The 129,491-nt window shown below is 41.0% G+C and overlaps 13 protein-coding genes and 1 pseudogene across 17 annotated transcripts; 6 read left to right on the top strand and 8 right to left on the bottom strand.

Moving 5' to 3' along the window:
- Positions 1-550: 550 nt before the first annotated feature.
- pom121 (POM121 transmembrane nucleoporin) lies at positions 551-8,685 on the bottom strand (the record flags this gene model as incomplete). Its single annotated transcript, XM_079170969.1, has 13 exons — positions 551-2,076; positions 2,620-2,727; positions 3,084-4,946; positions 5,068-5,349; positions 5,551-5,650; positions 5,748-5,869; positions 6,349-6,428; positions 6,508-6,596; positions 6,687-6,858; positions 6,970-7,050; positions 7,269-7,427; positions 7,529-7,744; positions 8,114-8,685. The coding sequence occupies 13 exons, from the start codon at positions 8,683-8,685 to the stop codon at positions 1,976-1,978; spliced, it is 3,945 nt and encodes a 1,314-aa protein (XP_079027095.1). The 3' UTR covers positions 551-1,975.
- A 1,597-nt stretch (positions 8,686-10,282) lies between these two features.
- LOC306704582 (G protein-activated inward rectifier potassium channel 3-like) lies at positions 10,283-12,829 on the bottom strand (the record flags this gene model as incomplete). Its single annotated transcript, XM_079170991.1, has 3 exons — positions 10,283-10,485; positions 10,939-12,148; positions 12,638-12,829. The coding sequence occupies 3 exons, from the start codon at positions 12,827-12,829 to the stop codon at positions 10,283-10,285; spliced, it is 1,605 nt and encodes a 534-aa protein (XP_079027117.1).
- A 1,972-nt stretch (positions 12,830-14,801) lies between these two features.
- Positions 14,802-21,857, bottom strand: zw10 (zw10 kinetochore protein). 2 transcript variants are annotated; one of them, XM_079172208.1, is made up of 16 exons: positions 21,671-21,857; positions 20,202-20,336; positions 20,028-20,123; positions 19,649-19,726; positions 19,166-19,325; positions 18,551-18,703; positions 18,060-18,257; positions 17,844-17,980; positions 17,564-17,746; positions 17,157-17,380; positions 16,887-16,958; positions 16,616-16,785; positions 16,309-16,439; positions 15,998-16,129; positions 15,619-15,821; positions 14,802-15,467 (listed from the first exon to the last, which is right to left on the bottom strand). In XM_079172208.1, the coding sequence occupies exons 1-16, from the start codon at positions 21,773-21,775 to the stop codon at positions 15,347-15,349; spliced, it is 2,298 nt and encodes a 765-aa protein (XP_079028334.1). In that variant the 5' UTR covers positions 21,776-21,857; the 3' UTR covers positions 14,802-15,346. The 2 variants fall into 2 exon arrangements, with proteins under 2 accessions (XP_079028334.1, XP_079028333.1); XM_079172207.1 differs by having other exon boundaries at positions 20,028-20,129.
- Positions 21,858-22,092: 235 nt separating this feature from the next.
- mks1 (MKS transition zone complex subunit 1) lies at positions 22,093-28,542 on the top strand. 2 transcript variants are annotated; one of them, XM_079172361.1, is made up of 18 exons: positions 22,093-22,429; positions 22,826-22,947; positions 23,250-23,302; positions 23,445-23,612; positions 24,029-24,129; positions 24,426-24,554; positions 24,816-24,920; positions 25,132-25,240; positions 25,363-25,419; positions 26,210-26,252; positions 26,349-26,411; positions 26,521-26,591; positions 26,681-26,750; positions 26,851-26,958; positions 27,057-27,190; positions 27,398-27,480; positions 27,628-27,725; positions 28,007-28,542. In XM_079172361.1, the coding sequence occupies exons 1-18, from the start codon at positions 22,353-22,355 to the stop codon at positions 28,108-28,110; spliced, it is 1,695 nt and encodes a 564-aa protein (XP_079028487.1). In that variant the 5' UTR covers positions 22,093-22,352; the 3' UTR covers positions 28,111-28,542. The 2 variants fall into 2 exon arrangements, with proteins under 2 accessions (XP_079028487.1, XP_079028488.1); XM_079172362.1 differs by having other exon boundaries at positions 24,032-24,129.
- A 1,201-nt stretch (positions 28,543-29,743) lies between these two features.
- Positions 29,744-45,762, top strand: ap2b1 (adaptor related protein complex 2 subunit beta 1). 2 transcript variants are annotated; one of them, XM_079171822.1, is made up of 22 exons: positions 29,744-29,841; positions 32,096-32,150; positions 32,245-32,350; positions 32,621-32,756; positions 33,758-34,003; positions 34,167-34,357; positions 34,608-34,829; positions 34,947-35,067; positions 35,241-35,336; positions 36,035-36,150; positions 36,272-36,437; positions 36,645-36,743; positions 36,844-37,103; positions 37,273-37,465; positions 38,415-38,456; positions 39,333-39,485; positions 40,188-40,333; positions 40,533-40,662; positions 40,785-40,869; positions 41,105-41,191; positions 41,738-41,892; positions 43,455-45,762. In XM_079171822.1, exons 2-22 carry the CDS (start codon positions 32,114-32,116, stop codon positions 43,527-43,529), a joined length of 2,862 nt encoding a protein of 953 aa, XP_079027948.1. In that variant the 5' UTR covers positions 29,744-29,841; positions 32,096-32,113; the 3' UTR covers positions 43,530-45,762. The 2 variants fall into 2 exon arrangements, with proteins under 2 accessions (XP_079027948.1, XP_079027949.1); XM_079171823.1 differs by lacking the exon at positions 38,415-38,456.
- A 3,141-nt stretch (positions 45,763-48,903) lies between these two features.
- Positions 48,904-52,054, bottom strand: LOC306705210 (serine/threonine-protein kinase pim-1-like; the record flags this gene model as incomplete). Its single annotated transcript, XM_079171914.1, has 8 exons — positions 48,904-48,995; positions 49,103-49,276; positions 49,392-49,572; positions 50,000-50,218; positions 50,340-50,387; positions 50,485-50,579; positions 50,901-50,960; positions 51,763-52,054. 8 exons carry the CDS (start codon positions 52,052-52,054, stop codon positions 48,904-48,906), a joined length of 1,161 nt encoding a protein of 386 aa, XP_079028040.1.
- Positions 52,055-53,636: 1,582 nt separating this feature from the next.
- Positions 53,637-61,782, top strand: LOC306705426 (hepatic and glial cell adhesion molecule-like; the record flags this gene model as incomplete). The annotated part of the gene is given in 8 exon segments (XM_079172182.1): positions 53,637-53,664; positions 53,667-53,762; positions 55,437-55,778; positions 58,402-58,683; positions 59,978-60,071; positions 60,207-60,280; positions 60,405-60,478; positions 61,411-61,782. Coding segments are annotated over 8 exon segments (1,140 nt in total). The 3' UTR covers positions 61,561-61,782.
- Positions 61,783-80,394: 18,612 nt separating this feature from the next.
- Positions 80,395-83,341, top strand: LOC306705211 (serine/threonine-protein kinase pim-1-like; the record flags this gene model as incomplete). Its single annotated transcript, XM_079171915.1, has 8 exons — positions 80,395-80,479; positions 81,282-81,341; positions 81,662-81,756; positions 81,858-81,905; positions 82,027-82,245; positions 82,673-82,853; positions 82,969-83,142; positions 83,250-83,341. 8 exons carry the CDS (start codon positions 80,395-80,397, stop codon positions 83,339-83,341), a joined length of 954 nt encoding a protein of 317 aa, XP_079028041.1.
- Positions 83,342-94,921: 11,580 nt separating this feature from the next.
- Positions 94,922-97,873, top strand: LOC306705213 (serine/threonine-protein kinase pim-1-like; the record flags this gene model as incomplete). Its single annotated transcript, XM_079171917.1, has 8 exons — positions 94,922-95,006; positions 95,809-95,868; positions 96,190-96,284; positions 96,390-96,437; positions 96,559-96,777; positions 97,205-97,385; positions 97,501-97,674; positions 97,782-97,873. The coding sequence occupies 8 exons, from the start codon at positions 94,922-94,924 to the stop codon at positions 97,871-97,873; spliced, it is 954 nt and encodes a 317-aa protein (XP_079028043.1).
- A 1,900-nt stretch (positions 97,874-99,773) lies between these two features.
- On the bottom strand, positions 99,774-100,684 carry LOC306705214 (olfactory receptor 1-like; the record flags this gene model as incomplete). The annotated part of the gene is given in 2 exon segments (XM_079171918.1): positions 99,774-100,324; positions 100,327-100,684. Coding segments are annotated over 2 exon segments (909 nt in total).
- Positions 100,685-104,289: 3,605 nt separating this feature from the next.
- On the bottom strand, positions 104,290-105,270 carry LOC306705215 (olfactory receptor 1f45-like; the record flags this gene model as incomplete). The annotated part of the gene is made up of 1 exon (XM_079171919.1): positions 104,290-105,270. One exon carries the CDS (start codon positions 105,268-105,270, stop codon positions 104,290-104,292), a length of 981 nt encoding a protein of 326 aa, XP_079028045.1.
- A 1,385-nt stretch (positions 105,271-106,655) lies between these two features.
- Positions 106,656-108,123, bottom strand: LOC306705216 (olfactory receptor 1E16-like; annotated as a pseudogene). The gene is made up of 2 exons: positions 107,207-108,123; positions 106,656-106,673 (listed from the first exon to the last, which is right to left on the bottom strand). The product of its transcript is annotated as an olfactory receptor 1E16-like (transcript).
- A 2,224-nt stretch (positions 108,124-110,347) lies between these two features.
- On the bottom strand, positions 110,348-111,292 carry LOC306704950 (olfactory receptor 1E16-like; the record flags this gene model as incomplete). Its single annotated transcript, XM_079171565.1, has 1 exon — positions 110,348-111,292. One exon carries the CDS (start codon positions 111,290-111,292, stop codon positions 110,348-110,350), a length of 945 nt encoding a protein of 314 aa, XP_079027691.1.
- Positions 111,293-116,210: 4,918 nt separating this feature from the next.
- Positions 116,211-118,484, top strand: LOC306705217 (olfactory receptor 2A14-like; the record flags this gene model as incomplete). The annotated part of the gene is made up of 4 exons (XM_079171920.1): positions 116,211-116,304; positions 117,191-117,368; positions 117,478-117,781; positions 118,197-118,484. The coding sequence occupies 4 exons, from the start codon at positions 116,211-116,213 to the stop codon at positions 118,482-118,484; spliced, it is 864 nt and encodes a 287-aa protein (XP_079028046.1).
- Between the last annotated feature and the right edge of the window lie 11,007 nt (positions 118,485-129,491).

Here is a 129,491-nt window from a genome sequence, read left to right on the forward strand (position 1 = left end):
AGAATGTAGTAGTACCTGATAGATTGAATGCCAACCTATATTCTGATTTAGACTGGTCAGTCTTGCAATGCAGTTTTGTAATTGTAAAGTTATCTTCAATTTATATTTAATATTATCTATAGTCACCATTATTTTTTCACTGTTTTTACTTGATTACCTTACATTTGCAATAACTGCACTGTTAATCACTTCACATTTTCATTACTTCAAACTATTAGTCTGTCAGAAAACAAAACATAATTGTTCTTTGTTTATTAATACTTTTTAAAGTCATATTTTGACTTTATTTGTATAACAGACATGATGCATTTCTACCGGTTTGTATTGAACAGTAATAAAACTATGAAGATCTCGTGTATACCATCTATTAAAAAACCGGTCTCCTGCTAATATTAGTATGTAGTATGGTCGGTAAATACTGTATATACGTCACATGAAGTCATCATGGGAGAAAAGTAGAATAATGGGAACTTGAAGATGTAATTTGTGTTCTTGTTGGAACATCTACGTCCAAAATTCATTTTTTATTAATTCAAAATTCACCATCAAAAACTGCATCAGAGACTGCTCACGTTTCACAAGAGGTGATTTTTTTTTTATAAGAACAGAAATCATTTTAATAAAATAACTGATGGCCGACTAATGGTTTTACCGACATGTTTGTTTGACAATATTCTTCAACTTGTGGCGAGAGTGACAGACAGTAGAGACTACAAAAATCCTTGTATCATAGTGAGAATTTCCATGATAAACAGACTATTATTAGTAAATTATGTTTATGTAGTGTAACTTAATATAATAGCTTTATTCCAGAAGTGGGGATAATGTGTTGCTTTGCAGATGTTTAAAAACCTCACTGTATTCATTAAAGGTACATCTGTATTAACAGTAGTTAAAACGTAAAATCTAATTCGATCTAGTTGATCCCATCAGATTTCTTTCTCAGTGAAGTAACACAGATTCAGTGCCTGGAGGAAAGAGAGGTAGTCTGGCACCAACACACATCTCAGGATGTAAAGACGAGATCACAGATTCTTTGCACAGGCATGAAGTTGAAGAATTGGCTTTGGTTTAGTCAGCACAAGTTAAGACAAGTCATCTTAATCACATACTGACCTGCTCATTACATCAGTGTTGGCAGTCACTATCAAAAAACAAAAACAAGGCCATCCATGAGGACTCTGGGAATGCTTGCAATGACAAAAGAGTATGAAAAAAAAAAGAACACAAGGGTCTGCGCTAACTACATTAAGACATTTACTAAGTCGCCCTTCAAGTGCAGAAACACATCATTCATTTACAGGGTCAGAGAGCCAATTAAAAAAATAATTTAAAATGCAAACGTCTCGTAACTTTACATTTACACTGCAGTGTTGTGTACCTTATCTGAATCAACCGAGCATTCCGCCGTATTCAGACTCATTCAGATAATGCACTCAAATACTCTGTAATATACAAACCAGTGAGCGCTTTACGTAAAAAAATAAACGTTTGAGCCGTGAGCTCCGTGTCTTTGCCTGACTGAACTTCCTCCTTAAGACGAACCAATGAGTGTCCACATACTATAAAGAAAAAAACAAAAAATAACTTTGGATCTGCTTTTGTTCAAAATCAAAACTACTGAATTGTCTTTTCTCTCTTCAAGTATAGTACATTGTTATGGATTCTGTCTCCTCACTGCTACATTCCCTCTCTGGGTCATGTAGTCATCCAGGCAGCATTAACTCAACCAGCCGCTGTGCTCTTTCTAACTCCTCTGCAAACACAATGTTTTTCGGGGCCAGCACACCCCACCGGAGGAGGGGAAGGGAGGAGCAGAGGGCATGGTGTTGGCCCGGTTGTTTTGGGGGGGGGGGGGGGGGGGGGGGGGGTGTTGGGTTTAGAAACAGAGCAATGTTAGCCAGATTAACCGGAGCAGCGACAGCAGCGGCGGCTGGAGTCCTCTGTGAAAGCGGTGCTGGACACATGTAGCCGGTTACTTCTTCCTGTTGTGTTGCCTCCGCGCCTGCAGCCTCTGGCGAGCTCCAGATGGCTTTGATCCGGCTCCGATAGAGAAGGAGGGAGTCGCTGGAGACCCTGTGGATAAAAACAAACAGGACGTGTCATTTCTAACGATCTAAATTAACATTTCTTTCTACTTCTAACAATTTCACATACATTTCAGTTAGGGTTGCACTCAAGTTTTCCAAGGGATTCACCCAAAACAGACTGAATTGTATTTAGTTAGGGTCAGATATAACCTAAAAGCAGACCACACAGTCGTAAACTTTGGGCTGCATGGCTCCTGACACCACATTGGTGATTACACTGAATGACATAATGGTAAGCTCTGCCAGAGTCTTGTCTATGTTGGGAGCAGATAACTTCTCTAGTGTACGGCACCGGAGCAGAGTGTGCAAGTGTCTTGCTACTAGAGCTTGGTGTACAGATGAATATATCAGCGATTGGCCGAGTACATCGCCGCTTGTTTATCATTTTATTTAGCTAATTTAGTGGTCGGTCTCTGAAGAATGAGAGTCGCTCAGCCGCTGCTCAACAGCTTCTACTAATCATCAACACCCTTTACCTGCTGTGAAAAGCCTGCTCAGCTGGGCTTAACAAAAAGCATTCATGACTTACCAAAAGGAACAGCGTTGAAGTTTTGGACTGGAGTTCCAGGGCTTCCAAAGGGAATTGGACCTACAGCAGCAGCAGCAGCACTCTGGCCGAAGGATGGGGTAGACGTCCCTGCACAGAGAGCAGTACACAACGTGAATAAACCAAAAATAACTGAATACACCATTCAATTGTACTGGAACAGAAACAAATTTAGACCGGTCCTTGAAGCGATATCAGAATATCGTTTTTGACCAAGAGGCCACAGACGCTGAAACATGAGGCAGTGAACCTGTGTCTGTATAGCATTGATTTCCCATTTTAAATAGTGAAATTTGAGTGTTTGTCTGTCTGCGGATGACATACTCTCAAGTTTACTAATTGTGAAAGCCAAACCCGTCTTTCTGACTCTGAATGTGCTTCTTTCAGAAATCTCACTGTAGCTAGGTTAAAAATATAAACAAGCAACATAAAAAAAAAAAACGTACCAAAAGCAGGTTTGTCAGTAGCAGCAGCCCCAAAGTTGAAGCTTCCCATCTGTGGTGCAGGATTATTGGGGACCGGGGTTCCAAACTGGGGGCATGGCATTCGAGCGCCGAAGTTAAATCCACCGGGTGCTGGCTGAGCGGGGCCGGGGGGAACCTGCTGAGGAGCAGCGCTGCCGAATGAGAAGCCTGCTGAGGAGGAGCTCTGAGTCTGGGTCGCTGCACCGAAGCCCGAGGGTGCAGCTGAGGGAGCAGTGGTGCCACCGAAAGCAAAACCAGTGGAGCTGGCTCCAAATGCTGGTTTAGCTGGGGTCCCAAAGCTGGTTGCTGTGGTGACAGCAGCTGACCCGAAAGGGAAAGGAGGAGGGGCGGTGTTAGAAGGTGTGGACGAGGCCACCCCGCTGCCTCCAAAGCCGAACTGTTTCGGGGCTGCCGCTGAGGAGCCGAAGGTCGACTGCGCTGCCACTGAGGCGCCGAAGGTCGACTGCGCCGCCGTTGCCGCTGGGGCGCCGAAGGTTGACTGCATTGCCGCTGAGGAGCCAAAAGTTGACTGCGCTGGCGCTGAGGAGCCAAAAGTTGACTGCGCTGGCGCTGAGGAGCCGAAAGTTGACTGCACTGGCGCTGAGGAGCCGAAGGTTGACTGCGCTGGCACTGAGGAGCCGAAAGTTGACTGCGCTGGCGCTGAGGAGCCGAAAGTTGACTGCGCTGCCGCTGAGGCGCCGAAGGTCGACTGCGCCACCGGTGCTGCTGAGGAGCCGAAGGTCGACTGCGCCACCGGTGCTGCTGAGGAGCCGAAGGTCGACTGCGCCACCGGTGCTGCTGAAGAGCCAAAGGTCGACTGCGCCACCGTTGCTTGAAACGACTGCTTTCCAAAGGCGAAGTTGGACTGGGTGGTGGCGGCAGCAGTGGTGGCAGCAGCAGTGGTGGCGGCCGTGTTGGCCATGGTAAAACCTCCGAATGAAGCAGTGGTTGTGTTCTGGCTGGGTGCTGCCTGGCCAAAGGAAAACACCTTCTGGTTTGCTGCTTGAGGGTCTGGCTGTGTGGCACCAAAAGCGAAGGCGCCGTTGCTGGAGGTTGTGGTGTCAGCAGCAGCGGGGGCGGCTGAAGTAGTGGTGGTAGCAGTTCCAAACTGAAATGTGCTCCCTGTATTAGGGGCCTGCGCTGACGCTGAGCTGGTACCTGTTGTGGATGGTGCGGACCAGTTTCCAAAGAGGGATTTCACAGCTGGCTGGCCTGCAGGCTGTGTGGTGGGGATGGAGCCGGTAGAGGCTGTGCAAGTGGGGACATTGGTCATGCCGGGGAAACCAGATGGGGTAACTATGGTGCTGCTTGTAGATCCAAACATCGAAGATGCGCCACTTAAAGAAACTGTAGAAGCTGGGTTTGTGGTTGTGTAGGGTGGAGGCGGTCCAAAGCCTGCGCCTGCAGTGGCAGCTCCAAAGATGGGCTTGAAATTTTGGGCAGGAGGTTTGCTCTCAGTGGCTGAAGTAGCTGCAGGGGTGGAGGTGGTGGTGACAGAAAAAATTGGCTTGAACCCTGAAGCCAGCAGAGGGTTGGTATTACCGACTGACACTGAGCTGCTGGCTGGAGCGGTCGGAGCGGTTGCAGTGGCCGCGTAAGAAGCTGAAGAAGCAGCGGGGGAGCTGATCTGACTCGCCAATCCAAACAAGCCTGTTCCTGTAACAGGTGTAGTGCCGCTGGAAGTTTTGGAGACCTGACCCAGCACATGAGTAAAGGCAGAGGGCTGCGCCACACCAGCAGAGGAGGAATGAGACTGGGAGGCGGGAGGGAGCTGTGGGGTCACCACTGGAGTCGAAACCTTCAGAGTTAAGCCACTGGGTTGTACCGGTGTGGTGGATGCAGACACTACAGACACAAAACAAACAAAACATGTCAGAATCAAATGATCAGGATAAAGTGAAAATGTTTATTTTATTCTTTGGTGTTTGAGATTTTAATAATATACATTTCAGTTCAGCGGTCGTACCTGTAGCTGTGTTGGCAGCACTTGTGGCGCTAGAAGGAATACTGATCTTCATCTTCAGAGCCTCCAGCAGTGGGTTCGAGGCCGCGGGGGCCGCGGGGGCCGTGCCGACGCTGCTGCCTGGGCTGGGGTCCAGATTGATGACCGGGATGGCAGAGCTGGAGGCCGTGGGCAGAGGAGCTGCTAGGAGGCTGCTCAGGGTGGTTGTGCTGGTGGAGCTGTAAGAGGTGCCGAGCTGGGTGGTCATGGCGGCTGGGGGGGAGGCAGACTTCTCCGGCTCCGGAGCTGAACAAGGACAAATCAACAGGGAGGTCAGGATGGTGGCTTGCAGAAGCAAGAAGCGAAAAGCTGCTTCACTCTATTACACAGTGACCTTTCCAGTGTTTGAGTCTGTGAATGGAGGGTAACAGGGCAGCATGACTCAACAAGTGCAGAAGTTAAAGAAGAAGAGTTTAATGGTGTATTCCTGTGGCTGCTTTCACTCACCGGGCGTCTCCAGGACCTTCTGGATCTTGCTGAGGGCAGCTTTTTTCTCTTCATCGAGGTCTTTCACAGTGATGGTGTAGCCCAGCTCTGGAGGCGGGGGCTGCAAAATCAACACCGGGAGTTAAGAAGAGAAATCTAGGTCGCTGTAACGCAGGACTATATAAACAAGGGAAGTCTGACAGTGTACCACTCCTCACCAGAGAGATGTGATCGTCCCGGTGGCTGGACACCAGCTGGATCTTGCGTTTTCTCTTTCCACCACTACCAGCAGAGTCTGTTGAGGTAGTAACTGGGACCTTGGGGACTGGGGTCAGTTTGGCTGAAACGTTGTGATATAAAAAAAAAAGAAATAAAAGGACAATGAAACTAAATCCAACTGAAAGACATAACATAGTGTCCACTTCCATACAACCAACTCACAGTTTTGGGTAGGGATGCACTGATCCGATATGGTGGATCAGTATCTGCACTAATACTGACCCCGTTAAGTGGATCAAATATCGCCCAAACATGAAGTAGTTCACTCTAGTGTCTAATCCGAGTTGAGGCATCTGAATTCATTATTTAGTCAGATCAGTGCATCTCCAGCTGTTGGTACCATATTGAACTTGCAGGAGATTGCTGACGCGTCAACAGCTTAACACGGGGACACTGCTGTTAATCAGGTTAAGAGTTTCGCACACTGGGCAAAGTAAGTTCTGTCAATAATGTTAACAGTCCTGCATAATCTGCTGCAGAGCTGCACATCTGAGCCTGAGGAAGTCAGCAAGACAGCAATTGGAGATAAATGGGACTTACAAATAACGGGTGGCTTGTCTGAGGCCGCCTGGTCTGACCTCACCGAGGATGCCGAGCTTGGAGACAGCCCGTTGTCTTCCCTGGAAATGAAACCACAAGTTACAAACTGCAATATTAGATTGAATGTGGACGACTAGCAGGAGAGCAGCAGAGACATACCTGGGTCTTTTGGAGGCTCCCTCTGGAGTCTGCGAGCGAGATGAACCGGGACTGGACAGAGGGGAGCTGGCTGCCGACCGCTTCTTCCACTGCGATTGTAAAACATGGAGATAAAGCTTAATAACTCCACTCTATCTGTGCAGGGCCATGTGCACTGTAATGCAGCGTATAGTCGTTACCTGGCCGAGGCCTAGTGAAGAACTGTAGGAGCTCTGAATGGGGTTTCTCCTTGTGCCCGGGGTTCCTCTTGGGGCATGGGCCCCACTGCCAGAGCTGATGGAGGACGTGCGAGACCTCTTCATGATGGAGTCTTCCGCCAGAGAGGCTATCCCTCTTTTCAGGTTTCCTGGCCTGCAGGAAGGAAAGCATTTCCACCTACATTTAGACGGCCCCACTTTACTTTCACAGTGTTAAATGCACAGTCAGTAAAACTGCTGTCACTTCAGTAAAAGTTAAACTTACTTAGGGACCAGCTGTGTTGGTGTCCCGTTAGGCAGAAGAGGCTCAAAAGCAGAGTGTGCACTTCCACCGCTGTCATTACGCCTATAGGGTAATGGGAACGAATTACAAACACGCATAACACTTCAACTGACTGACTGTATGAACACGGTCCTACAGAGCACTCAGTTGGAATATATTGATGCATGTTATAACGGGAAAGCTGACTAGTTTCCTGTAGCCTTGCTAACCAGATTGATGTCACTTATACCGCAAGAAGGTATTCAGATTGATAACACCAGAGTCTCCTTTCAGCTTCGTACCTTCGCTTGCTTTTCTGCTCAGTTGCGAAGCTTTTGTCCTCGTCCTCCACTTCTCTCTTGCGGCTTTCCTTCAGCACCTTGAGGACGCTTTCTCTGGAGCAGGGGTCCACGGGGGCCCTGGGGGCCCTGGGGAGCCCTGCACAACTCAGATGGTCCAAACTAAAAGAAAAAAAACAAGCTCTGGTCAGAGTTAACATTCTAACAGCAAAGCCACAGCAACACAACCAACAAAATCCGGCTGTTGACACAAATGTAGAGACCTGGGGGAACTGTGGTGGTGGTCTGGCCGGGCAATCTTCACAGTGACGGGGCTGAGGACAGCCGAAGAGTTTCGGGGGCTGAGGATGTTCTTCTTCCTGAAGCCTAAATCCCAATGGACAGGAGGCAGGACTCCCACCGAGGAGGCTCCTTGCTGCTGCAAGGGATAGTGACGCTGGGGGGTAATGGTGAATCTGCCCGCTGTGCCCAGAGGCTCCCTGAAAAAACAAACAATATAATACAAGAGTAGATGCATGCTACCTGAATACAACACCACACATCTTCAATAAAAGATATTGTTGTGATCCCACAGACTTTCTGAGAACTAGAAGCCATTATTCTGGTTCACAATGACAATATTGCTATTTTCTAGAATGTTCTATCTCTATCCAGTATCCCTTTTAGAGGCAGCTACTATATACATTTTTGACTATTTGAGTGAATGGTTGAGCTGATAAGGTACTTGTACATGTTAAGTATCCTTAACGTTAATAATTAACGTTTAAAAAAACCCGCCAAGAAATTGAACAGTTATCTTCTGGACGCCACCGCCTCCTGACGGTAACGTGGTTTGGTTATAAACTTACCCAGCAAAAGACAGCCTCCTGTTGGGGGTGTAGACAGCATGGTTGGGTCGGGACAGTTTCTCCCGCAGCTGCTCTCGGGGGTTTCTCCCCGCTCTCGGCCTCACTGAGCCGGCGGTTGGACTTTCGGGTTTCCCGATGTAACTCCCCATGAGGAAATCCCGAGGGCTGAAAAGAAAAGAGTCACTTGCCAAGGTTTCCCTCCGATAAATCCCAGTTTCAACTATCCTTTCTCTGAAGTCTCTCTCTGCGTCGCGGAGCTCGGTTTTGTTGCTACCGCTCTTGGTTCTCCCCCGCGCGGCCACCGACACGCCGGTTACCCCCCAACCCCACAACCAGCGCCGGAGGACGGACAGGAGGTTCACCCCAGGTCGCGGATTGAGGCCTAACCTGGCGGGAAGCGGTTCTCCACTGAGATAGTAAAACACAATACAACACACAGCGATAATTAAAGTCACGAAAATGAATGTAGGATTAAACTGAAAAGCGAGAGTAACTATGCCTAGAAGTAGGAGAATCACTAAATGTTTATCTCTAGGTGACATGGCGGCAGCGCGCCGCCGGAGGACTCTCATATCCCATCATGCTGCTCTTCTGACGCTACTTCTTCTTCTTTGGTTTTAAGAGGTGATGGATAGTTTGGTGCTGCAGCGCCACATAGCGAGCTGGAGTTGAATCATACTGAAGAGAATGTATTACAAAAAACACACATTTCTTGATATTGAATCGTGAGACAGAATGGAATGATCTGTCATTGTGCATGCACATAGAAAACCATTGCTAACAATGTTATAGAGCTGTTATGCAATTGACTGAACAAACGTATCAAGTCCATTAAAGTAGAACTGTATTTGTTCTCAGACACAATATTTAAAAAAACATGCAAGGCACATAACATATAACAAATAGTGAAAGCATAGAGTACATACATAAGTAAGAAAAATAGGTTATAAGTTGAAAGCAATATAGACAAAACTTGGTTGGGTGGTCAAGCTGATATTTAGATTTTAGAAGAGAAATGACTGAGGGTTTGAAAGACTGTTTGCATCTGTGCAGCTTTATAAAACAAAGTCAACATCTAACTTAGCTATCTTCTTCAGACATCGAAGGCACTGTTGGGGGTTTTTCTGAACATATTCAGCTTTTTCTAGAGATTTCAACCAATCTCACTTGCTCAGTTCTCACGGTCAGAGTTCATTTGGTATCAACAAATGTTATTATTATGGGGGAGTCTTAAATTATTTTTATTTTATTCTACTTTATACTTCTACTCCTCTACATTCATCTAACAGCTTTAGTTCTTTGCAAAAAATAATTTAATGTGATCAATTATTAAATGAGCTCCACCTCGACCAGCTACAACAATGCCATTCTGCATTACAGTAATAATCATTCAATAATGAAACATGAATTAATAAAGCAGTGACAAGGTCAGTTTTGGCTGATGGTACTACTATGACAGCCACAGTTCTATTCACTGAATGAAGACCACGGAGTTGAACAAACTGGTGTTGAAAGGTCCAGAAAAAGCCAGGATGTAAGTGGACCTTTGAGTTAAGATTATCTTGTTCCACACTACTTTTTCATTTGCCCAGAAATTATTACAGACAATTGGGTTCAACAGGAGGTTTATTTTTAATTAAACACAACATAACAATTTTCATAATGTCACAATAAAAGCAAACCTTATTATACACACGACAGAGCAACATACATTATGGCTGCCCCTGAGATTAATACTCATGAAGTATGAATGTTATAATTTATCAGGGAATATCACTTGAAGTCACTCATTATATGTTATGTTAAATGGGCAATCCTAAAGATTTCAGTCCTTGTTGATTTAGAATTTCTCTCTGCATAAAAACAATGAAATTGTGCTCAGCGTGTAACAGTCTGGAGTCTTTTTGTTGATACATAAGCTTCAAGTTTTTAGAATTGTTTGCATAGTAACATTTTTTGTTTCTATCCAATGGAGAAAAGCCATAATACAGCATTTCTTTTACGGAAATGCCGCCACAGACAGCCAATTTGTAATACTGCAGATATAAAAATATTGCAATACTTTCATCACTTAGCCATAGGCTCAATCACTTACTTCACTTAACAGACATTCATCCAAATGAAAATCTTCAAGATTGCCACTTTAATACAGACCCAAGGACTATTATTTTAGCCAGCATTTTCTAAAACACGACTTCTTGTTTCTTTGCTGTCTTTTGCGCTGAGTGGGGACATTTGGACTTCAAAGGTTTTGTGAAATGCACTGTACTCCACGAGAAAAGCCCCTTTCTCCAAGGAAATGCACGACTCAAAGCGGTGGCCCCAGAGGACCTCGTCCTCCGTGTAGGAGGTCCTCGCCTGGCATGTCATGCCTGCAACACAACAAAGCATCAGAGAGTCAGCTAAATGTCACTTTATTGGAATGAGACCTGACGAATAAATATGAAGAACAGCATTCGCATCAGGATATATGTAATGTTGCATTTTAAATTGCCTATGACCATTGATATGCATATACAGCTTTTTCACTCCCATTATTGCGTTCTATCCACACTTGGCACCTTATAAGAACAGAGATTCACAATAGTGTTTTGAAACCCATCAGAGATCAGAGAGAGTCAGAGTAGAACAGATCTGTATCCTGACATTCAAGCAGCAGGCCATGATCTTTCCATCAACGCATCTATTAGATGCACCGTTTAAGTCTTTGACAACTCTTCTTTTGAGGAAGAAAAGGATCTAAAATTGCAACGTTTTGAAATGTACCTGCATTGGATATGAACTTAGTTGGAGGACAGCACAATACTTCAAACACCTCTACTGACCTGATGCTTCCACGATGCCCTCCAGGATGACAATGATCTCAAAGGACTCCCTCTTCAAACGCTCGGACCCCAACTCCCAGAAGGGGCTGCTTTTATTGATGACGTGGGTGATGGTCTGGGGTTCCACCAGGAGCAGCCTGTCCCCCCCGGTGTCGTAGCCCAGGTTGATTTCCGACTGCTCCAGTGGGATGAACTCGCCCTCCTTTGTCTGCCTGGATTTGATCAGCTTGGCTCGGATTTTGGCATCCACCATGTGGCTCGCTCTCAGATCACCAATGCGGAAGAGCATGCACAGCTTCTCGTCACGCTCACATATGACACAGTGTTTGCTGAAGATCAGTGTCTGGGCTCTCTGCTGTGGCCTAGAGATTTTAACAAACATGCAACCCACCATCAGAGCATCGATAATGGAGCCAAGGATGGACTGGACCATCAGGAGTATCGTACCCTCAGAGCAGTTGGCTGTCACCATCCTGGAGCCGTAGCCAATAGTCCTCTGGCTCTCCAACGACAGCAGCAGGGCTGAAAGGAAACTGTCAACATTTTGGAAACATGCCTTCCATTGTGGGTCGTGAACATGTGTAATGTCATCCCGCAACCAGGCACCGAAGAAGTAAATTCCACCAAAGCCCACCCATGTGAGAATGTAGCACATAGTGAAGACGAGAAGGAACCAGCAAAACTTGAGGTCCACCAATGTGGTGAAAATATCTGAGAGGAAGCGACTCTTGTCTGTAATAGGTCCCAGATTGACCCTGCACTTGCCATCCTTGGAGACGTAACGTTGGCGCAGATTAGTGGCGGTGACATGCGTTGAGTGCTCATCACCCAGGAGCTTACAGCGCTTCTTGTGGCTCTTTGCAATATGCAGCTTCTCGATGGCAGACACGGGAATGTTGGGGCCGCTGCCAGTGGAGCCTACCGATTGCCACCTCGAGCTGAAGCGCTTGAGGCCTTTGCTGTGATGAAAACGCTGAGGCTTTGACGTCTCCTCTACTGGTTCCAGAGGAGCTGCTTGGATAGCGTGCGGTTGGGGTTGGGGCTCTTGCTCAGCCAAAGTCAGAGCGTGAGAGGACTGGCTGTAGGAACTCAGGGAGGGGGAGCCCTCCTGGGATGGTGGGAGGGAGGAGCACTTAGCGTAGTTCAAGTTGTGGATGAGAGAGGTTCTTTTGGTGGTCCTTATGGCAGCAACAGTGGATTTAGCTGTAGCCTGAAATGAAGGAAGATAAGGCATAATATTCACAAAAGTACAAAACTATTTAATAAATGATGAGTAGATTCATAAGTTTTGTCCTATTGTCCTATTCTAAAGTGTCCTCCAGAATGTCGCAGAGCAATGTGGCTGTAGATACTGGTGATGTGGCCATATTGTGCCAGAAACTGGAGGACACCACCAGTGTATCTTTTATTGGTCCAAAAATTCACTTGTTCTGGAGACTGTGAGGCCAGGCGCCATGATCTGAACTAAAGGTGGAGACTGGTACCACACTAGACCACAATGTGTGGTTTCCAAACTAGTTCAAAACCATCTTGTACATTAAACAGGTTTGAGGTGAGCACAAAGAAACGTTTCCTCTTCAGCAGAAAACAGCAGATACATCTTTCTGCACGGTGAAACTCAAACATCCAAGTGAAGTAACAGTAAGTAAAACACATTTTTGAGTGGAGTGGGACATCGCATAATTAAAGAAAGCTGTACTTTGAAGGTGCAAGGAGTGCGGTTGGATTCAGACTGTGGTTGGGGCAGGTATGCCATCAGATGTTTAGCGGTGAGAGTCTGCACTGGGGGAATGGAGTTCCTGCGAGGCTCGTCCCCGACGGGGCTCCTGATGGGACTGTTGCACTGAACGTTCTGTAGAGTCTCTCTGCTGCACATCACAGTGGAGATCATTGCTGAAGTCCTCCAGATGTGGATTTCTCTTCAGGTTTTTTGTCTGTTTGGGCAAAAAAATTAAAACGAATAATGTCAAATATATCAGTTTTTAATTCCAATTCCTTATCTTTACTTAGATCTTTACAAATCTCTGAGATCACCCTAGATACGCTTATTGATGATGCTGTGATGATGCCAAAAGCAAATGTTGCTTTACTTCCTCATCAGCATAACATGAGGTCTCATCTGTCTGAAGTGGACTAACCAGTGTCTCAGTCACTGCTCCAGTGTATTACACACGTAGGGATTATCTCTAATCCTCAAGATTAATCGGAGAAACACCAAGGAACACGATGGATTTGAAAAGATTACAAGAAATTGCCAGAAGGCTTAGAGAAAGCATTATCCAGATGTGTCCCATTGAAGTGTTGTAAATCCACGTGTCTCTGTTTGAACAGTAACAAACACACACAAAATGTAAAGTTTCTGAATCCAAACCACACATGTGATCCAGCTATGTGGTGCAGCTGTCCAGAGCATCCTCTCAAACAGGCAGAAATAGACATAGAGTATTTTCTGAATCTCAGTGTTGCTGGACTGCTTTTAATAACTACAAGTTCCTGGATTATGTAGAGGTGTTGTGATTTGTATCTCCTGACGTATGGAGGATGGAATATGTTTTGTCCATACACAAACACAAGTGGCAAGAATGAAAAAACATAGAAATATTAAACATCCTTCAATTCTCAAAAAAGTAGGAAAATGCTATACTTTTTATATAAATTATGATGTACAAATATACTTAATATGAACTATAATTTATATGTATTGGAATTAGCTTTTTTTTCTCTATTTTCTGATGTTATATAAACTAAACAATCAACAAGTTAATGGAGAAAATAATCAACAAAAGATTAAATAATGACAAAATTTGAGTCGCAGCCTTAAAATTATTATTCTGAAATTACAAACCCGTAAAATTAAGCAATACCAAAAATACATAATATACCACAGTGAATCATCATCTTAATTACAATACATAAACAACTTCAGTAATTTAGGTACTTAATAAATTACAATAACAGCAGTTTAATCTGAAACAATTATAGTATTTGTATATTAAAATTCTGTTAATTACTGTGTAACTGTTAACATGTGTACACTGTAAATAAAAGCATGTTTACATCACAATCTTTCAAATAAACAAAATGTTTTTGAAATTTCTACCACTGATTTATCTGCTGAATCTACAAAAAGATAAAATAATGACATACCTATAGAGCATACTTTAAGATGAATACAGCTGCTGCCAGAACTCAACTTCCTTGTTGGAGTCATCCGGTTTGATCCGATGAAGGAGGCATGAAGCGAGTGAGGTGGTGCTGCTGTGACCGTCCAGCTGTTTGTCTCCTCCCACCAGCGTCATTCACAGAGCAAATACTGACGAAGATCAACCCAAAACAATGTACTATATGTTGTGGCGGCTGCAGCTCCACAGACAAAGAAATTACCATCATAAAGTGTAATAAAAAAAACTTTTACTACATTTTACACTTCTCTTAACAGTTTTAAACCATCATTCTCTTTGATTGGTCATAACCGTGTGTGTAATAAAGTAATATAAAAATAAAATACCTATCTATCTAAGCTGACTTTCCTCCTGGGAAGCAGTAAGGCTTCTTTTCCTCAAGAAGTGTCCAAAAAGGAAATGGTTCATCCTATGAGGAGCATGAATGTGCTCTTCCCATTACATTTCTGTTATTTTGGTTGGAGGGGAAATTTTGGCCTGCTAGTGTTGCAAAGATGAGGTCAAATGTGCCTTAAAACAAAGATTCATCATTTGAGGACTATGACTATAAGCTGACCCAAACTTTGAAAGTCATTACACGGCAACTGACTAAAGTGTAGGCAGCTACAATTCTTTCCTAATAACATAGAATTATATTCATAAAAAAAAAAAGCTTGCAAAATATTGAGAAGTCTTGAGTCTTTTGGTTTATTTGGACAAGTAATAAATACACAAAGAGTTCTGTTTAATGGCTGGAGAGAAGAGGTCAAGGGTATCTTTGTCAGAACTAAATGGTCCTTTAGAGGCGTTAAGGTTCAAACAAATTACATCAGTACAGAAAAACCAAGACAAGCAACAAATGAAGTTTGCTTAACAATGTGCAGCAAAGTTAACCCGGCATACGATGTTACATGTCAACAGATGGCAGGTCGCTGGTTACACAATCTCAGTTGGCTTTATTGTGGTAAAGCCACAAAGCTATAGGACCGGGGCTGCTGATGTAAAGCAGCCTTCGTGTAATCTCGACTAATTGCAGTCTGAATGCTGATAAGGAACATATCCCACAGATTGATTACAGCCAGCTTATACCTCCATCAGACAGGGCAACCATGTCTCTGTGACAAACTGTTGGACCACACATGTAAATGCATATGTTTAATGCAACAGACAACGGAAATGAATAAAGGCATGAATCATATTTTCCTCAGAGGAAAAAGTGCTGTAGTATCTTCTTTTGCTCCAAGTGTCTATTTGATTTTGGTCAAAGCTACAGCTCTCCTCTCAGTATTCTGGAACAAGGCTCGGATCAGATTCTTCACCTCCGAACTGGAGAACTCCGACGCCAGCGGACCTTTCCCGTCAGCCCACCTGTGGAGAGGAACCGCAGAACAATCAGCCAATCACACGCATTAAAGGAGAAATACAGTTTGTGGTAACCAGAAGCCCTTCTTCCAACACTAAAGAGGCACTCGCACAAAAGTAAGTTTTCTACAAAGCCTAAAAAAATTTCCCATCTGACCTGTCGACTAGCTCCTGCAGGTTGGCCCGCAGCACAATGACCAGCTCCTTGAAGCTACTCCACTTCCTCACATACAGAGGCACTTCCTCCTGATACTTCTTGTTCTTGTTTTCCTCGGCCAGAGGGATGAAGACCAGCGGACCTTCCTCGATGATGGTTTGGCACAGAGTGTGGAGGTGCTCCCCGTCCTCGGAGGAAATATCCTGTAGACGGTTAAAATGAGAAATAAAATCCATCCAAAATGAACCCACAATCAGCGATAGTTATTCAAATATTTAATGTTTTTCTGTAATTTTAAACACCTCTGCATCTGTATAAGCAAAGTCCTACGTTTCTGAAGAGAGACTACCATTTTCTTCTTTTTTGAAAAAGGACAAACCTCCAGCATCATGATTTTGGCGATGACCTCTATGATGGCCGTGTTGAGGAGGTTGCCCATGGCCTTACAATAGATGCTGACTGGAAGGACATCCTGCCACACTGTGCCCAACTGCTTCAACTGATGGATGACCTACAATCAAGCAGACTGATGATTACTGCATGAAAGAGAAGCAGTGCATGAATGAAAACATGAATTGAGCCTATTATAGCCTGAACTTTGTAACACAATGCAGCCTCACAAAGTGAAGAGCTGACATTTTCTCTCATTATATCACGGTTATATTATATTTTCAAGGCCTTTCCTCTCACCTGTCTTACTGCTTTGCTGGCTGCAATGTAGTTGTCTTCATCATCCAGGTTGCAGAAGTTGTGAGCGGTGGAAAGTCTCTCCAACAGCTCCGCTCTCTGGACGTTCATCTGTGCCAAGAAGCACTGGGCGCCTGGAGGAAAAGGACAAAGGGGTGCTCAGCATGTTTCAAGGCAATCTGCAGATTAGCTGTTGATATATTGTATGCAAAAGAAATGGTGACTTGTTGTCCGTGGACCATCAATGCCCGAGAACAATTGTTTTGGAGATGAATTTCTGTGGCCAGCAGTTGTAGAACTATTTGTTTACCAAGTTTCCTGAATCCGGGCACCATGTCAACAAATGTTGCAACGCCCTCGCTGAGGGGCTGAGGCAGGTGAGCTCTATAATGGTGGCCCAGGGTGAGCAGGTGGTGGGCCAAGTACATGCAGTTGTTGTGCTGGATGGCAGCCAGGTGAGGGAACTTGAGCAGGTTCTCCCTGGGTGGAGGAGCAGAGAAAAATAGGAGGCAACCATTCACACCTTCAGGAGAACTGTGTTGGATTGAATGCTCTGTGTTGAATTATGGAAACGTCCTTACTTGTGGTATGTCGGGACGACGTCGTAGAACAGCTGGAAGATGTTTCTCACGGTAAAGAAGAGTTGTAATGCACTGAAAAGAAACAGGAACACTTGAGCTTTACGGTGCTTTTTAATGATAGTGCATCGACAGTGCTGTGAGCCAAAGAGTCTCTACAAGATGGCAACACTTAACAGGAAATGAAATCCCTCAGAGGGGTCTTGTTTTTCCCCATTTAGAAACATTGGACTATTACAGGAGACGGTCAGCACTCCGAGCGCTGAAACATACCATTGTATGGAGCTTCCAACGGCTTCACACAGGGTGTTGAGTGCCAGCTCCATCAGCTGCTGCACTGACTCGCTGATGCGACAGGCCGGCAGACACAGACTCCACGCAGACAGCTGCTTCGTGTTCTCCATCGTCATCTCGTTTTTTGTGGTCTCTTGCTTCACCTTCAGCTCTGAAGCTGGAGCCGGCAGCTTGGGCAGACGCAGCTTGTAGTCTGGTGTGATCTAACGGAGGAAGATTGGGGGAAAATAAAGAGTGCAATGGCTTGTCAGGCTATGCAAGAGCATTAACCACCAAATATCGGAAATGCAACCTAAAACATGTTTTGCGTTTCAGGCTATAGGAAGTGAATCTATATCCAGTCTCCAGGTTATTCATGGAGACATGAAGCCCCGGCTCCAGCATACTTTGATGGTGTTGTGCATCTTGGAGGTCATGAGTTTGCGGGCCGCCACGATGACGTCCTTGCACTTCTTGCTGGCAAAGTGGCAGTTGACATCCCTGGCGTATTTGAGCAGCTCTGTTGAATCGCCCCGCAGATACTCCATCTCCTTCAGAGACTTCTCAAACTCCTCCGTTTCCTTAATCACCTTGAAATGCATGCAACAAAAAAACATATCCGGTAAAAATGTAATTACTATATGTTACAACATCATTATACTAAACAGAGTGCTGTTAGGTCCTTACAGTGTTGTATTTCTCCAGCTGGCTGCTGTTGGTGGGGATGGAGTAGAGCAGACACTCGTTGATGATGCACTGGGAGATTTCCTCCCAAATCAGCTCCCCCAAGATAGCTGAGAGCTTTTTATCACCAATGGACACATCTGGAGAATACCAATAATTAAAAACACAGTGACATTAAGCAATATATATCATTTCTATACAGACCCGGCCGTACTGTACCTAGTAGGTGTGAGCGCAGCGTCCTGAGCACCAGGAGCAGCTTGCTGTAGACTTGTGAGGGAGTGGATTTCTCATTGGGGCTCTCCTCCAAACACTGTAAGGCCATGATGGTTCCCTCGGCCTGCTGCTCCGTTACCCTCACCGACAGCGACGGGTACATCACCAAAGGCTTCAGCATGGTCTTCAACAGCACCTGACCTGATCGACAACAACAGAAATCAGCACTGAGCAGGTTCTGAGCCGGTAGACATTGTGCTTTAGAGCTGGATCTATGGATTAACCGGGCCGATGCCCACATCAGCTGTTCAGTTACACGAAACTACAGCGTAGAAAAGCCAAACATATGCTGAGAAACAATGTCCACCAGAGAGCACTGACTAGTTACAGTTTCCAACTTTAAAATGTCCCGCTCAGTACATATGTTGATGACACGTGTCTGTACGGTATGAAAACACATTATGACAGTACTGCATATCTAACGATGCTCTTACTGAAGAGTTTGATCTTGTGCTGAAGGTCTCCCTGGATGGCCAGAGCTTGCAGGACGCAGCACAGCAGAGCAGGTGGCTTTTCTTCACCGTCCTTACTGCACGCATGGCTCAGGTTCAGCTCCACCTTCAGGAAGGACTTCAGACCTGCGGGCTCTGGTGTACACATCTAACAGTCACTGCTAATCCATCACGCTCAGATAGGTTTGATGGAATGTTTTTTGAAATATGCAAAACAAGAAATGCCAACAAGAGAAAGACTAATTCATAAAAAGCATCAATTTTGAACACGCTGGTTGGGAGGGATCCCTGAGATTATGTATGCAGTCATTAGGTGAAAGCTGAGAGCCAGTGAGTATTGGTTTACAATCTTCTGAATGAGCAGTAACACATGTACACAATAGAATGTAGCCACTGCATGGAAGAAAAGACACTCAGTAAAGTCACCTGCGACTTTAAAACAACACTGAATGCTGTTATATTTGAAAGGTTTGGCCAATTTTGTTTGATGAAACTACCTTTTTTGTAGCCAAAGGTTAAAAGAGTATACTTAACATAGTTGCATTAGTCCCAATATCCGACACACGTGTTGAAAAAGTTTTCTGAGGAAAGTCTTACCCTTTGAGGAAGGTAATCTCCAGATGACGAGGCGCTTCCATTCGTCTCCCAGGTGGTAAATTAAGTTTTCTCTCTGCACCGTCAACTCGGAGCTGAGAGCGCTGAGCAGCGGCAGCTGGGAAATCTTCCAGACCTTCAGGGAATCCACACTGGCCCTTGCCTAGGGAAAAAAAAAAATCAGGATATAGTCACGTTAATTATATCTATATAGCCCAATATCACAAATAAATAGATATTTAGCATGCTATATATCTGGAATTCATCTGTCGAGGAGCGCCACCAACTGTCGGGGATTGGAAAAAACGGAAATAAGCTAAACACGACACTGAGTTGTTGTTTGTCGGGTTGTATGTGATGTTGTTGTACTTTCAGGTGTATTAGTGGTAGCTGACAGAGTGATTAGCGTACATACAGAAGGATGTAAATCAGCCCTAGTACAGAGTGGAGGTGCCGTTGTGTAGACGTGATGTAAGCAGCTCTTACTCTTTCCAACTGGTTGGCTGCATCAACGTACTTCTTGTCCAGCAAAGCTTTGTTGAACTCCTCCATTGCACTGTGAAACTGAATCACACAGAAGAGGTGTTACAGCCACAGAAACATTCAAACAGGTCAATTATAAATGCTCAAAGCACCACTATTTCTCTGCTAATGTCATTCTGAGAGCTAGACTTGTAATTAATGTTTAACTAACACAAAGCTCTACCGGAACAATGCCTTTAATAACCGTTATCATGAACTCATGAGAGAAAGAAATTAATAGAAAAATAATAGCCACAATCTGGCTATTGGAGCCGTATGGAACTGACACTATTAATTTGATTTAAATTATATTTTACTGAACAAACTGTCATGCATGTTGTACCTCTTTTAGATGTCCAAGCATTGTTATGACGATAGTGTTTTTCTCCAGCTGCTGCTTCAGCTTTGCATACTCTGCCACAGCGACGTGGATGTTCTGCTGCACCTGTGTCCACAAACACCGGTTAAAAGCTCTTCAAGCAACCCGGCTATAATCTAAAGACAGTTTCAGACATACCTCAGTCTCAATGCAGTTTTTAAGGACATCCATTTCTTTGGAGACCTCATCAACCTGGACCATCAGCTCCTCAGATCCTTGAAGACTAGGGAGGAAGTCACTGTACCGCTTGTTCATCATGTCACACACTTCTTCCTGTTAAAATAAACATGAAGCAAACAAGAGTTAAAAGATGAATTAAAGCGAGATCGACCTTTTTCTGCAAGCCGAGAGCTTGTTTACAACCGTTAGTGAATGGCTGTAAGTATATAAGGACACTCATCCACTTATAAAACAGTATTTGATGTAAATACAATAGTTAAAAACTCTGGTCTGTGCACACGATCGCTTAACAAAGCCCTGAATAGTGATTTAGAGGAAGATGCAGTCATTATACGATCTTTATTATGAATTAATGGATGCTTTCATGCAACAAATTACGACTGATTCAGTCTATTGAACAACAGTGTTTATATAGGAAAACACACGAGCATCAACAACAGAACATAGAGGCAAAATATAACTTTAACGATAAATCACAGATAAATTAAGAGCATATAATTAAGGATATTCCATTTACAATAATGTAATACAGAAAAGCAACAACACATTTCATATGAGATTAGAGATTAATGGGTCTTCAAAATGGTTGTGTTGATCAGTTGCTTCAACACTTCACCTCTTGTTCATAACTATAATAAAATATCAAACTATCAAAAAGGGTAGATTACAGTTTCTCATAGACACTTTGACAACGTTCATGCACATTTGTGTACAAAGCGATGGAGGGAGTACTCATATCCATTATTTAAGCAAAAGTACTAATACCACACTGTAAATACTATGTTATAAGAAAAAGCCCTGAGTTGAAAATGCTACTTCAGTAAAAGTATTTCACTATAACCAGGAAAATGTACTTTAAAGTATTTAAAGTTGAAAAACCTTAGGCTATATAACGCTTTATTATTACATATTCACAATGTTGGTTTTGTCTAACCAAAAGTCCAAACCTCAACAATATTATCACTAAAACATCACAATTATTAACATTAATAAAGGAAAAACAGGATATTGTGAAGCTGGTACTATGAAATGTTTAACATGATGCTAACAACAAGTAACTAACCTCAAATGTGTACTTCAGTACAGTAACGTTACATGAGTAAATGCTCTTTTATTAAGGATACAAATAACGGTGCATAGTTTAATTGACTATAACAGAGCCACGTAGACTTCTCCACCACACATGCTAACAGACTAGCTTATAATAATGCACTAAACTATCTGGATGGTAGTAGCTAATTGAATGGCTATCGTTAATGTTTATTTGCAGCTGCGTGTTATTTGACGGAGCAACGTGAAAATGTAGCAAGCGTTGGTCAAAAGGTCAGAGAGGTTTCATGCCTTTCATGTGTTAGCGCTAACTGCTAGCGTTGGTTCAAACTTTACTTAGCTCGACGTAGCTAATGCTATGCTAGCTAGTAGATTACCTTCGTATCTTCCACTTTACGCGACATTTTGCTAATTTTACTGGACAGGTCCTCTTTCTCCAGTTTGCCAGAGCTGGCGAGCACTTCGGTCACAAACGACGCCATGCTGTATCCACACAGTTACGTTATTAATGTTGTACAAAAGTAGTGACAGATCAGCACAACAACAACTCAGAACCCGCCAGGTGGCCTGATTGGTCCCGAGATGACGGAGACTGGATCCTCCACCCAGAGGCTCGTCATGCGGAAGTGGGAAAATGTTTGATCGTCACGTGATTCACGTAGGCCCAGCCCCCTGAACCCTTGGGGATTTATGGATGTCACCTGGTAAATACGTTATATGTTACAGAACCAGTAGGTGGCGGCATGCACCTTGAACGTTGGTTTCTAGTCCGCCATTAAATTGAAGAAGAAGAAGAAGAAGAAGAAGAAGAAGAAGAAGAAGAAAAAGAAGACGAAGAAGAAGAAGGTTTTTTTCACTGTTGTTCTTGTCGTTTACATTTGCAAACGTTGCAAGCAGTTCGCTAATACATTGTATGTGGTTGTGTATACGAAAAATACAAAAACAAAACAAAAAGAAAAGTAGTTTTGTGCTTAAATATACATGCTAGCTTAGCTACCCGCTTAGCTCAAATCAAACCAATAGCGTTTCTCGAATGTTTACGTGCTAAATATTAGCTTAATGGCAGACAGTTGGAACACGGATACCGGTGAAGCTGTGTATCGGTCCCGGGATGCTGTCAAGAACTTGAGAATACGGTAAGTAAACCGTAACATCAGCTTATCTGCAAAAACTCTGACGTGTTAATCTTCATATTTGATGCCGGTGTTTTGGTTTATCAAGCGACCGTGTTAACTGGACTTTCAGCCGAACGCGTCTATGGTTGTCATAGTTACGACAGCTGTTGACAGAGGCGTTCGGCTGAGAGACACCAGTTAACACGGTCGCTTGATAAACCCAAACACCTGTAACGTCGTGTGCATGATTTGTAAACTACATCTCAGAGGTATAGCTATATAGTTCTGCAGCAGTAAAATGCAACAGACACATTAATGCAATTCAGAAACATCACGTATAATGGTGGTGAGTTTTACCAGCCTCAGGACACGTTATCTCATCACCGTATCTATTTGTTCCCCCCCGCCCCACTTTAGTGTTCATCTAGAGAGGGTGACCTCCACAGCAGCCCTCTCTAAGCACCTGCAGCAGCAAGTTCTGTCCCAGCAAGACAGAGGAGCCATCGAACTGGAAACACTCACCTCACAAGGCCACACAGGTACAAACATTTGTATTCTGGGAGAAGGACTGATGGGGAAATTGATGGTCGGTCTGGACAGTTAGAGTTTTCACTTGTCCACATCAAACTCCTTAGAAGTTGTTGGTTTAATACTCATCTGAACTATTGATGGCAGCTGACTTTTCGTTTTGTGTGTGCCTCTTACTCAAAACACAGTATGTCTTGACTGTATGACTTGAATGTAACAGATATTGTGTAGAACTTGTATTAAACCATGCACACATGTTTTCCTCTACAGCATATATTTTAATAACCTGACATTTCTGTTACTCTGTCACCAGCTGACAATGAGGAGGAGTTGGAGGTGGGCTGGCAGGAGAAACTCTTCAGTCAGGTAGCACTTTTGATTTGTTAAGTGTCCTCAACATATTATAATGATTGAAAACAAGTTAAAGGTCGAGAGTAAATGCTCATTTTGCTGTTATTGCTTTAAACCCTATCTCCTCACCTCCACGCCTCTCTGTCTGTGGTCCCAGTATGAAATGGAGCTGTTCCAGAACGAGGCAACATGTCAGACCCCTCTGGACCGTCAGTACCACGCAGAAGTCAAGGCCCTGAACAAGGCCAAGGGCCGACGTAATCACAGGATTTTCACATACACTGATCATGACCGCTACACCAGCTGTCTTCCATTGCACCAACTGGTAGGTTAAACTATACCCTACAATGTCAACACAATCATCCAATAATTCACGTTACCGTGTTTGATTTTCAGACATTTTTCACATATTTCTTGGACATTTTCCACTATTTTTCCCACATATTACGAATACTTTTGGGATATTTTTCATATGATTTTTGCCCAAGCCCATTGTTTCTCTGATCACTTAGAAAAGACAATGGCTCTGACAAACAGAGGGATTTTATTTTATTCTGTTTTTCATTTTAGTGAGAATCTTTATATTTGTGATAACTGTGACATTTTTTACAGTAAGATTAACTTGTTTGACACTTTGGAGTTACACACAAACAACTTTGTGCTGTCAGTCCAAGAGGCTTCTACCGTTCTTGTCTGTAAATGTGTTTGTAAGCAGCTTGTTGTTTTTTCTGATCCTGAAAGCAGACTTCCACTGACTTATTGACCACATCCAAATCCAGCCCCACATTCCTGGCTGAAAGGATGGCCAGCGTGCGACACAGACGGCAGGACAGACGCACCATGTAAGTGAAGCGCCAGCTCACTTATGTAAACAGATTTATAACCAGATGGTCTTTCGTGGGGAAATTCAGTTTGCAGATTCTCAAAATGCATGTAATAAGATTCTCCCCTTATAAATACATTTCTCTCCGTGCAATGTACACTATGTGCATTGTGTGAATACAATGCAAGTAGGATACAATTTAATTAAAAAGCTTTCACTCAAATGATGCTTATTAAACCTCAAAGACAGTACTTGTACTGTTTAATGTTTGTTACAGTCATGTGATGTGATGGGATGGTCTGGCGTATTTTGCAGGGATTGTAGTGTCCCCAAGTCAAAGATCGTCAACTGGGAGCCCACAGCGGAGTTTGTGAAGAGCAGTCATGTGGTGAATAATGCCATGCAGACCATGCATATCATGGGAGACATGGCCCCCCCTGGAAGGTAAGAGCTCCTTTCCATTCAGTTCACTCTTGAGGGTTTTGACTTGCAGCACGGAGAAAACAGACCCATCCATTAGTGTCATTATTGTCACCTGCGATCTTTATTATTCTGGTTAAACTAAGTCTTGCAGCTCAGAAATTGAGTAAGAAGACAAGGAAACGTTTGCTATTTGCAGGTTTCGTCGACGGCATACAATAAAGTCATCTGTGGATGTTGTGTGGTTCATTTGTGATTGTTCTCTCTGTTTATTTGCTTTCTCAGGCTGGGCCAGAAAGAGAATGAATATTTGCTGGTTACCATAAAAACAGACGGCAGTGGAACAGTCATCGTAAAGCCTGACTTCAACAAAGACAAAGAGCCTTACAGGCAAGTTCACAGCATGACAGGAGACTGTTTGTGGCTCCAGTAATGATGGATATCATACCAACATCTTTTAAAATAACGTTGTGACCCGCAAGGAAATGTATAAAAGCTGCACTGTGAGTTTTTAGCCACATACTGAAACAATAAAGGGATGCATGTTTTTGGACAGAAATAAAGGAAAACCTGTTCGGTGTTTGTGTGTGTTGTTGTGCAGGATTGTAACAGCGGGGGAGAAGAGAGAAGTTTGGCGCCTCACTCTTGAGAATGTGTGCACCACCATGCAACCAGAGGAAAAGGAGAGGGAGCAGAACATGTACAAAGACGTGAGTTCATCTCCATCATGTTTCCTTTAGAACAAGAGCAGCATTCAAGATTTTAGCTTTTAATGTTCGTGTTCATATTACTGATTATGGAGTCAAACAACACGTCTTTCCTCTGACTCTAGCTGTACGTACGGCACAAGGAGTACCTCAATAGCCTTGTCGGACAAGACTTTGAAATGGTAAGTACACTACTGGACCCCTCAGCCTAATATTTTTGTTCTCTTTATGACCGCATGCTCAAGAACTTCTTGTGGTTTCCGTGATTCACGTCTTTTGACTGTTTTATACCGTCATTACCTGCTGACTCCTCACTCCTTTGGTAGGGGCAGCGAGTGAACAACAACAGCTTCAGTAGCAAAAGGCTAAAAACAAGCCTTACAGGCCAATTTTGGGCTTTTATCATGGCTCAAGAACTGACATCCATAGAAAAGTGTAATCCCATTTTGAACTAGGGCACCTACAGATTAATTCCATATCTGATATGTTATGATCCCCCTAAAGTAAGACATGATACAAGATTAATAAATCGCCTCTTTTGTAATTTTCGCTGCCGTCTTGTCTGTAAGGGAGCCGGGTGGGACAATCGAGTGAGATTCAACGCTCTCGGCTCTCTATAGAATGCACTTTTTCTAGTTGGAGCTGAATCTGATATGAAAATAGAGATCAGTGCCTTTCATAGCCTCCCAGAGGTTCACGGTTACATATTCAAATAGCTTGTTTAGTCCGATCAACAGTCCAAAACACAAAAGATGTTCAATTTGCTGTCATATGTGAGAACAAAAAGCAGCAAATCCTCACATTCCAGAGGCTTGAACCAACATGTTTGACATCTTTGGTTAAAAATGATCTTAAAAGATAGTTCAAAAATTAACTTCAGACATAAAACAAAATGTTAAACAAGCTAATTAACACTTTTTATGGTGGTCTGTTTGGCAAATGCTTTTCACTTCCTGTATGTCTCTCCCTTAGCCTCCGATAGGTATTCTGCGTTACCTGATGAACGGAGAGATAGGTGAGAAGAAACGCTGTCATCACTACTGTATATATTTCTATAACGCCTATCTTTGGCATTTAAATCTCCTTCTTCTTCTTCTTCTCTTTTACCCAGTCTCAGCCAAAGGCTTTGAATATGATAACTTATACATCCACTTCTTCATGGAACTGCCGAACAGTAAGTCACACATCGTATATGATACTATTGACGTCGCGATACTTGGGTTTGTTGAAACCTTTTTAAATCTGTTAAACTAAATCCCGCTTGTATATCTTGTTTGTTTAAGATTGGTCCAGCTTGCCTCTTCAGTCTCTCTCAGGGGTAACGCAGACGTGCCGGGCCAAAACATTAGGGAAGGTGTGTATACTCCACAAGCGACTGGAGAACAGGTTCAGGGCCTGGCAGCTGACATTTGTTAAATTCCCTAATATTCTTTCTGCCAACAGGAAAACGTAGCATTCTTCAGTTACCCCTTCAGCTTTGAGGCTTTCTACATGTGTGAAAAGGAGAGCGAGGGTCAGTGTCAGCCATGGAATCTCGTGTTTAAAGAATGTGGCTCATGCATTAGATATATTTAAGAGATGAGACTGATACATGACTTTTCTCCTTCTTTCAGAGTCGATTCCCCAGTGGCCAGTGATCTACTTCAAGGTTCTTTCTCTGGACTCCTGGCAGCGCTTTCGAACTGAAGGCTACGGCTATCTGCTTTTTCCTGCCATGCCGGGTATGCTGTGTACACTGTAAAAGTTGTTGGGTTAATAATCGGGGCGGCATTGTCTTTGGTCTTATTTTTTCCTGTGTTTCACGTTTTGTTTGTGCCAGGAAAACATACAATAACATGCCACACGTGGAGACCCCTCCAGACGGGGACCGTCTCTGCACTGAGGCGCTTCTTCATCGGAGGTTCTCCGGAGCTTGAAGACCACAGCTATGTCAGAATACCAGGGACCTTCAAGGTAGGCTCAGACCTCTGTGGAAGAGTAAATATCATAGTATCGCTTTAAATCACATTTAAAGGTATCCCGTGGAGTTTTCTTGTAAATAAACACAGCTCTGGTTACGTTTACTTTTTGTGATACAACCCGTTGATGTGTTTAAGTATACACTTTATGTATACTGAAGAATGTTTTTGTTTTTCTTCATACTTCCATATATGATTGTAGGGAGAGAGGCTGAGTCGCTTCGGCTTTTGCACTGAAACCACAGGAAGTGTCACCTTTAATCTGCACTGCATCCAGCAAGCCAGGTAAGAACACCTTGAATATGTCAGTATGTGTACAGACTGTCTTTGAAATATTTCATTCATCATCATCACTTATCATACTATTACATGTTTTAATTCCCTGTACAGTTGCTGTATAGTGTGGTTCAGTGTGTGTTGTTTGTGTTTCAGGGCATTTGTTGACGCCACCATGTTGAAGAAGAGGAGACAGAAAGTTTTTGACCAGCTGGGAGGCTTTAGTCAGCAAGGAGCTGTTTGCACCATCCTTGGTAAAGACATTCACTCAGAATTTGTTATTTAGGTTCTGGAGGTTTAGTTTGAAGGCTAAGTTGTGTGAGAAATCAGCTCTTCAGGACCAGTGGAGCCAAAATATTCAACAAACAGCATGATGAACAGAAGCACTTGTGTTTTAGACCTACTTTGTGTGAAATGAAAAGACGAACATTAATAAGCTAATATAGTTTGTCTTCATCTATTAACAATTAGTTTTTAAGGGTTTTTTTACAGTCTGGTTTTACTATTTTCAATACATATTTTTTTCCTCTGCCAGAGGCCTTCCAGAGGGCCAGGAAAAAGATGCAAGAGGCCCGAGAAAGTCTTCCCAGAGACCTCGTACACACCACCTCCCAACTTCAGGTTGAATCCTCTGCATAGGCGCTCCAACGGTGGAGGACCGTCATTCTATCAAACGCATAAAAACATCCAAATGGCTTACATCTACTGTGTAGAATTGTAGCCACATTACCAGCAATTAAGTGTTGCTGTTTAATATTGCACATTTACTGATGGGACCACGATGTACTGTAAAGAGCCAAAGAGAAGAAAATGGTTTCTTATTGCTATTTATTCTTTGTAAAGAAACGTGTGTTTGGGTAATAACTTCGGTAAATATGGAATATATTTGGTAATGAATAAGGAGCAAAGCCAATATGCCTACTCAGTCTGGTATCACATACATTGTATTGTTTGTACTGTCACTGTTTATCTAAGATTTGAGTAGATAGTCTTTTTTTCAGAGTGATGCTATTGAAAACTAATGTAACAGAAAGTAAAATACTTTGGATTTAATATTTTCCATTGTTTATTTCAAACCGAATCATATTTGCGGTGATACAAATGTTTTTTTATCTGAACTATAAACACCATGTATTTTTCTCTCATTATTATTATTATTATTATTCATTCAAATTTCATATTCTTTGTATATGCTAAGTACTTAATATACAAACAGTCACAATAGCACTGTTCTCAAGTTACTTTATACTTCTACTACACTACATCTAGATTGCTTGATTTGCAGATTCAGAATATTAATACAAATATAATCGACTGATACATATAATATATAATAGATAAAGCTACCCAGCAGTATATAAAGTCGTTGAAATTAGCCCCAACTTTACCAGCTGTAAAGGTGCTTTCACATCACACATTCACTTTTGTTCAAAATCTTGGTGTGATTTTTGACAGTTCCTTCAAATTTAATAAACAAATTAGTTCAGCCTTTTCAAGTTCAGACTTTGCTAAAAGTCTTATCTCTCGTTCAGAGAGAGATAGAGGGTTGTTAATGGTGTATCTGGGTGTGGAACAGTCGCCTAAGCAGTTTGTACAAAGTGCAGCTCCTCGTCATCTCACTGGGAAAAGGAAACAGGATCACATATTACCCGTACTGGCCTCCCTCCACTGGCTTCCTGTTCGTTTCAGGTTGATTTTAAGATTTTAAATGGGCTTGCACCATCTTATATGGCAGCACTCTTACATCTTCATACTCCAGTTAGAGCACTGGGGTCATTTAATCAAATGCTCCTGGATGTCCCCAGAACTAGACACAAAAACAGAGGTGATCAAGCCTTTGGAATGTCTTCAACCCCTGCATAACTTAGTTAAATGAAATGGCCTTCATCTGTTTGAGAAAACAAAGGGTTTAACAGACAGTTCACTGTTGCCATAAACATTATTCTAGTTCCCACTCTGTCAGTCAGGACAGCATTCTGATCCCAACCAAGACTCTCCTCTCGTGCTGCGTTCACTGCTATGGGCATTTGCCGTGCAATAACCAGTAACGCCTAAAATACGTTGTATTTAAGTGTAAAACCCAAATCTCAATTTGCATATAGGTCTTGCAGAGATTTATTTTCCTTGTGAACGTAGACGACAATGTTACTGATTGATCTGTCCACATCATCCACATGCAGTCGATTATTGCTGCAAAGCATTGGATCGGTCGAATTAGGGGCCCGATTTAAGAGGGAAGTAATCCAGTTTCCGATGACGGTGAACGCACCATCCCAGTCCCGATTCTCCATCTTCCTCAACCTGGCAAAGGAAGGGACCAAACCTGCGTCTTGCACTCCACATTTCACCGCGGACATACACTTGAATCAGGTATCTGAATTATTTCACAGTTCAACATTTATCTATAATGGTTGTCCTATCTTTGTGTGTGGTTTCCGGGCGATCAGTCAGCTGGGCAGCGCATCACACACGTTAACGTTAACAACGTAGCTCCCTGTCAGCAATGGAAGCTGGGCCCGCTGATCACTTTTCCTGGTTTCGATGTCAGATTTAATAACATTACAAGTCACACCAGAGTGGGTGAAAGTTCGCCCAAATGGTGCTGCTTACATCACAGTTGTAACGTTTTGCTAAACTAGCATCGCTCGTCTAGAGGTAGCGTTAGCGCCCATCGTGTAACGCTACCTGGTAACGTTACACTTCACGTTAGCATGCAGCAAGCTAACGTTAGCAATTAATAGTAACGTTGTAACGTTCGCTATCGTTGACGTCGGAGAGAGGTCAAACCATAAGTCAGTCGTTTGTCACGGCCGGTGCTGTATCGGAAATGTCACGACTGATTTAGGTTTAGCGTGAATTTCACAAGGGAATGGATGACATTGACGTAAACGTTACAGTTAATGCTAAAGCTATGGGATTTATATAGATGTAGCGTTAGCTAAATTACGTTTACAAGCTAGCGATAGCTAGGATCTGTATTAAAACTGACCCAAATTGTCATGCATTGACATTCAAACTGCACTAAAACACCACCGTATACTTTCATTTTCTATGTTGCACGCTAGTTCTTGTCCATTTACCAGAACGAATGTGCAAATATAGACAATCTGATGTTGACATAACGCCAAACTACATGAACAAAAGTATGTGGACACCAGTGGTGGAAAAAGTACATTTTACTTGAGTAAAAGTAACAATACCACACTCCGGAAATACAAACTGGACCATTTCAGAATCATATACTGTAATAATGTATATCACTGGTTTATAATTATTAATGCTTTGCTGTGTAAGCATCACTTATCTTGCAACTGGTATCATTATCCAATAGTTTATTTGTGTTTTGTTATGTATTAATACTCTGAATCGGCAAAGTAACATGTAACTAATGTTTTAAAATACATATATCAAATTAAAAAAGTACAATATTTGCCTTCACAATGAAGTGGAATAGAAGTATAAATAGCTTGAAATGGAAATATTCATGTAAAGTACCTCAAACTTGTGCTTAAATACAAGTATATGCTGCTATAATAACAGCTTCCACTCTTCTGGAAAGGATTTTCACAATATAGTGGAACCCGCCAGGGATCACTTGCTCCCACTCAGCTCTAACAGCGTTAGTGAGGTTGGGAACTGTTATTGGTTGACAAGGCCTTCGATGGGTCAATGCAGGCCCGTCAGATTCTTCCATACCAAAATGTATGGACCTTGGTTTGTGAACAGGGCATTGTCTTGTAGAAACAGGAAATGGCCCTCACCAAACGTTTCCACAAAGTTGGAAACACACTCATTGTGTGCTGCTAAAGCATTAAGGTTTCTCTTCTTTGGAAATTAGCCCACATTATAAAAAAACAGCCCCATATCATTATTTTCTGTCCACTAAACTAAATAGTTGGCCCTGTGCATCCAAGCAGGAAGGGAACTCCTGGCATCTGCCAAATACAAATTGGTTGTCAGATCGCCACACAGTGAAGCCTGGTTCGTCTCTGCAGATATGTTGTTTCCACAGCTCCACTGTCACGTGGTACTGTGCTTTACACCAACACAATGAACACTTTGCACTGTGCATTGGGATTTCAGGCTTTGTGCTTCCGCTCCACCGTGGAGATCCATGTCATGAAGCTGCCAATAAACAGTGCTGACGTTGCTTCCTGAGGCAGTTTGAAACTCGTGAGTTGACTGTCGCAACCCCAAAATCTGAAATGATTCACAATGAGCTTGGCGGCCGTGTTCTGCATCCTTGTGTGACCTGAGCTACCACCTCATGGGGAGGAACTGTTGTTGCTCCCAGACATTTCCACTTCACACTAACGGCACTTACAGCTGACTGGGGGCAAACCTAGCAGGGCAGACGTCTGACTTGTGGTGTCCTGTGACAGTGCCATGAGGAAATTCACTGAGCTCTGCAGTAAAACCCATTCTATGTTTCTCACTGGAGATTACATGGCTCTGTGTTTTAAATTATGCACCTGGTTGAGGCATCAGAACCCACTAATTGTGTCCAGATTATTTTAATGCAACCAAAGAGAGATGCCAGGGAGAAATCCTATGCGAATGGTTAAAGGGAATCACTGATGCAGATTTAGCTGATGGCGTAATGCGGTGTATTTCTTCTGTACAGACTTAAAGGACCACAATCATGACGGACTCCAAATATTTCACAACAAACAAAAAAGGTGAGTCATCAGTCAGACATCATGTTATTTCTCAGCGGCTGACATTACATTCAAACTGTGCTGCTGCCAACGCATGTTGTGATTGATCTCACAGGGGAGATCTTTGAACTGAAGGCAGAGCTGAACAATGAGAAGAAGGAGAAGAGAAAAGAGGCCGTGAAGAAGGTCATCGCTGCCATGACTGTTGGCAAGGATGTCAGGTATTTATTGATATTTAAACTATCTGGTTTATGTCAATTCTCAACCCACTGTTGTATACCAAGCAAGTCAAAACACGGCTAGACTACAATTGCTCAAGTGTGTTCGTCATATACTTCTAGCATGAGTTTATCTTGAAGACGAGTATACATTGGCCTTTAGGGGGACTTCTTTATCACATTGCTTACGATGTCAACATATGATGACAGAAAAAACAGCCCTGAAAGCCTCATACTGTAATGTCTGACTGAGGCCTCTCGCTTTGCTGTCAGTTCTTTGTTTCCAGATGTGGTGAACTGCATGCAGACCGACAACCTGGAACTGAAGAAGTTGGTCTACCTCTACTTAATGAACTACGCCAAGACCCAGCCTGACATGGCCATCATGGCCGTCAACAGCTTCGTCAAGGCAAGTCCCTAAATTCACTTGTTTCTGCAGCTGCATATAATACTGCCAGGGTATCTGAAGCTGTGACGTCATCTACACCAAGGCAGATACATCCCTGTTCACTCTCAGATGACAGAGAGCAGCCTTTTCAGATTCATCCATTCTAGACGGCGTTTTTGAAAAGCTCAGTTTTTGGGTCGCAAAAGGTTGCTTTGTTTGTCTCATATCATAATAACATTTTATGTTGTGTCGACTTTGCACCTGACTCCTTGAACAAAACACAGCACCTCCTTAAAGTCAATGTACTTTAACTTTTTGGAAATTTCATCTAAAATCTCCCAACTTCAACTTGTAATTGTTTTACATAACTGTATTTTATTTAACATTTTAATTTACACCCTGAATGCAAAATTATAGGGATTTTCACATAACAGTATTTTATTTTACATCTAAATATTCTTAAATTATTTTCTATAAATGGAAGATTTTATAATTTTATAATTGTGTTGCCTCTTTTCTGTTGGTATATCTCTCATTTGTTTTATTTTTGTTTTTCCTTTTCGACTCTATCGTCTTGGGCTGTGGGAAATTATAACAAACATTTTAACAATTTGATGACGTCTAACAAAGAAAACAATTAACGAGAAGATAAATCAATGATGAAAATAATCATAATAATCAAATCACAAACTTCACATTCTCTGGAGATGTCAGGCCATTTGTGTATAAATGTATATAAATATTATTGACATAGAATGAACATGTACATGATTTTTACAGGATTATGGTACTATGTACACTTGTGTTGTCAAAACTGCGTTTGTTACTCCGACTATCAATCCTTCATTATTCGATAATACATTTTCTGTTGAATACACAAAGGATATATTTAAGGTCTTAGAATTCCTCCGACTTAGTCATAGAAAGTTATGGAATTTGACTTTTGGGTCAGAGGGGGAATGTGCCTCAGTGAAACCTAAGCTCATTAAAACCACAACTGCCTTTCTTGTCTCGTCCTCCAGGACTGTGAGGATCCCAACCCTCTGATCCGGGCCCTGGCCGTTCGCACCATGGGCTGCATCCGGGTGGACAAGATCACGGAGTACCTGTGTGAGCCGCTGAGGAAATGCCTGAAGGATGAGGACCCATACGTGAGGAAGACGGCGGCCGTTTGTGTGGCGAAACTCCATGACATCAATGCCCAGATGGTGGAGGACCAGGGCTTCCTGGACTCCCTGAGAGATCTCATTGCCGACTCAAATCCCATGGTAGGTGTCGGTTCTTTCCCACCTGAGCTTTATTTTCTTAGTTTGTGTTGTCCGCTCGTGACGTGTTGATTTACAGTGAAGTTGTTGATGAAATCTAAATGGCATAATAACTAGAGAGTAGTAGTTAACAGAGTTATCGTCACACAACACCTCCGTCCTGTAGGTTGTGGCCAACGCGGTTGCTGCGCTGTCTGAGATCAGCGAGTCTCACCCCAACAGCAACCTGCTGGACCTCAATCCCCAGAACATCAACAAGCTGCTGACGGCCCTGAACGAGTGCACCGAGTGGGGACAGATCTTCATCCTGGACTGCTTGTCCAACTACAACCCCAAGGATGAGCGCGAAGCCCAAAGGTAGCAATCACTCAGGCTGAAGTATGGGATGTAGGCTCCTGCTGACTGGCCATCATAGAGCGACTATTGATGATTTAAGAGACGTTGACGAAAGTCAAAACTGTGTAACATCAGACATAAGATCAGCACAATCACTACGCCACTCTCCTTTTTTTAAATGATGACATCCATACTTGATTCAAATCAGTGTTACCCTCCATTTCCCTTACTGACCCTCACCCTTCCTTCGCTCCCTCCTTCACTTTCAAAGCATCTGTGAGCGCGTCACTCCCCGGCTGTCTCACGCCAACTCAGCAGTGGTGCTGTCAGCTGTCAAGGTGCTGATGAAGTTCCTGGAGCTGCTGCCCAAGGACTCCGATTACTACAACACCTTGCTGAAGAAGTTGTCCCCACCGCTGGTCACCTTACTCTCTGGAGAGCCCGAGGTCCAGTACGTGGCTCTGAGGAACATCAACCTCATTGTTCAGAAAAGGTGCGTGATCACAAACAGCAGACACAGCTTTGGGAGCTTTCCTCAAATCAAAATTATTGTTTCTTTTGGATCTTGTTTTCCCCCAGTCTAATGTGTAATACGTTGCTTTGTGCGCAGGCCTGAGATCCTGAAGCAGGAGATCAAGGTGTTCTTTGTCAAGTACAACGACCCCATCTATGTGAAACTGGAGAAACTGGACATCATGATCCGCTTGGCCTCTCAGGCCAACATTGCTCAGGTACCTTTTATGAAACTACACAGAAGCTTTGTGAGAGGCATAATCTTCCGACAAAGGGTTTTGCTTTTTGCTAAAGACATCAAATTGGAACAAAACCAATAAAAGTTAATCACAACTAAATAAAGTGTGGCGTACACAAACGGTATATTACTTTTGTTCTCTGACACTTTCAGGTGCTGGCTGAACTGAAGGAATACGCCACAGAGGTGGACGTTGACTTTGTGCGCAAGGCTGTACGAGCCATCGGACGCTGTGCCATCAAAGTGGAGGTAAGAGATGCTGTCATTGATGCCGAAGTCCTCTCATGTGCATCGCAGCACGATAATCTTAATTCACTTCAGAATTGCCACCAGGGCGTTGTGACAGTAGTAATATCATAATACAGGTGACAATAACTCACTCACCAATCAGAGACTAAAATTATATTATATTCTTAATTCATTAAATAATGTATGTGTCTCCTTAATGGTGATACTTTTGCCTGTCTCATCCATGTGTGTTTATCGAACAATTGATGTGTTACAATAAAAAAAAAAAGAAATATATCAATCATTTATGCCGCTCAGTTTATGCTGAGACGAACACCACAAACCCTTTTCCCAGCAGACATTACTTTGTCATAGTGGAAAAAAGCACAGGTGAAATTAATAACATTAACGATGTCTCAAATGTCCCAGTGAGCTGTTCCAGTGAGCCAGCATGCACAATACCAGGGCCGTCTCTACGTGGACTGCAGCTATTGTTAATGTTATTGAATACACCTGTGCTTTTTCCTCCTACTGTGAAATGTCAAAATGTCTGCCGAGATGTGATGCAGACCAGCAACAATTAAATCATCTAGTTCAGTCTTAATCATTTTGGCTGTAGTTTGTTATTTTAAAACAAACTGAATGATAAGTCGTGTTATGACTTCACCTTTTCCCCCTGAGTAATGGTGACGTGGTGCCTCTGTCCCGTTCCTCTGTAGCAATCAGCTGAGCGCTGTGTCAGCACCCTGCTGGACCTGATCCAGACCAAGGTCAACTACGTGGTTCAGGAGGCTATTGTGGTCATCAGGGATATCTTCCGCAAGTACCCAAACAAGTATGTTTCCCACTGAAGCCCTGAGAACTGCTCCACCAATGAGCACTTTACATAAACGGATGACATGTATATCCCTCCAGTAAAATATTATTCTGACCACTGAGATGCTGGTGTTCTCCAGGTATGAAAGCATCATTGCTACGCTGTGTGAGAATCTGGACTCTCTGGATGAGCCGGATGCTCGTGCTGCCATGATCTGGATCGTTGGCGAGTATGCCGAGAGGATCGATAACGCTGATGAATTGCTGGAGAGCTTCCTCGAGGGCTTCCACGACGAGAGCACCCAGGTGGGTCCATTCGTTTGACGAGCAACTAACTGAAGTGCACTTGAATCATTTACGACCTGAATCTTGGAACAGTTACTGACATCGAGTCCAGCACATTTCAATGTAGTATAGGTGTATGGTCAAGGGGGAACAAGGGAGTTGAGGACTTTGGGAGGCATTGCACCCTGAAGATAATCGTAATATAACGGTGTGTGCTTTGATTTACAGGTCCAGCTCACTCTGCTGACTGCCATTGTCAAGCTGTTCCTTAAGAAGCCATCGGAGACTCAAGAGTTGGTGCAGCAGGTCCTCAGCCTGGCCACTCAGGTGAGCGCCGTCTTTTATTTGGGAGAAGTGCAGGTTGACAACAGTTTGATAAATCATTTATTTATCGCATGTTGCATATCGCATCTCTGCTCCTCTGCAGGACTCCGACAACCCTGACCTGCGTGACAGGGGCTACATTTATTGGCGCCTGTTGTCCACCGACCCCGTGACTGCCAAGGAGGTGGTGTTGTCAGAAAAGCCCCTGATCTCAGAGGAGACGGACCTGATTGAGCCCACCCTGCTGGATGAGCTTATCTGCCACATTGGCTCCCTGGCCTCCGTCTATCACAAACCGCCCAGCGCCTTCGTGGAGGGCAGCCACGGAGTCCACCGCAAACACCTTCCTGTGCAGCACAGCAGGTCAATTGAAAAGCCGTCATGCAGATCTATTACAAAAGTAGTAAATGTCGTGCACGTGACACACAAGAGGGCAACATGTAAGGCAAAAGTGCTGTGCCCCTGAATCAAGAACCCGTCAAAGCTTTGACTTCCTGTCTCTTACCAGTACTCCTGTTTTCTCCTGTGACAGCATTGATACTGGTGAGAGCCCAGTGAGCAGCGGGCCACCGCCTGCCATGGAGCAGCAACATGTGATCCCCAGCCAGGGGGACCTGCTGGGTGACCTGCTGAACCTGGACCTGGGCCCTCCTGTCAATGTGCCACAGGTCTCCTCCATGCAGATGGGGGCCGTGGACCTTCTGGGAGGAGGCCTGGACAGTTTGGTGAGCTTGAACACACACAAATTCATTTTATCTGTCGAGTGTGAACATTGGCTGAAGACCTAATCAGCATTCTGTGCTTTTTTACACCAGTTAGAGATGTTGCTATAATATTTTTTCCTTCTCGAGACCGATTTCAATGCCTGAACGTGCGTATCGGCTCACGATATGATCCCGATTAATGATCCCAAGTGGCACATTTGCAGTATCGATTGGGTAGCTAGTGACTCGTGTTGTTGTTAATCCTGTGTAGCGTAAATGAGCTAATAAATGATATGATAACATGATGTCGGCATTTCCGATACTGGTGTCAGTATTGGAACAACTCTAGTACCAATGCTTACCTTGAACAAAGTTTTTGAATGTCCTCAGGTCAATAAGTTGAATACAGCCTCTCACCACACATAATCTCTAAAGCTGCAATTTAACACATCTTTTTATCCCTTTGAAAAGATATATGTCAAAATATTGGCTTGTGTGTACTCATTGCTCAAGACTTCTTCTCTTTATAACAGTGAATTTCTCATTATTTTCAATTGAAATTGTTTTCTTGTGGTTATAATGTTCATGTGAGTATGCTTGTAATTTAAATTGCTTCATGATCTTTGCTTTGAAAACTTAAAATACATATCACTAAAAGGTTTTTGAAATGTTTTAAAATCCAGAATATATTTGTCCTAAACATGATTGTTTCTCCTCTACATTAAGCCTTGGTGTATTTTCCTCTGTTAATGGTCACTTTTCCTCTTCTTCAAGTCACTGGGCTAACTGGACTCCTTGATAATCTTCTAGCAGATTTTGAAGTCTTATTTTAATGTCTACCATGCAGAGCTGAAAGTGAGGGCTCCTCTTGATGGGTTGCGGTTGCTAAGAAAGTCTCTGTCTTTGTTTCTGTGTTTGGTCCGTCTGATGTTTGGATGCTGTCTTTGGGGGCCTCTCTTCTCTCCTGTAGCTGGGGGGAGACCTGGGCGGAGGTGTTGGGGGAAGTCCAGCAGTAAGTCAAGCCCTTCTGTTTGGCAGTCTGCCTGTCTGCACGCTCGCTGAATTAAACCCACCACACTCTCACACCAACGGCTTCTTTGTCTCACACTCGTATATGTTCAGTTCGAACAGTAGTTCTCAACCTTTTCAAGTTAAGAATAATGATCCCTGGAAATGTAATTTAAATCTATTATCTTTAATATGTTATTTTTTTTAATTTCCCCAGAAATGATCCTCGACCCCTAGTTTAAAAACCACTGATTTAGAACACCACACAGATGTTAAGCATGTTTTCTGACCTGGATAAATTATCCCACAATTTGAATTTGCGCTCATCTTGGACCGGACCGGTGTACCGAACTTTACCACTAGGCGTCACGCTTGACTCAGCAGCCGCTCCCAAGTGGAACATAATGAGACTGAGAGCCCATGAATGAGAGTGTGTAAACAAAAATATAATATCATGTTTTCATATTGCTAATGTAGGCACGGGTTGCTAATGTAGGCTACTTTTGAATTTGCCAGAATGTGTCATAATGACAAATGCCAGTTTGCATAAAATCAAACGGGTTTAAGCGGGACCAGACTGGCAAAACCAGAAATTGACCCATTTTCATACGATAGATGATTGAGAGATCTCTTTGTAACTTAGCTTTGTAATTAATGAGCTCAAACACCCAAAACCACAAGTATGCTTCTTTAAATTCACACTCTCTCTGTCAAATGAGCTTAGGCTGATCGCTTGCTTTAGTTAAAATGTTGTTTCTTTGGCATGACTTGAGATGGTCTTTGTGCTTTTATTTGTAGTTTTATTGCAAATTGTCAAGTTGCCAGTGATGCTTTCCAAAATGATGGTTACATAGATTTTGTATTTTGTGTGTGTTTTTAGGTGGGACAGAACTTCATCCCCTCATCTGTGCCCAGTACTTTTGCTCCGTCACCTACACCAGCTCCTCAAGCTGTCAGCAGTGGTCTTAACGACTTGTTCGAGCTTTCCACAGGCATGGCCATCACCACCGGAGGCCATATAGCCGTAAAATCAGTGAGTTCACACAACCTCAGAATTAACTTGTGATGGATAACACACATTCAGTCAATTACAGGTGCAGTGCTCTCAATAAAAAACAAAGCCAACAAAGTAATGTGAGACCCTCCTTGGTGGGGCAGTGTACTTGCATGTGGTTTAAACGTGTGTTAAATACATTACCATTGAAACGTTTGTAATCAGCTGTTATATTGATGTTTTTCTTCTTTACTTCAATAATGGCTATTTTAACAGAAATAAAAACAGTATAATTCAGACACCAAATGTATTATTTAGGCCCCAAAAGCGGAAAAATGAAATGATTCAGACTTCCATTTAGTTGCTACCCTACATTGTTGCATGACAGGATAGTTTTGGAACTTTGGATTATAAATTTGTTTTCCAGTCCAGAAGAGCATAAGTGACCTTTATTGAACTAACGTGGTGCAATTGAACAACTATGTTGTATTAACTGGTGACTCTCGGCTGAATGCATCTGTGGTTGCTCGTAATGATGTCAGCCTGTTAATTCCAGCTTGTTATATTATTGTGCACTTAGACACAGGAACCAGTTCCTCCTTAAAATCTGCACACATTTCGATGCTACGCTTCCAGTTTCTTTTACCAAATGAAGCTTTTGTAGCAGGAGATTACACACTTTTGACTTCCAGTGTGTATATACCATCCTAAGAATTGATTACCCTGGGACCTTTTTACCAGGTGTGGCTGCCTGCGGTGAAGGCCAAGGGACTGGAGATCTCTGGAACCTTCTCTCGCCGCCAGGGCCACATGTACATGGACATGACCTTCACCAACAAGGCCCTGCAACACATGACCGACTTCGCTGTCCAGTTCAACAAGAACAGGTCGGTGAGATGATGCACAGAAAAAGTTGTGTTGAACTACGATATTACTACCATCAACTACCATCTTTCTGAAACAGTAGAGCTGGTGTGTTAGACTGCTTTAACTTTAACTTGGTGTACCACATACATTAGCTGCCGAGTGTATATTTTATAACTGAAAACAGGTGCTGAATGATTTTTGTTAATGTCCCACATGTAGTTTTGGGATGATCCCTACCAGTCCTCTGCCCGTTCACACTCCGCTGATGCCCAGCCAGACTATTGAGGTGTCTTTGCCTATCAACACCATTGGGCCTGTCATGAAGATGGACCCACTCAATAATCTCCAGGTACAATAAGCTCTCACTCACCATTTGAACAGCAGTGCCACACATTTAGAAGGCACAGAAAAACAGTTTCTGTTTATACCCAAAATATCTTAACGCTAAAGCTCTTGTTTACTTGCACCCAGGTGGCTGTGAAGAACAACATCGACGTCTTCTACTTCAGCGTGCTCATCCCTCTCAACATATTCTTTGTTGAGGATGGGAAAATGGGTATGATTGTGAACCACAACTTAATAAGACATCATTACATCACAAACAATATCTTCCACAACAGTTGACGCAGGGATCAAATATATACATACATACATGATATGCTACATGACTGGCCATTATTTACTTCTGTATGCATAAATCATCCAATAACATGTTGTGTTTCTATGTGTTTAAATCAACTCTCAGCATCCTTCATTACTAATTTTGATATGGTTTTTTTTCCCTTCTTCAGAGCGACAGGTGTTCCTGGCTACCTGGAAAGACATCCCTAATGAGAACGAGCTACAGTACCAGATAAAGGAGTGCCACCTCAATGCAGGTAGGCTTAACAAAAACAAACAAGCATTTATATTTTTTCGGGAAATTCTGGGCAACAAGTTTTCATCACACCCTGCCAAAACTCTCGATCCCTCAGCGGTCCCCAGGCCCAACACTGAAAACATTTCTACACTCGTCACAGGGCTGATAACCTACCAGCTCTCTTTTTGCCACTTACAACTCATTCCAAAGACCTCACCCTTCTCTCTGTGTTTTCTTTCTCCACCCACATGCCTATCTTGGGACATTTCCTCTTCCTCTGTACCCGAAGGACTCTTCCAACTCGCTCATAATTGTGCCACCCTTATCTTGGCAGCAGGATGGTGGTTGTTCTTAGCACGGTCAGGTTTACTGAAACACGAAGGTTGCCAGTCATAGTTAATAAAACCCTTTCTGTCAATTCCCTTCGAAACTGAACATTAGTGTTAGTACCTATAGTGATTACAGTTCCAGTAGTGATTACAGCCTGGTGTGTGTTCCAAGTGCTTTCACTTTGTTCAGTAATTGAGGTGCGTTAATTACTTAAACCTTGATCCTGGTCTTGCAGATACGGTATCAGGGAAGCTGCAGAGTAACAACATCTTCACCATTGCCAAGAGGAACGTGGAAGGTCAGGACATGCTCTACCAGTCCCTCAAGCTAACCAACGGCATCTGGATCTTAGCTGAGCTCCGCATTCAGCCCGGCAACCCCAACTACACGGTAGAGGATTATTACACTATTGGGCCTTCAGCTGTGCTTCATGCTTGTTTGATGAATATCTGTGTCCAGGTGACATCTACAAGGTTTAATGTAGAATTCCAATGCAGCTCAGTTGGTAAGAAAGGGAAAGAAAATAAATTGGGGGTGCTGCTGCTCCTTCTTCGTCGGCGGGGAGGGTGGCTGCTGCTGCTGCTGTCACATACGCTGGTGGAGGTGTGCGCGGCGCGTGCGGATCGGGGAGGAGCTCCGCCTTGCGCGATACAACGGATATTTGTAAATTGTCCGACTTTTACATTTTTACTTAAAGCGGGGCTTTCAAACAGTCCGTCTCGGCGTTAAATGGGTCGACGAGGAACGTAATCTGTGGCCGCACATGCGCGTTTGACGAAAATACCGTATTTAACTCAAGCGAAGCGAACACGAACATTAAAAAAACACAAATACAAACTTCGATATGAACGTAAGAGCCGCATGAAACCGGGCAAAGAGCCGCATGCGGCTCGCGAGCCGCGGGTTGGCCACCCCTGTAGTAGATTATAGCTGCGTCTCTGATAGGTAGTGAAACAGGTTTTTAGGTTTTATATACATATATTTAGTGTTTAATGGCTTTTTAATGTAAAGTAGATTGAGTTCACTTGTGCTATATAATGAGAAGAGTTGGAACCAGAATTTATTCCACAAAGGACTACAACAAACATTTATTTATTTCATTTTCGATTTATTTATCAATGCTGTTTTTGATTAATGGATTGTTAGTCTATAAAATGACAGATAGTAGTAAAAATGAATAATCCCAAAGTCCAAAACCCAAATATATTAATTTAAATGTGATGTAATACAGAGATAAACAACCAATCTTCACATTGAAGAAGGTAGAACCAGAGAATAATTTTTCGCTTTTTTCGCTTGAAAAGTGGCTAAAACGATTAATAGATTATCAAAATAGCTGCAGATTATTTTTCTTACATTCAAACTAATCGATTAATCGACTAATTGTTTGAAGCTTTGAATCCATGTTATGTAAAACTATTGTTTCTGCACTACACACACTCACAGTAGATGATCATCCAGAACAGTGATTACTTTTATTGGTTTTAGTATCTACCTAAAGATGCTGCAGTTTACTCTATTGTGTTGATCAAAAATGAGTCCTCTCATAACTTCTTAGACGATATGTTCTTGTTATTATTGGTTCAGCACGTCAGCTAGCTAATCTTTCTTAATTCTGTGTTAACAAAGATTGTCAAATGCTCTCCCTGGAGTAGAAGGCACAGCCTGCTGCAAACTTTGAATTTTGACTTTTTCTCCCATATTTGAATGGTGGTTCAAATTGTGTGATGGCTCTAATGACCCATGGGTTTTCTTGGGAAAGGTTATGATTAAATACAGAATCAAACGTGTATAGAACCGTCATTACTGTTTACCCCCTGTGCGATCCTGCAAAACCTTCAAAAGTACAGGAAGCTGTTTCACGACAGATTTGACGAGGCTCTTGAATGATCCTATTTCTGAGTAAAAGGGTTCTCCTATCGTTACTCTATGTTCTCTCTCTGTTTCCACAGCTGTCTCTCAAGTGTCGGGCTCCAGAGGTTTCTCAGTACGTCTACCTGACGTACGACTCTGTGCTGAAGACCTGAGCTGCTTCAACACTAAGCAGCTCTGCTTCGTCCTGATGACAAATTGCAGTGTTATATCATGTTCTGCCATTCGCAGCTAACTGCCAAAACAATGGAATCCAAACAGTAGATGATGGGAGACTAAATAGTCTGGGGGTTTCTTCTGAAGTGATCAACAAGGCAAATGTCAGTCAAAAGTATATTGTACTGAAGTTGAACAGGACAAACACTGTTGATGTTTCCTTTATTTTGGCAGTTGAAAGCATTATTAACTCCTCTTATTCAAGTCCCCATTTCTATTTTTACCTCCCAGAGAAAACACGTTGACCATTCCATCCTTAACTTAGTGTCTTAATGTTGTAAAGATGTGACTGATGGTGTAACTGTCATGAGTGGAAAAAAAAGTAATCTCCCAAGTTTTCCATGAAGCCATTTCTTTTCTCACGTTCCTTTTGGATTTGCTTTATTTTTGATATTGACTTTGCTTCAGTTACACCTACAGACTGATACCAGTGTTGCTTTGTTCCTATTGCCATTCATGTTTGTGACGAGTAGAAACCTTCTCATGCACAGTCTGTGGTAGAAACCCACAATGTGATTGAAGCTGCTAGCGTCGGTCCTACAGCGGGTTATCCTCCTGGAGGTCATAGCTTACAATAACTTCTAGAGACATGCTTATCTAACAAACATTATACATACATCACAGTGAGCAGCATATGTACTCCTGTTTTTCCTGTCATGACTTTAAGCACACCGCACAGCTTCTTGTATTTGATGTGATTACTTACAATTTTAGTTTAGATATATAACTTGCTTTTTCCTCCATAAGTATGAAACATTGTGCAGTAATTGAAAAACTTGACATTCCAAACCGTTGGAAAACGAAAATGCAGACCAGAGATAAGTAAGAAACGTAACCACCAAATCCAGGCATCTACGTGACAAGTGATAAAACACAGAAACAGGTCCTGTTGAGGTCTTTATTCCAAATCTGTCCATCAGCCATCAGCACTGTTTTATTAACACTCCACCCTTTTCACCTCAGCTGCATCTAAATGTCTTCCGAAGATTTAGATACTTTTTTAAGCATGTTTTTTGTTTGGTTTTAGATGTTTTAATGGTTAAATTCAAAAATGCAAAAAGCTAAAGAAATAAGAAATGTCATGTGAAGCAACTTCAATGGACCTGTTCTGACATAATAACGCTAATCTTTACTCAATTATATAGAAACAAACTGTAGTGAGGTGTCTGCAGGCTACAGTATTTAAGTGGACGAACGCAAACTGTCAGTGGAACAGACAGTCAAGAAGCGTCTGGCAGAAAATAACACACTCCACATTTATTTATAATGAAACAAACCACAGCAACTATTGATTATCTGTTAACACACCAGTGCCACTTTATTTTAAGAATATTTGTTAGTTCATTTCACATTTACTGCAACCACATAGTTGCACACGGCTTTATGCACCGACATTGTCATTCCTATTTATTGTGCATCTACCTCTGTGTGTCTCCTTTTTAACTGGCTTTATTGTTTCAGTAGCTTCAATTCTGTAATGTGCATTAAATGTTTTCACCTTTCTTTTTGATACCAGTGTTTTTGCTATCTTCATTCCGTTGTTGTCAAGCCAGTCTAAACCTGGGGCAAGTCAGGCCGAACCAATCTCACAGGACCAAGCATTCACGCTAACGAAATGCCCAAGCTTATGTTTTAGTACCCTAGTGTCAATATAACCCTCTGATGTTGGCTTTGTGTGTGCTAATAGAACATAGGGTGCATATGCTCTAAGGCCAAGAGTTGCACTAGTACAGTGTAGTCAAGTGATGGTGTAGTTTATGTAGCTAATACATTTAAATGTTTTGGTATTACCCTACAAAGGAAATAAAGCCTTGCCTCTATCTATTCCACTGAAAAGACGTTTTTGTGTTGGTGACACTATTTTCCTACATGGTAATGTAGAAATATATTTTGAAATGTGCCTGCATGAGAGTCCACTGTCGATTTTATCCTTTTTCATTTAGGCTGTAGCTTTGCTCCATTTAAAATCTAATCTCCCAACTTCATGTCTCTGTTGTTTTAAGCAGCATCGTCTCGAGCACTCCCACACATTGAAGTATATATCCAAATCATTTGCCAGCAACACAGAATGTATGGCGAGAGCTATCATAACATCCTTGCTGTGTAACCCTGTTGTAAATTATTTGTCATTGTCACAGTACCACATCTTATGTCATTAAACTGCCAAACACATGATGCATCACTGTGTCGTGTGTGTGTGTGTGTGTGTGTGTGTGTGTGTGTGTGTGTGTGTGTGTGTGTGTGTGTGTGTGTGTGTGTGTGTGTGTGTGTGTGTGTGTGTGTGTGTGTGTGTGTGTGTGTGTGTGTGTGTGTGTAAACAAAGCAGAGACGGGTCACATTACAGTGGATGATAAGAAAAGCTAGTGAAAATAGATTAACACCACTAACACAAATCACCAGGGGCCTGTATTACAAAGCAAGATTAGTGGGTCAGCCAAGTAAAATCACTTCATTATTTTAGCTTAAATCAGTTTATACTGTGCTCACAATGAAATGAGCACTAGCTAACTGTGGTTCAGAACCCTGGGGCCAGGTAGTGTACTGGTATAAAAGTGCTAATTTGCTTTTTCGGTCTCTGGTCAAATGAAGTTGTCATTTAAAGAATGCTGTGCACATAATGGGGCCTTAGAGGTGACCTGGTACACACACAATGCACAGGGCTCAGGTGGTCAATAGGGGGCCCCTAAAAGGTAAATCCAGCCTTGTGTGCAGTTATGAGGGACAGGAGGCAACGACGCTTTTGTTCCGGTAAATATTTGCTATTTGCTTTACTAATATAATCTCTCTCTCTTTAAGCTAACGTTACTACATTACTTCAGCCTGTGGACCTACAATTGAAGCTAGCTGCACCCTATTTTGATCAGTTCCTTTTTACACAGGTTTTCAGATAGATGGAGCAGGAGAATAAGAGAGAGAGGGTTCATTCGTGACACTCTGGGGCTCTGCTGACACACTGGGGACACATATTTATGTTTAAAAAACATGAAAAAGTGCCTTTTGCATAAAAGGTGAACTTTAAGACTCAACAATTGCACGCCTCCTGATACAAAATGCAGTTGCTCGGTGTTTTGTTTACAAATTCAAAGAGACAAGATCACATTTCTCATATTTTGCCTCTATTGATTGGTTGCCGGTCAGTTTTAGGGTTGATTGATTTTTATATTTTTCTGATGATGTTTAAAACATCTACAGGGAATTTCTGCTCCCCTACATACTAACACACTGTTGCCTCAGAGGCAGGACTCTCTGGCTGCTCCTAAATCCTGGATCGAGACCACAGTCCAGGGTCTCAGCAGTCAGGGCCTCTCAGCTCTGGAGCTCCCTGCTTGAAGATCTGAGTATTTTAAATCACACTTTTACATTAACCCCATGTTTTATTGGTTTCCTGCTCTATAGTGTCTTATCCATTTTGTTTGTTGAGTTCTCATTTTTTATTTATTTTTTTTGTAGTTTTTTTAGTAATTCCCTGAACTTATTTTAAAATATAATCATGTTTTGATCATGATTATTGTGTAAAGCTCCTTGTACCTTTGCTTTGAAAAATCTTTTTGAAGGCTTTTTTGCCTTTATTTGACCGTACAGCTGAAACACTTTTAATCAGGCCGAAAATGTTCAATGAAAAGTAAACAACACTCTATGTGTCCTTTATCTACAAATCCTGATTCACTTATAATTTATTTTTTCAAGATCATTGCTGTCAATATTATTTATTCGTATACCATGTGACTTTCACTATAATGGAGGAAAGAGCTTAAAAGTTCATTTAAAACTCCAATTTATTTTCATTGTTCAGTGTTAAATATCAGATTATATACTGAATAATTTGGCCCAGCCCAAGCTCTCTAAGAAAACGAGGAAAAACTCCCCAAAATCCTGATTGCAGGAAAATGAGAAGAAACCTCGGGAAAGGCAATTCAGAGAGAGATCCCCTCTCCTCGGACGGCTGGGTGTGCTACAATATCTGCAAAAGCAGGAGTTCCTCACGTCCTCCTTCCTGTCAAAGAGAGAGAGCAGCATTAGTATTTGAAGCACACTTATACATGACATTAAATATTATAAATATAATAATTCCAAATTTGGATGAGAAGTTTGGGTTGGTGTGCGTGTGTGTGTGTCTGTGTGTAGTTTTTTTTTAGCCGTGGGTGAATTCTGAGCTGCTCCAGGGTAGGACGCTGATTGGGGTCTTTGGTAAAACATCTTCTCAAGAAATCCTGGCAATCTGGAGAGAAAGAAGGAGAAGAAAGGTGAGGGCGATGGCTACAGTGATCCATCAGAATGTCAACAGATATGTTTCTGCTGACATGTTCGTGAGTATGTTTTTCTCACTCATCCTCATCCTCACCGTCTTATTATGTCTGTATATTCTAGCATAACCCTGTCCTGCAGAATGATGAGGAAGGAGTTCCTCACGTTCTCCTTCCTGTCAAAGAGACAGAGCAGTGTTAGAATTTGGATGACAAATTTGGGTTGGTGTGCGTGCGTGTGTGTCTGTGTGTAGTGTTCTAACATGTTCGTGAGTATGTTTGTCTTACTTTTGGACAGCGTCTCGCTGATTCTCACACGGGTTCTCAAGAACTCGGTGGTCTCAAAATCTACATCACTGTAGAGTGTTTCAAATAGGACCACGCCCATTTGCCACACTGTGTTGGGTCCGGCTCTGTATCTACAACGACAAAACCACTCTGGGGGGATGAAAGCAGGAGTACCTAGAATATACAGACATAATAAGACGGTGAGGATGAGGATGAGTATAATAATTCCAATTACTAACAGGATGTTCTTTTGTCGCATAACCTTGTCCTGCAGAATGATGAGGAAGGAGTTCATCACGTTCTCCTTCCTGTCAAAGAGGCAGAGCGATGACAGTGATGCACCAGAATCTCAACTGAAATCAACAGATATGTTTCTGCTGACATGTTCGTGAGTATGTTTTTCTTACTTTTGGACAGCGTCTCGCTGATTCTCACACGGGTTCTCAGGAACTCGGTGGTCTCAAAATCTACATCACTGTAGAGTGTTTCAAATAGGACCACGCCCATCTGTCACACTGTGTTGGGTCCGGCTCTGTATCTACAACGACAAAACCACTCTGGGGGGATGAAAGTACCTAGAATATACAGACATAATAAGACGGTGAGGATGAGGATGAGTATAATAATTCCAATTACTAACAGGATGTTCTTTTGTCGCATAACCTTGTCCTGCAGAATGATGAGGAAGGAGTTCATCACGTTCTCCTTCCTGTCAAAGAGGCAGAGCAGGGTTAAAATTTGGATGACAAGTTTGGGTTGGTGTCCGTGTGTAGTGTTCGGTTTATTTTAGCCATGGGTGAATTCTCAGCTGCTCCAGGGTAGGACGCTGTTTGGGGTCTTCGGTGAAACATCCTCTCAAGAAATCCTGGCAACCTGGAGAGAAAGAAGGAGAAGAAAGGTGAGGGCGATGGCTACAGTGATCCATCAGAATGTCAACTGATATGTTTCTGCTGACATGTTCATGAGTATGTTTTTCTTACTTTTGGACAGCGTCTCGCTGATTCTCACACGGTTGCTCAAGAACTCGGTGGTCTGAAAATCTGCATCACTGTGGAGTGTTTCAAAGAGGACCACTCCCATCTGCCACACTGTGGTGGGTCCGGCTGTGTATCTATGATGATAAAACCACTCTGGGGGGATGAAAGCAGGAGTACCTAGAATATACAAACATAATAAGACGGTGAGGATGAGGATGAGGAGCTGTGTCTAAATGTAAAAGTTACAGATGGGTAAGTTATTGAAGAGCAGGTGTAAAGCCAGACATCTTACCGTAGAAGACGCGATAACAGGCTCTTCTCTTGACGAAGCAGCTCAGACCAAAGTCAATGAGGCGAACTCGCGGGACGTCCGAGCTCGTCTCAATCAAGATGTTTTCAACCTTAATGTCCCGGTGGAAAATCTTTTGCTTCTCTAGGTCAATTGCTGCATCTATCAGCTGTTTCAGTATGATCTGACAGACAAAAAGAGAGAGATGAGGGATCACAGAGGAGGATGGTTTGACATGTTTTCATGGCTGTGACTCTGAGCTGACTACAAATACAAAACACAAAGTTTCTAAAAGCATCTTTAAGCCATAGAAATTGAAATGCACGAGAGATTTTCAGTAGCTTGGGTATAAACCTCATCCGTTTATTTTCCCCTCCAAATAACTTTAGTTGACCTGGAGCTTTGTCTACAACCTGTTTGACTGCCTCCACTACTGTTTCTTGATCCATCAGAACAATTGCTTTGGTGAATACAATGTTACCATGATCAACAGAAACAATGATCTAAAGACTAGGAAAATAAACCTTAAATTAAAAAAAAAAACCCTTTAGGTATAGCCTCCCAGTTCCTGTAAAAAGTTAAAGACACACAAGGATCCTTCAGCAGCTTACCTTGGCCTCCTGCTCTTGTAAGGAGCCTCCATTGCCGTTGATGTAGGCGAGTAGGTCCTTGGCGGGGATCGGTCTCTCCATTACCAGGATCAGCTCCTGGTCAAGATCGTACCAGTCCAATAGAGACACGGGTGCTGACGTCCCCACTGATCCACTTGTTTTGTCCGCCAGTTTCAACATGACGGCAACCTCCACGGACAGCTGCTTCCCAGTTTTATTCTGAAACATCACAACAGAGTGGAGGATGAGAGAGAACCATGATTCATCCATAATACATTCAGAAAAAGAGTGCAGTGTTGAATACAGAAGATTTTAACAGCAGCAGGTGTTGCTCCCTCACCACGTGTTTGCAGTAAATTTTGTCCTTGGGAATGTGTTTGATGGCAACCTATGAGATACAAACAAGACTTGTGTTAGCACTCCCTGACCATATTGTGTGTGTATGTGTGTGTGCAAGATTGTGTGTGTGTGTGTGTAACACTTACAGGTATATTATCTGCTTTGCGATAGCCAGCAAACACAGTTCCACATCCTCCTTCACCAAGCTGATCCTGCTGTTTGTATTTGGCCTCAAATTCAGCTGAACAGACCAACACATATTATGATTTTAATACAGTTGTGAGTAACACCAATTATATGCTACCTAAGCTCTAATATGAATCCCTCCTCTGTTATACTTATAAATCCTAATCTTACACTAAAATGAAGTCAAACCTTACATTTAATAATAATAACGTTATTTATATAGCACCTTTAAAAACAGAGTTTACAAAGTGCTTTGACAGACAAAGCAGCAAAAGCGAGGCAATAGTAACAACACTATACTGACCTCTTAAGACATCTACAGACGGTCTGGTGTTCTTCGGGTATGGCCTCCTTTTACTTTTTGTCTTTGGTCCACCATCGGCGGCGGCCTTCCTCTCACTGACTCTCACATCCTTCACAGATGTATTGCAGTGTTCTACAGAGGAGAAAAACACCCAGAGGAACATCAGCTTGACCATCATAGGCACTAACGTGGACAATAGACATCCTCCATACGAAATGACAAAATGGGCAGATTCAAAAATAGTTTGCCTGCCAAAACCTCAATAAAAATAACATTTCTCACTGTCCTCCAGTGGAATCCATCCAAGCGGGTCATTTTATTTGTCCATTTTTTGACATATCTGTCTCCAGCTCAATACAATTAAGGTGAATGCAATTTAGTTTGTGGTGCTCACAGCAATGAAACATTTAACAGCAACATCTATTTCCAAAAACAGGCTCCTTGTTACTCTGGATAATCTACAAGCCTCAATGTAATCAGTATCTATTGGACCAATCTTCTACCAAAGAAATAGTCCAAATGAAACTATAGTGTGTTCGATAGATTATCCATCCAGGGCACCTTTTTGGAAAGAGATGTTGCTTTTGAATTTTAAAATGTCAATTGTTGATGCTGTGAGCACCAAAAATGAAATTCCTCTTTCACACCTGAGTGAAATCAAAAATCTCAGACACAGATCTTTTAAAACCTGAGGAAACCTGGGAGAAATTATCCAAACTATCTGCATAAATAGATACCATTAGAGGGAAGGGATAATTTGTTTTCTTTGTAATCTAGGTGAACTGAAGTCTATTTAGATCAATATACCAACACCCCAGTTGATGTACATTTCTGTAAGAGATCTGAGTACATCTTCCACCACTGTCTGAACCCCGTGTTTAGTAAACTGATGATTGGATACACTCCCAACAGCAGATTCACATGATCAGCTTACCTTTCCCAGACTCCACTGAGGAGGATGCCGGCTCCTTGCCAAACAGGTTGAGGTCAAGTCTTCCCCCTTTCTCCTTCTTCTTCATTGGTTCTCCCTCCAAAGGTTCTGTGGTGTTCCTCTTCACTCCTCTCGCACTGAAGTATTCCTCAGAGGTGGTTGAGTCGTCACTTTCTGAAAGCCTTGTCCTTTTGAAAAGGGGTTCACTTTCCGGACTGGTCTTTCTTTTAACCCCTCTAGTCGTGTCATCCTCTCCGGGAGCTGAACTTTTTGCTGATATATATGCTAAACTCATGCTGATATAGTTGTGAACTATTTATATATATATAGGTATACGCGATAACTTCAGAGCAACGAGTGTGTCGAATCAATGCTTGAACTGAATGAATTTGACAATGTGTGTGTTCTTAATATGTGGTGAACAGAATGTGGAACACAATGAGTTGTTCTGTATCATGAGGTCATGATAGAACAACCGTACCGTCAAAGTTTCTTAATATGCAAATTAGTGTTTAGTGCATTATTTGAATTGTGTGTATATTTGTATAAGTGGCACTGAAACAATTCATACAATGCATAAAATACACAAGCATACAATGCTTGATATTGACTCCCTCTCAGTCATCTGGATGATTTTACCTATTGAAATGCCCTTAGGTTGTTTTTATGAACTATTCATATTGATCTAAAGTCAAACATTTTAAGGAATAAATGCAAAACTATTCTTTGCTTTCTGGTTGGCAATGTTGTTCTGTCTGTCAAGCCACCATTTTGGTCCAGACTGAAATATCTCAACAACTGTTGGATGGATTGAACTTTGGTCCTATCTATCCTACTGACTTTAGGTGATCACCTCATTTTTATCTAGCAACGCCATGCGGTTGACATTTGTGGTTTTTGCATGTGAAGAAATACACATTCCTGCCAATGTTATAACATCGTTCCAGTGATCATGAGATAACAGTAATATGCCCAACACATTATAATGCTGCACTGTGCCAGCAAAAGGCAGGGAAGAACACAGTTAGAAAGTGAAAATGGAGAAACATTAACAATGCATTTTTTTAAATAAATATTTATAATATAAGGGACATTTTTGTCCAGAGTGAGCTCTTGTCTGTAACTATTGCAAACTAGCTGGCCTTAGTGTTTGCCCAAAACAACAAAGAAACATGAAATGCATCATTTCTGTGTGCCAAAAGGACAAATTTGAAATGAACACCAAATGGAATGTTTTCATTAAGTAGATATTTTTAGTCATCTTCTTTCTTTCACATGAACTCAGCAACAAAGTGCATTTAAAATAAACGTTTGTTCCCCTAGTGGGGTCTGAGGATGGTCTTGTTAGCTGGTTGGTCAGTTGGTAATTTTCCTTTTAGCAATGCTTGAGTCCATGGCACTGTCTTGAAAACTAGCAGCTCGTTTCTTCTGGCCTTTCCTATTGAACCAAAATGTCAGCTCGTACACAGGGGGAAAAATAGTTGTAATGGGCCGATTGCCATGATATTTACAGAGTGCTTTCATGTTTTCCAGAGGATACAGTATTTTACGACACCTTTGCTTCTCCTCTGGAGCCACTCTCAATTATACTTTACAAGTTCAGCCGCACCACTGGTAAGACTGAAAGACGAGCAAAATCATGTGTGCTTCAACAACAACGATACACTCATATAGAAAGGCGATGAACACTGACTTTTGTTCTGTTCATTAACATATCAATTATCGTTGCAATAAAAACATTAAGCTAACAAAACGGACATTCAGACACACACACTTTTGTCCTGCAGCTACATTGGCGTTTGAGTACAACATGTACTCAGTCCCAGCAGAGCGTGAATGAATGACTGTGTTCTCCGTCCTGCCCAGAGTCACAGATCATGCTGGTTGTCTGGGAGGAAAACAAAGCTTGAGACCCAAGATGAAGGCAGAGAAGGAGGCTCCTTCAAAAGCTAAAATAATTTCCCAGATTTTAATGCTCATGTGTCTCGGTTCCTTCAATTCAGGTAAGTCACATTTTCTACTTCAGGATTTGCCAAAGGTTTGCCTGACAATGGTCACTTGCAGGTTTATGCAATTGGAAAAGCTTTAACTTTGCAAAAGTTTACATTGTAGTAAATAAGGAACAGCTGAATCATGAAGTCTGCTTTTTTATTAGTTTTTTGTTTGTTTGTGTCAGAATGAGGGAATCAAAAAATGACAAGCTGCAGATATGATGTTAGTTATGCAATGTGAATCAACACCAACTTGCTGGATGAAACCATCCGAGGGTCCTTCCAGTAGCATATGCAACTAAACACTCATATTTTTAGTATTATTTATCACTGCCATTCTTATACAATATTAGCTGGATTCTAGAAGAAAATACCCAAAACAGGAGCCAAATGGATTTTGATTTTAAAGTTGCATATTTACTATAAATATAAATGGAACATGTTGAGGCTTTGACAGAATATGTTATGACCAGAGGATTGTGGTTATTTTTGCAGTGCTATGCATCATATTGTATCATCTTTAATGTCAGTTAAACTGAGGACTCTCTGAAACTGAAAACTGATCATTATGGACATCACAAAGGTGGTATTTGTTGTTGGGGTATTGGATTGCATTAAACTGTGTGGGTGCTTTTAAATTCTTGTGCCCACCCTTTGTAAGTAATACAGTAATTGTGCATTCAGGCTGAACCAGTGTTTTCAGACATTCAGTAACTTTCAGCTGTGGCTGTGTCTCATCACTGTCCTGCTATTGTTGTGACTAGCAGCAGAGTCACTGAGTTGCTCTGTTTCTGCAAAGCTAGCATGGCATCTGGACTGCTCCCAGTGTTCTTTTCATGAACTGCCAAGAAGGACATTTGAACAAACAATCCCCACTGTTGTTGGCTCATGCTGGCCCATCCCAAGAACTGACAGCTGTTCCCATGGTAATGTAGATCTGCCATGCAAACTGGATCCAGTATACAGCAGAGATGGGGCGTGATGCCCACACGAGCCTTCAGCTAACCACTGTATCACTCACTGTAGTGAAAAACAAAACGGCAACGATAAAACTGTACAGCGAATAATGATTTCCATCTTGCCTGTGTGCAAGAACTGTCGATTGTTCATAAAGCTATTGCAATAGAAAGGGGTGTTCCTAAAAATGACATTCAAATTCGATGATTCCACTGTACACAATGTACTTAAAGCAGTAGATCAAATTTGCGTCACTGAGGACCGACAATTAATGTTTTGTTATTTTTTGTCCATGTGCAGATGTTACATAAATAAAAAAAATGTTGAATGTTAAAAAATGCAGAGGCTTGAACTCTCATCCATTTTCGCTCGTTTGTTTGAGAAACTAAACTTTGGCAATGAAATTACTTGAGGTTTAAATAGAGGGGGCTGTATAACTGAGCCACATTTTATGATTCTCAGCAACATGTCCGTTAAAGAGTTGACTATGTAAAACTATAAATGCTTGTTGCTATAAGAGCTGTACACATCTTAGACAACTATAGTAGGTACAGTCCTCTTGGTGTCTCTTCATCTATCTTCCAAATTTATATATAATGACTATAAATAATGATGTATAGACATATTAATATCACTTGGACACATAGCATAACAAAAATATATGTATTTCCTTTGAGCTATGGATTGTAGATAATCAATTGTTGAACTCTCTTGTTTGTTTCTCTGCAGGTGGGGTGGTGGCAGTGAATATGACCATCCCCAACACTCTCATTAGAGGTACAGTAGGGGGGGAGGCCCTGCTGTCTGTCCGCTATAGTAGCTTCAGCCTCGACCTGCCGGTCATCAAGTGGCAGCTCAAGAGGGAAAAGTCTGTCACTGTTGTCCAGTCAATTGGAACTGACATCATTGGGACCCTGAGGCCTGAGTATCGTGACCGGATCCTGGTATTTGAAAATGGGACTCTGCTTCTCCACAACCTCAGGCTCTCTGATGACGGAACTTATGACGTGGAGATCTCCATCACAGATGACACCTTTACAGGAGAGGGCACTATCACGCTCACTGTGGATGGTAAGAAAACAAGCACTTTTGTGTGATTTGTAAAATGAAACCAGAAAACATACTTCTGTCTTTGACGAAGACTCAAGTCCAATTTAAGTCCCAGTTGAGTTGTGTATGGATGAGGGCAGCTTTCACAAATATGTCTTAGTTTGATGCCTTGCTCCTGAAAGTGAGACCCCAGATTATCTGGGTGGATACTAAGTACTATTTCTGCTGCTGACTCACCATTTAACGTTTTCTAAGAGTGAGTAAAGAGGACATGGACATGTTTAGCCAAGACAGGATGCAGGAGAAAGCTGCTGACCTGGATCCATCAAGACTGAATTCATGATTTACTCTCCTTTGACAATTTAACAACATGCTGTAATGTTCTATTAAAACATTGTCCAAACTTTGAAAAGTCAGTCAACTTACTTGACAGATTTAAAGGCCCTACACACCCACACAGGTGATGCTCGTTATAGCATCGAGGGCAAGGAAACCTGGTTTAATGGCGTGCAGGCAGCATAAGAGGTGGTAGGTCTGACAATGAATGTCTCTGCTGACAATCAGTGAGCAGCAGGTGGTAGAGATGCTGCAGCAAAGTTTAGGTTCATCTTTTCTAAACTTTTAAGTGATGGCGGACACAACATTACCGTTTCTAACAACACATTCTCACTCCCAACTCGTGAAATACAGACGAAAGGTATTTGGCTAGGCTTAGGAAAAGCTCATGGTTTGGGTTAAAATCAGTGTGTTTGTTCAGTAAAACAACTGCATTTGTTTCGTAACTGGCGTTAGTAAACTATGGAAGTTATGTAACAAAACTGCAGTAACAGAAGTCAACACTGACTTTGTTTCACACAGGACAATCTCGTGTTTGTTTTGGAGCGCATCCATTAAGAACAATAAAAGGTTCGAGGCAACAATAGCTGTTGTGTGAGCAGCAGCAGCAATAGCTGGCAGTACAGTAAGACTGAGGTGACCACAGTGATTTGGTGGAGGAGTGCAGACCTGTCCTAACCAAAGAACACTAGAGGGCCAGGGGATCTGGGACTTTTTACATTTTGTATGGGCAAACTGATTAGAGGCTTATTTACTGTGTGTGTATTGTCAGCAGTAGAAGCTGCAGTCTACATTGCATCTTAATCCCCCATGTATTAGCTCATGCTCACCTCTAACCTCTCCAACCGCGTTTTATGGTGGAAGAATGGCATCAGCTCTGCCCACATAGAGGTCTGTGTGAAGGTCACCTGTATACTGAAGAAGAGTAGGAGGGAAGCAACAATGTTCCACAACTATTCAACTATTTCCTCCTACTCTACTGCTGAGAATGCAATCCTCTTGTCCACCGTTTTCCTACATGCTTTGCACACGGGAGACGTTTCAGTTGGTTACAATCTGCAGCCTCACAGCTAGATGCCGCCAAATCCTACACACTGCACCTTTAATAAACATAATAATCTTACTTAATGTCTACAATACTGTACTACAATCTTAGTTGTTCTTTCAGATTTTGAACTTGGAACTTATTTTTGACATGCAAATCAATATCTTGGTCCTTCTCCCCAATAGATGCCATAGTCTATAGGTAGATTCACAGCACCCCAGTTTAAAGCTCAACTGACCAATATTATCAGCTGATACTAGTTCACAGATACATTTGTACTGGCGTATATACTTGAGGATGAGTAGCAAGAGACTACAGGTCAGAAATGGCGTCAAATATGCTGTATGTAGTAGTTTAGAAACACATTCTGTATTTTATATTGTAGCTGCAGGCATGGTTGACTCACACTTTGAGAGAGTTACAGTAGTGAAGGGGGCAGTCTCCAGGCCTCCAAAGAGGGAAATGTTTAAATGTTTCAATTAAACTAATGGATAAAGGAGAAAACTACTACTAATGACAGAATTTATCTGGAAAATGTAGCCAAATTTCTTATAGCCACATGAAGACGGAAGTCCAAAACATTTGGTACAGGTTGGCAGTCTGAAAAGCATCCTTTATTAGTGCATGGATTACCAATGCGTTTTGACTCAAACAGTCTTCATCAGGGTATAAAGGGCAATGAGGACAAATATTCAAGTTAAACCTCATCAAGAGGTCATGTGTCACATGGCATGTTAACCAAGAGACTACTTACAAGAAAACTTAATCTGTAACAAACTCATCAAATCATTAAATAATAAATAAAGGTCAATGACAGTGAAAATATCAAAATGTGATAACATATACTGGCTGACAAGAAAGAGACATTCAATCAAAAATTAAAAAATTAATCTGATAATATACAACACTGTGAATAAACATGTAGTTTTAAGACCCAATGTGAAAACACTCATAATGGATCACTCTCATTCTCTAAAGACATAACAACTATAATGTCAGATACTATAAGAAAGGTATCATAATGTTGGTATAAATAGTATACAGCATCAACATATAAACTAAATGTAGAAACAAGCAGAGAAGTTATTGAAAAGGGGAGAAGTCAATTTCCTTGTAAGTCCCTGAATAAAAGTTGGCCTGAGGTTATTGAGCCAAAACCTCTCCCGTTTTGAGTCTATCAGCATCCCTTGCATTCTACAGCATGTTTCACGTTCTTTTGTGTCTATTTAAATCTACTGTCGCCTTCCTGTCGCCTTCCTCCAGAGTCTATATCCAGGCCCTATATCCACATGGAAGCTTCATCAGTACTGGAGCTCAGCGAAAACGTCATCCTCAACTGCTCCCATGACAATGGAACCAGGACTGCGTACAGGTGGTTCAAAGGTGGAAAGCCACTGACCAATGTGACGAGGTTCATGTTGTCACCTGACCAGAAGCTCTTGACCATCAAACGGGTGTTGATGGCAGATGATGACATCTACAGCTGCACAGTGTTGAATCTTGTGGGTAATACGACAAGCCTGCCAATCAGACTGACTGTCTACAGTAAGTGATACGAGTGTTAAACGCATCATGCTCGACACAGTGACATGGGCAGTACAATAGGAGGTAGATCTGTTCTCTTCACATATTTATCAGGACAACACAGAAGAGCTGTCCACGTAGAAGCCTTGAAACACGTGAAGCAAACATATTGAAGTGTTACAGGAAGCCAATGTATCCAACATTTCAAGATATTTCATGTTTGCATATTTTATCAACAATTCTATGCCATTTGAAAGTCCAAATGATAATTATCCTTACATATACATTATTTGAATACATTAAATGTCCACATAAAATAAGGGCTAGCGGCCTCTGAAAAGGTTCCAGGTTTGGGACAACGGACGTGGCTATGACTCAGAGAATTAGGTCAGAGAGGACGCTCTCTGCATACATAACAACAGATGTATATGTAATTTACAGCATTATGAGAACAAAGCAGTGAATAAGAGAAATGAAAGCTACGCTTCGGAATATTTCATGGCGTTGACGTTCTAATGCACAAATAAACACATCCACAACTCTGCCCATCTCTGATGCTGAAGTTGCCGGGTTTTGAATGACTTGTGCCGGGACTTGTGCCACGGTATAAATCATCGAGGGGTGGGACGAAGCAACGGTATTTGATGACCTGAACAGGCTACTGGCTGGGGGTTACACCCCCACGTGAGGCCCAAAGACTTGTTGCTGATGCCCAGAAAAGCCCAGAATTCAATAAAATAAGAAGAACAGAGAAAACACAGGCAGCGGCAGAGTCTCTGCAGACACTGCTACACACTTCCAGTTTGGGATGATTAAGCAATGATTGAGAGGGATTGTTTTTTTATTAGTCTATACATTGTTTTTTAAAAGAAATTCCTGCATATTATACCTTTAACCTCATAGTGGGGCAAGAGGAAAAGTCATGGTATCATCAAAGTCCCGATGGATCATCGTCTGGGGACCATGAATAAAATAGATGTTGACATATTTAACAGGATAAGTGAAGAATTACACCAGCAGGTGGACTCTAGAGGAAAATTCAGGGGATCACCAAAGTCATCAGGATTCAGTCTATGGGCACCCTGGATATCTGTGCAAAACTTCATGACAATCTATCCAAAAGTTGAGATATTTTAGCCTGGACCAAAGTGGTGGTCCGCCAATCCCTAGAGCCATGCCACTAGCATGTCTAAAAGTAGCTTTACTCCCAGATTTTGTAAAAATAAATTCAACAATCATTTTCTGTAAAATACTTTTATGTATGTTCCCGTATTCTGTTGGTTTTCTTAAACTGTAATTTTTCCTATCCTACCAGGAAGAAGTTCCCTCTATATCATCCTTTCCACTGGGGGCATTTTCCTCCTCATCACTTTGGTGACAGTGTGTGCCTGCTGGACGCCTTCCAAAAAGTAGGAACTGCCAGCAAGCTTTTAAATCATCCCTAAATTCCATGAGACTGATTTTAAGAAAGGCATGTCTGCAGTGCAAATAAAAAAACATTGTCATATAACATTAATGCATTGAAACCCTTTTGTCTTCATTAGGCGAAGATATCCAGCTACAAAGCCTCTCTCCAGCTATTATGACCACTTGGATCGCTCACCACTCAGTCAAACAGGTATAATATAGTTACAGTTAATACAAAACGTGATCAGCTAATATAAATGAGACTGGAATGTTAACGATTCCGAAATTAGGCGATGTGTGTAAATGACAGTCCAATGTTTTATGCTTTGATACAGCTGATGTGCTTCCGAAAAGGACAGAGCATAATGGAATAAACGCTGTAACTTCACTTTACATCCTGCAGCAAAGGGTATTCTCTTATCATCACTATGCTCTTATTACATTCTGTGACTCAGAAATGGAAGCAAGACACAAATCTGAAGCAACACTAGTGAAAAAAAGACTGTAACAAACTGAAACTCAACTTTTGACGTAAATTAGATTACAATTGCCTGATTATGGAGTATAAGGTTGGCTGGACCATGGAGTTCTAGCACATTCCAACACAAGGATCCAAGAGCCATATGAGCATTTATTGGGTGAGGGGAATGGGTGAGCAGATGGAGGCGGAATAGACGTTTTTTCTTTCTTAAACAATAAACAGGCATACATTAATATAATTATATTGCCTTTCATACCATAACTAAGAACAAATAGTACATAAGTAAGCATACATTATTAATGCATCCACTTTATGAATCATGTCTTCATCAGGGTTATTAACGAACACAAGTAAATACTGGATAACAAAAGATACAACCACTTTCTCCCCGTAATTTCAACAGAAGTTACACACACACATGAAATAAGGATGCATAGCATGTAGACATAACTTAAGATGTATACAAAAAGTAATCAAAAACAAATTGTCAGGGCCATATCGGACAAGCTTACTGGTGTGGCAGCATGGTATCGGACAAAGGATTTGAACAGGACACACAGAGCCCTCATATAACCTCTCCTTCTCTAAACTGCCTCCACACACAAGCAGCTTCTTCAAAATTCTTCATGATCTGTCTCTTAAACTGCAGAAACTCAACGCCTAGTGCTACTCCTCTGCTCACTAAACACCTGCTTGTTAACGGTCTCACAGAGCTAGCTCGCTGAACCAAGACCAACCCAATTGTCTGTTGCTGATAAGTGATTATTAAAACTGGCAGAGGCTAGAAGGTGTTCATCTCAGGGAATCTAGAAACCTGTTTGCAGAGAATGGATTTGGGCTGACGTCATCCTGTTTTGCAGGATCCCTCAATGGATGACTCATCCAGCAACAGTATTGGATCTCCTTCTGAACTGGACAACCCTCCGTGCTACTTCAGTTCCCCCAACTACACAGAATCTCTGACCCAGTCTAATGGGTCCCCTGCCCGCTCTTCCCACAGGTATACCTGAAAGCCCATCAGTTTAAACGGTCCACACGCAGCTAGTGGGAGGTCGGTCCTACTGTGTGCTGCTCCTGACACTGGGTGGTAACTTCCTGCACATCGGCCCAGAGTTTGGGAAAGATCGCTTTCAAGATCTGGGGTTTTACAATAATGTAATTACTGCCTGTTGATATGTTTTTATTAAAGTAAATTGTAACTTAAATATAGTTTGCTTTTAAAGTTAGAAGCGCAGCCTGTTGAGAAATTGAAAGCCTCTATTTGGTTTTACCACTAACCACCATTGTTGTTGTTGGTTACTGGGACTACAAAATCAAAATGTTTGTAACGGGCACGGAGTCTGCATGAAGCTGAGGTGGGGTAAGAAAGATGCAACTATACATATATATTGATAATAATACTGTTCCTATGCTCAATTCAAAATTATCACCAAACAACATTGGGTTTGTTACAGATTAAGTGGTTTTAAAGAAAAATAAATCACCCTCAGAAATGTTCCTTTATTACTCTTTTACAGTGTTATGTGTGATATTGTCTCTAGTGTTGATGAAAGGAAATGAAGCTGTTACTTTGTAACATTTAGTGAAATAATTTACAATTTTGTAAATTACAATTTTAGTTATACTAGATGATTTAATAGCATTTTTAAGGGGGCAGACAGAGAAAAGCCCAGTTGATGGAGAATATTTCAATTCTATACTTAAATAAAATGTGAAACATTTCTCAGGTTTCTTGTAATATTTCCTCTGTGCTCCTTGAGTCTGTACGTAATGTAAGGTGTGCCTCTGCTCATACTGTATTTACTCAGATTTTAAGATTGTGAAAAATAAAAAAGCATGAAAATATTTAAGTGCCAACTCCATCTTATCAACATACACTCAATTTACTCCGACAATTCAAAATTCTTATATACTTAGTCTCAAATACTTAGTCACAAATAAGCATGCCGTTTATTAAACCAAATACTTTCACCTGCATTTCCCCCTGCAGGACCATCTCAATTGTTCCCACTGAAAGCACAACCCAAGTTGTATAGTGTAAGATAAGTAAATTAATTAAAACCTCAGCCCCAGTGCAGGGTTTCTAAGTCACTGGAACGGCTCCAACAGCAGTTGAAAACGGGCTCTGCTTTCTCAGACACAGAGCTAAACACTGATATTCTTTTCTTTGCATTGGGCTTAAGACTAAAAATTTGAAAACGTTTGAAGCTGAATATGAATGGTGCATTAACATGGGCACATACAGTTATAGTTTCAGTAATATGTAATATGTCAATATTTTTTTCATTAACGTTGTCATTAAAAATAAGTCTGTTTGAAGGATGTACTTATTGTTGTTTTCCGTTCAGAATAAATAGATGGGCCTTATTATCAGTCAGGGCATAATGAACAGGGATTTTACGGAATTCTTGTTGTCAATATTTTTTTCATTTACATTGTCATTCAAAATAGGTCATGAAATGAAACCACGCTAACAAATCCTTGTCCTAAAATTTCTGTTGACAAATAAAAACGACATGGTTTTCTAAACCCTGTGAGTCATTGTTTGATTTCATGGGAAAATCGCTTTTAGAACCTGTCATCAAGTGCAGTTGATCTGCAAAAATATGAATTTGCGGCTCGAAGGACGTACTTATTGTTGTTGTCTGTTCAGACTGGATAGATGGGCCTTATTATCTGTAATCAAGTGCAGTTGATTGACAATAATTGAATTATCTTCTTTTTAACTTTGCAAGAATTTTAAACAAGCATGTACGGAGACAAAGGGAGGTGGCTTTTTGTCATGTTTTACTCTTTGCATTGTTGAGTGTTTGCAAAACAAACTTTGGTTCGGCATCAGTTTCAGCCTCGATACATACGCTAAAAGTGTGAGTCTCTGGCTCCCTTCGATAGCTCAGTTGGTAGAGCGGAGGACTGTAGGCTGATGTTTCCCAGTAGAAAATATGCAGGTATCCATAGGTCGCTGGTTCAATTCCGGCTCGAAGGAAGTACTTATTGTTGTTGTCTGTTCAGACTGGATAGATGGGCCTTATTATCAGTAATCAAGTGCAGTTGATTGGCAATAATTGATTTATCTTCTTTGTGACTTACTTACTTTGTACGTAGACAAAAGGAGGTGGCTTTTTGTCATGTTTGACTCTTTGCATTGTTGAGTGTTTGCAAAACAAACTTTGGTTCAGCATCAGTTTCAGCCTCGATACATACGCTGAAAAAGTGTGAGTCTCTGGCTCCCTTCGATAGCTTCGGACTGGATAGATGGGCCTTATTATCAGTAATCAAGTGCAGTTGATTGACAATAATTGAATAATCTTCTTTTTAACTTTGCAAGAATTTTAAACAAGCATGTACGGAGACAAAGGGAGGTGGCTTTTTGTCATGTTTGACTCTTTGCATTGTTGAGTGTTTGCAAAACAAACTTTGGTTGGGCATCAGTTTCAGCCTCGATACATACGCTGAAAAAGTGTGAGTCTCTGGCTCCCTTCGATAGCTCAGTTGGTAGAGCGGAGGACTGTAGGCTGATGTTTCACCGTAGAAAATATGCAGTTATCCTTAGGTGGCTGGTTCAATTCTGGCTCGAAGGAAGTACTTATTGTTGTTGTCTGTTCGGACTGGATAGATGGGCCTTATTATCAGTAATCAAGTGCAGTTGATTGACAATAATTGAATTATCTTCTTTTTAACTTTGCAAGAATTTTAAACAAGCATGTACGGAGACAAAGGGAGGTGACTTTTTGTCATGTTTGACTCTTTGCATTGTTGAGTGTTTGCAAAACAAACTTTGGTTGGGCATCAGTTTCAGCCTCGATACATACGCTGAAAAAGTGTGAGTCTCTGGCTCCCTTCGATAGCTCAGTTGGTAGAGCGGAGGACTGTAGGCTGATGTTTCACCGTAGAAAATATGCAGGTATCCTTAGGTCGCTGGTTCAATTCCGGCTCGAAGGAAGTACTTATTGTTGTTGTCTGTTCAGACTGGATAGATGGGCCTTATTATCAGTAATCAAGTGCAGTTGATTGGCAATAATTGAATTATCTTCTTTGTGACTTACTTACTTTGTACGGAGACAAAAGGAGGTGGCTTCTTGTCATGTTTTACTCTTTGCATTGTTGAGTGTTTGCAAAACAAACTTTGGTTGGGCATCAGTTTCAGCCTCGATACATACGCTGAAAAAGTGTGAGTCTCCGGCTCCCTTCGATAGCTCAGTTGGTAGAGCGGAGGACTGTAGGCTGATGTTTCACCGTAGAAAATATGCAGGTATCCTTAGGTCGCTGGTTCAATTCCGGCTCGAAGGAAGTACTTATTGTTGTTGTCTGTTCAGACTGGATAGATGGGCCTTATTATCAGTAATCAAGTGCAGTTGATTGGCAATAATTGAATTATCTTCTTTGTGACTTACTGACTTTGTACGGAGACAAAAGGAGGTGGCTTTTTGTCATGTTTTACTCTTTGCATTGTTGAGTGTTTGCAAAACAAACTTTGGTTGGGCATCAGTTTCAGCCTCGATACATACGCTGAAAAAGTGTGAGTATCCGTCTCCCTTCGATAGCTCAGTTGGTAGAGCGGAGGACTGTAGGCTGATGTTTCCCAGTAGAAAATATGCAGGTATCCTTAGGTTGCTGGTTCAATTCCGGCTCGAAGGAAGTACTTATTGTTGTTGTCTGTTCGGACTGGATAGATGGGCCTTATTATCAGTAATCAAGTGCAGTTGATTGGCAATAATTGAATTATCTTCTTTGTGACTTACTTACTTTGTAAGGAGACAAAAGGAGGTGGCTTTTTGTCATGTTTTACTCTTTGCATTGTTGAGTGTTTGCAAAACAAACTTTGGTTGGGCATCAGTTTCAGCCTCGATACATACGCTGAAAAAGTGTGAGTCTCTGGCTCCCTTCGATAGCTCAGTTGGTAGAGCGGAGGACTGTAGGCTGATGTTTCACCGTAGAAAATATGCAGTTATCCTTAGGTGGCTGGTTCAATTCCGGCTCGAAGGAGGTACTTATTGTTGTTGTCTGTTCGGACTGGATAGATGGGCCTTATTATCAGTAATCAAGTGCAGTTGATTGACAATAATTGAATTATCTTCTTTTTAACTTTGCAAGAATTTTAAACAAGCATGTACGGAGACAAAGGGAGGTGGCTTTTTGTCATGTTTTACTCTTTGCATTGTTGAGTGTTTGCAAAACAAACTTTGGTTGGGCATCAGTTTCAGCCTCGATACATACGCTGAAAAAGTGTGAGTCTCTGGCTCCCTTCGATAGCTCAGTTGGTAGAGCGGAGGACTGTAGGCTGATGTTTCACCGTAGAAAATATGCAGGTATCCTTAGGTCGCTGGTTCAATTCCGGCTCGAAGGAAGTACTTATTGTTGTTGTCTGTTCAGACTGGATAGATGGGCCTTATTATCAGTAATCAAGTGCAGTTGATTGGCAATAATTGAATTATCTTCTTTGTGACTTACTTACTTTGTACGGAGACAAAAGGAGGTGGCTTCTTGTCATGTTTTACTCTTTGCATTGTTGAGTGTTTGCAAAACAAACTTTGGTTGGGCATCAGTTTCAGCCTCGATACATACGCTGAAAAAGTGTGAGTCTCCGGCTCCCTTCGATAGCTCAGTTGGTAGAGCGGAGGACTGTAGGCTGATGTTTCACCGTAGAAAATATGCAGGTATCCTTAGGTCGCTGGTTCAATTCCGGCTCGAAGGAAGTACTTATTGTTGTTGTCTGTTCAGACTGGATAGATGGGCCTTATTATCAGTAATCAAGTGCAGTTGATTGGCAATAATTGAATTATCTTCTTTGTGACTTACTGACTTTGTACGGAGACAAAAGGAGGTGGCTTTTTGTCATGTTTTACTCTTTGCATTGTTGAGTGTTTGCAAAACAAACTTTGGTTGGGCATCAGTTTCAGCCTCGATACATACGCTGAAAAAGTGTGAGTCTCTGGCTCCCTTCGATAGCTCAGTTGGTAGAGCGGAGGACTGTAGGCTGATGTTTCCCAGTAGAAAATATGCAGGTATCCTTAGGTCGCTGGTTCAATTCCGGCTCGAAGGAAGTACTTATTGTTGTTGTCTGGTCGGAGTGGATAGATGGGCCTTATTATCAGTAATCAAGTGCAGTTGATTGGCAATAATTGAATTATCTTCTTTGTAACTTTGCAAGAATTTTAAACAAGCAGGTACGGAGACAAAGGGAGGTTGCTTTTTGTCATGTTTTACTCTTTGCATTGTTGAGTGTTTGCAAAACAAACTTTGGTTGGGCATCAGTTTCAGCCTCGATACATACGCTGAAAAAGTGTGAGTCTCTGGCTCCCTTCGATAGCTTCGGACTGGATAGATGGGCCTTATTGATGGGCCTTATTATCAGTAATCAAGTGCAGTTGATTGACAATAATTGAATTATCTTCTATTTAACTTTGCAAGAATTTTAAACAAGCATGTACGTAGACAAAAGGAGGTGGCTTTTTGTCATGTTTGACTCTTTGCATTGTTGAGTGTTTGCAAAACAAACTTTGGTTGGGCATCAGTTTCAGCCTCGATACATACGCTGAAAAAGTGTGAGTCTCTGGCTCCCTTCGATAGCTCAGTTGGTAGAGTGGAGGACTGTAGGCTGATGTTTCACCGTAGAAAATATGCAGGTATCCTTAGGTCGCTGGTTCAATTCCGGCTCGAAGGAAGTACTTATTGTTGTTGTCTGTTCAGACTGGATAGATGGGCCTTATTATCAGTAATCAAGTGCAGTTGATCAGAAATAAATGAATTATCTTCTTTGTAACTTTGCAAGAGTTTTAAACAAGCATGTACGTAGACAAAAGGAGGTGGCTTTTTGTCATGTTTGACTCTTTGCATTGTTGAGTGTTTGCAAAACAAACTTTGGTTGGGCATCAGTTTCAGCCTCGATACATACGCTGAAAAAGTGTGAGTCTCTGGCTCCCTTCGATAGCTCAGTTGGTAGAGCGGAGGACTGTAGGCTGATGTTTCCCAGTAGAAAATATGCAGGTATCCTTAGGTGGCTGGTTCAATTCCGGCTCGAAGGAAGTACTTATTGTTGTTGTCTGTTCAGACTGGATAGATGGGCGTTATTATCAGTAATCAAGGGCAGTTGATTGGCAATAATTGAATTATCTTCTTTGTGACTTACTTACTTTGTACGGAGACAAAAGGAGGTGGCTTTTTCTCATGTTTTACTCTTTGCATAGTTGAGTGTTTGCAAAACAAACTTTGGTTCGGCATCAGTTTCAGCCTCGATACATACGCTGAAAAAGTGTGAGTCTCTGGCTCCCTTCGATAGCTTCGGACTGGATAGATGGGCCTTATTGATGGGCCTTATTATCAGTAATCAAGTGCAGTTGATTGGCAATAATTGAATTATCTTCTTTGTAGCTTTGCAAGAATTTTAAACAAGCAGGTACGGAGACAAAGGGAGGTGGCTTTTTGTCATGTTTGACTCTTTGCATTGTTGAGTGTTTGCAAAACAAACTTTGGTTCGGCATCAGTTTCAGCCTCGATACATACGCTGAAAAAGTGTGAGTCTCTGGCTCCCTTCGATAGCTCAGTTGGTAGAGCGGAGGACTGTAGGCTGATGTTTCACCGTAGAAAATATGCAGGTATCCTTAGGTCGCTGGTTCAATTCCGGCTCGAAGGAAGTACTTATTGTTGTTGTCTGTTCGGACTGGATAGATGGGCCTTATTATCAGTAATCAAGTGCAAAACAAACTTTGGTTGGGCATCAGTTTCAGCCTCGATACATACACTGAAAAAGTGTGAGTCTCTGGCTCCCTTCGATAGCTCAGTTGGTAGAGCGGAGGACTGTAGGCTGATGTTTCACCGTAGAAAATATGCAGGTATCCTTAGGTCGCTGGTTCAATTCCGGCTCGAAGGAAGTACTTATTGTTGTTGTCTGTTCAGACTGGATAGATGGGCCTTATTATCAGTAATCAAGTGCAGTTGATCAGAAATAAATGAATTATCTTCTTTGTAACTTTGCAAGAGTTTTAAACAAGCATGTACGTAGACAAAAGGAGGTGGCTTTTTCTCATGTTTGACTCTTTGCATTGTTGAGTGTTTGCAAAACAAACTTTGGTTGGGCATCAGTTTCAGCCTCGATACATACGCTGAAAAAGTGTGAGTCTCTGGCTCCCTTCGATAGCTCAGTTGGTAGAGCGGAGGACTGTAGGCTGATGTTTCCCAGTAGAAAATATGCAGGTATCCTTAGGTGGCTGGTTCAATTCCGGCTCGAAGGAAGTACTTATTGTTGTTGTCTGTTCAGACTGGATAGATGGGCGTTATTATCAGTAATCAAGGGCAGTTGATTGGCAATAATTGAATTATCTTCTTTGTGACTTACTTACTTTGTACGGAGACAAAAGGAGGTGGCTTTTTCTCATGTTTTACTCTTTGCATAGTTGAGTGTTTGCAAAACAAACTTTGGTTCGGCATCAGTTTCAGCCTCGATACATACGCTGAAAAAGTGTGAGTCTCTGGCTCCCTTCGATAGCTTCGGACTGGATAGATGGGCCTTATTGATGGGCCTTATTATCAGTAATCAAGTGCAGTTGATTGGCAATAATTGATTTATCTTCTTTGTGACTTACTTACTTTGTACGTAGACAAAAGGAGGTGGCTTTTTGTCATGTTTGACTCTTTGCATTGTTGAGTGTTTGCAAAACAAACTTTGGTTCAGCATCAGTTTCAGCCTCGATACATACGCTGAAAAAGTGTGAGTCTCTGGCTCCCTTCGATAGCTTCGGACTGGATAGATGGGCCTTATTATCAGTAATCAAGTGCAGTTGATTGACAATAATTGAATAATCTTCTTTTTAACTTTGCAAGAATTTTAAACAAGCATGTACGGAGACAAAGGGAGGTGGCTTTTTGTCATGTTTGACTCTTTGCATTGTTGAGTGTTTGCAAAACAAACTTTGGTTGGGCATCAGTTTCAGCCTCGATACATACGCTGAAAAAGTGTGAGTCTCTGGCTCCCTTCGATAGCTCAGTTGGTAGAGCGGAGGACTGTAGGCTGATGTTTCACCGTAGAAAATATGCAGTTATCCTTAGGTGGCTGGTTCAATTCTGGCTCGAAGGAAGTACTTATTGTTGTTGTCTGTTCGGACTGGATAGATGGGCCTTATTATCAGTAATCAAGTGCAGTTGATTGACAATAATTGAATTATCTTCTTTTTAACTTTGCAAGAATTTTAAACAAGCATGTACGGAGACAAAGGGAGGTGACTTTTTGTCATGTTTGACTCTTTGCATTGTTGAGTGTTTGCAAAACAAACTTTGGTTGGGCATCAGTTTCAGCCTCGATACATACGCTGAAAAAGTGTGAGTCTCTGGCTCCCTTCGATAGCTCAGTTGGTAGAGCGGAGGACTGTAGGCTGATGTTTCACCGTAGAAAATATGCAGGTATCCTTAGGTCGCTGGTTCAATTCCGGCTCGAAGGAAGTACTTATTGTTGTTGTCTGTTCAGACTGGATAGATGGGCCTTATTATCAGTAATCAAGTGCAGTTGATTGGCAATAATTGAATTATCTTCTTTGTGACTTACTTACTTTGTACGGAGACAAAAGGAGGTGGCTTCTTGTCATGTTTTACTCTTTGCATTGTTGAGTGTTTGCAAAACAAACTTTGGTTGGGCATCAGTTTCAGCCTCGATACATACGCTGAAAAAGTGTGAGTCTCCGGCTCCCTTCGATAGCTCAGTTGGTAGAGCGGAGGACTGTAGGCTGATGTTTCACCGTAGAAAATATGCAGGTATCCTTAGGTCGCTGGTTCAATTCCGGCTCGAAGGAAGTACTTATTGTTGTTGTCTGTTCAGACTGGATAGATGGGCCTTATTATCAGTAATCAAGTGCAGTTGATTGGCAATAATTGAATTATCTTCTTTGTGACTTACTGACTTTGTACGGAGACAAAAGGAGGTGGCTTTTTGTCATGTTTTACTCTTTGCATTGTTGAGTGTTTGCAAAACAAACTTTGGTTGGGCATCAGTTTCAGCCTCGATACATACGCTGAAAAAGTGTGAGTATCCGTCTCCCTTCGATAGCTCAGTTGGTAGAGCGGAGGACTGTAGGCTGATGTTTCCCAGTAGAAAATATGCAGGTATCCTTAGGTTGCTGGTTCAATTCCGGCTCGAAGGAAGTACTTATTGTTGTTGTCTGTTCGGACTGGATAGATGGGCCTTATTATCAGTAATCAAGTGCAGTTGATTGGCAATAATTGAATTATCTTCTTTGTGACTTACTTACTTTGTAAGGAGACAAAAGGAGGTGGCTTTTTGTCATGTTTTACTCTTTGCATTGTTGAGTGTTTGCAAAACAAACTTTGGTTGGGCATCAGTTTCAGCCTCGATACATACGCTGAAAAAGTGTGAGTCTCTGGCTCCCTTCGATAGCTCAGTTGGTAGAGCGGAGGACTGTAGGCTGATGTTTCACCGTAGAAAATATGCAGTTATCCTTAGGTGGCTGGTTCAATTCCGGCTCGAAGGAGGTACTTATTGTTGTTGTCTGTTCGGACTGGATAGATGGGCCTTATTATCAGTAATCAAGTGCAGTTGATTGACAATAATTGAATTATCTTCTTTTTAACTTTGCAAGAATTTTAAACAAGCATGTACGGAGACAAAGGGAGGTGGCTTTTTGTCATGTTTTACTCTTTGCATTGTTGAGTGTTTGCAAAACAAACTTTGGTTGGGCATCAGTTTCAGCCTCGATACATACGCTGAAAAAGTGTGAGTCTCTGGCTCCCTTCGATAGCTCAGTTGGTAGAGCGGAGGACTGTAGGCTGATGTTTCACCGTAGAAAATATGCAGGTATCCTTAGGTCGCTGGTTCAATTCCGGCTCGAAGGAAGTACTTATTGTTGTTGTCTGTTCAGACTGGATAGATGGGCCTTATTATCAGTAATCAAGTGCAGTTGATTGGCAATAATTGAATTATCTTCTTTGTGACTTACTTACTTTGTACGGAGACAAAAGGAGGTGGCTTCTTGTCATGTTTTACTCTTTGCATTGTTGAGTGTTTGCAAAACAAACTTTGGTTGGGCATCAGTTTCAGCCTCGATACATACGCTGAAAAAGTGTGAGTCTCCGGCTCCCTTCGATAGCTCAGTTGGTAGAGCGGAGGACTGTAGGCTGATGTTTCACCGTAGAAAATATGCAGGTATCCTTAGGTCGCTGGTTCAATTCCGGCTCGAAGGAAGTACTTATTGTTGTTGTCTGTTCAGACTGGATAGATGGGCCTTATTATCAGTAATCAAGTGCAGTTGATTGGCAATAATTGAATTATCTTCTTTGTGACTTACTGACTTTGTACGGAGACAAAAGGAGGTGGCTTTTTGTCATGTTTTACTCTTTGCATTGTTGAGTGTTTGCAAAACAAACTTTGGTTGGGCATCAGTTTCAGCCTCGATACATACGCTGAAAAAGTGTGAGTCTCTGGCTCCCTTCGATAGCTCAGTTGGTAGAGCGGAGGACTGTAGGCTGATGTTTCACCGTAGAAAATATGCAGTTATCCTTAGGTGGCTGGTTCAATTCCGGCTCGAAGGAGGTACTTATTGTTGTTGTCTGTTCGGACTGGATAGATGGGCCTTATTATCAGTAATCAAGTGCAGTTGATTGACAATAATTGAATTATCTTCTTTTTAACTTTGCAAGAATTTTAAACAAGCATGTACGGAGACAAAGGGAGGTGGCTTTTTGTCATGTTTTACTCTTTGCATTGTTGAGTGTTTGCAAAACAAACTTTGGTTGGGCATCAGTTTCAGCCTCGATACATACGCTGAAAAAGTGTGAGTCTCTGGCTCCCTTCGATAGCTCAGTTGGTAGAGCGGAGGACTGTAGGCTGATGTTTCACCGTAGAAAATATGCAGGTATCCTTAGGTCGCTGGTTCAATTCCGGCTCGAAGGAAGTACTTATTGTTGTTGTCTGTTCAGACTGGATAGATGGGCCTTATTATCAGTAATCAAGTGCAGTTGATTGGCAATAATTGAATTATCTTCTTTGTGACTTACTGACTTTGTACGGAGACAAAAGGAGGTGGCTTTTTGTCATGTTTTACTCTTTGCATTGTTGAGTGTTTGCAAAACAAACTTTGGTTGGGCATCAGTTTCAGCCTCGATACATACGCTGAAAAAGTGTGAGTCTCTGGCTCCCTTCGATAGCTCAGTTGGTAGAGCGGAGGACTGTAGGCTGATGTTTCCCAGTAGAAAATATGCAGGTATCCTTAGGTCGCTGGTTCAATTCCGGCTCGAAGGAAGTACTTATTGTTGTTGTCTGGTCGGAGTGGATAGATGGGCCTTATTATCAGTAATCAAGTGCAGTTGATTGGCAATAATTGAATTATCTTCTTTGTAACTTTGCAAGAATTTTAAACAAGCAGGTACGGAGACAAAGGGAGGTTGCTTTTTGTCATGTTTTACTCTTTGCATTGTTGAGTGTTTGCAAAACAAACTTTGGTTGGGCATCAGTTTCAGCCTCGATACATACGCTGAAAAAGTGTGAGTCTCTGGCTCCCTTCGATAGCTTCGGACTGGATAGATGGGCCTTATTGATGGGCCTTATTATCAGTAATCAAGTGCAGTTGATTGACAATAATTGAATTATCTTCTATTTAACTTTGCAAGAATTTTAAACAAGCATGTACGTAGACAAAAGGAGGTGGCTTTTTGTCATGTTTGACTCTTTGCATTGTTGAGTGTTTGCAAAACAAACTTTGGTTGGGCATCAGTTTCAGCCTCGATACATACGCTGAAAAAGTGTGAGTCTCTGGCTCCCTTCGATAGCTCAGTTGGTAGAGTGGAGGACTGTAGGCTGATGTTTCACCGTAGAAAATATGCAGGTATCCTTAGGTCGCTGGTTCAATTCCGGCTCGAAGGAAGTACTTATTGTTGTTGTCTGTTCAGACTGGATAGATGGGCCTTATTATCAGTAATCAAGTGCAGTTGATCAGAAATAAATGAATTATCTTCTTTGTAACTTTGCAAGAGTTTTAAACAAGCATGTACGTAGACAAAAGGAGGTGGCTTTTTGTCATGTTTGACTCTTTGCATTGTTGAGTGTTTGCAAAACAAACTTTGGTTGGGCATCAGTTTCAGCCTCGATACATACGCTGAAAAAGTGTGAGTCTCTGGCTCCCTTCGATAGCTCAGTTGGTAGAGCGGAGGACTGTAGGCTGATGTTTCCCAGTAGAAAATATGCAGGTATCCTTAGGTGGCTGGTTCAATTCCGGCTCGAAGGAAGTACTTATTGTTGTTGTCTGTTCAGACTGGATAGATGGGCGTTATTATCAGTAATCAAGTGCAGTTGATTGGCAATAATTGAATTATCTTCTTTGTGACTTACTTACTTTGTACGGAGACAAAAGGAGGTGGCTTTTTCTCATGTTTTACTCTTTGCATAGTTGAGTGTTTGCAAAACAAACTTTGGTTCGGCATCAGTTTCAGCCTCGATACATACGCTGAAAAAGTGTGAGTCTCTGGCTCCCTTCGATAGCTTCGGACTGGATAGATGGGCCTTATTGATGGGCCTTATTATCAGTAATCAAGTGCAGTTGATTGGCAATAATTGAATTATCTTCTTTGTAGCTTTGCAAGAATTTTAAACAAGCAGGTACGGAGACAAAGGGAGGTGGCTTTTTGTCATGTTTGACTCTTTGCATTGTTGAGTGTTTGCAAAACAAACTTTGGTTCGGCATCAGTTTCAGCCTCGATACATACGCTGAAAAAGTGTGAGTCTCTGGCTCCCTTCGATAGCTCAGTTGGTAGAGCGGAGGACTGTAGGCTGATGTTTCACCGTAGAAAATATGCAGGTATCCTTAGGTCGCTGGTTCAATTCCGGCTCGAAGGAAGTACTTATTGTTGTTGTCTGTTCGGACTGGATAGATGGGCCTTATTATCAGTAATCAAGTGCAAAACAAACTTTGGTTGGGCATCAGTTTCAGCCTCGATACATACACTGAAAAAGTGTGAGTCTCTGGCTCCCTTCGATAGCTCAGTTGGTAGAGCGGAGGACTGTAGGCTGATGTTTCACCGTAGAAAATATGCAGGTATCCTTAGGTCGCTGGTTCAATTCCGGCTCGAAGGAAGTACTTATTGTTGTTGTCTGTTCAGACTGGATAGATGGGCCTTATTATCAGTAATCAAGTGCAGTTGATCAGAAATAAATGAATTATCTTCTTTGTAACTTTGCAAGAGTTTTAAACAAGCATGTACGTAGACAAAAGGAGGTGGCTTTTTCTCATGTTTGACTCTTTGCATTGTTGAGTGTTTGCAAAACAAACTTTGGTTGGGCATCAGTTTCAGCCTCGATACATACGCTGAAAAAGTGTGAGTCTCTGGCTCCCTTCGATAGCTCAGTTGGTAGAGCGGAGGACTGTAGGCTGATGTTTCCCAGTAGAAAATATGCAGGTATCCTTAGGTGGCTGGTTCAATTCCGGCTCGAAGGAAGTACTTATTGTTGTTGTCTGTTCAGACTGGATAGATGGGCGTTATTATCAGTAATCAAGGGCAGTTGATTGGCAATAATTGAATTATCTTCTTTGTGACTTACTTACTTTGTACGGAGACAAAAGGAGGTGGCTTTTTCTCATGTTTTACTCTTTGCATAGTTGAGTGTTTGCAAAACAAACTTTGGTTCGGCATCAGTTTCAGCCTCGATACATACGCTGAAAAAGTGTGAGTCTCTGGCTCCCTTCGATAGCTTCGGACTGGATAGATGGGCCTTATTGATGGGCCTTATTATCAGTAATCAAGTGCAGTTGATTGGCAATAATTGAATTATCTTCTTTGTAGCTTTGCAAGAATTTTAAACAAGCAGGTACGGAGACAAAGGGAGGTGGCTTTTTGTCATGTTTGACTCTTTGCATTGTTGAGTGTTTGCAAAACAAACTTTGGTTCGGCATCAGTTTCAGCCTCGATACATACGCTGAAAAAGTGTGAGTCTCTGGCTCCCTTCGATAGCTCAGTTGGTAGAGCGGAGGACTGTAGGCTGATGTTTCACCGTAGAAAATATGCAGGTATCCTTAGGTCGCTGGTTCAATTCCGGCTCGAAGGAAGTACTTATTGTTGTTGTCTGTTCGGACTGGATAGATGGGCCTTATTATCAGTAATCAAGTGCAAAACAAACTTTGGTTGGGCATCAGTTTCAGCCTCGATACATACACTGAAAAAGTGTGAGTCTCTGGCTCCCTTCGATAGCTCAGTTGGTAGAGCGGAGGACTGTAGGCTGATGTTTCACCGTAGAAAATATGCAGGTATCCTTAGGTCGCTGGTTCAATTCCGGCTCGAAGGAAGTACTTATTGTTGTTTTCTGTTCAGACTGGATAGATGGGCGTTATTATCAGTAATCAAGGGCAGTTGATTGGCAATAATTGAATTATCTTCTTTGTGACTTACTTACTTTGTACGGAGACAAAAGGAGGTGGCTTTTTGTCATGTTTTACTCTTTGCATTGTTGAGTGTTTGCAAAACAAACTTTGGTTCGGCATCAGTTTCAGCCTCGATACATACGCTGAAAAAGTGTGAGTCTCTGGCTAGCTTCGATAGCTCAGTTGGTAGAGCGGAGGACTGTAGGCTGATGTTTCACCGTAGAAAATATGCAGGTATCCTTAGGTCGCTGGTTCAATTCCGGCTCGAAGGAAGTACTTATTGTTGTTGTCTGTTCGGACTGGATAGATGGGCCTTATTATCAGTAATCAAGTGCAAAACAAACTTTGGTTGGGCATCAGTTTCAGCCTCGATACATACGCTGAAAAAGTGTGAGTCTCTGGCTCCCTTCGATAGCTCAGTTGGTAGAGTGGAGGACTGTAGGCTGATGTTTCACCGTAGAAAATATGCAGGTATCCTTAGGTCGCTGGTTCAATTCCGGCTCGAAGGAAGTACTTATTGTTGTTGTCTGTTCAGACTGGATAGATGGGCCTTATTATCAGTAATCAAGTGCAGTTGATCAGAAATAAATGAATTATCTTCTTTGTAACTTTGCAAGAGTTTTAAACAAGCATGTACGTAGACAAAAGGAGGTGGCTTTTTGTCATGTTTGACTCTTTGCATTGTTGAGTGTTTGCAAAACAAACTTTGGTTGGGCATCAGTTTCAGCCTCGATACATACGCTGAAAAAGTGTGAGTCTCTGGCTCCCTTCGATAGCTCAGTTGGTAGAGCGGAGGACTGTAGGCTGATGTTTCCCAGTAGAAAATATGCAGGTATCCTTAGGTCGCTGGTTCAATTCCGGCTCGAAGGAAGTACTTATTGTTGTTGTCTGTTCAGACTGGATAGATGGGCGTTATTATCAGTAATCAAGGGCAGTTGATTGGCAATAATTGAATTATCTTCTTTGTGACTTACTTACTTTGTACGGAGACAAAAGGAGGTGGCTTTTTCTCATGTTTTACTCTTTGCATAGTTGAGTGTTTGCAAAACAAACTTTGGTTCGGCATCAGTTTCAGCCTCGATACATACGCTGAAAAAGTGTGAGTCTCTGGCTCCCTTCGATAGCTTCGGACTGGATAGATGGGCCTTATTGATGGGCCTTATTATCAGTAATCAAGTGCAGTTGATTGGCAATAATTGAATTATCTTCTTTGTAGCTTTGCAAGAATTTTAAACAAGCAGGTACGGAGACAAAGGGAGGTGGCTTTTTGTCATGTTTGACTCTTTGCATTGTTGAGTGTTTGCAAAACAAACTTTGGTTCGGCATCAGTTTCAGCCTCGATACATACGCTGAAAAAGTGTGAGTCTCTGGCTCCCTTCGATAGCTCAGTTGGTAGAGCGGAGGACTGTAGGCTGATGTTTCACCGTAGAAAATATGCAGGTATCCTTAGGTCGCTGGTTCAATTCCGGCTCGAAGGAAGTACTTATTGTTGTTGTCTGTTCGGACTGGATAGATGGGCCTTATTATCAGTAATCAAGTGCAAAACAAACTTTGGTTGGGCATCAGTTTCAGCCTCGATACATACACTGAAAAAGTGTGAGTCTCTGGCTCCCTTCGATAGCTCAGTTGGTAGAGCGGAGGACTGTAGGCTGATGTTTCACCGTAGAAAATATGCAGGTATCCTTAGGTGGCTGGTTCAATTCCGGCTCGAAGGAAGTACTTATTGTTGTTTTCTGTTCAGACTGGATAGATGGGCGTTATTATCAGTAATCAAGGGCAGTTGATTGGCAATAATTGAATTATCTTCTTTGTGACTTACTTACTTTGTACGGAGACAAAAGGAGGTGGCTTTTTGTCATGTTTTACTCTTTGCATTGTTGAGTGTTTGCAAAACAAACTTTGGTTCGGCATCAGTTTCAGCCTCGATACATACGCTGAAAAAGTGTGAGTCTCTGGCTAGCTTCGATAGCTCAGTTGGTAGAGCGGAGGACTGTAGGCTGATGTTTCACCGTAGAAAATATGCAGGTATCCTTAGGTCGCTGGTTCAATTCCGGCTCGAAGGAAGTACTTATTGTTGTTGTCTGTTCGGACTGGATAGATGGGCCTTATTATCAGTAATCAAGTGCAGTTGATTGGCAATAATTGAATTATCTTCTTTGTGACTTACTTACTTTGTACGGAGACAAAAGGAGGTGGCTTTTTGTCATGTTTTACTCTTTGCATTGTTGAGTGTTTGCAAAACAAACTTTGGTTGGGCATCAGTTTCAGCCTCGATACATACGCTGAAAAAGTGTGAGTCTCTGGCTCCCTTCGATAGCTCAGTTGGTAGAGCGGAGGACTGTAGGCTGATGTTTCACCATAGAAAATATGCAGGTATCCTTAGGTCGCTGGTTCAATTCCGGCTCGAAGGAAGTACTTATTGTTGTTGTCTGTTCAGACTGGATAGATGGGCCTTATTATCAGTAATCAAGTGCAGTTGATCAGAAATAATTGAATTATCTTCTTTGTAACTTTGCAAGAGTTTTAAACAAGCATGTACGGAGACAAAAGGAGGTGGCTTTTTGTCATGTTTGACTCTTTGCATTGTTGAGTGTTTGCAAAACAAACTTTGGTTGGGCATCAGTTTCAGCCTCGATACATACGCTGAAAAAGTGTGAGTCTCTGGCTCCCTTCGATAGCTTCGGACTGGATAGATGGGCCTTATTATCAGTAATCAAGTGCAGTTGATTGACAATAATTGAATTATCTTCTTTTTAACTTTGCAAGAATTTTAAACAAGCATGTACGGAGACAAAGGGAGGTGACTTTTTGTCATGTTTGACTCTTTGGACTCAGGACAGAACAAGACATTGGAAGATGTCACTGTGGACTTTGGGAAAGTATGAATATTAATTTTTACTACTTTCTGTTGTTTTATAGACTAACAACCTATTAATCAAAAACAGCATTGATAAATAAATCGAAAATTAAATAAATAAATGTTTGTTGTAGTCCTTTGTGGAATAAATTCTGGTTCCAACTCTTCTCATTATATAGCACAAGTGAACTCAATCTCCTTTACATTAAAAAGCCATTAAACACTAAATATATGTATATAAAACCTAAAAACCTGTTTCACTACCTATCAGAGACGCAGCTATAATCTACTACATGCAGGCACTTCACCAAATACAACCACGAATCACTCAAAAATGTTTGTCCAGGTTTAATTGTGATCAATAAAAATGACAACAACAAAAACTTGAAATTCTTTGTTATTTTCTTTCCCTTTCTTACCAACTGAGCTGCATTGGAATTCTACATTAAACCTTGTAGATGTCACCTGGACACAGACATTCATCAAACAAGCATGAAGCACAGCTGAAGGCCCAATAGTGTAATAATCCTCTACCGTGTAGTTTGGGTTGCCGGGCTGAATGCGGAGCTCAGCTAAGATCCAGATGCCGTTGGTTAGCTTGAGGGACTGGTAGAGCATGTCCTGGCCTTCCACGTTTCTCTTGGCAATGGTTTTTTTTATTTATTTAAAAAAATGCATTGTTAATGTTTCTCCATTTTCACTTTCTAACTGTGTTCTTCCCTGCCTTTTGCTGGCACAGTGCAGCATTATAATGTGTTGGGCATATTACTGTTATCTCATGATCAGTGGAACTATGTTATAACATTGGCAGGAATGTGTATTTCTTCACATGCAAAAACCACAAATGTCAACCGCATGGCGTTGCTAGATAAAAATGAGGTGATCACCTAAAGTCAGTAGGATAGATAGGACCAAAGTTCAATCCATCCAACAGTTGTTGAGATATTTCAGTCTGGACCAAAATGGTGGCTTGACAGACAGAACAACATTGCCAACCAGAAAGCAAAGAATAGTTTTGCATTTATTCCTTAAAATGTTTGACTTTAGATCAATATGAATAGTTCATAAAAACAACCTAAGGGCATTTCAATAGGTAAAATCATCCAGATGACTGAGAGGGAGTCAATATCAAGCATTGTATGCTTGTGTATTTTATGCATTGTATGAATTGTTTCAGTGCCACCTATACAAATATACACACAATTCAAATAATGCACTAAACACTAATTTGCATATTAAGGAAATTTGACGGTTCTATCATGACCTCATGATACAGAACAACTCATTGTGTTCCACATTCTGTTCACCACATATTAAGAACACACACATTGTCAAATTCATTCAGTTCAAGCATTGATTCGACACACTCGTTGCTCTGAAGTTATCGCGTATACCTATATATATAAATAGTTCACAACTAAATCAGCATGAGTTTAGCATATATATCAGCAAAAAGTTCAGCTCCCGGAGAGGATGACACGACTAGAGGGGTTAAAAGAAAGACCAGTCCGGAAAGTGAACCCCTTTTCAAAAGGACAAGGCTTTCAGAAAGTGACGACTCAACCACCTCTGAGGAATACTTCAGTGCGAGAGGAGTGAAGAGGAACACCACAGAACCTTTGGAGGGAGAACCAATGAAGAAGAAGGAGAAAAGGGGAAGACTTGACCTCAACCTGTTTGGCAAGGAGTCGGCATCCTCCTCAGTGGAGTCTGGGAAAGGTAAGCTGATCATGTGAATCTGCTGTTGGGAGTGTATCCAATCATCAGTTTACTAAACACGGGGTTCAGACAGTGGTGGAAGATGTACTCAGATCTCTTACAGAAATGTACATCAACTGGGGTGTTGGTATATTGATCTAAATAGACTTCAGTTCACCTAGATTACAAAGAAAACAAATTATCCCTTCCCTCTAATGGTATCTATTTATGCAGATAGTTTGGATAATTTCTCCCAGGTTTCCTCAGGTTTTAAAATATCTGTGTCTGAGATTTTTGATTTCACTCAGGTGTGAAAGAGGAATTTCATTGTTGGTGCTCACAGCATCAACAATTGACATTTTAAAATTCAAAAGCAACATCTCTTTCCAAAAAGGTGCCCTGGATGGATAATCTATCGAACACACTATAGTTTCATTTGGACTATTTCTTTGGTAGAAGATTGGTCCAATAGATACTGATTACATTGAGGCTTGTAGATTATCCAGAGTAACAAGGAGCCTGTTTTTGGAAATAGATGTTGCTGTTAAATGTTTCATTGCTGTGAGCACCACAAACTAAATTGCATTCACCTTAATTGTATTGGGCTGGAGACAGATATGTCAAAAACTGGACAAATAAAATGACCTGCTTGGATGGATTCCACTGGAGGACAGTGAGAAATGTTATTTTTATTGAGGTTTTGGCAGGCAAACTATTTTTGAATCTGCCCATTTTGTCATTTCGTATGGAGGATGTCTATTGTCCACGTTAGTGCCTATGATGGTCAAGCTGATGTTCCTCTGGGTGTTTTTCTCCTCTGTAGAACACTGCAATACATCTGTGAAGGATGTGAGAGTCAGTGAGAGGAAGGCCGCCGCCGATGGTGGACCAAAGACAAAAAGTAAAAGGAGGCCATACCCGAAGAACACCAGACCGTCTGTAGATGTCTTAAGAGGTCAGTATAGTGTTGTTACTATTGCCTCGCTTTTGCTGCTTTGTCTGTCAAAGCACTTTGTAAACTCTGTTTTTAAAGGTGCTATATAAATAACGTTATTATTATTAAATGTAAGGTTTGACTTCATTTTAGTGTAAGATTAGGATTTATAAGTATAACAGAGGAGGGATTCATATTAGTGCTTAGGTAGCATATAATTGGTGTTACTCACAACTGTATTAAAACATAATATGTGTTGGTCTGTTCAGCTGAATTTGAGGCCAAATACAAACAGCAGGATCAGCTTGGTGAAGGAGGATGTGGAACTGTGTTTGCTGGCTATCGCAAAGCAGATAATATACCTGTAAGTGTTACACACACACACACACAATCTTGCACACACACACACACACACACACAATATGGTCAGGGAGTGCTAACACAAGTCTTGTTTGTATCTCATAGGTTGCCATCAAACACATTCCCAAGGACAAAATTTACTGCAAACACGTGGTGAGAGAGCAACACCTGCTGCTGTTAAAATCTTCTGTATTCAACACTGCACTCTTTTTCTGAATGTATTATGGATGAATCATGGTTCTCTCTCATCCTCCACTCTGTTGTGATGTTTCAGAATAAAACTGGGAAGCAGCTGTCCGTGGAGGTTGCCGTCATGTTGAAACTGGCGGACAAAACAAGTGGATCAGTGGGGACGTCAGCACCCGTGTCTCTATTGGACTGGTACGATCTTGACCAGGAGCTGATCCTGGTAATGGAGAGACCGATCCCCGCCAAGGACCTACTCGCCTACATCAACGGCAACGGAGGCTCCTTACAAGAGCAGGAGGCCAAGGTAAGCTGCTGAAGGATCCTTGTGTGTCTTTAACTTTTTACAGGAACTGGGAGGCTATACCTAAAGGTTTTATTTTTTAAATTTAAGGTTTATTTTCCTAGTCTTTAGATCATTGTTTCTGTTGATCATGGTAACATTGTATTCACCAAAGCAATTGTTCTGATGGATCAAGAAACAGTAGTGGAGGCAGTCAAACAGGTTGTAGACAAAGCTCCAGGTCAACTAAAGTTATTTGGAGGGGAAAATAAACGGATGAGGTTTTTACCCAATCTACTGAAAATCTCTTGTGCATTTCAATTTCTATGGCTTAAAGATGCTTTTAGAAACTTTGTGTTTTGTATTTGTAGTCAGCTCAGAGTCACAGCCATGAAAACATGTCAAACCATCCTCCTCTGTGATCCCTCATCTCTCTCTTTTTGTCTGTCAGATCATACTGAAACAGCTGATAGATGCAGCAATTGACCTAGAGAAGCAAAAGATTTTTCACCGGGACATTAAGGTTGAAAACATCTTGATTGAGACGAGCTCGGACGTCCCGCGAGTTCGCCTCATTGACTTTGGTCTGAGCTGCTTCGTCAAGAGAAGAGCCTGTTATCGCGTCTTCTACGGTAAGATGTCTGGCTTTACTCCTGCTCTTCAATAACTTACCCATCTGTAACTTTTACATTTAGACACAGCTCCTCATCCTCATCCTCACCGTCTTATTATGTCTGTATATTCTAGGTACTCCTGCTTTCATCCCCCCAGAGTGGTTTTATCATCATAGATACACAGCCGGACCCACCACAGTGTGGCAGCTGGGAGTGGTCCTCTTTGAAACACTCCACAGTGATGCCGATTTTCAGACCACCGAGTTCTTGAGCAACCGTGTGAGAATCAGCGAGACGCTGTCCAAAAGTAAGAAAAACATACTCACGAACATGTCAGCAGAAACATATCAGTTGACATTCTGATGGATCACTGTAGCCATCGCCCTCACCTTTCTTCTCCTTCTTTCTCTCCAGGTTGCCAGGATTTCTTGAGAGGATGTTTCACCGAAGACCCCAAACAGCGTCCTACCCTGGAGCAGCTGAGAATTCACCCATGGCTAAAATAAACCGAACACTACACACGGACACCAACCCAAACTTGTCATCCAAATTTTAACCCTGCTCTGCCTCTTTGACAGGAAGGAGAACGTGATGAACTCCTTCCTCATCATTCTGCAGGACAAGGTTATGCGACAAAAGAACATCCTGTTAGTAATTGGAATTATTATACTCATCCTCATCCTCACCGTCTTATTATGTCTGTATATTCTAGGTACTTTCATCCCCCCAGAGTGGTTTTGTCATTGGAGATACAGAGCCGGACCCACCACAGTGTGACAGATGGGCGTGGTCCTATTTGAAACACTCTACAGTGATGTAGATTTTGAGACCACCGAGTTCTTGAGAACCCGTGTGAGAATCAGCGAGATGCTGTCCAAAAGTAAGACAAACATACTCACGAACATGTCAGAACACTACACACAGACACACACGCACGCACACCAACCCAAACTTGTCATCCAAATTTTAACCCTGCTCTGCCTCTTTGACAGGAAGGAGAACGTGATGAACTCCTTCCTCATCATTCTGCAGGACAAGGTTATGCTACAAAAGAACATCCTGTTAGTAATTGGCATTATTATACTCATCCTCATCCTCACCGTCTTATTATGTCTGTATATTCTAGGTACTTTCATCCCCCCAGAGTGGTTTTGTCGTTGTAGATACAGAGCCGGACCCACCACAGTGTGACAAATGGGCGTGGTCCTATTTGAAACACTCTACAGTGATGTAGATTTTGAGACCACCGAGTTCTTGAGAACCCGTGTGAGAATCAGCGAGACGCTGTCCAAAAGTAAGAAAAACATACTCACGAACATGTCAGCAGAAACATATCTGTTGATTTCAGTTGACATTCTGGTGCATCACTGTCATCGCTCTGCCTCTTTGACAGGAAGGAGAACGTGAGGAACTCCTTCCTCATCATTCTGCAGGACAAGGTTATGCTACAAAAGAACATCCTGTTAGTAATTGGAATTATTATACTCATCCTCATCCTCACCATCTTATTATGTCTGTATATTCTAGGTACTCCTGCTTTCATCCCCCCAGAGTGGTTTTGTCGTTGTAGATACACAGTGTGGCAAATGGGCGTGGTCCTATTTGAAACACTCTACAGTGATGTAGATTTTCAGACCACCGAGTTCTTGAGAACCCGTGTGAGAATCAGCGAGACGCTGTCCAAAAGTAAGAAAAACATACTCACGAACATGTCAGAACACTACACACAGACACACACGCACACACACCAACCCAAATTTGTCATCCAAATTCTAACACTGCTCTGCCTCTTTGATAGGAAGGAGAACGTGAGGAACTCCTTCATCGTCATTCTGCAGGACAGGGTTATGCTAGAATATACAGACATAATAAGATGGTGAGGATGAGGATGAGTAAGAAAAACATACTCACGAACATGTCAGCAGAAACATATCTGTTGACATTCTGATGGATCACTGTAGCCATCGCCCTCACCTTTCTTCTCCTTCTTTCTCTCCAGATTGCCAGGATTTCTTGAGAGGATGTTTCACCAAAGACCCCAATCAGCGTCCTACCCTGGAGCAGCTCAGAATTCACCCACGGCTAAAAAAAACCTAACACTACACACAGACACACACACACACACACACCAACCCAAACTTGTCATCCAAATTTGGAATTATTATATTAATATTATTTAATGTCATGTATAAGTGTGATTCAAATACTAATGCTGCTCTCTCTCTTTGACAGGAAGGAGAACGTGAGGAACTCCTGCTTTTGCAGATATTGTAGCACACCCAGCCGTCCGAGGAGAGGGGATCTCTCTCTGAATTGCCTTTCCCGAGGTTTCTTCTCATTTTCCTGCAATCAGGAATTTGGGGAGTTTTTCCTCGTTTTCTTAGAGAGCTTGGGCTGGGCCAAATTATTCAGTATATAATCTGATATTTAACACTGAACAATGAAAATAAATTTGACTTCTAAATGAACTTTTAAGCTCTTTCCTCCATTATAGTGAAAGACACATGGTATACGAATAAATAATATTGACAGCAATGATCTTGAAAAAATAAATTAGAAGTGAATCAGGATTTGTAGATAAAGGACACATAGAGTGTTGTTTACTTTTCATTGAACATTTTCGGCCTGATTAAAAGTGTTTCAGCTGTACGGTCAAATAAAGGCAAAAAAGCCTTAAAAAAGATCTTTCAAAGCAAAGGTACAAGGAGCTTTACACAATAATCATGATCAAAACATGATTATATTTTAAAATAAGTTCAGGGAATTACTAAAAAAACTACAAAAAAAATAAATAAAAAATGAGAACTCAACAAACAAAATGGATAAGACACTATAGAGCAGGAAACCACTAAAACATGGGGTTAATGTAAAAGTGTGATTTAAAATACTCAGATCTTCAAGCAGGGAGCTCCAGAGCTGAGAGGCCCTGACTGCTGAGACCCTGGACTGTGGTCTCGATCCAGGATTTAGGAGCAGCCAGAGAGTCCTGCCTCTGAGAGTCTTAAAGTTTACCTTTTATGCAAAAGGCACTTTTTCATGTTTTTTAAACATAAATATGTGTCCCCAGTGTGTCAGCAGAGCCCCAGAGTGTCACAAATTAACCCTCTCTCTTATTCTCCTGCTCCATCTATCTGAAAACCTGTGTAAAAAGGAACTGATCAAAATAGGGTGCAGCTAGCTTCAATTGTAGGTCCACAGGCTGAAGTAATGTAGTAACGTTAGCTTAAAGAGAGAGAGATTATATTAGTAAAGTAAATAGCAAATATTTACCGGAACAAAAGCGTCAGAGAAAGCTTTAATCTAGCTTGCAGATGTTTATTTCTCTCCGATTCGGATCAGATTGTTGTTGGAACGTGTGCTGTGTTTAGCACTAACCATCACCGTGAAAACCGAGCTAATTAGTGCAGTGTGACAGAGCTGACATGAAAGCACTCAGGACTTCTCTATTTATTAATGTTGTCAGTTAGAAACTTCATTTAAACCTTACAATGCCTCCACATCTTTCCTGACTTATTGGTATTTTCCAACATTTAAATCCAGCAGAGGACTGTAGGTTGTTAATAGCAGTTATGCTTAGGTTGCTGGTTCAACTTCGTCTTTGTAGCTGTACTTTTAATTGGTGCTTAATGAGTTTCGACTCAGAATCGAAAGATGTGAAGAGACTCATTTTCAAAGCCATGGGTTTCATTGTTTGATGACTTCAGACAAAAAGAAGGCTTGTCCACGTTCAGTTGTACATTAAGTTGCTGGAGCACAACCATTGAGATCTGTCAAATGCTTGTGCCACAAACACCGAACACCTCCGTTCTTATTATTATGGAAAGCTGAGTCATTAAAATGTAAATCTGCAGGGCACTGTTATTGTGCCTTAAATGACAGGAGACAGGTTTTCCCAGTTCTTTATTCATCCAGTCTTTAAGTGTTACCACCTATAATTATATGTCCACTATAAAGATGTTGCTCTGTGCTTGTTGCCTCCTGTCCCTCATAACTGCACACAAGGCTGGATTTATCTTTTAGGGGCCCCCTATTGACCACCTGAGCCCTGTGCATTGTGTGTGTACAAGGTAACCTCTAAGGCCCCATTATGTGCACAGCATTCTTTAAAATGTCCAGGGTGCCACACAAACACATTGCTTAATGCACACTGGTTGTGACTGACTACTCGTCACAGTTTCGTCATGACCACATTAGTTAAAAACATCGACTGTCAGGAGTCAATTTCAAACCTACGGCTCCAGAGGAGCATGAACCTTGAACTCAGCACCCTGGGCCGCTCAGCCATCCTGACCATCGTGAACCAATATATTTATCTTTCTGAGACAGAAGCCTGTCACCTTCAACCCTGCTTTAAATCAGGTTCTATTGAGATTTTAACTGAGTTTTGAGAATTTTGGTAAGAACACATATTCAGAACTCTTGTTTATTAGCAGGAGAACTCCACACTGTAATGAACGAAGGACTAATTGGTCCTCCAATTTGTTTTGGTAACAAACACCGAATATAAACATAGCTTTTGTTTGCAATGAATAGAAGAACCAACACTGTTCGAACTGATCATGAGTTTCTTTTTCAGGAAGATCCTTTGCATAAATCAGTGCAGACCTGGTCTTGCTCTTCCACTCTGGGGAGTTTGACATGGTGTCCAACCAGCCCCCCCTTCTAGTCTTGACCACAACAACTTTAAATCCACATTCATTATTGTTTTACCAGACTGGCTTTGGTTCGGCATCAGTTTCAGCCTCAATACATACGCTGAAAAAGTGTGGGTCTCTGGCTCCCTTCGATAGCTCAGTTGGTAGAGCGGAGGACTGTAGGCTGATGTTTCCCAGTAGAAAATATGCAGGTATCCTTAGGTCGCTGGTTCAATTCCGGCTCGAAGGAAATACTTATTGTTGTTGTCTGTTCGGACTGGATAGATGGGCCTTATTATCAGTAATCAAGTGCAGTTGATTGGCAATAATTGAATTATCTTCTTTGTGACTTACTTACTTTGTACGGAGACAAAAGGAGGTGGCTTTTTGTCATGTTTGACTCTTTGCATTGTTGAGTGTTTGCAAAACAAATTTTGGTTCGGCATCAGTTTCAGCCTCGATACATACGCTGAAAAAGTGTTAGCCTCTGGCTCCCTTCGATAGCTCGGTTGGTAGAGCGGAGGACTGTAGGCTGATGTTTCCCAGTAGAAAATATGCAGGTATCCTTAGGTCGCTGGTTCAATTCCGGCTCGAAGGAAGTACTTATTGTTGTTGTCTGTTCGGACTGGATAGATGGGCCTTATTATCAGTAATCAAGTGCAGTTGATCAGAAATAATTGAATTATCTTCTTTGTAACTTTGCAAGAGTTTTAAACAAGCATGTACGTAGACAAAAGGAGGTGGCTTTTTGTCATGTTTGACTCTTTGCATTGTTGAGTGTTTGCAAAACAAACTTTGGTTCGGCATCAGTTTCAGCCTCGATACATACGCTGAAAAAGTGTGAGTCTCTGGCTCCCTTCGATAGCTCAGTTGGTAGAGCGGAGGACTGTAGGCTGATGTTTCCCAGTAGAAAATATGCAGGTATCCTTAGGTCGCTGGTTCAATTCCGGCTCGAAGGAAGAACTTATTGTTGTTGTCTGTTCGGACTCGATAGATGGGCCTTATTATCAGTAATCAAGTGCAGTTGCTCGGCAATAATTGAATTAGCTTCTTTGTAACTTTGCAAAAGTTTTAAACAAGCATGTACGGAGACAAAAGGAGGTGGCTTTTTGTCATGTTTGACTCTTTGCATTGTTGAGTGTTTGTTGAGTGTAGAGCAGAGGACTGTAGGCTGATGTTTCCCAGTAGAAAATATGCAGGTATCCTTAGGTCGCTGGTTCAATTCCGGCTCGAAGGACGTACTTATTGTTATTGTCTGTTCGGACTCGATAGATGGGCCTTATTATCAGTAATCAAGTGCAGTTGCTCGGCAATAATTGAATTAGCTTCTTTGTAACTTTGCAAAAGTTTTAAACAAGCATGTACGTAGACAAAAGGAGGTGGCTTTTTCTCATGTTTTACTCTTTGCATTGTTGAGTGTTTGCAAAACAAACTTTGGTTCGGCATCAGTTTTAGCCTCGATACATACGCTGAAAAAGTGTGCGTCTCTGGCTCCCTTCGATAGCTCAGTTGGTAGAGCGGAGGACTGTAGGCTGATGTTTCCCAGTAGAAAATATGCAGGTATCCTTAGGCCGCTGGTTCAATTCTGGCTCGAAGGAAGTACTTATTGTTGTTGTCTGTTCAGACTGGATAGATGGGCCTTATTATCAGTAATCAAGTGCAGTTGATCAGAAATAATTGAATTATCTTCTTTGTAACTTTGCAAGAGTTTTAAACAAGCATGTACGTAGACAAAAGGAGGTGGCTTTTTGTCATGTTTTACTCTTTGCATTGTTGAGTGTTTGCAAAACAAACTTTGGTTCGGCATCAGTTTCAGCCTCGATACATACGCTGAAAAAGTGTTAGTCTCTGGCTCCCTTCGATAGCTCAGTTGGTAGAGCAGAGGACTGTAGGCTGATGTTTCCCAGTAGAAAATATTTAGGTATCCTTAGGTCGCTGGTTCAATTCCGGCTCGAAGGAAGTACTTATTGTTGTTGTCTGTTCGGACTCGATAGATGGGCCTTATTATCAGTAATCAAGTGCAGTTGATTGGCAATAATTGAATTAACTTCTTTGTAACTTTGCAAGAATTTTAAACAAGCATGTACGGAGACAAAGGGAGGTGACTTTTTGTCATGTTTGACTCTTTGCATTGTTGAGTGTTTGCAAAACAAACTTTGGTTCGGCATCAGTTTCAGCCTCGATACATACGCTGAAAAAGTGTGAGTCTCTGGCCCCCTTTCGATAGCTCAGTTGGTAGAGCAGAGGACTGTAGGCTGATGTAGAAAATATGCAGGTATCCTTAGGTCGCCGCTGGGTCAAATTATTTAGGTTTCATTATCGGTATAGGGACGGAAAAAGTCAGATCCTTGTATCTCTATTTGTTTATTTGTATTTTTCATGTATTTATTTATTACTGTGTTTATTTACACATTCATGTGTTTACATACGTACATTTAAAAACGTAGGTATCGTATACTGTAAATATATATACATAAAATTGTGTATCAATTAGTATACTGTAGTAGTTGATCTGCTGTTCAGACGCAGTTTATAGAATAACAGCGGCACTGAATTAAAATTACCGGCAGTCAGAAGTGAGATTTGAACCCACGCCTCCATACAAACAAACGCATACTAACTTTACACAGGTTCAGGTGGTTATATGTGCATAGCTACTAATCCTCAGATGAGGTGAGTGAAGGTATGTGACGTTGGGCCTACCTGACTTCACAAAGCTGGTCATCTCGTGGTCATCAAACTGTGCTCCCTTTTAAAACCAGGTCCCACCATCATTTGTCTTCGGATCGCTGGATCAACGATATAGGTAATGCCAATTTACATCGACGTTCTGAAAGTTTTTACAAACAGTTTATCTTGCATTGGTTTCGTGCAAATGTTACACACTGAATGATGATGATGATGTTGATTCAGTTTTCCAGATGAATTTATTGTGCTGTGAATACAACAAGACAGTCTCAGATGAATATCTGCTTCTGCGATCTCGACTGTCCTTTCTGGTCCAGCGCGCTTATCTTAGCCTCTTTATCCCTAGCCCTATTTGTAGGCCTCTGCTCGAAAATTGCATACCCATACTCAAAAGACTGCATCTCTCTAACTACAAGGTCTATTTGAATAATGTTGATGTTATAATAACAGAAACACTTGTGAGAGTTTTTCAGATGTGTACATATCAGTGTATATGTTACTGGTTAATACTAAATGAAGATGGCACACAGCTCAAATTGAAAAAAAGCACTTTAATTGTGTGTGTGTGGGAACAATACATGGCAACAATACAATTATCAGCACAGGTTACTGATGTTACAATGGCGCTAAACCGCTAGCGCGCGAATGGCCTCGTTTAGCTAATTATGCTAGCCTTAGTTAGCCGCCCTACGTTTCAGTATTAAACACTTCATGAACATCAAAACATGGCACTGCAAAAGCATGCAAACTTGTGTACTTCTCTCACCTGTGAATAAAACAACAAGACAGTCTCAGATGAATATCTGCTTCTGTGATCTCGACTGTTCATTCTTAAGGCTGGTCTAGCTCGTTTATCTTAGACAAGAATTACAGCGCCAGTCATACCAAAACCCGCTACTGCCACCTATTGGCGAAAATGAGTATCGCCCTGCAGCTACTTTAGGTGAAAGTAGGTGAGTTTAAAAGTCACACATAGCGTTTTAAATTATAATAACTAGAAAATAATAGTGAGGGGGGCAAGGTAATGACACAAACTAATACAATAACAATGTTGCAAATAATTGTAGCTATTAAATGACAACTTCATTTGACCAGAGACCCAAAAAGCAAATCAGCACTTTTATACCAGCACACTACCTGGCCCCAGGGTTCTGAACCACAGTTAGCTAGTGCTCATTTCATTGTGAGCACAGTATAAACTGATTTAAGCTAAAATAATGAAGTGATTTTACTTGGCTGACCCACTAATCTTGCTTTGTAATACAGGCCCCTGGTGATTTGTGTTAGTGGTGTTAATCTATTTTCACTAGCTTTTCTTATCATCCACTGTAATGTGACCCGTCTCTGCTTTGTTTATACACACACACACACACACACACACACACACACACACACACACACATTCGACACAGTAATGCATCATGTGTTTGGCAGTTTAATGACATAAGATGTGGTACTGTGACAATGACAAATAATTTACAACAGGGTTACACAGCAAGGATGTTATGATAGCTCTCGCCATACATTCTGTGTTGCTGGCAAATGATTTGGATATATACTTCAATGTGTGGGAGTGCTCGAGACGATGCTGCTTAAAACAACAGAGACATGAAGTTGGGAGATTAGATTTTAAATGGAGCAAAGCCACAGCCTAAATGAAAAAGGATAAAATCGACAGTGGACTCTCATGCAGGCACATTTCAAAATATATTTCTACACTACCATGTAGGAAAATAGTGTCACCAACACAAAAACGTCTTTTCTGTGGAATAGATAGAGGCAAGGCTTTATTTCCTTTGTAGGGTAATACCAAAACATTTAAATGTATTAGCTACATAAACTACACCATCACTTGACTACACTGTACTAGCGCAACTCTTGGCCTTAGAGCATATGCACCCTATGTTCTATTAGCACACACAAAGCCAACATCAGAGGGTTATATTGACACTAGGGTACTAAAACATAAGCTTGGGCATTGCGTTAGCGTGAATGCTTGGTCCTGTGAGATTGGTTCAGCCTGACTTGCCCCAGGTTTAGACTCAACTTCAGTACAATATACTTTTGACTGACATTTGCCTTGTTGATCACTTCAGAAGAAACCCCCAGACTATTTAGTCTCCCATCATCTACTGTTTGGATTCCGTTGTTTTGGCAGTTAGCTGCGAATGGCAGAACATGATATAACACTGCAGTTTGTCATCAGGACGAAGCAGAGCTGCTTAGTGTTGAAGCAGCTCAGGTCTTCAGCACAGAGTCGTACGTCAGGTAGACGTACTGAGAAACCTCTGGAGCCCGACACTTGAGAGACAGCTGTGTAAACAGAGAGAGAACACAGAGTAACGATAGGAGAACCCTTTTACTCAGAAATAGGATCATTCAAGAGCCTCGTCAAAGCTGTCGTGAAACAGCTTCCTGTACTTTTGAAGGTTTTGCAGGATCGCACAGGGGGTAAACAGTAATGACGGTTCTATACACGTTTGATTCTGTATTTAATCATAACCTTTCCCAAGAAAACCCATGGGTCATTAGAGCCATCACACAATTTGAACCACCATTCAAATATGGGAGAAAAAGTCAAAATTCAAAGTTTGCAGCAGGCTGTGCCTTCTACTCCAGGGAGAGCATTTGACAATCTTTGTTAACACAGAATAAAGAAAGATTAGCTAGCTGACGTGCTGAACCAATAATAACAAGAACATATCGTCTAAGAAGTTATGAGAGGACTCATTTTTGATCAACACAATAGAGTAAACTGCAGCATCTTTAGGTAGATACTAAAACCAATAAAAGTAATCACTGTTCTGGATGATCATCGACTGTGAGTGTGTGTAGTGCAGAAACAATTAAGTAGACAGCTGAAGGAGGGTTTATAGAGTTTTACATAACATGGATTCAAAGCTTCAAACAATTAGTCGATTAATCGATTAGTTTGAATGTAAGAAAAATAAGCTGCAGCTATTTTGATAATCTATTAATCGTTTTAGCCATTTTTCAAGCGAAAAAAGCCAATTATCCTCTGGTTCTACCTTCTTCAATGTGAAGACCGGTTGTTTATCTCTGTATTACATCACATTTAAATTAATATATTTGGGTTTTTGACTGACTCAGGACAGAACAAGACATTGGAAGACGTCACTGTGGACTTTGGGAAAGTATGAATATTAATTTTGACTACTTTCTGTTGTTTTATAGACTAACAACCTATTAATCAAAAACAGCATTGATAAATAAATCGAAAATTAAATAAATAAATGTTTGTTGTAGTCCTTTGTGGAATAAATTCTGGTTCCAACTCTTCTCATTATATAGCACAAGTGAACTCAATCTACTTTACATTAAAAAGCCATTAAACACTAAATATATGTATATAAAACCTAAAAACCTGTTTCACTACCTATCAGAGACGCAGCTATAATCTACTACATGCAGGCACTTCACCAAATACAACCACGAATCACTCAAAAATGTTTGTCCAGGTTTAATTGTGATGAATAAAAATAACAACAAAAACTTGAAATTCTTTGTTATTTTCTTTCCCTTTCTTACCAACTGAGCTGCATTGGAATTCTACATTAAACCTTGTAGATGTCACCTGGACACAGATATTCATCAAACAAGCATGAAGCACAGCTGAAGGCCCAATAGTGTAATAATCCTCTACCGTGTAGTTTGGGTTGCCGGGCTGAATGCGGAGCTCAGCTAAGATCCAGATGCCGTTGGTTAGCTTGAGGGACTGGTAGAGCATGTCCTGGCCTTCCACGTTCCTCTTGGCAATGGTTTTTTTTATTTATTTAAAAAAATGCATTGTTAATGTTTCTCCATTTTCACTGTCTAACTGTGTTCTTCCCTGCCTTTTGCTGGCACAGTGCAGCATTATAATGTGTTGGGCATATTACTGTTATCTCATGATCAGTGGAACTATGTTATAACATTGGCAGGAATGTGTATTTCGTCACATGCAAAAACCACAAATGTCAACCGCATGGCGTTGCTAGATAAAAATGAGGTGATCACCTAAAGTCAGTAGGATAGATAGGACCAAAGTTCAATCCATCCAACAGTTGTTGAGATATTTCAGTCTGGACCAAAATGGTGGCTTGACAGACAGAACAACATTGCCAACCAGAAAGCAAAGAATAGTTTTGCATTTATTCCTTAAAATGTTTGACTTTAGATCAATATGAATAGTTCATAAAAACAACCTAAGGGCATTTCAATAGGTAAAATCATCCAGATGACTGAGAGGGAGTCAATATCAAGCATTGTATGCTTGTGTATTTTATGCATTGTATGAATTGTTTCAGTGCCACCTATACAAATATACACACAATTCAAATAATGCACTAAACACTAATTTGCATATTAAGGAAATTTGACGGTTCTATCATGACCTCATGATACAGAACAACTCATTGTGTTCCACATTCTATTCACCACATATTAAGAACACACACATTGTCAAATTCATTCAGTTCAAGCATTGATTCGACACACTCGTTGCTCTGAAGTTATCGCGTATACCTATATATATAAATAGTTCACAACTATATCAGCATGAGTTTAGCATATATATCAGCAAAAAGTTCAGCTTCCGGAGAGGATGACACGACTAGAGGGGTTAAAAGAAAGACCAGTCCGGAAAGTGAACCCCTTTTCAAAAGGACAAGGCTTTCAGAAAGTGACGACTCAACCACCTCTGAGGAATACTTCAGTGCGAGAGGAGTGAAGAGGAACACCACAGAACCTTTGGAGGGAGAACCAATGAAGAAGAAGGAGAAAAGGGGAAGACTTGACCTCAACCTGTTTGGCAAGGAGTCGGCATCCTCCTCAGTGGAGTCTGGGAAAGGTAAGCTGATCATGTGAATCTGCTGTTGGGAGTGTATCCAATCATCAGTTTACTAAACACGGGGTTCAGACAGTGGTGGAAGATGTACTCAGATCTCTTACAGAAATGTACATCAACTGGGGTGTTGGTATATTGATCTAAATAGACTTCAGTTCACCTAGATTACAAAGAAAACAAATTATCCCTTCCCTCTAATGGTATCTATTTATGCAGATAGTTTGGATAATTTCTCCCAGGTTTCCTCAGGTTTTAAAAGATCTGTGTCTGAGATTTTTGATTTCACTCAGGTGTGAAAGAGGAATTTCATTTTTGGTGCTCACAGCATCAACAATTGACATTTTAAAATTCAAAAGCAACATCTCTTTCCAAAAAGGTGCCCTGGATGGATAATCTATCGAACACACTATAGTTTCATTTGGACTATTTCTTTGGTAGAAGATTGGTCCAATAGATACTGATTACATTGAGGCTTGTAGATTATCCAGAGTAACAAGGAGCCTGTTTTTGGAAATAGATGTTGCTGTTAAATGTTTCATTGCTGTGAGCACCACAAACTAAATTGCATTCACCTTAATTGTATTGGGCTGGAGACAGATATGTCAAAAACTGGACAAATAAAATGACCTGCTTGGATGGATTCCACTGGAGGACAGTGAGAAATGTTATTTTTATTGAGGTTTTGGCAGGCAAACTATTTTTGAATCTGCCCATTTTGTCATTTCGTATGGAGGATGTCTATTGTCCACGTTAGTGCCTATGACGGTCAAGCTGATGTTCCTCTGGGTGTTTTTCTCCTCTGTAGAACACTGCAATACATCTGTGAAGGATGTGAGAGTCAGTGAGAGGAAGGCCGCCGCCGATGGTGGACCAAAGACAAAAAGTAAAAGGAGGCCATACCTGAAGAACACCAGACCGTCTGTAGATGTCTTAAGAGGTCAGTATAGTGTTGTTACTATTGCCTCGCTTTTGCTGCTTTGTCTGTCAAAGCACTTTGTAAACTCTGTTTTTAAAGGTGCTATATAAATAACGTTATTATTATTAAATGTAAGGTTTGACTTCATTTTAGTGTAAGATTAGGATTTATAAGTATAACAGAGGAGGGATTCAAATTAGTGCTTAGGTAGCATATAATTGGTGTTACTCACAACTGTATTAAAATCATAATATGTGTTGGTCTGTTCAGCTGAATTTGAGGCCAAATACAAACAGCAGGATCAGCTTGGTGAAGGAGGATGTGGAACTGTGTTTGCTGGCTATCGCAAAGCAGATAATATACCTGTAAGTGTTACACACACACACACACAATCTTGCACACACACACACACACACACACACACAATATGGTCAGGGAGTGCTAACACAAGTCTTGTTTGTATCTCATAGGTTGCCATCAAACACATTCCCAAGGACAAAATTTACTGCAAACACGTGGTGAGAGAGCAACACCTGCTGCTGTTAAAATCTTCTGTATTCAACACTGCACTCTTTTTCTGAATGTATTATGGATGAATCATGGTTCTCTCTCATCCTCCACTCTGTTGTGATGTTTCAGAATAAAACTGGGAAGCAGCTGTCTGTGGAGGTTGCCGTCATGTTGAAACTGGCGGACAAAACAAGTGGATCAGTGGGGACGTCAGCACCCGTGTCTCTATTGGACTGGTACGATCTTGACCAGGAGCTGATCCTGGTAATGGAGAGACCGATCCCCGCCAAGGACCTACTCGCCTACATCAACGGCAACGGAGGCTCCTTACAAGAGCAGGAGGCCAAGGTAAGCTGCTGAAGGATCCTTGTGTGTCTTTAACTTTTTACAGGAACTGGGAGGCTATACCTAAAGGTTTTATTTTTTAAATTTAAGGTTTATTTTCCTAGTCTTTAGATCATTGTTTCTGTTGATCATGGTAACATTGTATTCACCAAAGCAATTGTTCTGATGGATCAAGAAACAGTAGTGGAGGCAGTCAAACAGGTTGTAGACAAAGCTCCAGGTCAACTAAAGTTATTTGGACGAGAAAATAAACGGATGAGGTTTTTACCCAAGCTACTGAAAATCTCTCGTGCATTTCAATTTCTATGGCTTAAAGATGCTTTTAGAAACTTTGTGTTTTGTATTTGTAGTCAGCTCAGAGTCACAGCCATGAAAACATGTCAAACCATCCTCCTCTGTGATCCCTCATCTCTCTCTTTTTGTCTGTCAGATCATACTGAAACAGCTGATAGATGCAGCAATTGACCTAGAGAAGCAAAAGATTTTCCACCGGGACATTAAGGTTGAAAACATCTTGATTGAGACGAGCTCGGACGTCCCGCGAGTTCGCCTCATTGACTTTGGTCTGAGCTGCTTCGTCAAGAGAAGAGCCTGTTATCGCGTCTTCTACGGTAAGATGTCTGGCTTTACACCTGCTCTTCAATAACTTACCCATCTGTAACTTTTACATTTAGACACAGCTCCTCATCCTCATCCTCACCGTCTTATTATGTTTGTATATTCTAGGTACTCCTGCTTTCATCCCCCCAGAGTGGTTTTATCATCATAGATACACAGCCGGACCCACCACAGTGTGGCAGATGGGAGTGGTCCTCTTTGAAACACTCCACAGTGATGCAGATTTTCAGACCACCGAGTTCTTGAGCAACCGTGTGAGAATCAGCGAGACGCTGTCCAAAAGTAAGAAAAACATACTCATGAACATGTCAGCAGAAACATATCAGTTGACATTCTGATGGATCACTGTAGCCATCGCCCTCACCTTTCTTCTCCTTCTTTCTCTCCAGGTTGCCAGGATTTCTTGAGAGGATGTTTCACCGAAGACCCCAAACAGCGTCCTACCCTGGAGCAGCTGAGAATTCACCCATGGCTAAAATAAACCGAACACTACACACGGACACCAACCCAAACTTGTCATCCAAATTTTAACCCTGCTCTGCCTCTTTGACAGGAAGGAGAACGTGATGAACTCCTTCCTCATCATTCTGCAGGACAAGGTTATGCGACAAAAGAACATCCTGTTAGTAATTGGAATTATTATACTCATCCTCATCCTCACCATCTTATTATGTCTGTATATTCTAGGTACTTTCATCCCCCCAGAGTGATTTTGTCGTTGGAGATACAGAGCCGGACCCACCACAGTGTGGCAAATGGGCGTGGTCCTATTTGAAACACTCTACAGTGATGTAGATTTTGAGACCACCGAGTTCTTGAGAACCCGTGTGAGAATCAGCGAGACGCTGTCCAAAAGTAAGACAAACATACTCACGAACATGTCAGCAGAAACATATCTGTTGATTTCAGTTGAGATTCTGGTGCATCACTGTCATCGCTCTGCCTCTTTGACAGGAAGGAGAACGTGATGAACTCCTTCCTCATCATTCTGCAGGACAAGGTTATGCGACAAAAGAACATCCTGTTAGTAATTGGAATTATTATACTCATCCTCATCCTCACCATCTTATTATGTCTGTATATTCTAGGTACTCCTGCTTTCATCCCCCCAGAGTGGTTTTGTCGTTGTAGATACAGAGCCGGACCCAACACAGTGTGGCAAATGGGCGTGGTCCTATTTGAAACACTCTACAGTGATGTAGATTTTGAGACCACCGAGTTCTTGAGAACCCGTGTGAGAATCAGCGAGACGCTGTCCAAAAGTAAGAAAAACATACTCACGAACATGTCAGCACACTACACACAGACACACACGCACGCACACCAACCCAAATTTGTCATCCAAATTCTAACCCTGCTCTGCCTCTTTGACAGGAAGGAGAACGTGATGAACTCCTTCCTCATCATTCTGCAGGACAAGGTAATGCTAGAATATACAGACATAATAAGACGGTGAGGATGAGGATGAGTAAGAAAAACATACTCACGAACATGTCAGCAGAAACATATCTGTTGACATTCTGATGGATCACTGTAGCCATCGCCCTCACCTTTCTTCTCCTTCTTTCTCTCCAGATTGCCAGGATTTCTTGAGAAGATGTTTTACCAAAGACCCCAATCAGCGTCCTACCCTGGAGCAGCTCAGAATTCACCCATGGCTAAAATAAACTAACACTACACACAGACACACACACACACACACACCAACCCAAACTTGTCATCCAAATTTGGAATTATTATATTAATATTATTTAATGTCATGTATAAGTGTGCTTCAAATACTAATGCTGCTCTCTCTCTTTGACAGGAAGGAGAACGTGAGGAACTCCTGCTTTTGCAGATATTGTAGCACACCCAGCCGTCCGAGGAGAGGGGATCTCTCTCTGAATTGCCTTTCCCGAGGTTTCTTCTCATTTTCCTGCAATCAGGATTTTGGGGAGTTTTTCCTCGTTTTCTTAGAGAGCTTGGGCTGGGCCAAATTATTCAGTATATAATCTGATATTTAACACTGAACAATGAAAATAAATTTGACTTTTAAATGAACTTTTAAGCTCTTTCCTCCATTATAGTGAAAGACACATGGTATACGAATAAATAATATTGACAGCAATGATCTTGAAAAAATTAATTATAAGTGAATCAGGATTTGTAGATAAAGGACACATAGAGTGTTGTTTACTTTTCATTGAGCATTTTCGGCCTGATTAAAAGTGTTTCAGCTGTACGGTCAAATAAAGGCAAAAAAGCCTTCAAAAAGATCTTTCAAAGCAAAGGTACAAGGAGCTTTACACAATAATCATGATCAAAACATGATTATATTTTAAAATAAGTTCAGGGAATTACTAAAAAAACTACAAAAAAAATAAATAAAAAATGAGAACTCAACAAACAAAATGGATAAGAATAGGATTGAGCAAAGCTGGTACGATGTGTGTCAAAGATGAGTTTATGATCCTGGCATTAGGATGGATGTAGGTGGTTACTGCCGCTACGTTGGTGCCCACGATTGGTAGGAAGAAAATAGCCACAAGAATCAGGTGAGAAGTACAAGTTTGAAATGCTTTGAGCCGTTCCGCTCCTGTTGCAATCCTGCTCAGTGCTACGGAAATGCAAACATATGTCAACGCTATCAGTACTAAAGGAATACAGAGGGCTACAACAAAAGTGACATATGCCAATATGTTATTTAAAGACGTGTCATTACAGGCCAGAAGATATACTGGTGCGTGATCACAGTAAATGCTCTTTACCACCAAAGATCTACAGAAGGAGAGGCGATCAATAGAGCCAACAAGCAACGCTAGTAGACAAAAAAAAAACGCCCACACAAACAGCAGCATTGCAGCAATAACTGGTTTAGTCACAATACTATGGTATCTTAAAGGGAAGCAAATTGCTATAAATCTGTCATATGCCATTGTGACAAGTGCCATGACTGAATACTTACAAAGACAAGAATAAAGAACATATGACTTAAGCAAGCCTCATAGACGATGTATCTCCTGTCAAACACAAGTGTGTCGAGGACTTTTGGGATGAGAGCAGTGCTCCCACACAAATCTGTGAAAGCCAGGTTTAAGACAATCATATATTTTGGAGTATGAAGAGTCTTATCCAGGTAAATAATTGAGAGAAGGAAGCTATTCCCAAGAACAGTGATGATATAGGAAAAAAACAGGAAGACATAGTAATACTTAATGTGAGGGACGTTGGAAAACCCACTGACATAGAATTTGGCAGGGCGAACAAATGTGGCATTAAAATTGGTAAGAGCTCTCTCTTCTGGGGTCATTATAAATATATGTTTCCCTAGATGTACAAAGAGAAAACAAGACAATAAGAATATACAACACAGGATGAAACCTCAGACAGCATTGAGTGCATGAGAGTGAATTGTGCTGTGACAGACCTGATATTTATATCCCAACCCTTCATTCTGAGACAGTAGAAACACGCAGTGTCACATGTTCAGTCAACGAGTAACCGTCTCATAGTTTATGTCATCTATGGGCTGATGCTGTCAACTCAGTTAACAAGTTACATCTCGAAAAGTGCAATCAGTATTGTGCAGATATCCGCCAGGTGTGTCTGCAATAACCACTGTTGTAATGTTCGATTGAATGAATACAATCCACAATTGTGTAACCAGTCATCTAGACTCTAGAGCAGGGGTGTCAAACTCATTGTCGCTCTGGGGCCACATCAGCATCAGGGTTGCCCCCAAAGGGCCGGTTGACGGCGGGGGGGGGGGGGTGCTGCTCCTTCTTCGTCGGCGGGGAGGGTGGCTGCTGCTGCTGCTGCTGCTTCCACATACGCTGGTGGAGGTGTGCGCGGCGCGTGCGGATCGGGGAGGAGCTCCGCCGTGCGCGATACAACGGATATTTGTAAATTGTCCGACTTTTACATTTTTTTTTTTTGCTGGCGGATTCGCGGGCCACATAAAATGACGTGGTGGGCCGGATCCGGCCCGCGGGCCGTATGTTTGACACCCCTGCTCTAGAGTGTAATACGGTCAGGGCCATCAGTATTTGGACCTCTTTACACGACTCCAATAGAAGCATTCAATATGTGGTTGAAGTGTACTTTCAGCTTGAATTCAATGTGTATAACAGCCATTTTTACACAGCCCCCCACATTTTCAGAGGCTCAAAAGTAATTGGACAAACTAAAATAACTGAATATAATCATTATTTTTAATACTTGGAGGAAAATCCTTTGCAGTCAATGACTGGCACCCATAGACATCACCAAACACGGTGAGTTCCCTCCCTTGAGATGCTTTGCCAGGCCTTTTACTGCAGCCTCCTTCAGCTGCTGCTTGTTTGTGGGTCTTTCTACCATTAGTTTTATCTCAAGTAAGTGAAAAGCCTGCTCACTTGGGTTGAGATCAGGTGACTGACTTGGCCATTGAAGAATATTCCATTCCTTTGCCTTGAGAAGCTCTTGGGATGTTTTCACCGTATGTTTTGGGTCATTACCCATCTGCACTGTGAAGCGTCGTCCAGTCAGTTTTGCAGCATTAGGCTGAATCTGAGCAGATAGTTTAGCCCGAAACACCTCAGAACTCATCCTGCTGTTTCTATTAGCTGTGACATCACCAATGAACACCAGTGACCCAGTTCCATTGTCAGCCATACATGCCCATCCAAAGCACTGCCTCCACCATGTTAACCAGATGATGTGGTTTGTTTCGGATCTTGAGCCGTTCCTTTCCTTCTCCACACTTTTCTCTTCCCATCATTCTGGTTCCAAGTGAATCTTGGTTTCATCTGTCCAAAAAATCTTTTTCCAAAACGGGTCAGTCCCTTTCAGATGTTTTCTGGCAAAGTCTAATCAGGCCTTCCTGTTCTTCAGTGTTACCAGTGGTTTGCACCTTGTTGTAAACCTTCTGTATTTAGATTCTTGAAGGCGTCTCTTGATTGTAGACTTTAACAATGGCATGCCTATCTCCTCCAGAGTATTCTGGACTTCAGTAGATGTTATGAAGGGGTTTTTCTTCACCATGAAAACAATTCTGCGATCATCCACTTCAGATGTCTTCTGTGGTCTTCTGGGCCTTTTGGTGTTGGTGAGCTTCGTTTTGCCAGCAGGGGGAGACTCCTCTGTTTGCAAAAACAAGTCTGATTAAATATGACTATAAGAAAATGACCCTACTCTGTTTTTTTACCTCAGAAAACATTGTAAACATGAGTTTTATGATCTCAATTGCTAGTTTCAAGTCTTCTTCAAAATAGCATGATGTTTATTTTGTAAATTATTGTCCCATTCAGAGTAAAATAGACCATAAAGCGGGGTATGCTTTAGGGCGGGTTACCTTGTTATCGCTACCCGAGCCGTATACAGCGTCTCTACGTCACTCCTCCGCAGCCCAAATATGGTCACTTCCATTCACCGGTTGCAAAAAGTCAAGATGGCGACAACTGTAATCCAAGATAGCGACAGCCAAAACGCAGAAGCTTCAAAACAGCAGTCCACAAACCAATAGGTGACGTCACGAGGACTACGTCCACTTATATACAATCTATGGTCTCTCCCCTCGTACACACCACAGAGTACTGTATATAAAGATGGACGACATGACAGAACCCCAAAAGATCTTGGTTTCTGGCTGCAGTAGAGGTCATACATTCCGCCCCCTCACACATGCACATGGCCAAACTAAAAAGGTCAAATACACGTCTAATAATTGTTTTCCATAGATAGTTTCTGTCATTTTAGGTATTCCTCATCATGCTGATGCATGTTCAAGTGTTCACTTTTCTAATAAGTGTGGTATAAATTAGGTATTTGATGCTATAAAAGCGGTTGAGACGTCATGATTGAAAGCTGTGAGTTTACATCTCTGGGTGAAGTAGTCGCAGAATTGTACAAGAGACAGGACTTTAACTTTCCATAACCGTCACAAGTCTGTGTAATAGATGAAAATCTCAAAATGAACTGCTATGTTTTGGCTTCACTATTGTGCAGTGGGAGGGAGTGGAGACATGTCGTCCAGTCTACGCTACACACACAGACACCTCACTCATATAAAGTGGGGCTTTTATTTATAGGTCTTTTTTATTTTCAACTTTTATATTTTCAATAAAAAAAATTAAAAATATGTTAGCTTAGAGCTCAAAGCATCATGCTGATGTACAGTCTCACAGAACCGGAAGCATGCTTATCGACTCTTAGTTTTGTTTTATTACAGGTCAGTAAAAGATACTAAATTACATTTCAGAAAGAGCACTCATCATGATGCAGAGGACCAACAAAACAATTGTAACAATAAATAACCAAGTTATCACTGATTTTAAAAATACAAAATTCTGATTATATCAGAATTCTACATATGTGTATATATATATATATATAAAAGATGTAAATAAATACATAAATAAACTTCCAGATACAAAGTAGACTGCATACTCCAACAAGGTGGCATGCATAGAGACACAAAGTGTTGTATCACAATAACTTGTTTGTTCAATTAATGATTTCAAGAAGGCAAATAAACATTTCTTTTCAAGATTTTGCTTTTTCTCAAAGTTTTTTTTTGTAGTGAACAAATTTCAGTGTAGGCTGCTTTTTTCATTCTATAACCTCTTTCAGAAAAATACAAAAACAAACAGAACTAACTAGACATTTTCTTTTAAATAACTACCAACATACATATAAGACAAAGATCAGTAAAACATGATTTAATTCTTTCATCTTTCTTCTACCATTACTTTTGAAAACATTGTACAGGACAGAGTGAATGTTTTTGTGTTGATTACTTTGATTATTACTAAATTAATTCATAATACATTTCCCAAAACATTGCATGATGTTTGAAAGTATAATTCTACCATTTCCAATGGCAACTTTACAACAAATAAAGCACCCAAAGAGATGGTGTATAACAGAGGCAAATTGTCACGTTATGGTTAATTTCTTTATGATTTTGGATTTCCCTCTGATTTTCAACAACCTTTTGACAGATTGTTTGATTTCTTGTGTCTGCAGAACATAAATGATTGGGTTCAGCATGGGAGGAAAGATAGACGTCAAAGACAGGTTTATGATCCTGGCATTTGGATGTATTTTTTCCATCAGAGTAAATGTGATTAACACTGGAATGAAATATATTGCCACCAATGAAAGATGAGCTATGCATGTTTTAAAGGCCTTGAGACCTTCTTGAACAGTCGCCACTTTAGCCAAAGTGCAGCCAATATATAGGTAACTTAACAAGATAAAAAGGAATGGAAGCCAAAAAATAAGAACAGGGTACAGACAACTAATGATGTAATTGGGGAAATGGTCATTGCATGCAAGCCTGTATATCTGTCCGTGGTCACAGAAATAGCTGTTGATAACCAGAGACTTACAGAAGGAAAGTCTCGTGAGAAGGCCAACTGCAATAAGAACAGCAATTATAACAAAGACCCAGAAAGAGGCAATCAAAGACAGCATGAACCTGTGGGTCACCTTCACTTGATAGTGCAGAGGGTGGATGATGGCTATTAGTCTGTCATAGGAGAGTGCAACCAGATTAAATGACTGCATGCAAAGGCAGGTGTAGCAGAAAAAAAGGAATGTCAAGCAGTCGTTGTAGGGGACGTTGCGATGGTTAAACAGAAAGATGTCAAGAAGCTTCGGCATCAGAGCAGAGCTACCAAACAGGTCCACAAATGCTAAATTCAAAACTGCAATATATTTCGGAGTTCTGAGATTATGATCCAAGTATATTACGGCCATCACAGCTGTGTTTCCAAGCACTGACACAATATAAACAAAACAGAGAAAGACATAGTAATACTTAATTTCTTGGATGCCAGATAAACCACTTATTATGAAGTAGGCAGGACGCACAAATGTGATGTTATCCCCGAGAGCTGAGTTGAATAAGTTCATGGTCAAACTATCCACACCGCAGTGGTTTATGTAGTGTTCTCTTCTGTGCTTCAGTAATAGCACTGTGTTGCGTCTGACAGAGCTCTGTCAAGCTTTAACTGTTTTGACAAGAGTGGCTACTAAGAGAAGCTGTCCTCCTCTGCATTTCTGTCAATGTCTTCTCCCCTGTGTCTATTGTGTGTAAGCAACTCATTATCAGACATCCCACCAATTTTAATTCATCTTACTGACTCCAATTTACTTTCGCAAATCTATACAGCATCTACTGTACGACGCAATTCATTTTATATTTGGTATAGTATTTCAGTGAGTGACCTTTCAATTAGTTTTCTGTTATGTCATTGATATTTTTCATAATAATGATTTATCAAATAACAATGTGAAAGGAGTCGCTCATAGTGATGAACCTACAGATAATTATCGCCTGAAACTGCAAAGAGTTTCAGCTCATTGTTTAGCAGTCGGGCCACAGCTTTACTGTTTTGGTTCACTCTCATCGATCTCCTAACTCATTTTTTTCCGCAACAGGCAGTTGTTTTCATTTAAAACATTTAAAAACCCACTAAACACCACCTGCTCAGCAACAAACAGCCAACAGACACAGTTAGCGAGTAGTGGGGATGGGTACGAAAACCAGGTGTTAAACAAGGATGGGTGCTAAATTATTAAAGGATATATTATTGATGAGCTCCAACATTATGAGTATATTTTTCTGTACTTTTTATCACTTTGCCTCTCCAAGGCTCCGGCCTGGCCTCACTAGAGTTTACATGTGTAATGTTAATTAATTTGACGTTAATATTATATAACAACATGTTATTGTATAGTAATGTATATATTATAACTTATTTTATTATATAATGATAGTATATTATTATTTAACAATTTTCTTTTTTTATATATCATTATGATTTTGCTGTTACATCATATATTTATTCTCACCATAAAAGTAAGAACATGTCTTGTTCATTCTCTCCACCACACATCCCATAGCCTACTCCTGTTCCCACATACCAGCCTGTCCAGGTTCACTGAACACAGATACATATCACTGCTTCTCCTAAAAAACATCAAAACATGCACACACACATTAGCCACACATACACTACTTAATCTAATCAAATCTCTATTCCCGGATACTTATCATATCATCACATACATACATCATTGTAACTGCTTCATATTATTGTCTACATGGCTGTCGATTGTATCTGTCAATATGTTCTTATGTCAAGTTGTTTATTTTGTCACGTTAGTTTACCAAAAAAAGACATTTATACCTTCTTTGTAATGTCCCAAGGAATAGGAAAATATATTTGTATATTTGGCATGTTGGGTTTTTGTAAGCACTTTAAAAAAAAGTAAGAAACACCTTATCAGCAACTTCACTTGTTCTTGCAGTTCTGACACAAGCAAAAACGACAATATTACTGCAGAGTTCTTTCAGAGAAGATAAGATAAAACTGTCCTTCTGGTTCACACATGAAAATATGTCTTGCATCACATGATCCAAATAATCAGCAGAATGACATGAAAACAAATTTAAAAAACAACTGCCAGGTCACCCTCTAGCAACGATCACAAGAAGACACTGTAAAAGAAGTATGGAAGTTATTATTGGAGCCTTTTTTTCAATGATTGTAAATTCAGTCATTCTTAACTAAAACATGAACATTTTTTTGACATTTGGGTGACATTACAAAATAAATCTATTATTTACAACAAGCCATTTTACTATATTGCAAATAATGCCAAAAATAAATTAATACTCAACTTAAATGATGTTGGAAAGGACAATTGTACGATTTACAAAGGAAAATGTATTGCAAATAAAACACCCAAAGAGATGGTGTAAAGCAAAGACAATTCATCACATCGTGAATCATTTATTCGTTGCTATTTTAGATTTCCCTCTGATTCTTAATAACCTTTTTACCGATGCTTTGATTTCTTGTGTCTGCAGAACATAAATGATTGGGTTCAGCATGGGAGGAAAAACAGAGGACAGAGAAAGGTTTATGATCCTGGCATTCGGATGTATTTTTTCCATCAGGGTAAATGTGATTAATATTGGGAGGAAATAGATTGCCACTAATGAAAGATGAGCTGTGCAGGTTTTAAAGGCCCTGTATCTTTCCTGAGCTGTGGCCACTTTAGACAAAGCATAACCAATACATACATAACTTAACAAGATAAATGCCAGTGGAAGCCAAAGAATTAAAGCTTCTAAGAACTTACTCAAGACATAGCTGGGTGTGTAGTCATTGCAGGCCAGCCTGAATATCTTGCCATGGTCACAGAAATAGCTGTTAATAATCACAGACTTACAGAAGGAAAGTCTCGTGAGAAGGCCAACTGCAATAAGAACAGCAATTATAACAAAGACCCAGAAAGAGGCAATCAAAGACAGCATGAACCTGTGGGTAACCTTCACTTGATAGTGCAGAGGGTAGATGATGGCTATTAGTCTGTCATAGGAGAGTGCAACCAGATTAAGAACCTGCATGGAAAGGTAGGTGTAGCAGAAAAAAAGAATGTCAAGCAGTCGTTGTAGGGAACGTAGCGATGGTTAAACAGAAAGATGTCAAGAACCTTCGGCATCAGAGCAGAGCTACCAAACAGGTCCACAAATGCGAGATGAAAAACTGCAATATATTTTGGAGTTCTCAGATTATGATCCAAGTATATTACAGCCATCACAGCTGTGTTTCCAAGCACTGAAACAATATAAACAAAACAGAGGAAGACATAGTAATAATTGATATTGGCTATGCCAATAAATCCGCGTACTATGAAGTATTCAGGACGCACAAAAGTGATGTTTTTTCCAAGAGCTGAGTTGAATAAATTCATTGTAAAACTTGTCAAGCCTTTTCTGTCCGCAATGCAGTTGTTGATGTATAAGTGTCCTCTTGAGCGTGTCAGTTCTCACTGATCTATTGTTCTGTGTGTGATGATGAAGCTCTGTAGAGCTCTAAATGTCTTGACAAGAGTGGCTGACAAATCTTCCTCTGACTTCACATCAAATAAGGTCAAAGTCTGATCCCATGTGTCCATCAGCCACTCAGCATCAGACAAACTCCTTTTCAGTCTGATATACTTATCGCACTCATGTAAACACTTAGCATGCATCTCAGCTAACCTGCGCATGAGCTGGCTGTAACTGGAACAGATTTCTACTGATTTGACTCATACCTCTGGCTAGTGTTGCACATTATACCAGTAAAAAAAAAGGTACTGCATTAGCCTGCCTTCATACTGTATATGGTACGATTGGCCACCAAAGACTAAAATATCATTTGACCGTGTTTCTCAGTAACATGTAACGGACCAAATTGAAATGCAGTCCGGAGGCGAGAGTGACATTCTCTTCACAAACACCACTTTGACACAACACAGCGCTTACTGCAGTCACTGTCGTATCTTCTTGATTTTAGCAGCTTAACCCTCATCAACTTCTTACAGAACTTCGTCTGAATTTATTATCATTTTCTGGGATTTGGTCTTGAAAGGATCTCGTTGTGTCCCGTGCTGCATTACCACTCTCCGCCTGATAAGTTACTGATGCGCCAGCAGAGGCCTTATTAGTAGCCAGCTATCCGCTAGTTAGCGAGCTAGCTAGCTAGCTTTTTAATTATGCCACACTTTAATGCTACACTAGTTACAGAAAATAAGCCGAACATAGTTGTCACTTATCTAGTGCTAACAATGTGCTTTCCTGCGCTGTGACAAGAGTGTTTGGATGAAGCATTAAGCTGTTAAACATGACTTATTTACTCTGGCTTTCTACGCTTCGTAACATTAATATTCCACAGCTAGCTCTAGTTGTTACTATAAAACCTCACCTCGCGTGTCGTCTGTGTGACTTGACTTAAGGTGATTTAGTCTCAGGAAGTCAGCTCACTAGGATACAATGGCAACAGCACAGACAAAAATGGCCGCCGCTCTAACAATCCTGCTGTGTTGATTTAAATGGGAATGTCCGTTCTTTTTCTATTTTACTTCTATGCATGTAACACAACAACCTTAAAAACTACGACAAAAGCACTTCATAAAGATCTGGTAGCTTTATAACTGCCTCCGAGGCAACCCAAGTAATGTGCATCAAGGCATGCTGCAACGACGTGCTAAAAAGACACAGAGCCTCACAGTTGGTTTCAGTAGCCTGAATCAGACTTCATCTCTTGATGATAACCTCCCTCTGGATAAATATGTCAAAACATTTGGGCAAATTTCCATTGTTCATCTTTGAATATTTTGAAATTCAGACATTCAGCTCCAAAGAATCTACGCTTTCTGTAGGTGCTTCACAATAAAGTTCTTTAATGAAAGTCCGTATATCCCTGAATGGTTGGAGAGGTTTGATGTAAAGTAGGATTGGGTTAAAAAACACAGCACAGTGGTTCAGAAAAGAGAAGCAGACAAGAAAACAAGATGTGTCTCGGCACTTTATAATTATGAGATATCCATGTGAATAAAGAATCAGAAAAATATCCCAACATATGATTGCAACAAATCTTTAATTACAATCTGCTTCTTTGTATGTTCTAAATGTTGCACCGAAAGATGAAAATGAAAACTATATAAATGTTCAAATGTACAGTGAACATGTGTAGAGACACAAACTTTGATCACAAGAACTTGTTATCTTTGCATTACACAAGCACATCAGCACAATTGAAAAATGCTAATTCAGTTATTTAGGATAAGCCCCTTGACATGGGTCATCATGTTTTCGAGGGCTTCTACACATAATATAACAAAGTAGAAACATTAAAGTGTCAACAGACAATACTACAAACAATTTAACAGTTAAACGCACAGACAAAACAAATGGCCATAAAGTAGCCATGGACAGGTGGTTATTAAAGTCATTTAAAACATGTAACTTAGTCTCAAAATAGTAGATCAGCATAACAATAGAATTAATTTAGAATAAATTCAAGTTGTATTTAGTGTTGAAATATTTACAATAGCTCCTGCTGAATTGATTTTAATCAACAATTATTACTGTAATGCCCAAAATACAAACACAGTTGGTCATTTTATAACTTTATTCACTTTTAATTTTAGATTATTATCTGATGTTTAATATTTTTTTCACTGATACTTTGATTTCTTGTGTCTGCAGAACATAAATGATTGGGTTCAGCATGGGAGGAAAAACAGAGGTCAGAGACAGGTTTATGATCCTGGCATTTGGATGTATATTTGAACGCATAGTAAATGTGATTAATATTGGGAGGAAATAGATTGCCACTAATGAAAGATGAGCTGTGCAGGTTTTAAAGGCCCTGTATCTTTCCTGAGCTGTGGCCACTTTAGACAAAGCATAACCAATACATACATAACTTAACAAGATAAATGCCAGTGGAAGCCAAATAATTAGGGCTATTAAGAACATACCAAAAACATAGCTGGGTGTGTAGTCATTGCAGGCCAGCCTGTATATCTGGCCATGGTCACAGAAATAGCTGTTAATAATCACAGACTTACAGAAGGAAAGTCTCGTGAGAAGGCCAACTGCAATAAGAATAACAGTAACAACAAAGACCCAGAAAGAGAAAATCGAAGACAGCATGAACCTGTGGGTAACCTTCACTTGATAGTGCAGAGGGTACATGATGGCTATTAGTCTGTCATAGGAGAGTGCAACCAGATTAAGAACCTGCATGGAAAGGTAGGTGTAGCAGAAAAAAAAGAATGTCAAGCAGTCGTTGTAGGGAACGTAGCGATGGTTAAACAGAGAGATGTCAAGAAGCTTCGGCATCAGAGCAGAGCTACCAAACAGGTCCACAAATGCGAGATGAAAAACTGCAATATATTTTGGAGTTCTCAGGTTATGATCCAAGTATATTACTGCCATCACAGCTGTATTTCCAATCACTGAAACAATATAAACAAAACAGAGGAAGACATAGTAATACTTAATTTTGGGTATGCCAATAAATCCACGTACTATGAAGTATTCAGGACGCACAAAAGTGATGTTTTTTCCAAGAGCTGAGTTAAATAAATTCATTGTAAAACTTCTCTTTTCTGTCCACAGTGCAGTGGTTGATGTATAAGCGTCCTCTTGGGCGTGTCAGTTCTCACTGATCTATTCTACTGTATGTGTGATGATGAAGCTCTGTCCAGCTCTAAATGTCTTGACAAGAGTGGCTGACAAATCCTCCTCTGACTTCACATCAAATAAGGTCAAAGTCTGATCCCATGTGTCCATCAGCCACTCAGCATCAGACAAACTCCTTCTCAGTCTGATATACTTAACGCACTCATGTAAACACCTAGCATGCATCTCAGCTAACCTGCGCATGAGCTGGCTGTAACTGGAACAGATTTCTACCGATTTGACTTATACCTCTGGCTACTGTTGCACATTATACCGTTAAAATAAAGGTATTCCAATAGCCTGCCTTTAAAAATGGTACGATACCCCATTTTATTAGTATGGTGCTTTAAGAATGACAGTGTTTTGAAAGAGTTGTAGACTATTTCCTGTGAGATGAAATGTTCCATTGATGTGGGGCAGTGTGTGTGTGAGTGTGTGTGCAGCGCTCTGCTTTGGAATAAAAATTGCACGGGAGCGGGAGGTTTTAACTTTGTGCGGTGTTGGGATCCGACTATGTGCTTGTGGTCACCATGTGCTCTATAACAAAGGGATCTGACTGAGGCCTGCTTGTTCAGCCAAAGGACTGCTCTGGGTTGATAAAACACTAAACCCCCCCAAGAAATTGTGAATTCTGAGTTTCGGCTGACCAAAACTCAGCGCTGCGATCCCATTGGACAAACATCCACAGACACCCCAGGACCACCTGTGGTGCAGCCCTGCTGTCCCTGAAACTACAAAACTCTCCGTCCCATCTAGCTCTTGGCCCTTCCTGTCTGACTGACGTCGGTGTAAGGAGGCACAGAAACATAGCTTGGCTGTTTTTAAAAGAAAACTCAGCCATTCCACACGATTCAATTCGCTTGCAAGGAGGCCAGAACACAACGTTGTTGCTTTTAAAAGAAAGTCCTAGGTCACTAGGACTACTCAGAAAAGTACCTTATGAAGTATTTCTGGCCCAAAGTGAGTATCTCAAGATCGCGTTCATGCATGAGCTCAATAGGGAGCATGGGATTCACACTCAAATTGGTGGTGTCAAAGCCATGAGGATGCTGTACTGGACCATCATGGTAAAATGGGAGCCAACACTTGTTTGGATTGATCCGATGTCACCTCAGTTGTAGTCATGACCTTTGAGTACTAACCAAAAAGATAACTTCCTGCTCAGAACCTACTTTTGATGTGCAAGTCTATTTCAGAATACGGTCAATGCCAGCGGGAAGCAGACTGTTTATTACATCATACAGTATGTCCATAAAGCCAGAATGAAAAATCGTTATCATATTTTCATACTTTCATTTCTGATTGTTTGATTCTTGCAGTCCTCCTGAATAAGAAGTTTCACAACTGAACTGTGCTTTACTCCCTTGCTGAAAGCTGGAACAACTCTGTCTAATGAGGCTGTTGATGAGTTGTTAGTTGACACTGCTCTTGCAGGATGATGACATATCCAGAGGAGTTAGGTAAACACTGTCCCGAACTGCACGGTACAGTCAAGGGGGGGGTAAGTTGGTAGACAGCAAGAACTGCACTGCCTCATGGCGTTACAAACTTTCTGCGGCCTGGATTATTAATTCTAGTTTTACTAAGACTGCTGTATTACTCGTTTGTGATCGAATCTGAATTGTAGGAGAACCGCTCTGCATTAAATCTTCACCAATGTGGTAAACGCTTACTGAGAAGAAGTCACAAAATGTAAACTTATTCTATTCCCCAGGTGTCACAACACAACTGAATTTGGTCCATGAACTGGGTATATAGATTTTGTAAAGGAGGGATTTGCATTGACTAGCATTGAGTAAAAAATTCAATTGACATAAGAATCCACATTCTCATCTTCTACAAATACCAAAAATAGATTATTGTAATAAAGTGCATCGCCACCTGAGACAATGGTTTAAGATTTAGAAAAATACACTTCATTTGACTTTCTGAACAACAAACACTTCCAGCACGAAACATCCTGTAAAACCATTAAATTAAGTTTCTACATTCCTTAATCCATTTTTGTAAGGATTAAAGAAGCGTGATATAACTATCACTATGTTAATGACCATAGTGACCACTATGTTAAAGATGCGGTTAAAGAAAGTTAACCACCTGTTGACTCTCGCTTCACATATATTGCACGGACATGAGGGTGTATTTCTCAAAATGTCCCTTTGAATTTAGTGCACATGCATACATAAAATGTAATTTTCTTACTTAGCCTTGCTTAGTTGTGATAAACTATTGCATCATTACTTGGACTTTGTTTTCCAACTAAATTTCAAGATGAACAATAGCTGGTCTCACGAGAGACCCAATTAAACCAAGTGCGTCGGTAGACTGACTTACATAGGGTTGAAAAATGTTCTGTATCATTTTTGATAGTCTATGAAAACAATACATTTTAAGTTGTATATTTATTTTGAAGGATAAATAAATCAAACACCAAGTGGCAAAATAAATGTAAAGTACAGTTGTTTATCCCTAAAGTGTGTTTTAACATTGTACATAAGATCTTTATATGCAATAGAACTGCACTCAGTTCTGTAAGTGTTCAGTAAAGCAATATGGAGATGGCCTAAACCCTAACTCCTGCCTTGGAGGAAGTCCATTCTAAATTCCCGAATACTTGCATTCAGAATGTTATTAATTTAATCTGGCTCAGTGTGCTGTGTCTAAAATAATATTAGAATCTACTCCAGAGACTATTAAAGCTCCAGGGCCATGAGAGATCTGAAGTCAAACTATTACATGGAGTATTATCCGAAGGGATTCACTATTAAGGTATTGTTGCCAAATAAATGAAATTAGCTCCCTGGGTATATTACAGGTGTTTAGAATGTCCCAAGGAGAGAGAAATCCTCTGAAATGACATAACAGAAGGCACTAAGAGGGCAAAATGACGGGACGCATCCTCTGCCTCAGGCCTGCAGGGAACGGCTCATTACACTTTTTCCAATTCTGCAAAAAAACAAACAAAAAAAGCTTGCAAATTAGCCTCTTGAGGGAATCAACAACATACTAGGGCTACAACTAATCATTTATTATTTATCAATTTATCTTTCACTTAATTTTTTCAACAAATCAATTGACTATTTCTTCTACAAGACGTCAGAATAAGATACGTTGCCAATGCACACTCTTCACAAAATCTTAGCATTTTTATTTTAGAAATTACTTAAAACAACAGATACATGTTCTGTCACTCAACCAATTCATCAACTATTAATTTCAGCACTTGTAAAATATACTTTAGACTTTCCTCAACTACAAACTGTCAACTCTCTAGCAGGGCGACTCAGGGGAATCCCAGCACAACGCCACTGTCGCTTCTCATTTGCCGTCATGAGAGGCCTGAACTGTTTTTCTGCTCCTGTTTCCCAGAGGACAGCAGTCTTGCTTAAACATGTTATGACCAAACTGACTAATTGATCCCGAGAGTGTTCGGCCCCCAAATACAGACAGAGACACAAATATTTATCACACAAATGATGCAGCTTATTGTTGTTCAAGTACTTTTGTCTTTGCTAGTCTTTTTGTTTTTGTTTTGAAAGACATACAACAATTCCCACCGCCACCATGCGTTCTGACTCTGACATTTCTGGCCTTTGTTTGAGCTGTTCTTTCTTTCTCAACGTGGTTCAGTCTGAAGTGAAAATAGAGAAAATAATTTTGTATTTATTTATTATTTATTGATATAATGTTAACGTCCTTTTGGGGAAATAATTAGAGAGTTGTTTGTCATATGTTTTCTTTACTTTGTGAACAAATAAACTCCTTTTCTGAATCTGTTCTTTTGATTTACAGAATATAATTTTACAGGGCAAGACTTTTTCAGAAGAACTAAATGTTCCGACCAAGGCTGTGATATGTGTAAATTATACAATAATTATTCAACTACAGCAAATTGTGTCTTTAAGCTTTTGGGGCTTTATCTAGTAGTTATAATAATGGTCCAAAAAGTCAAAAACATTTTCAAAACATTTTCTTGAGGGAGGAACCCCGATCCCATTAAAGTATCTTGCATTCACTGTAGACATTCAGATTGTGTCTCTTTATTGTGCTGTATAATACGTACGAGCTAAATGAATGAAAATCTCACACAGACTGGTGTTGATTCCAGGCTGTAGGCAACCTATAATATATTATAGAGCGGAGTGTTATAGATCTACTATAGAAGATGCATAGCCCAAGTATTATAATATAACAATAAAATCACAACTGATAATGACTGTCACAGTAGGCTATAACATGCTTAAAGAAAGATTCAATAAATAGTAAGAGATTGTGGATAACGGCCAATAGACACGCCAACATGTGAATAAGGGGAGAACGTTCACAGCTCAGTGGTCAGCATTTACATGTCCTCCTTGACCACTGTGTGACTGTAATTACCTTTAGAAAGAAAAAGAAAGTTGGTATTCATCAATGTTGGCAGGCTTTTGGCAGGCACATCTATAAATCTCAAACTGCCAATGAAAATTTCTGTAACCCCAGAAATTCATCCAATTTCCAGATTATTGATTGTTAGGCACCTTAACCCTAAACTGAACGTCACACGACAACTGATCTGCCCAGCATAACGTAAAGGCCCCTGTGTATTCCTGGTAATGTTGACTATTAGGTCAAAGCTGCTTTGACCTAATTTGGTGATTCCCTATTTAATTTAGGTAACCAAAGCTTTGCCTTTTTCCGTGTTAACATTGAACGTGATCTCTTTCTGAAACTATAAACAAACCGGAAAATTTAAAATAAAGCAGTTTTTTCAAAATTCCCTTTGTGTCTCAAAGGATACAGGTTTGTCATTTCTTAATTATATCTTCATTTTGCACTCACTGCCAATATGTGCTTCAGGAGGATCTTTGGTCCCAGTGATCGATCCACTTCTCCATTCTGGTCCCACAGACGCCCCAGCCCAGTCCAATACGAAACGGGGGGTAAAAACACACAAATTCTCGTACAGCAAAATACAATGCGATTATTCACAGTTGCAGTTTTTAAATTCCTTGTTTATGTTTTGAGACCATTACGCACAATACATTAAGTTACAAATGATCCTCCAGGTGGCACTAAAAAGTCATCTTGACTGAATGCTGAGGCCTTCAGAACCCTGATGTTAAAAATTGCCCTAAATCACCTTGGTGAATTAATTTATGGCAGCAACATATCACAATAGCTGACAAATAGTCAATTTATAGCTTATTAAGTAATGATGTGTAAGCTAACAGTTGGCTACTTTCACATCCAGCAGACACAGAGCAAATGAATACATGTCAATTATAAACACAGATTAATGCATTTTTGCAACATGGGATATATTTTTCCTATCATGGTTAGATGTACCATAGTTATATATCTTCTATGACATTTTGCGACGTTTTAAGTAGTTAATAACATAAACAGTAAATTACTGTTGTCGACCTTGAACATGATAGAGGCAACAGTGGTGGATGGGAATATGAGAGAAAGAATCAACATCTCAATAATTGAAGTGCAATCCAAGTTTCTGGTGATAGAAGTTGAAAGAAGTTGAAAGAAGTCGGCCAGAATGAACCAAATATTGGTGTCAAAATCAATGGACATCCCAATTTTGTCTCCAGTAACTGGTGTGAAGGATTTCAGGATGAAGAAACAGTATGAATCAGTCTGCCCTTCAGTTTAAATCAATGCATTCAAGTGTGACATGACATCATACATTTGAAAATGAATGTGATCCTGAAATTGCATGTACTGTACGTAGTGTTCTACCTGAAATAGTTCTTCATATAGTAAAGCAGAACGACTGTCGTGGTCTGCATGTCTTGTCTTCTCTTTTTCCTACAGGCTTTAGCACCGTAGCTTTACCTAAACTAATCGCTCGCTACTGGTGGAATGACGGGAGTCTTGGCTTTCACACTTGCCTCTTTCAAAAGCACATGATCCACTATTTTGGCTCCTTGAACTCCCTGATTTTAATGACCATGGCCCTGGACAGATATCTGGCCGTCTGTTTTCCTCTCAGGTGAAAAGAAGCTGTTTGATTAGTCTAACCTCTACGCACTGGAATATGACAAAAACAAATGATTCTGTTTTTTCTTACCCTCTCTTTATACCCCACTTTCCCTCCTCAGATACCCGATGTGGATGACAAACACAACCATGACAGGCCTCACGCTCCTCTCCTGGGTGGTGTCAAACATTTTTACTGGCATTAGCACTGTCAACTTCACTATGATGTCATTTTGTGGGCCCAACCAAATCATACAAGCCTTCTGCGACACCATCTCTCTTACCGCTCTAGCGTGCGGGGACACCAAGCAAAAATTCAACACCGCCTTTTCTGTAGCAATGTTTATTCTTAATGGTCCTATAGCCTTCATCATCTTCTCCTACATTTGCATCGTCGTCTCAGTGCTGCGCATGTCCGGTGGACAGGTGAGGTTCACCTCTTTCTATCCAAAGATAATGGTGAATTTTTACACGTTGCATGTTTGTTAGATTAAAACCGGGGTCGGCGATTCGTTTTTTTGGCAAAAATCCAATCAGCTGTTAGAAAATCCAGTAGATGACAGGAAACGTTTGCCAATCCCCCGTCATTTCAGAGACAGGCATTTCCTATCGGCTGTTCTACGAATGCAGATGATTGTGCACATCCCTTCAGATGGTGAAAGCCTGATTCAACAGTTAAATATCCTTCAGGAAAAGTTGCTGTTCCAGCATTGGCAGCAACAATAAATTGCCTACCCCAGCTTTAAACCAGATACTTTCATTCTAAAATTCACACATATTTTCTGTCTTTTTATCCTATTATCAATAACTGCCTTTAACATAAATCTGCTGTTCTCCTCAGGGCAGAATGAAGACATTCTCTACCTGTGCCACCCAGGGCTGCATCATTTCTATCTACTACATTCCGCGTTTCTTCGTCTACTCTGCACGTTTCTTTCCTAACATGACGATGACCCCTGACAAGCGCATAATCACCACCCTCTTCTACAGTCTTTTCCCTCCACTGATCAACCCGTTTATCTACTGTCTGAGAACCAGGGAGATCAAGCAAATATTGACACGCTGGGTGAGGAGACGAAAGCGCATTACGCCTTTGAAATGTGTCCAAACTGTCACTGTCACCAAATAAAATCTGACAAGTGATCCGGGATTTTGATCATACAAAAGAAAATGTGGGAAAATCAAGGCATGGGTCTGTCTACCCTCTCTTTGTCCTGCTTTCGCTTTATGTGTACCGTTAGTGCTTTAATTCCTAAATAAAAAGACAGTATGCATTCAGTGACAGCTTCTTGGCTGCTGTGGTTGGACATGTTGTAAGACACTGACAATATTTCCGTCCCCTTAAAAATCACAGAAAGAGAGAGAGAGAGAGAAGCTGCAGACATGTCAGATATGGCCTGTCAAAAGCAGAACAGAACGTAGATTTCTGCTCTCAGAGTTTCAACAGTTTGGTTGTGTTTTGCTTATTCTTGCTCTTCTGTGAATTAGTAGTTGGCTTTATACTTTAATAAGCTTATATTACTTTACTTTTTAAAAGAAGGCTACACATTCACACTACTCTTATTCAGTTCATCCAAATATCATTTAGTCATTTTGAACAGAATTATTTGATTTTCAGCAGAGGGATGTAGAAATCTTTAACTAGCCCATCCACCTCGTTCTCTAATTACAATATTGACTCCTATGTAGAGCTATAGAAGGTTCCTGGATATTTTTTAAAAGAAAACGATAAGTCAGTTGAATACAAACATATTTTTGGCAATGATTTGAATCATTCATCTAATACATCATGTGGCAAAAGGAGGTGACAAAAGGAGGTGGCTTTTTGTCATGTTTGACTCTTTGCATTGTTGAGTGTTTGCAAAACAAACTTTGGTTCTGCATCAGTTTGTTGTTGTCTGTTCGGACTCGATAGATGGGCCTTATTATCAGTAATCAAGTGCAGTTGATTGACAATAATTGAATTATCTTCTTTGTAACTTTGCAAGAGTTTTAAACAAGCATGTACGGAGACAATGGGAGGTGGCTTTTTCTCATGTTTTACTCTTTACATTGTTGAGTGTTTGCAAAACAAACTTTGGTTCGGCATCAGTTTCAGCCTCGATACATACGCTGAAAAAGTGTGAGTCTCGGGCTCCCTTTGATAGCTCAGTTGGTAGAGCGGAGGACTGTAGGCTGATGTTTCCCAGTAGAAAATATGCAGGTATCCTTAGGTCGCTGGTTCAATTCCGGCTCGAAGGAAGTACTTATTGTTGTTGTCTGTTCGGACTGGATAGATGGGCCTTATTATCAGTAATCAAGTGCAGTTGATCGGCAATAATTGAATTAGCTTCTTTGTAACTTTGCAAGAATTTTAAACAAGCATGTATGTAGACAAAAGGAGGTGGCTTTTTGTCATGTTTGACTCTTTGCATTGTTGAGTGTTTGCAAAACAAACTTTGGTTCGGCATCAGTTTCAGCCTCGATACATACGCTGAAAAAGTGTGAGTCTCTGGCTCCCTTCGATAGCTCAGTTGGTAGAGCGGAGGACTGTAGGCTGATGTTTCACTGTAGAAAATATGCAGGTATCCTTAGGTTGCTGGATCAATTCCGGCTCGCAGGAAGTACTTATTGTTGTCAGTTCGGACTGGATAGATGGGCCTTATTATCAGTAATCAAGTCCAGTTGATTGACAATAATTGAATTAACTTCTTTGTGACTTACTTACTTTGTACGGAGACAAAAGGAGGTGGCTTTTTGTCATGTTTGACTCTTTGCATTGTTGAGTGTTTGCAAAACAAACTTTGGTTCGGCATCAGTTTCAGCCTCGATACATACGCTGAAAAAGTGTGAATCTCCGGCTCCCTTAGATAGCTCAGTTGGTAGAGCGGAGGACTGTAGGCTGATGTAGAAAATATGCAGGTATCCTTAGGTGGCCGCTGGGTCAAATTATTTAGGTTTCATTATCGGTATAGGGACGGAAAAAGTCAGATCCTTGTATCTCTATTTATTTATTTGTATTTTTCATGTATTTATTTATTACTGTGTTTATTTACACATTCATGTGTTTACATACGTACATTTAAAAACGTAGGTATCGTATACTGTAAATATATATACATAAAAATGTGTATCAATTAGTATACTGTAGTAGTTGATCTGCTGTTCAGACGCAGTTTATAGAATAACAGCGGCACTGAATTAAAATTACCGGCAGTCAGAAGTGAGATTTGAACCCACGCCTCCATACAAACAAACGCATACTAACTTTACACAGGTTCAGGTGGTTATATGTGCATAGCTACTAATCCTCAGATGAGGTGAGTGAAGGTATGTGACGTTGGGCCTACCTGACTTCACAAAGCTGGTCATCTCGTGGTCATCAAACTGTGCTCCCTTTTAAAACCAGGTCCCACCATCATTTGTCTTCGGATCGCTGGATCAACGATATAGGTAATGGCAATTTACGTCGACGTTCTGAAAGTTTTTACAAACAGTTTATCTTGCATTGGTTTCGTGCAAATGTTACACACCGAATGATGATGATGATGTTGATTCAGTTTTCCAGATGAATTTATTGCGCTGTGAATACAACAAGACAGTCTCAGATGAATATCTGCTTCTGCGATCTCGACTGTCCTTTCTGGTCCAGCGCGCTTATCTTAGCCTCTTTATCCCTAGCCCTATTTGTAGGCCTCTGCTCGAAAATTGCATACCCATACTCAAAAGACTGCATCTCTCTAACTACAAGGTCTATTTGAATAATGTTGATGTTATAATAACAGAAACACTTGTGAGAGTTTTTCAGATGTGTACATATCAGTGTATATGTTACTGGTTAATACTAAATGAAGATGGCACACAGCTCAAATTGAAAAAAAGCACTTTAATTGTGTGTGTGTGGGAACAATACATGGGAACAATACAATTATCAGCACAGGTTACTGATGTTACAATGGCGCTAAACCGCTAGCGCGCGAATGGCCTCGTTTAGCTAATTATGCTAGCCTTAGTTAGCCGCCCTACGTTTCAGTATTAAACACTTCATGAACATCAAAACATGGCACTGCAAAAGCGTGCAAACTTGTGTACTTCTCTCACCTGTGAATAAAACAACAAGACAGTCTCAGATGAATATCTGCTTCTGTGATCTCGACTGTTCATTCTTAAGGCTGGTCTAGCTCGTTTATCTTAGACAAGAATTACAGCGCCAGTCATACCAAAACCCGCTACTGCCACCTATTGGCGAAAATGAGTATCGCCCTGCAGCTACTTTAGGTGAAAGTAGGTGAGTTTAAAAGTCTCACAAAGCGTTTTAAATTATAATAACTAGAAAATAATAGTGAGGGGGGCAAGGTAATGACACAAACTAATACAATAACAATTTTGCAAATAATTGTAGCCATTAAATGACAACTTCATTTGACCAGAGACCCAAAAAGCAAATCAGCACTTTTATACCAGTACACTACCTGGCCCCAGGGTTCTGAACCACAGTTAGCTAGTGCTCATTTCATTGTGAGCACAGTATAAACTGATTTAAGCTAAAATAATGAAGTGATTTTACTTGGCTGACCCACTAATCTTGCTTTGTAATACAGGCCCATACTCAAAAGACTGTATCTCTCTAACTACAAGGTCTATTTGAATAATGTTGATGTTATAATAACAGAAAAACTTGTGAGAGTTTTTCAGATGTGTACATATTAGTGTATATGTTACTGGTTAATACTAAATGAAGATGGCACACAGCTCAAATTGAAAAAAAGCACTTTAATTGTGTGTGTGTGGGAACAATACATGGGAACAATACAATTATCAGCACAGGTTACTGATGTTACAATGGCGCTAAACCGCTAGCGAATGGCCAATTTGATCACACAATCACACAATTTGAACCACCATTCAAATATGGGAGAAAAAGTCAAAATTCAAAGTTTGCAGCAGGCTGTGCCTTCTACTCCATGGAGAGCATTTGACAATCTTTGTTAACACAGAATAAAGAAAGATTAGCTAGCTGACGTGCTGAACCAATAATAACAAGAACATATCGTCTAAGAAGTTATGAGAGGACTCATTTTTGATCAACACAATAGAGTAAACTGCAGCATCTTTAGGTAGATACTAAAACCAATAAAAGTAATCACTGTTCTGGATGATCATCGACTGTGAGTGTGTGTAGTGCAGAAACAATTAAGTAGACAGCTGAAGGAGGGTTTATAGAGTTTTACATAACATGGATTCAAAGCTTCAAACAATTAGTCGATTAATCGATTAGTTTGAATGTAAGAAAAATAATCTGCAGCTATTTTGATAATCTATTAATCGTTTTAGCCATTTTTCAAGCGAAAAAAGCGAAAAAATATTCTCTGGTTCTACCTTCTTCAATGTGAAGACCGGTTGTTTATCTCTGTATTACATCACATTTAAATTAATATATTTGGGTTTTTGACTGACTCAGGACAGAACAAGACATTGGAAGACGTCACTGTGGACTTTGGGAAAGTATGAATATTAATTTTGACTACTTTCTGTTGTTTTATAGACTAACAACCTATTAATCAAAAACAGCATTGATAAATAAATCGAAAATTAAATAAATAAATGTTTGTAGTCCTTTGTGGAATAAATTCTGGTTCCAACTCTTCTCATTATATAGCACAAGTGAACTCAATCTACTTTACATTAAAAAGCCATTAAACACTAAATATATGTATATAAAACCTAAAAACCTGTTTCACTACCTATCAGAGATGCAGCTATAATCTACTACATGCAGGCACTTCACCAAATACAACCACGAATCACTCAAAAATGTTTGTCCAGGTTTAATTGTGATCAATAAAAATAACAACAACAAAAACTTGAAATTCTTTGTTATTTTCTTTCCCTTTCTTACCAACTGAGCTGCATTGGAATTCTACATTAAACCTTGTAGATGTCACCTGGACACAGATATTCATCAAACAAGCATGAAGCACAGCTGAAGGCCCAATAGTGTAATAATCCTCTACCGTGTAGTTTGGGTTGGCGGGCTGAATGCGGAGCTCAGCTAAGATCCAGATGCCGTTGGTTAGCTTGAGGGACTGGTAGAGCATGTCCTAGCCTTCCACGTTCCTCTTGGCAATGTTTTTTTTTATTTATTTAAAAAAATGCATTGTTAATGTTTCTCCATTTTCACTTTCTAACTGTGTTCTTCCCTGCCTTTTGCTGGCACAGTGCAGCATTATAATGTGTTGGGCATATTACTGTTATCTCATGATCAGTGGAACTATGTTATAACATTGGCAGGAATGTGTATTTCGTCACATGCAAAAACCACAAATGTCAACCGCATGGCGTTGCTAGATAAAAATGAGGTGATCACCTAAAGTCAGTAGGATAGATAGGACCAAAGTTCAATCCATCCAACAGTTGTTGAGATATTTCAGTCTGGACCAAAATGGTGGCTTGACAGACAGAACAACATTGCCAACCAGAAAGCAAAGAATAGTTTTGCATTTATTCCTTAAAATGTTTGACTTTAGATCAATATGAATAGTTCATAAAAACAACCTAAGGGCATTTCAATAGGTAAAATCATCCAGATGACTGAGAGGGAGTCAATATCAAGCATTGTATGCTTGTGTATTTTATGCATTGTATGAATTGTTTCAGTGCCACCTATACAAATATACACACAATTCAAATAATGCACTAAACACTAATTTGCATATTAAGGAAATTTGACGGTTCTATCATGACCTCATGATACAGAACAACTCATTGTGTTCCACATTCTATTCACCACATATTAAGAACACACACATTGTCAAATTCATTCAGTTCAAGCATTGATTCGACACACTCGTTGCTCTGAAGTTATCGCGTATACCTATATATATAAATAGTTCACAACTATATCAGCATGAGTTTAGCATATATATCAGCAAAAAGTTCAGCTTCCGGAGAGGATGACACGACTAGAGGGGTTAAAAGAAAGACCAGTCCGGAAAGTGAACCCCTTTTCAAAAGGAAGAGGCTTTCAGAAAGTAACGACTCAACCACCTCTGAGGAATACTTCAGTGCGAGAGGAGTGAAGAGGAACACCACAGAACCTTTGGAGGGAGAACCAATGAAGAAGAAGGAGAAAAGGGGAAGACTTGACCTCAACCTGTTTGGCAAGGAGTCGGCATCCTCCTCAGTGGAGTCTGGGAAAGGTAAGCTGATCATGTGAATCTGCTGTTGGGAGTGTATCCAATCATCAGTTTACTAAACACGGGGTTCAGACAGTGGTGGAAGATGTACTCAGATCTCTTACAGAAATGTACATCAACTGGGGTGTTGGTATATTGATCTAAATAGACTTCAGTTCACCTAGATTACAAAGAAAACAAATTATCCCTTCCCTCTAATGGTATCTATTTATGCAGATAGTTTGGATAATTTCTCCCAGGTTTCCTCAGGTTTTAAAAGATCTGTGTCTGAGATTTTTGATTTCACTCAGGTGTGAAAGAGGAATTTCATTTTTGGTGCTCACAGCATCAACAATTGACATTTTAAAATTCAAAAGCAACATCTCTTTCCAAAAAGGTGCCCTGGATGGATAATCTATCGAACACACTATAGTTTCATTTGGACTATTTCTTTGGTAGAAGATTGGTCCAATAGATACTGATTACATTGAGGCTTGTAGATTATCCAGAGTAACAAGGAGCCTGTTTTTGGAAATAGATGTTGCTGTTAAATGTTTCATTGCTGTGAGCACCACAAACTAAATTGCATTCACCTTAATTGTATTGGGCTGGAGACAGATATGTCAAAAACTGGACAAATAAAATGACCTGCTTGGATGGATTCCACTGGAGGACAGTGAGAAATGTTATTTTTATTGAGGTTTTGGCAGGCAAACTATTTTTGAATCTGCCCATTTTGTCATTTCGTATGGAGGATGTCTATTGTCCACGTTAGTGCCTATGACGGTCAAGCTGATGTTCCTCTGGGTGTTTTTCTCCTCTGTAGAACACTGCAATACATCTGTGAAGGATGTGAGAGTCAGTGAGAGGAAGGCCGCCGCCGATGGTGGACCAAAGACAAAAAGTAAAAGGAGGCCATACCCGAAGAACACCAGACCGTCTGTAGATGTCTTAAGAGGTCAGTATAGTGTTGTTACTATTGCCTCGCTTTTGCTGCTTTGTCTGTCAAAGCACTTTGTAAACTCTGTTTTTAAAGGTGCTATATAAATAACGTTATTATTATTAAATGTAAGGTTTGACTTCATTTTAGTGTAAGATTAGGATTTATAAGTATAACAGAGGAGGGATTCATATTAGTGCTTAGGTAGCATATAATTGGTGTTACTCACAACTGTATTAAAATCATAATATGTGTTGGTCTGTTCAGCTGAATTTGAGGCCAAATACAAACAGCAGGATCAGCTTGGTGAAGGAGGATGTGGAACTGTGTTTGCTGGCTATCGCAAAGCAGATAATATACCTGTAAGTGTTACACACACACACACACAATCTTGCACACACACACACACACACACACAATATGGTCAGGGAGTGCTAACACAAGTCTTGTTTGTATCTCATAGGTTGCCATCAAACACATTCCCAAGGACAAAATTTACTGCAAACACGTGGTGAGAGAGCAACACCTGCTGCTGTTAAAATCTTCTGTATTCAACACTGCACTCTTTTTCTGAATGTATTATGGATGAATCATGGTTCTCTCTCATCCTCCACTCTGTTGTGATGTTTCAGAATAAAACTGGGAAGCAGCTGTCCGTGGAGGTTGCCGTCATGTTGAAACTGGCGGACAAAACAAGTGGATCAGTGGGGACGTCAGCACCCGTGTCTCTATTGGACTGGTACGATCTTGACCAGGAGCTGATCCTGGTAATGGAGAGACCGATCCCCGCCAAGGACCTACTCGCCTACATCAATGGCAACGGAGGCTCCTTACAAGAGCAGGAGGCCAAGGTAAGCTGCTGAAGGATCCTTGTGTGTCTTTAACTTTTTACAGGAACTGGGAGGCTATACCTAAAGGTTTTATTTTTTAAATTTAAGGTTTATTTTCCTAGTCTTTAGATCATTGTTTCTGTTGATCATGGTAACATTGTATTCACCAAAGCAATTGTTCTGATGGATCAAGAAACAGTAGTGGAGGCAGTCAAACAGGTTGTAGACAAAGCTCCAGGTCAACTAAAGTTATTTGGAGGAGAAAATAAACGGATGAGGTTTTTACCCAATCTACTGAAAATCTCTTGTGCATTTCAATTTCTATGGCTTAAAGATGCTTTTAGAAACTTTGTGTTTTGTATTTGTAGTCAGCTCAGAGTCACAGCCATGAAAACATGTCAAACCATCCTCCTCTGTGATCCCTCATCGCTCTCTTTTTGTCTGTCAGATCATACTGAAACAGCTGATAGATGCAGCAATTGACCTAGAGAAGCAAAAGATTTTTCACCGGGACATTAAGGTTGAAAACATCTTGATTGAGACGAGCTCGGACGTCCCGCGAGTTCGCCTCATTGACTTTGGTCTGAGCTGCTTCGTCAAGAGAAGAGCCTGTTATCGCGTCTTCTACGGTAAGATGTCTGGCTTTACTCCTGCTCTTCAATAACTTACCCATCTGTAACTTTTACATTTAGACACAGCTCCTCATCCTCATCCTCACCGTCTTATTATGTTTGTATATTCTAGGTACTCCTGCTTTCATCCCCCCAGAGTGGTTTTATCATCATAGATACACAGCCGGACCCACCACAGTGTGGCAGCTGGGAGTGGTCCTCTTTGAAACACTCCACAGTGATGCCGATTTTCAGACCACCGAGTTCTTGAGCAACCGTGTGAGAATCAGCGAGACGCTGTCCAAAAGTAAGAAAAACATACTCACGAACATGTCAGCAGAAACATATCTGTTGACATTCTGATGGATCACTGTAGCCATCGCCCTCACCTTTCTTCTCCTTCTTTCTCTCCAGGTTGCCAGGATTTCTTGAGAGGATGTTTCACCGAAGACCCCAAACAGCGTCCTACCCTGGAGCAGCTGAGAATTCACCCATGGCTAAAATAAACCGAACACTACACACGGACACCAACCCAAACTTGTCATCCAAATTTTAACCCTGCTCTGCCTCTTTGACAGGAAGGAGAACGTGATGAACTCCTTCCTCATCATTCTGCAGGACAAGGTTATGCGACAAAAGAACATCCTGTTAGTAATTGGAATTATTATACTCATCCTCATCCTCACCGTCTTATTATGTCTGTATATTCTAGGTACTTTCATCCCCCCAGAGTGATTTTGTCGTTGGAGATACAGAGCCGGACCCACCACAGTGTGACAGATGGGCGTGGTCCTATTTGAAACACTCTACAGTGATGTAGATTTTGAGACCACCGAGTTCTTGAGAACCCGTGTGAGAATCAGCGAGATGCTGTCCAAAAGAAAGACAAACATACTCACGAACATGTCAGAACACTACACACAGACACACACGCACGCACACCAACCCAAACTTGTCATCCAAATTTTAACCCTGCTCTGCCTCTTTGACAGGAAGGAGAACGTGATGAACTCCTTCCTCATCATTCTGCAGGACAAGGTTATGCTACAAAAGAACATCCTGTTAGTAATTGGCATTATTATACTCATCCTCATCCTCACCGTCTTATTATGTCTGTATATTCTAGGTACTTTCATCCCCCCAGAGTGGTTTTGTCGTTGTAGATACAGAGCCGGACCCACCACAGTGTGGCAAATGGGCGTGGTCCTATTTGAAACACTCTACAGTGATGTAGATTTTGAGACCACCGAGTTCTTGAGAACCCGTGTGAGAATCAGCGAGACGCTGTCCAAAAGTAAGAAAAACATACTCACGAACATGTCAGCAGAAACATATCTGTTGATTTCAGTTGACATTCTGGTGCATCACTGTCATCGCTCTGCCTCTTTGACAGGAAGGAGAACGTGAGGAACTCCTTCCTCATCATTCTGCAGGACAAGGTTATGCTACAAAAGAACATCCTGTTAGTAATTGGAATTATTATACTCATCCTCATCCTCACCATCTTATTATGTCTGTATATTCTAGGTACTCCTGCTTTCATCCCCCCAGAGTGGTTTTGTCGTTGTAGATACACAGTGTGGCAAATGGGCGTGGTCCTATTTGAAACACTCTACAGTGATGTAGATTTTGAGACCACCGAGTTCTTGAGAACCCGTGTGAGAATCAGCGAGACGCTGTCCAAAAGTAAGAAAAACATACTCACGAACATGTCAGAACACTACACACAGACACACACGCACGCACACCAACCCAAACTTGTCATCCAAATTTTAACCCTGCTCTGCCTCTTTGACAGGAAGGAGAACGTGATGAACTCCTTCCTCATCATTCTGCAGGACAAGGTTATGCTACAAAAGAACATCCTGTTAGTAATTGGCATTATTATACTCATCCTCATCCTCACCGTCTTATTATGTCTGTATATTCTAGGTACTCCTGCTTTCATCCCCCCAGAGTGGTTTTGTCGTTGTAGATACACAGTGTGGCAAATGGGCGTGGTCCTATTTGAAACACTCTACAGTGATGTAGATTTTCAGACCACCGAGTTCTTGAGAACCCGTGTGAGAATCAGCGAGACGCTGTCCAAAAGTAAGAAAAACATACTCACGAACATGTCAGAACACTACACACAGACACACACGCACACACACCAACCCAAATTTGTCATCCAAATTCTAACACTGCTCTGCCTCTTTGATAGGAAGGAGAACGTGAGGAACTCCTTCATCGTCATTCTGCAGGACAGGGTTATGCTAGAATATACAGACATAATAAGATGGTGAGGATGAGGATGAGTAAGAAAAACATACTCACGAACATGTCAGCAGAAACATATCTGTTGACATTCTGATGGATCACTGTAGCCATCGCCCTCACCTTTCTTCTCCTTCTTTCTCTCCAGATTGCCAGGATTTCTTGAGAGGATGTTTCACCAAAGACCCCAATCAGCGTCCTACCCTGGAGCAGCTCAGAATTCACCCACGGCTAAAAAAAACCTAACACTACACACAGACACACACACACGCACACGCACACCAACCCTAACTTGTCATCCAAATTTGGAATTATTATATTAATATTATTTAATGTCATGTATAA

The sequence above is a fragment of the Pholis gunnellus genome (genome assembly GCF_910591455.1).
Source record: "Pholis gunnellus genome assembly, chromosome: 13".
NCBI lineage: Eukaryota > Metazoa > Chordata > Actinopteri > Perciformes > Pholidae > Pholis > Pholis gunnellus.

What these genes read in the sequence shown, in the direction of transcription:
- ap2b1 (XM_079171822.1), top strand. Translation starts at nt 32,114, where the DNA reads ATGACGGACTCCAAATATTTCACAACAAACAAAAAAG. An exon ending in ACTGTTGGCAAGGATGTCAG is followed by an intron (nt 32,351 to 32,620) that starts GTATTTATTGAT and finishes CTTTGCTGTCAG; the next exon opens with TTCTTTGTTTCCAGATGTGG. An exon ending in CTCAGGCCAACATTGCTCAG is followed by an intron (nt 35,068 to 35,240) that starts GTACCTTTTATG and finishes TGACACTTTCAG; the next exon opens with GTGCTGGCTGAACTGAAGGA.
- zw10 (XM_079172207.1), bottom strand. Translation starts at nt 21,775, where the DNA reads ATGGCGTCGTTTGTGACCGAAGTGCTCGCCAGCTCTGGCAAACTGGAG. An exon ending in CAGCCAACCAGTTGGAAAGA is followed by an intron (nt 19,326 to 19,648) that starts GTAAGAGCTGCT and finishes TTTTTTCCCTAG; the next exon opens with GCAAGGGCCAGTGTGGATTC. An exon ending in AGATGCACAACACCATCAAA is followed by an intron (nt 17,381 to 17,563) that starts GTATGCTGGAGC and finishes TTCCTCCGTTAG; the next exon opens with ATCACACCAGACTACAAGCT.
- mks1 (XM_079172361.1), top strand. Translation starts at nt 22,353, where the DNA reads ATGGCAGACAGTTGGAACACGGATACCGGTGAAGCTGTGTATCGGTCC. An exon ending in GTCTTCCATTGCACCAACTG is followed by an intron (nt 23,613 to 24,028) that starts GTAGGTTAAACT and finishes TGATCCTGAAAG; the next exon opens with CAGACTTCCACTGACTTATT. An exon ending in CTTCATGGAACTGCCGAACA is followed by an intron (nt 26,412 to 26,520) that starts GTAAGTCACACA and finishes TGTTTGTTTAAG; the next exon opens with ATTGGTCCAGCTTGCCTCTT.